We start from the raw sequence: 144,179 nt of genomic DNA on the forward strand, positions 1-144,179 counted from the left end.
AATTGTATCTTAGAAGTATTCATGTATTATTTCTAGCAATCAGTAAAAATGCGTATGTCATTTGCTTTCCATTTGATGCCTTTACTTGGGAGGAAGTATCTTTAAACTCATTAGAAATAAAGATGTACCATATCCCTGATGGTCAAGGCGGGCACCTTCAGAATAAGAGAGCTGATTTCTTTTTGGGGCCCAAAGACCAGCCCATGAGCCCAAAGGCATTTGGTACCTGAGCCTTGCTGGGGGCCTGGCTGAGGACCGCAGCGCCTGGCAAGCATGTTGGTTCCCTTAGGTGTCTTCTCGTTTCAATATGCAGTCTACCAAGCAGAAATACTACTGGTTCCTGGTCACACCACTGGTTCCACGTGTCCCCTTTGGATGTAGGAAGTGACATCTAGGAATCAGTTTGGGAATGAGAGGTGTAAGACTAAGTGTCCTTCATTTGATGCTGTTGAAAAACCCCAAACCTCAACTGATTAATCAGTTTTTGAAAAGGTCTCTAATAAGACAGACATTTAAAAGCACTTTAACAAAGTTACCTCATTATAACAATGAGCAAATAAGCAAAAATAAACAGGAGAGGTCCTGAGATAGGAGAGAGAAAATATTGTCTAGGTCTTCCATGCTAACAGAATAGGTTTTGTGCTTCATATCTGAAATAACCAAAAAGGAAGGCAATGTCTCAGGCCGCTTCTGTTATGGTTTGCAGGCAAATGCAACTTTAATTGTAATAATCCCACTGAATTCAGTGAAGCTGTTCTGTGCTTAGAGTTACAGATGTTCCTAAGTCTTTGCCTAAAGACGAATACATTTTTATAAGCAAATTAAGAGTATTCATGCTCTAAATCTTGGTTATCCTGGTTAGTTAAATTGGGCACCAAGGGAGCTTTTCTGGGTCAGAATCAGAATAGACTTATGTATCTTAATTATTGAAATATTTTTAACAAATTTGATATTTACCAGTGCTCAAATGTTGAGTGGGTATGTGGGAAATGCAGTGAAATATTAAAATGTTTGTGGCGTATTCTTGCATATTTAAAGATTTATGGGGTTTGTTCATTGGCTGGGTTTATGAGCCTGCAATACCGACTGCACATTTGTGCTTTCGCTTCTTCATAAATCCATGGAAACTTTTCAGAAAAGTTTTAACTACAACATGTCAATGAACTATAAAGGAAAGGTTTATTTTGTATATACCCTCTTTACCTGAGGTCCATGGTAAGACCCTGCATTAGAGCTTCTGGCTCTCATGTGCTCAGTTTGTGCTTTTGATCATGCCACTCTTTGCACAAAGCTGAAAGAATTTCTGCTTCATAAAGAGGAAAATACAGACACGTTTTGATGTCTATAGAAATGCATGTTTGCTCTTATTTTTGAGGCAGGGGAACTTAGGGTTTAACATCTCTACGGTTCTTCCTAGGTCTCTGTTCAATCAAAGTTTCCAAGGAGGACTTAATGGGGAATAGAAATCATTTGGTTGTGGTGGTGATGGTGTACTTGGTAGATTTTTCTTTAAAGGTTGTACACTGATAAAAATAGTAAGTAACCTAGTCTACTCATGACCGCTTCATCTTTAAGTTCATGCAAGTTTAGGGAGCTGTAAGTGACTAAAAGGATGAGTGGCTTAAGATTCACTGAGTGATACTGCAAATACAAGGACTGAAATACCAAAGGAGTAAAGGATATATAGACCTTTGCCCATTACATCAAGAAAATGAAAAAGTTAGGAAGGGGGAGGGGGGATTCCTGTGCTACATTTTTCAAGTCCTACTCCAAAAGGGGTAACCAGCCCATTAGTATAGGTGCCAGGAAGCTCGCTTTTGTGACATCTCGCCAAACACACCTACTTTCACTGGACCATAGAAAGATCAATCCTGTCTGAAAACCACCCATTACCTAAGACACCTAATTTATATTAGAAGCTCACTAAAAGGCACTGTCTGGCCCCCAACCTTCACTTCCAATGATAAAGAGGATGTTTTACACCGTATGTGACACTTAATCAAAACCGATATTCTTTAACAAACCCTTAACCTCTAGCACACAGGAGTCATATGAGGCCAAGGGACAAGACACAGATCCAGCTCAGGGTGGCATATCCTTTGATTAAGATGATACAGATTTCCCATTTTTCTCAGGGTTACGGATTCTGGATATATCCCTTTTTGATTTGTCAGCATTAAATTTCAGTAGAGGTTCAAGCCAAAGAGAGACCAAGACTAGTTCTGTCTTCAACTGCGTATTAGGAGATAATTTCTCTGAATCCTCTGCAGTAATGATCCTCAGATCTTCTGATCTTTCTGTAAGCAAGTTTTCCTGGGAACCTGGATTTAAACTATGGCACAAACCTTGCTTGCATCTGGGTCCTTTCTTAAGGAGGAGTATCTAAATACACTTATTCTGTGAGCCCTGAAATGGACCTTTTTTTTCCTTTCCTCAGGTCTTTTTCAAAGAGGCAAACCTTCAAGTGAGTTCTTTCACCCTCCCTTGGATTTCTGGGGCAGGAGGTTTTACTTACGGAGTATACAGTACTTTAGATGAGGATTGCAAACTTCAGGGGGTTAGACAATTTTCACTGCCTGCAGTACGTTGGAATCTCAGTATAGTTGACTTTACTCCTGGGTGATTCCCCCCCCCCCCCCACACACTTTTTTAGGTAACCCCTTGTTCTAGCATTTGTATGTGGCTGATTTGGGCACAGGGAAGTCTCTCAAATTCCCCGGCATGGGGGAAAGTTTGGCTGTTTTCCCTCTTTTTAGTCAAATTTTTAAGCTGGAGGTTTAGATTTTGTTAGGAACATGGTTCTGCAGAAATTATTTCTAGTCATTATTCCTTGAAAATAATGTACTGCTTGATTATTAGTGTGTAAAGATGATCTTGGAAAGGGTTTTGGTTTTCAGTTGTATGTTTTTAAACAGTGAAATGGCACATCTGTTCTGTGAGGCTCTGTGGCTGGCTGGAGAACTGCTGATACAGGCTCACTTCTGCCGAGTGCGTGATATCCTTGTTCAGCACCCAGAAATGTTTCTTATTTAGACTGTTTTCATTTTTATGATCATTACTAATACACTTAAGAAAAGCTCTTTTTGTGAGGAACTGCCTTTCTCCCACTTTTCCATAGGAGCAGGGAAGCCCCTCTCCCCTTGCGGAGAAGCCCAGGTCATCTACAAATTTCTCTGGCAAAAAAAGGAAGGACAAGATTTTGCATGACTTCAGCATGCCAAGAAAAAGAGACAAGCAGGAAGAGTTGGACTTCAAACATTTCAGGCCTTTCCCCCCCCCCCCCCCCCCCCCCAGCACCGTGAAGGAAGAAGGGGCAATGTATATAAGCTACTTTTAAGAGAGAACGGCAGTTGTAGAGCGAGACCTGTAATCATGTTAAATTATCTTTAAAGGCAACTTCTGTTTAGTAAATGTAAAGCTGACAAGCAAAAATCTGGAGGACTGGTTCTAGTTTATGGCATATCACATACATCAAAGGTCAGCCTTTTATTCTCCTGTAACTTGGTTTTTAAAACTTCATTAATAAACAGAAGCATAATCAAGGAGAAAGACTCGCATCTCAGCTGCTGCTCCCAGTTCCTTACCCATCTTGACTTCTTAATCAGAAAATTAATTGGGCCTTGAAATCTTATTTTTTCTTAAATCTCTCCAGATTTAATCAGAGTGTTCTGCTGGAAGCAATCTTTCACTTAAGATTTCATAGCAGTGTAGCTAGAAACCATGTCATTTCCTGCATCAAATACATCAAAGTTGTGTGTGTTGGGTTTTTTTAACTAAGTATGTCCTATGCTTTAGTTTCAGCCTCTTAGCTCTGAGGAAAGAGTGTGTTTTATTTCTTACTTCTGCTGGGGGGGTGAATCTGCTCTACTGCAATGCGGTCTAAAATTAATAAATTCCCAGGGAAGGAGGAGCAGACCCCTCCTCCTGTGCAATGTGCTTGGATGGGAGCTGACAGCAGTGGCAGGCATACTTGCTACAACCAACAACTTCTCTGTTGCACGTGGTACGAAGGAGAGCCTCTTCGTACCATTGTCTAATTAAAAGGCAGGCTCTGCTGTGACTGAGTGCTAGCACCAATCATTAACAACACTTTCCAAACATGAGTGCTTTATGGGAGAAAGCAATAGGTAGCTTGTGGGGAGCCTGAGCTGGGCCCAGTTTTACCTGGGATGGAGAGATGTATGATCACGTAGCAAGGCTGAGGGGGTTTGAAATGGTTCTCCTGCAAGGACCACAGCGGTGAGATGCGTAGCCTGCCTTATCCCTAACTTGGGCATTTGGTTTACTCTTTGTTGTGTCCTGGCAAATACTTTTATCCTCTAACGAGATGGGAGGGTAGTTAATGTTTCCAGACCTAAAGCTTGCTGTTGCAGAGATTTGGCTCCGGACTTCGCAGGAGGAAGGTGTCTCTAGGGGGCCGGAGGGCTGGATTAAAGTATTTAACAGCCCGCTCAGGTTGACATTACATATGGGGTCACTTAAAAGCTGTGCAGTCCCGTGGCAAGGTGCCAGGCTTGTGTTTCATTTTAAATTGAAGCTTTTTAAAGAGGCTTATGAATGTTGGGGGAGGGTTTTCTTTTTTGGCTTTGTTTTAAACCCAGGATTTGGCCCCAATGTTGAGGGTGTTGCCGTGTGAGGAGGGACATCTTTCTTGGCTTCACTGCACAGGTACAAACCCTGTTTCCAACCCCTGCCCACGCTGCGACTTCGGGCTCCCTCTGCTGACCCTCAACTCGGGGAGCCCGGCGGGGGGTCCTCAGGGATGGGGGGGTTCCTCCGAGGCTTTGTTAAAACCTGATTTCAGCCCAGCTGAGGATACACGGGTGTGCCAAGGGTCCCGGGGCACAGCTCGCCCCTGCCGGCACGCCTGGCGCAGGCGTCCCCACCCAGGTGAGGGTCTCCCGCAATTACCCTCCCATCCATTTATCCCCTGGCTGATGTCCCCAAGGGGCGGTGACTCTGGGTTGTGGGGCACCGCTGCGTTTGGGGCACCCGCTTCATCCCAACCTTCTTTATCCTGTGCCTGAAAGCAGGCGCTGGATACCAAGTGGCTGGAAGTCGCCCCTTGCTCTGTGAATGCGGAGCTGCTGTAAGACAGGCTGTTGGACTTGGGTCCCCTTTCCCTGCTCTTGCCCCAACAGAAGCCAGCAGCGACTGCCTTTCTGTTCTCTGCAGTTCCTCTCCTTGCTGGCTTTGCGAACCGCTTGACTACTGGAATACACAAATTCCTGCATGTGCCCTCTGCTTTGTAAGGCACAAATTAGGAAATAAGTAAAACACCGCCTGTCTGTTCCAGCGATCACAATAGCGTCCACAGAGCATGGACTTTTGTCGGTGTTCACAAATATTAATAAAAAACCCTCTTTCATATTTGCCCAGAAAGCAAGCTGGAGCTCATTATAGCTCCATGCTTTATGGGAGCTTTAAAAGTGGTGAGTACAAGATACCTGGTAAAACTTTAACAACATATAATCAGATCTGAGTTGCCTATTTTCTGAAAAATATATTGAATTATTTGCCAGTTTTGGCCTTGGGATTAGGCCATAATAGAGAATGCTGAGAGTTTTGAGAAAATTCAGGAGTGAAAATACAAACCAGCTTGACACAGACTTATAGAAATAATAATAATAAAAAAGGCTATCTTAAATGCTGGTGGCAGGCCAATATCAGTATTTAGAAATTAAATCCTAAATCTGATTTGTGGACTAGCAGGAGCTTGTGATGAGTGCTGCAGGGGGACCCCTGCGGGGTCCCGGCTCTCCATGAGCTTTGCGGGTGCCCTCTTTGGGCTGACTCTGCCGGCACTACCCCGGCGGCAGTGCAAGCTGGGCCGGGGAGCTCGAGGAGGGCTGCTCTGCCCTCTTTGTCCCAAACCACCCGGTGGACTGGACGAGTGGCAAGGAAAATAAGAAAATCGATGACACCGCTGTGGAAGGATTAAGACGTCTGTTGATGGCCCAGCTTGGCCATGCAGCTACAGCCCCGCTTTTGAAGGAGCTGAGGCCCCGCTCTGCTGGCTGTACCTCCCTCCACTGCTTGCAGGTATGCAGGTCCCACAGATTCCTGTGCATTTGAGGAGGATGAGGGTCTTAGGTCTTGCAAAACTGACCAGGAAAACAATTTAGAGTAGCCCTGAAATGTATCATGAGCCCACCTACGGCTGGTTGATGGATGCGAGTACCGAGAAGAAGGATAACTCATTCCATGGGAGACGTAGGCTATGGCAGATACAAGGCTGTAAAAGATGTGAGCAGGTCACTCCAGTGCTTGAGGAAGGACAGTGCCGCTGAGGGCCCAGCACACCTGCGTGCCGTCAGGCCTCGGCTGCGAAGTTCCCTGAATCCCCATCATGCGTTTCCTTTCACTTCCACCGCTAATTGGCACTTTTTACCCATTTTTGCATGTGGAGTGTGTTAGTACAGGATAGGGTTATTATCAAATTAATTAGGAGCTCCCTCCAATTATTCCTGCTGTGCCTGACGGGCTCTCCCCGCTCCCCCCGACGGGCTGATTGGCTACTATAAACTCTCCGGCTTTAAACGACCGAGCAGTGCCACGGGCTCATTAACGGCGCTGCCTCACCGTGCTCCCCTGCCCCGTCACCTCCCCATCGGTGCCGGCAGGGCCGCTGCCGGTTTGTCTCCCTGGTGCCGGTGAAGTGCCCGGGACCCAGTGAGCCCTGGAGCCCGGCTGGAGTTCCGATGCTGCTCCAAGAGGTGAGGGCGGCTGCCTCGGCTCAGTCCCGGGGAGCTCGGGGACGGTGCCAGCTGGTGAGCGACCCTTCTCCTTGCACACGCACGCACCGGTCTTCAGGGTGGTCCTGCACCCTGGCAGGGCAGGGGCGGTTGAGCGGCATGGCTTCAGCTGGGGGATGCGATGGGAGGGGGAGTGACAGGAGGGAACAAGTGGTGTGGAGAGGTTTATCCCGGCACCAGCACCTCCACCAGCGAGGGCGAAGCTGCAATACCTGCTGTTGGGAACAGCCAGCTGAGGCTCTCGGGCAGGGGACAGGGATTTATATACTGGATCTTGCAACATACAAACCCACAAAAGCAGCTAAAGCCAACCAGGGTGCAGAGATTTGCTTAATTGAGAAATAAGCACATAGTTGTGGGTCAGTGACTACACAGCTGATTGGCTGAGGCTATTTTATTTTGGAATAATTTACAGTTGTTAAATGGATTTGGAAAAGCCTTAATAGTGGTTATTAAACTATTGACTTAGCCTGACGTGTTTAGTGTAGTAATCCGTGTTTGTGTTTGTCGCTGTGATGAGGCTGCCGGAGCCGGGAAAGGTGCTGGAGCGCTGTCAGCCCCAGGCAGGGAGCTGTGCGGCCGGCGGGGCCACGGCCACAGGGCTCCTCCTGCGAGCCAGGGAGGACATCAGCAAAGCACTTCAGATTTCACCTGGGTCAGAAGCGATGCTTTGCTTCCCCATAGTTACAAATTCACTATGTGCATCTCCTCCATCGTCTATGGAACCTAATTTAACATCAAAAAACCCTCCTGTACGAGGAGTGGCTTTTTTGCACCTGTGCAGAAGCAGACTCATTTTTAACTTGTCTTTGCAATGAATGATTTCAAGTGCAGTACTTGTCAAGTGGCCTTCTGGCCAGCAGGTAAAAATGTTACACATTCATTTATACCACGGTGCAGGATATATGTTCGCTAAGGACTACAGAGCGCATGTTTTATCATGCATAGAAGAAATCCCTGCAAATGAACTAAACATCTCCAATTCATCATGTCTGCTGTCCACAGGTGATTTACAGAGCAAATTGTATTTTCTTTATATTGTTTTCTTTTGCATGATGGTTAAAAAGGCAGTAGACAGATACTTAAAAGACAAATCCCTTTTTTTTTGCTTTGTTTAACCCCCCAAATGTGCACAGTACTAAATGCCAGTCTTGCCTGAAATGCTGTTCTGTGGGCTGGCAGCTGTGTGTTTAGTACAGAGGCTTTGCTAGGAGGAGTGGAGCTCTTGGATGTTTTAAAAAAAGCTTGTTTCTCCAAAATGTCAGTTGATGACTGAACTCCAGTAGATGTTAACTAGGAAGAAGGAATGCTAAGCAGTCAGATTAAAAACAAAAAATAAATAAAAAATGCATTTTCCCCTCTTGACTTTCACTCCCTCATCTCAGGCAATATTATTGTTTCATTAGTTGCCCAGTTAGCCAGAACCCCCTCCGGGAGAGACAGGACCTGCATTTCGAAAGGAAAACAAACAAATAAACAAACCATCGTGCAGAACCTCTCATCTATCCCTGCTAGTTTTCAAAGAAAAAAAATTCAAGACTCCTTTAAAATATGATAAAAGGGCAGGGGAGGTCAGAGGCTCACGGGCTGCCTTTGGAAGTCACCTTTGAGGGCTGCTGCGCTGCAGACGAGGGCTGCAATGTTTTTATTCCCCATCCTCTCTCAAGATTGCCGCTTTGGAAACACACCTTCAGTGTGAATGACTGGCTGGACTGAACCAGGATTTTTAGGTTGCAGGGGAGAAGAAAAAAACCACCCTTTCAGTAACAATTACAGAAATGGTGTGAAGTCCATTGTCAGGAGCACTGGTGTGAAGTACCCATGTATGGCCGGCCATGTTTCCAGCTTCAGCAAACCCTGACTGGCAATGGGAAACTCCCTGTCATGGCCCATCTACAGCTGGGACTCCTACACCAGCCCACGCTGCCTGGCACACTCGTTGGCATACCAGCAATCACGTTACTGCTTTTCCAGCCATTTCACAGGCTCAAGGTCAGATCAAAAGTCTCCTTTTCTGGCAGCATTCCCAAGTTTTCGTGTGTGCTTAGCAATGCAAAACCAAGTAACAGCAGCCAACAAAGCTCCTCACATCCCGATCTGGCTATTGCACCTAAGCAGTTGCGTCTCGATATGCTCTGGTGATGCATGTGCGCGCCTGCAATGCGCAGCCAGGCAAGAGTTGGGCAATTTCTGCAGTAGCTTCTGGAACATCAACATTTTTGGGGGCTGCAAAAAAGAGGGGAAAAGGTGCTTTGTGAGTCAGCAGCAGAAGTGCACATTTCCCCAGCCTGAGTCCCCTCTTCTCTTAGTCGTCTCCTGGTAGCTTGGATGAGAATTGAAACTGTGGGCTTTGGGAATGGTCCCAAGAAAACTTCATTTTATTATTTTTTTTTTAATCTATCTGGACATTTTTTCTTCTTTTTGCCTTTTTACCAACGGTCATTAATATTTCTACTTTAAAAAGACCATATTCTCATTTAAATTATGCTACAATTGGTTTTTAGTCTTAGAGTTGAGAGATATTTCTGTATTTTGTATATATAATGTATATACATACACAAATACACTCAATAGATCTATATACACTACTGCAAATGGGAGTTGCAGCTTTTCACACACACTTAGCTATCCAATAGTAAAGAAGAACATGTCAGTTTTCTATCACGAAATGAAAAGCACATGCAAATTTAGGGGCCCCGTGTATTTCAGAACTGTGTAATGTCATTGTATTTACCTCCAAGTACTCTGTGAAGTATCCTGTGTGAGGGCACTAATCTAGACAGTTTACGTAAGACTGTGGAAATTCAATTCCAGAAATGAACCTTCGCATCTCTAGGAACAGCTGGAGAGGCTCAGGTCTACTCATCCTGCTCAGAATGGACATGAGACATTTGGATTAGATGCAGATGGAGTGGGGATTTCCTTAATGACAGAAAGAGAGGCAAACATGTTGAGGCATAACTGCCTGAATACAAACGCGTAATATCTGTGTATGTATTTCTGACTTTAAACTATGAACACCATAAATATGCTATCATGCAAGAGGAAAAGCATATGCAAACGTAACAATATCCCATTACCTCTCCAGCAAAAAAGAATTTTCATAACTCATTCATACCCCATTGAATAAACGCTAAGATTCACTGCTGGCTGTTAATTATCCTCTACAAAGACCTGGTTATTGTGTTCAATCTTAGTAAAGGCGCAGTTGTTATTGTAGTATACACAGAGAGAATGGTACCTGAGGGAGGGGGGAGGAAATATGCTTGTGCAGAATTTTAACAAGGAGAGCTCTGTTGCACAGGAAGGATTCATAGGGTGGGATTTTGATATGTGCTTCAGGAAATTAAGCTTTTTCAAGACAAAAACCTTGCTGTGACTCTCTGAATACATGATATTGCTCAGTATTTGAAAGACGCCAGCCACTGAAAAATTGCTTGCTGTTCTTAAAAGGAATTTCTAAGACTACTTTGACTGAAGGGGTAGAAGGGAGGAACTGGTCTGTTTTTCCCCTGAAGTCTACGACCCCATGATCATATCAAGGTCGGTGTATGCAAGAGCTCATAAGGCCCATTCATCTCCCTGGGGTTTCTGAGGAGCACATGGAGACCACTGGCCAAAGGCAGCAACCCACCTCCCCCACACCAGCAATGTGGAGGAACTGGGACCTTACATGGGAGCTTTCCCGGCAGGTCCCAGTGCAACGGCACAGTAGGAGAGTGCCAGCTGGAACTGCCCTTTGGGCTGGGTGCAATGCCGAGGCCACCAGGACTCATCAGACTTCAGAAAAAGAAGAGCTGGGAACAAAGGTGATTTATCCCAGGGAGCCATGTATTTTCTGCGCTGAACTGTTGGAAGCACTGCAGCCGCTTGGCGTTTCAGCGGGCCCAGGAAAGATCTGCTGAAGGTGTTATTTTAATGGGTGAGTTCTTTCCCACATGCCCTCCACTATCTGAATGTCAGGCAGGAGGAGGCAAAGCCTTGTGACATTTGGGTTGCTAAAGTCATTGCTTTTGGTATGAAGTGGGTTGGTGGCTCTAGGCTCACGTGGGAGTACTAGCCTTGCTCAGAGGCAGCACGGTGGCTGCAAGCAAGTCAACCTCTTTCCCTATTTCTTTTTTTCATTTCTACTCGATGCCCCTCTTCTCCTTGGTTGTGCAGGGACAAGTAGAGAGCTCACACAGTTGTGCTGCTTGTTCTGAATGTGCATGTCAAAAGGAGAGAACAAAGCATGTAGCTTCGGGTGGAAATACTGAGAACAAGAAAACAGAATAAAAAAAGCTGAAGAAAAGAGAAGCAAAACTTCTATAAATACCAAGCATACCTAGGGATGAAGGGAACAGAAAGAAGGTATCGTAGGTCAGGAAAGTGAAGCAAGAACTTTGGGGTGGGATATAAGAAACTGTAAGACATCACAGGATGATCCGCTGTTGGTCCAGCTTACTGAGACGCTGGCTGTGGCACAGCCCCGCTGAGGTGCTCTTCCCTGCAAGGCCAGTTGGATATGACTCTGGTAGTCCTGCCATTGCCTGCTCGAACGGCCTTGAACGGAATGGGATACTTTTGCAGTCCCTAGTGGCTAATCCAGTATAGCAGTTAAGAAAGCGACACCAGCAGACACAGTTCACGTAGGAGATGCTTGGACCCTTGCCATGTGTTGAAAAGGGAAGACCTGGGTAGGCTTCCCCCAAAATCCCAAACTTGGTCTGACTGTAACAGTGAAATAGATGGATTATACCTTCTGCTCATCTGTTAGCGCTGCGTTCAGCATTAAATCCTCTCCGACCTTTGAGAAGATACTGGTTTTCTTTGCACCTCTGTAGTCGAGAAGACTAGTATCAGTTCATGCTCAGAGACTTCCAACTTGTAGCAGCTAGAAACTGTCATCAGCTAGAAACAGTTCATTAATAAGAGTCTAGATAGTGTGCTATGTGGTTTCATTTGCTTCTTTTAAGTTCTTTGAGACCAAGCTGGGAGATGCCTGCTGCTGGATGGCCAGCAGGAGCTGTAGAGTCTCTCTCCTGTGGTGAGATCTGCTATTTAAACCTGATGTTTGCTGCTCAAATGGTGTATGTGAACAAGCAGGATCCCAATGCATTTCCACTATTCACAGCTTGGGAAATGTTGCGAGACCATTTTGCCTGTAAGTCGTCTTGTTACCAGAATTATTTTTTGCATTTTGGCACACCCCTGGGTTAGAAGAGAAGACTGTCAATATTTTGGGGGTTTTAGTAGTGTTACTACAAACTGTGTAGTATTCTAATAGCTGCTTGCAAAGTTCCTGTTTATTTGTGAGCGACTTGTATCACATCTGTATAACTTTTAATATTTAATATTAAAACATCTTGAGAGGATTTTAAAGATTTTGTTTCCTCTGTTGCTTTTTGTGATGAGTCAGAAAATAGTTTTGATGCCCCTTTGCCTCTGATTTTCTTGACCCCCAGCTATTGTCCTGCAGCTGTAACAGACGCACACTGCACCTCCTGGGGTCCCACTGGCAGCATGAGTGAAATAGCCCTCAGCAAAATTCCATGGGAGACATGCTGTGCTCCATGTGTAAAGCTGGTGGATCAAAGATGTAAACTCAGAGTATGCAGGGGCTTTTTCAGTTCCTGCAGGGGGGGTAAGACTTGCCTTAACTAGATTTACCTTCTAGGAATGCAGTGTCAGTGTAGAAGAATGCTGAGTCTTCCCGCTTCCTCAATGTCCGGATTGTATTTATCAGCCTTATAATAACAGGATACGAAAATGAATATGCAAAATATTGCAAGGCAGAAGCGATCAGCTGGCCAGCATCTAAGGGATGTATTTGTATTCATGTCTTGGAAGTGCAAGCGTGATAACGTTCAGGTGCTCACGCAGAGCAACAGAGCGGGCAGACTGTCAGGGCTCCGACCCGAGGAGTGGTGACAGTTTGCTTTCCCTCCTCCCCTCCATTTTTTTCCTTCATTCAACCAAGCAGCATAACCACCTAGCACTGCAGCATTTAAGTGCTATTTTGCAACAGATGCACACAACCCAGAGCATGGGCTTTTCTGGTATATACATTGCACCTTGTTATTATGACTCTCCTAATCTATTTCTGTGTGTGCTACTCCCAGTGAACGGCTGCCATTTTCTTAGGGCTCAATTCATACCGCAGTTAAACAGTGCACAGTAGATGAACAATCCATTTGCTCGTGTAGCCTTCAGTTTCGGCCTGAATAGGGACTTATATATGGTTAGTCTTTACACACGAGGGAAAGAAACACCAAGGCAAAATGCTGTCTGCAAGTCAGAGAGCTGTTGAGGTGAACTGGGACCTCTGAGCGTTCAAGCAAATGTGCATCAAAATGCAGAATACCTTATCGCAGTGATATTTGTGATCTTGCTTTTCACACCTTGTGTTGCAACAGCAGAGGGTATTTGCTCAAGGGTCGCTGTTTCCTCGTGAATGTTGTGCCTTAACATGATTCAGGGCAGCACTGATGGGAAGGAGCAAAGGAGCCCAGCTGGGACCGCCAGCTCTGAAGGGTTTGGGTCCCTGCAGCAAAGCCTGCATCAACCCAAAACACCTGGCTCCTCTCCTGGAGGAGACTGTGCATGACTGGAAGAAGAGCTAGAAGAAGGAGAAGCTGTATCGCTACCTGAAGAGTAGGGAAGGATGTCGAGGACACACCTGAGAAGAGAGAGGCCTAAGCAGGGCCGGCACACAAGATAGGTGACCACAGCTTCGGGCACCTGATACACAGCTGGTTTGTGCTGCACAACAGAGCTCACTTGGGACTTCAGCATGGAAGCAAATGCCTGTGGAAAATAAATGTGTGTCAAATGCACAGGTGATGGACGGAGTGAGTAATCTCACAAGATATGTGAGAAAAACACAGAGAGGAGATCAGCCACAGGGGAAGTAGACCAGGGACTGGGTGAAAGTGGAAAAGAAACAAAGGGAGGGAGAGTTATCCCTCCTTTTTTGACAGTTTTTGGGACTAAAACAACTATCTAGTGTGAGCACTGAATCAGAAATGTTTTCTTCTTCTTTGTGTGAAATAAACTAGAATGTTTTTTTAGATCAAGAACTGCCACTAAAATGTGAGCCTGCTTCCTGGAATGGAAAAAGGCAACTTACACAGCAACAAGGGGGTTAAAAAGTAGCAGGAGGAAGCACTTTATCCTTCTCCTACTCATTCTTAAGCTTTTCCTGGGAACTACCTTTCCTGGTAGAAGGATCTGCCCCATAAACCATGAAAATTGGAGGTTTTTATATCACAATTTCACTTCAAATGTAAAAACAAATGTGCCGCCCTGGGCTCTTTCTGGGCTTCTTGCGCAAGTGCGTGTGCCTAAGGCATGCACCACTGCCTTACCCACTGCCCCGCAATGCTCCGTGTTGCAACAGCAGCCAGAGCGCAACAGGGCAGCAAGGCAAGGGGCCGGGGGGGCACCGGGTGCCTGGGTCTGGAGCCCTGGTGGGAGGGGAGCCGGTAATGCTATTTTCTACATGACAGAGGCAAAATATTGGGACAGAGCATTTCTGTGACGGCCGGATATGACGACAGCAAGAACAGTAACTGAGACCCACAGTGCATCTGGACAAGGGAATGTTGTCTTTGTTTTGGTTACTTTTAATATCTTCCTGTTATTAACAACGATCCTGCTGAACACCCCTTCCTATATGCAAACAGGCTGCTTGACTGCAGGCATGCCAGCACAGTCCGTCACACAGCCGTCGGCGTGCGAGGAGCCCAGCCCCTGGCCGTGTGCGTGTGTGAACACCTCCGTGCCCCCGAGGAGTCTGGCTGTACCTCATGCGCCTACCCAGGCGAGTAAAGTGAAGGTTCGTGTGGCCACCAAGGCCGGCTGTGGGGGCATTTTAATTTAATCAAGTCTCTCATATGGCAAGGGGTATCATTGTATTTTTCAGCTTTGCTTTTTCCAACAGTTTTAGATACCTCATGCAGGGAAAGTAGTATCTTTTAAAGAATACATGCTATATTTGGTAATGATTCGAGGCACGAATGTGTCTGAAGGAGAAAGGCTTTTCAAGCGGCATGCTGCTGGCTCAAAGGTTCCTCAAAAATTCTGCCAGGCTCTGCCTCTGAGCCAAGCTGCCCTCTCACCAGCCTGAGCCTTGAGGGATCAATTCGGGAACTGCTTGAGACTCTGCACGATATTCTTCAATGGCCCCTTTCTTCTCTGGAAGAAAGATACAGGGAAACGTCAGAGAGAATTAACAACTTAGATGGGCGGTGGCAAGGCTTGAAAACTGTACAGAGATGACTGAGAGAGGAGCACTGTCCCACAAGGAAACAGTTACTAATACTGCACAGGTGGACTTGGAAAAATTGGTTTTGGCTTTTACGTACAGCACAACCTTAAAAAAGAAAAAAAGAAAAAAAAAAGTGGAAAACCAGATCTAGCTAATCTTCAGCCAGTATCTTGGCAATAGCACTAATTGACAAAATGTTGGGAATGGCTTCCATTAACATGCAGGCTGAAGAGCTCAAGTTGGCTATAACGCCCAGGGGCTGTAATGATACACCTCCTATGCACAAGCGTGCGTGAAATGGTCCAAAGCGGAGAGCCTGGGCCAGGTGGCGGCAGGATCTGTGGGGGCTTTACAGGATTCCCTGCTCGGACACCGAATCATCCAAGAGGACACCGAGTTGCCGCTGAATTCAGAGCCACTCCCACCATTAACACCTTGAGTCGTTTTCCTTCTGCAGAACTACAGACACATGGTACAGGCAGAACCTGGGCTGGTGCTGCCTGGCCTGCTGCTTCCCCAGGACGTTAACTGATGCTATGTGGCAGCAATTTGCAAACTGTGAAGGCACGTGTATGTGGAAAATCTACAACAGGAAGGAAAAATGTTTTCCGAAGAACAGAATGGAGCAGTAGTCAAATAATTAGGCTCTTGCTCAAAACAGAGGACAAGGAAGAACGTTGTTCCATTTTTCTTTTTTGAGGTGGAAAGATAGTGAAAGGGAAGATGGGTTGGGATTGAAAAAAATGGGACTTTATTTCTTGGTTCTGCCATGAGATTTCATGTGTGACGTCTGGCAAGGCTCTCGATACTCCTGCACATCTCACTCATGTCTGTGAAATGGGGATAATCTCTTCCATGATCAACAGAGATTTTATGAGGACATCCTCAATGGACCGAGTCAGACAGGGAGGTGGAGCCATATCAGAGGGAGTTCTCCGATTTCCTTTTATAATGGGCACCGCTAAATTAGATAAGCAGCAAGCCAGGATTTCAAACAGTTTTGGAGTTGAACAGTGTTGGTATCTAACAAAGAGCAAATGTTTCATATCAGCAGATAAGGATATTTTGTTTCTTACAGCGTAAACATGAAAACATTTGTCTTTGTAGATTAGCTGCAGCAACGAAAATACTTTGCATAGTCACTAGCTGGGAGTTCTCAGACTCTGTTAATGCATCCCAAATGGTCTGGTACAGACTGGAATGGGGAGTTGAATTACACATGAGATACTGGGCAGGTTGAGGCCTTTTTGCCCAGGATACAGCAGGTTATGTTCTCTGTGAAGTCTTTTCTCTGCTTATAATCATCGTACTGATGACTTGCGTATCAAATGTGGACAAGCGGTAGACAAACTGATGAGGAAATGGGAGAAAGGAGCATTAGCTCACTGTCGTGTTGGCTGCCACTCGTTTTTGATGCATGAGTGGCTGCTTCTCTGCCCCTGTGGGAAATCATTAACATACTTTAAATCCTATTGATTTCTATTTGACAAAAGTAGTACCTAACTCACTTTTTACTGAAGCCAGATTGGGGCTCTTTATGCTGACTTTGACCGGTAAGTTTCTTCTCCCCATGGAAAGCTCAGAGGCAGATTACAAAGCTTCACTGATCATTTCGAAAACCCTAAAATTGTGGTTTGTTTTGTTGTTGTTTTTTTTTTTCTTTTTCTCCTGTGGCCTTTAGAAACCTGCTTCCCAGCCAGCCTCCTTCATTGCCTGAAAAATCGCAGGAATAAGGAATATTTTCTGACTACAGCAGTTCCAACTAGGAGCATTATTGTGAATTATAGAACTGTGAGGGTCTGGGTCCCAGAAACTCAGACATCAAGCATGTGTTTAACTTCTCCAGTCCATGCAGAGTCCTACTGCCCTGGGGCCTTAACTCTTCAGGGAACAGTAAATAAGAATAAGGCAGCTTCCTCGCTCTGGCCTAGAATTAACTTGCAGATTTAATTGACCTGTTTTATTGCAGATGTTTGTGTTGAATTGTCCTACTGCAGGAATTATCATTCATCCAGGAAATAAAATGGCTCCAATGACTAACTTGAGTGTAACATAAAAAAAGATAAGAGTACTGCCAAATTTCTAAGGTTTTATGATACTGTTCCCTTAGATTGTTAAAATGAAAGTCAATGTTAAATATTTACTTATTTGACAAACATGCTGTTCTAACTTCCTCTCTGTATCCTTAAGTAATGAATGACAGAGCACAAAGAGAAGGCTACTTGTCTAACTTCTTTTAGATTAATGTAGGAAAAACAGGGACTGACAGGTATAACGTACTGAAGAGAATGGGTATTTATTTTCCCATAAAATTGCAAAATGTAGCTACTTTAGAAGACTGTAACTTGATTTTATTGCTCCAAGCCTTGGAGATTCTTATTACCGTGCCAGGTCATTATTATTCTCTTAGCAACAAAAGATTAAAAAAAATAAAAAGTTCATTAAAAATATCTCAGGCTAACCTCACACGTGTAGCAGCAAGAATAATAATAATGCCACACACATCCTTTTGTCACCCTGTGACAAGAATGGGCGCTTCTGTTTTTCTTGGAGTTAACCTTTTTGGGAAGAAGAGGGGAATAGCAGGATTTGGCTGTTGAATTCTTTCATTATCTCTTCTTCCTTTGTGTGGGGTATGAAGGACTGTGAATCAGAGCATTGCTAGATATGGCTACAGGCATCCAAGGCAGCTTAGGTGCATTGATTGCCTCAGCACCTACGAGCAAGATTGCTGAGCTTGAGAGCCAAGTTTCCTTGCTACACAACATGAAGAATAAAAAGTTCCCGAGTTATATTTTTAGAGACGTGAACGTGCCTAGCAAAGGACGGTCTGAAGTGTACAGTGCAGAAGAGAGGTATAGATGAAAGATGAGTTACTGTGACTAGGACATAAAAAGGCAGGCAGTCATCCAGAGCGGATTGTGAATGTTGGAGTACCAGAGTTTGTCCCTGGATGTGTGACTGATAGGTGATGAACATGCAACCCTGGGGTGAAGTAAACAAACCTTGTCAAACGCACCCCAGCTATGAACAGGGAGGAAATGTGACTGAGACAAGCACTATAGTGGGTAAGTGTCCTGAAGATGGTGTGTTTATTGGTACATTATGCAGCACCTGGTTTGGACCCTCTCTTTCTTTCTTTCAGCTTTCCTTTGGCATCCAAGCGAGATGCCAAAGATGCATGGCACTGGCACGCGTGTCTCCAGCATTCCAGCAGAGCTGGGGACCCTGCACTGCACCGGCAAGGGACAACAGTGCCAAGAAGCCTGACTTACTCCTTCATCCAGCTGCGTCTTCTGCATGGATGCCACACCTGTATTACAGAAAAATCAGAAAAGTCGATAGACCTAAGATGTGTGTTTCTCACCAAACTTTCGAGAATGGTTAGACCCTTGGACGTCAGTGATGTGACAGCTTAGAAAGTGGGATGAAAGGCTTTTTAACAGCACTGGTTCTTGCTAACTTGAACAAGACCAAAGTCCAGGCTGCCAGGGCATGAATTTTTTCTCCAGTTTCCAGGGTCTGAGAACCTGAAGATGCTGTTTTCTCTTTGTCTAGTGTGCTACATGTGGAGACTCTGGTCAGAATATCCCATGGGGTCTTTAAGAACAAATTCTGGTCCTTCCTTTCATCTTGGGTTTCAGCTCATGAGGACTGAAAAATCTGTATGAAAAAAAAAGTATCTTTTCTTCCCCAAAGTCAAAGGGCAAAAATTGTGTATGCCATCTTCAGAGCTGGACAGTGATGGATTAGAAATCCAGCACAAACTAGTAGTCCCATGAGCTACAGATCTGATGGGGTTTGGTTTCCCTTGGGTGATCTCGTTTGGATTCTCCTAGGTCTACATAGCTGGAAGCTCCGACTGCAACTTTTCCTGTGGGTGGGTATTCACAACATCTTTCATCTTTGCAGCTTTCTTGGTGTTTAATAAGGGTTTAACTCAAGCTGCAGTAGGTCTCTCTTCTTTTACTTAGCAGCCTGTTTTTATGAAATGTATAGGAATGTAACGTTTTTAGCCTTTTATTGCTCTGTCAGATGTGGTTAAAATTGGCTACTGTTTGTTCTTGTTCCCTCTCTTGCACAACGTGCAAGTATGTACATGCACGTATGTGTGCACACATGCGCACACATACAGAGATTTATTATACATATGAAGAGATAATGATCTCAAAACCCTTTTAATTTCTGTAGGAATCCAGGCTAGGAAAAAAAGTATTGTAATGCTTTTTCTTTGGGAGAGGAAAAGGAAGATGAACTAATTTTTTTTTTCTATTCAGCAGACAGAATATTCAATTTCCACCCTGCTTAAACATAACATGTTGCTTAAAATCTGGCACTACTGTTCTAAAGTAAAAGATGTAGTGGGATCCTTGCCCTGAACTGGATACTTGTGCTTGTGCAGGGCACTCATGCTTCGCTTCCAGTGCCTGAGTGGTCCTGCTGAGACTGGGGGAATGCATAGGGAGTGTAGGCTTGCCATGAGACCCTGTCTCCATTACATCTTCTGGAGTTTTGCCACGGAAAGGAAGGCATTTTACCCTTCATTTGTAAGTAATTAAGATGACAGTGGAGTTTCTGAGTTTTCCAACTTTGTGAAAACAAACTAATAGCAATGATCCACTTCAATAATTCAGATATTAATTGACACAAGAGAGAGAAACAATACATTAAAAAATAATTAACTTTCGTTAATTAATTTTTAGAAATAGGAAGGACACCTGCAGCAAGTGCAGACGTTTGCAAGTGTCATTAGATTGGGAAGGCTGTGCAGTAATTCTGGAATGAAAATAGGTCAAAACGACCAAGAGTGATCTGCAGCATGGTCTGAGAAGTAGCGTGGACTATGTGATAGCTAGTGAGCTGCAAAAAAGGTGATGAAGATGTGCATTTTTTAAAGATGTCTATATAACCCAGAGGTTAATTAGCAGTTAAAAAAATGTCTATTGGTGTTCCATGCCAGCACCACCAGTGTGTTAATTATTGTCATTTTTCAAGCCTCAAATGTGCCTCTTTCAAACTTAAGCTGAAATAGATTGATGATTCTTTTACGGAGGCATTCTTAGATAAATTTTAATTAGTATCTTTTTTTTTTTTTTTCCTCCCTGAAAACAGTTTTTTTTCCTATGAGCAGAACTGGAATTTCAAATCTCACTCAGCTTTCTCTTCCTTGGTATTTGTGATGCAATTCCACTTGTCTGTGGTATTGCAGGAAGGTAAGGTGAACACATCTGTTACCATAGTCTTGTCCACATTTTAAATTTTGACTTCTCTGCAACATAGACACAGAAAAACTTGAAATGAACCCTACAACTTTCCACCTTCTCTTTCAAAGTTAGTAAGTAGAAAGGCACAAACCTAATTTGTTCTGTTGCTCTTAATGCTTTTGTCTACTTTAATGAAATCATGCTTGTAGGAAAAACCACAAAGGCTTTATATGCCATGGTGGACATGCCAGAACTCTGTTCAACTGGGGTTTCTCACAGGGGAGTGAGAGTGGAGCAGGCACCTCAGGGGCATCCAAGCCAGCCCGTCTAGAGATGACATATGCTGAGTGCAGTCCCCTAATGCCAGCTAAAACAAAATGCTGAGAACCACTGTGAGGTCAGGTCGTTCCTGCATCAAACACCTCCTGGGGATGGTTCTCCTGCCATAGATGACCCCCAGCCCTCTTCTGGAAGTCACTGTCCATGAGTCCTTTTTCAAAGATCCTGTCAAGGATTTTTTTTTTTTTTTTTTTTTTTAAGAAACAAAAGAATTTCCCTCACCTAAAGATACGTAAGAACGCAGAGCTGTCATGCAGGTTTACTAATCTCCTTAACTGGACATTCACTCGATCCCTCGCTGTTCAGACCACCTTAACCCTGTGGCCTTTAGGCTGCTGGAACTGCGACTTGCCAGAGACAGCAGGGGATGTGGTTTGGACTGTAGCCCCAGACTTCCTTCTCCTGGAGGGAGCCACAGCCTCCTGCTTGCTCTTGCTCTGGGAATGGGAATTCAGACTGAGATTCCTAAAAATAAGTCACTTTTTATCCCTCTAAAAATATTTCCTTTCAGAATACCTAACTCCTGCTATTAAGTTTTCAATTTTTCAGTAAACACATGTGCATGTATATAATTTGCCAGTCTCTTTCATTTCCACAGTGGCCTACTTTTCTATCAGTACTATTAAAAGTAAAATGCCAAATGGGGAGAAAGACAGAATTACGCTAGGCAAGAAGTACGTAAGAAGACACTTTTTTTTTTTTTAGGTGAATTTATGTATGTATCTATTTATTTATTTCCATTCCAATTTTGTGATGGGCTACGAAGAAGGACCCTTAGATGCCATATTACTGATTCTGCAAGTCATGGTTATGGACTTCTTCTCTGAACAACTTTTCTAACGTTACCTAAAGGATCTATGATTTTTTTTTCAATTATTTCTATAATTAAATTGTATCTGTTGTGATGACCTTGAAGGGTAAGAATTAAGCATAAACAAACAGGATAATGATGGGGCCTAAACGCAGTGACTTTTAAGAAGCTTGAATAAAGAGGTATTTCTCATTTAAGCGAGGTGAAAGGAGAGAGCTGTCTATAGGGATTTAGCTACTAAAGGGCAAGTTTTCATCTGTGTACCTATCTGCTTTTTCCTGCCACCTCTCTCCAAATGGGAGAGAGATTAGATGAATTCATTTCCTCTTTGTAAGAAACAAAATTTATTAATGAAAAAAGTTCTTACTTAGATGGAATAAGCTGCCAATTGCATAAAACCCACCCAAATTTTACAGAGAAGATACAACTAATATACTCTTTATTTATTTGTATACACAACTAAAAACAAGACAATACAATTAATGGGAAAAAAACCCCTCATGCAAGTACACTGAAATTCTTCTCCTGTCTTAGTCACATAGTTTAACATGAGAAAGAAAAACCAGCAGAATTAATTTTCTCTAACATGTTATTTAGGACAGAGCCTGTTTACCAGTCAAATATTAGATGTCCCCATGGAACGTGACAATTTGCAAAATATACAAAAATATATCACCCAGGGAGAGTTGCAGCTGTAACAAATGAAGAATTTCTGACTAAAAGGGAAGATGACTTATTTTGTCCTAATTGCTTAAAAAAATTCATAAATACAATGACTAGGCTAGAAACAATGTTCCAGAGGACTGTCCTCGCACATTGGTGCGTGTAGAGCTTGGACAGACTTTCTGCTGGCCCCATTCTTTGAAGATCTGTCATCTGTGTTGGTGAAGTCACAGCCTTCAGATTTGTGCACACACTGGGTTGGTAAGCTACTTATTCACAGGTTCTTCCTCTTACTGTGGCTAGGTTGTGTGTCTCAGACCTCTAGTCAAGTACAGAAAGTGCCTGGAGCTGGTGTATTCCTGCTGTGAATGCTGTGCTGTCCATTAGTTTCCTAGGCCTTTCTTTATCCCGTCAACAGCTTCCACTGGACGTGAGCAGATCAGTGGAATTAAATGTGTCCCAGGCTAACAGCTGGATCCAGGTACCACAGATTTCTCTTTGACCTCTCTTCAATGGAGTTGTTTCAGGCAGAAGACTAGTATTTTTAGCATTGCTTTCCCACTTAAAACAGAAAAATTGCTCTTCTAAAATCCAATTTCACTTCTAAGAAATATTACTTGTCTTTTATACGGTTACACTTGGATACCATCACACTTGTGCAGTGGACTATACAAATGCTTTGATATTTCAGATGCTCTCAAGTACTGTTTGTGCTCCTCTAGAGGCTAGAAATCCCAGGCTACCGACAGGCACTTTACACAAACATAGCCAAAAGCAAGTTCCTGTGCAGTCTAGCAAACTTGACACTCTGAATTAATCTACTTGCTGCTGCTGAAGGGAGTCTTACCTCTCCTCATCTGCTCCCACCCATGAAGCCCTGTCCCCCACTGTGTCTAGTTTGACTCAATTTAGCTTGCAATGTGGGGAGCAGTATTTTTGCAGGGTTTGTTTTGTTGTGTAAGTTGATTAAATTATGGTGAGGTCAACGAGCTATTAGGTTGGCTCAGCTTCTTCTGGTCAAACCACACCTACTGCTCAAGCCTGCTCCCACCTTGCAAAATTTGTGCTTTCGTAGCCACTCATCTCAGTCTAGGGAGGTGCTTTCTGGGGGATGATGACATGATGCCACCCAACACCTTTCTCTGACCACTGCTGCTTTCTTGCTGATTTTACACCAGGCAAGGACTCATTTCTCTGTTGATTTCTAAAGGGATGAACTCAAGTCATGCAACTACCTCCAACTACTACATACTGACTCAAGAAACCTCACAAGTTAACCTCCTGTCAGTCCTGCCTGCGGTGCTATGTAGAAGTCTCCCAATATTCTTAAGCAAATGAGCCCATATGTGACACAGAAATTAAGAGTGCGATGTCTAGGACTAGTAGCTAGATTCTTTTTCCCCGTTTGCCAAGACTTAAAACACATTGGAAAGGAAGGCCGAAATTCAGAATGAAGTTTAATTCTAGTAAGTTTAATAGGTCTGATTCAGAACCTTGTAATTATCTTGGGTTTTGTAGTACCAAGTAAATGTTTGGCACTTGGAAACCAAAACATATGGCCCTCCAGATTCTACTGAAATTTTAAGCAGATGACTAAAGTAAAAGAAGGTACCTCAAATTCAAAAGGATACCTCTCTGAATTGTTGTTTTTTGTGTCCTAGTTACTTTTTCAGGCATGAGATTTACAGATAATTCTGCTTGTTGCCCCTTCAGTGAAGGCTGTGTTTTAAGGTAGCTTGCTGAATTGAATCCCTACTGATTCTTCCAATGTAATTTTAAACCCAGCCTTTCAAACTAAAGCACCCCGAGTCTGAGTTTTCCCAATGGTACAGAACACACCACAGCAGAACGCGTTCCTGCCAGTCTTGTACATTGCATTCTAGGCTTCAGCATGGCAAAACCAGCACTTTACAGAGGAATGGTGTAACACGGATGTGAAAACTGAACTGGACTACATACCAACAACCCTTAAATAACACGTTCATTTAAATAAATGCAGGGTCATTAACAGAAAGGACTACAAAAGACAGAAATATATGTCACAACTCAGAAGTTTTCAAAGGAGTATACAGACAGAAAAGACATTTCCAGTATAGCAGGCACTGTACTGGATGGAAGTTGTGTTAGGTGGTGCACTTCCTTCTGAATTTGTATTGAACTGATATCCTCACAGAGACTGAGCTCCAAGACTTAAACCAAAGAGATATAAGTTGCAGTGGCCAAATGCAGCATTGAGCTTACAACCAAACTACAGGGTATATGTTAAGTTTTAGCATTCTTTCCAATTTGCATCTTATTTGATCTTTCAAAACCTTCCCTGAAGTTTCATCAGAAGCTGGTAGGCATCACTTCCTCCCCGAACTCTACTGCTACTTACCGCAAAGGCTGTATCTCAGTTCTGATATAGCTGTATTTTGGTATCTGGTAGAGGTGTTCTCAGTATGTATAGCCCAGTGTTGCTTTCTTTATATCTACATAGCTCAAATTACAACACACCATTTTCAGCAAGTGGATTGAGAATTCATCCCAGGACCTGCAGTTTACCACAAGCAGCCTAGAAGCAGGAGGCAAGGGCTTAAAGAGGCAAGGCTCTTTAATAATAAACTGGTCACGGTTAGTTTATTCAGATCACATACTGATACAGTACATCTGGTGGGTAATCTCAAGAAAGAGGAAACAATGGCTCCTCTAATTGGGCATGGAGCTCAATCTCTGTGGGGATATCGGCACAGTGGTAACTCAGCAGGAAGACCACCACCTAACAGAACTTCCATCCAGTATGGATACAATGATCTCCGCAGTACATCCGGGATTTTTCTAGTGAACGTCTTGATGCTAGCATATTGATAACCAAAAAGCTACAAATAATGTCTTTTCTCATTTCCTTTCTTCCTTGAATCTCTTTTGCTTCTCATGTGTTCTTAATCTCCACTGGGAAGTGGTAAATAAACACACTTTATTTTTATTACCAATCAGTTTCTATTTAACATTTCTGACTGAGTCTCTTCTTTACACCTCTTTTTCATAATAGCATACCTTTTTTTTTCAAATTTCCTGTAATTTATCTTATTTTTTAATAGTCTATTTATATTCTATTATGTTTTGCTTCTTTTTTATCTAAATTTAATAGGACCATCAGTGTCCCCCTAATTTTAGGTACTTGACTAGAAAAAGTTGGTCCTCAACTAGTGTTGTGAAGCTTATTTACATTCGAGTTTTATTGCACTGAAAAACTCTTTAATATATAAACCCAATCCCATTATTGATATTTCAATCTTTCTGTCCTAAAGCATTGCAGTTATGTCCCAAGCTTGCAATCAGATCCATAGAGGTAAACTACTCTATTGACAACATCTCATTGAAGTCACAGTTCTCTCAACGTACCTCCAATTGTAGAAGAAAGACTGACTTTCATATTTAGTTTGAGTCCTAGACAACATAATCTTCCTAAAGCAAAACACCATTGATAATGTTTGGCAATACCCTGCTGACTAGCAAGGGCCAGTTTTTAAGCATCATTCCCACCTTCCCAGCATATGAACAGGAATTATTTCTCTTACACATCAATCTTTAAGTGAACCACTTCCTAGGTTATCAGAAGTCCAAAGTTATCTGTAATACTTCTGGTTCCAGGATGTCAGGCTATCATACCTTTCACTAACAACTTCTATTATTGCAAAACAAATTGCAGATTCTATACCAGCTGTAGAAGACTTTTTTTTAGATACTACAGTAGTCTTGTGGATCATGTAATCTTGCATTTTCATTTTCTCCTAAAAATTGCTAATGTATACATACCAACTCATTTTTAAAGGTTGTGTATTTTACCTTTTACTGGCTAAAAATTATTTTTGACGTTATTATATTAGGTCAAAATAAATGTGACTTCTGTCTCTAGCTACAACTTTCACTTCTCAGTGTGTTCTGTTATTAAAATAAAAAAATATGAATTGCAAAAAAAGCTTCCTCTCCTTTATGGCTATGTTATTTAACTTGCCGACAAACTGATTCTAAAGTAGAATCACAAGAGACTATGGAAACAAACACAGACATTTTAAAACCAGCAGTGGGGTTTGTTTTTTTTAAACTACCGTGGAAAAAATGAATTGTGACAAACAGCTTTGGGATTAATTTACAACTTACTATTAAAAGTCACCTGAAGGCATTCTCAACATACTGACAAAAGTAAATGGACTTAAAATAAGACTACACACAGTAAGAGCAATCTTCCACGGACAGGGAAGATAGTGCACGCAGTCTTCCTCCATCATAACTTCCTGATATTAAATTCACATTTTCTCAGTGTGTTTTTTCCTGCTCTGTAATAGTTTCTAGGCTAAGCCTGGGCAGTTACTGCAAGGTCATAGTGCTGGACTGATTAAAAAGCACTGTTTATTCTCTGCTCAGAGAGGCTGTTGAAAACCCTGACTGTATTCCTGGGCTTCCTAGTCACTAACTTCTCCATGGGTTTATCAATCAGGTTAGCCTGTGACTTCAAATAACTCAGCACAACCACGGACATACGAGAGACTATGCTCACTAGTAATTCTCAGTGATAAATACATTAAATATTGTAACAGGAAAGTAGGTTTGAGTTCTTCAGGCCACTGCTTTTCAGCCCCATTCACAGACTCCCTGGAACACCACGTGAAAGGTAACCAAGAAAAGTTCATTCATCAGGGAAGTTTACAAGCTTAAGGGTCAAAATCACTGCCTCAGCCTACGTGCCGTCCTATCACCCTGCACGTACATGTGGACGTGAGGGAAGGCCAAGCTGAAGCAGCTCCCCGTGAAGGGGAAGCCATCGCAAGCTACATGGTGTAACAGAGAAACAGGCCCCACTAATAATTATTTCTGTATCATCATCTACTTATATAATGCTTTAAACATATTTCCTGCCTTAGTTCAGCAAGCCGAGAGCTCCCAGTTTCCTTTGTGTTGTGTAAGATGAGCGCAGCAAACTGGCGCTGAGGGGAAGCTTATTAATTCCCCTTAACATGGCTAAAATAAGACCTGCTGGCATCAGTGCTCGATCTGTGCTAAGGCTTGGCTGCCCAGCCGAGAGCAGAGCACGTTGTCGCCGTCGACACTCCCGTCGGAAGGACGCGTCGCCTTAAAATCTCACTCGCGGCCTTATCCCCTCGATGGGTTTTACTTTACAGAAGAGGCAAAGGCGCTTTTTAGATTTAGCCCGCCCGGGTCAGCCAGGAGCGAGCCCGCGACGGCCGGAAAGCTTATGCAACGGCCCGCGGGGTCGGCCATTGAGGTGTGGCCGCCGGGGCCGCGCCGCCGCCGGCCAGAGGCCGGCGCTGACGCGGAGCCCCCGTCCCGCAGCAAGGGGCGGCCTGCCCCGCGGGCTCCGGCAGCCGCCGGCGGCGCGGGGCCGCCGCCAGGCAGGGCCTGCCCGGGCGGGCCGGCCGGCTCCCCTGGGGACGACGCGCCGACATCTTAGTGCCGGCGGGGACAAAGCGCGGCGGCGCTGGCTGCCGGCAGGGCGCAGCTCGGCCGCCGGCCCGGAGCCGCGGCTGTCGCCAGCCGTGAGTGACACCCCCGCCAAGGCGAGTTCAAACGAGCGCGGCTCCAGCCCGGCGTCTCCGGGCACACGCGCACCGCGCCGCCTGCACGGCGGCGGGGGGAGGGGGGTGTTGTGGGGGGGGGGGTGACGGGGACGGAACGGGGAGGGGGAGAGAGCGGCGGCCGCCGCGCAGCTGTGCCTCCGCGCCGACCCCTGCGGCGCGGGCGGCCAGGCCCCGCGGGCCGCGCCGCCCCGGCGCGGGAGCGCGGCGGCGGGGCCGCCTCCCCCCGCGCGGGCCCGGGCCGGGGCAGGCCGCGGGCTCTCGGCCGGTGCCGCTCATTGTTCCGCGCACAAGCCCTGGCAAACAGGAAGCCGCCTCGGCATGGGGCGCCCCCCCCGGCCCTGGCGGGTGACTGGCGGGCCGGGCGGCCAGTGCGAGCGGCGCCAGCGGCGAGGCGCAGCCAATGAGCGCGCGCGCGCGGGCGTAGGCGGGAGTTCCGGGCTGGCAGGCGGGCGGGCGGGCGGCGGTGTCGGCCGGGCCCCCTCTCCCGCTGCAAGCCCCACCTTTCGGCTTTCCCGCACCGTCAATCAAAATAGGAAAAAAAACCCCGGAGTAGGCTCGGGCCGCCGCCGCCGCTTCAGCCCGTGAGCACAATAAGCATGTCCCCGGCGGCAGCCGCCTAGCCCCAGCCAGCAGGGCCTGTGTGCGAGCCAGCCAGCCTGCCTGCCTGCCTGCCTCCCGCCCAGCCAGCCAGCCAGCCGGCCGCTCGCACTCACACCATGACCGGTACGTACGCACCGACCGAGCCGCCCCGCGGGGCTCCCTGCTCCTGCTCCGGCCCTGCGCTTCCCCGCTCCGGCCCCGGAGCGTCCGTGTGCGAGCGAGGCGAGAGCGGCACTGAGAGCAGCAGCAGGAGGAGCAGGGGGAGGAGGGAGAAGAGGGGCAGGGGCAGCAGCACGGGGAGGAGGAGGAGGAGGAGGAGGAGGGCTCCGTGCGGGAGGGCGGGGGGAGCGCTGGGGTTAGGGGGGGGGGAGAGGGAGGGAGGGAGGGAGGGAGAGGGAGGGAGGGGGGTGATCGCTCCCGTCAGTGACTCTCCCCTCCCCCTCCCCGCTGTGCCCGCAGCTCCCGAGAAGCCCGTGAAACAAGAGGAAATGGCTGCCTTAGACGTGGACAGCAGCAGCCACAGCGAGTATCTCCAGCACGGCAACGGCGCCGCCTCGGCCTCCGCCGGGGCGGCCGCCCCCCAGGTAAGCGCAGGCCCGGCAGGGCCCCTTCCCCCCCTCCCCCGGGTGACACGTTGTGAGCGGGTGCGGGAGCCGGTGCCGCCGCCGCCGCTTCCTGTGTGCGCGTCTGCGAGGAGCCCGGTCGCTGTCCCGCACTAACCGCCACCCACTTTCTCTCCCTGAACCCGCCCATTGTGGGTAGGACGCTCAGCCGTCACCGCTCGCTCTGCTGGCGGCCACCTGCAGCAAGATCGGCCCGCCGTCGCCGGAGGAGGATGAGGCCGCCGCCGCCGCCGCCGCCTCTCACTCTGCCGGAGCGGTGAGTGCCCGCCCCGCCGCTCTCGCACGGCCTGCCGGGGGGAGAGACAGCACAGCCAGCCAGCCCGCCCGCCCGGGGGGAGGGACGGGACACACGGCACTGCCCGCCCGGGGGGAGGGACGATAGCAGGGCCGACCTGCCAGGAGAGGGGTCCCCGGGCTCCCCTGCCTCTCCAGGAGGAGCCGGGCTCCCGGGAGGAGGAGGGAGCCTAGCTCCCCCCTCCCCCGCCGCTGGGAGCGGCGCCTTCATTTACTTTCAAAACCGGGGGGAGGCGGGAAACCTCCCTCCCCCGGCCCTGGCACCGGAGCGGCTCGCTCGGCACCCGGCGAGGCTGGGAGGCATCTCGCCACCTGAGCGCACCCCCGGTATCCTCTCCTCAGCCGTCAGCCTGCAACCGCGCACCCAGGCAGGAGCACAAAATGAAGGCTGGCTGGAGGGAAGGATGTAGTTAGAAGTAAAATGGCTGTTTAGAAGCGAACGCGGTGGTGGAAAGCTGCTTCCTGTATCGACGCTGTTTTTTCTAGGTGCGGTTATCGTGCAGTCCCTCGTATTGCAAACCGAATTTCTGTCCTTATCTCTCACGCACTGTCGGCTCTGAAAGGACCCGTGATGACCTTGGGCCCTTGCGTGATGAGATGGGTCTTGCGGACTAGAAACGTATTCTTGTTGATGCTAGTTTAACAATCTTCATAACAAAAGCCTAATGGAAACTCGGATGTTCCTTAATTGGTCTAGCTAAACTCTCTTGTTGACGTATGCTCATAGAGTTAAAAGAGATGGTGCATTTCTAAATAACCGATACTGAAAAATACCGGTATATTAAAAGGGAATTCCAAAATATCTTTTACAATGACACGACAAAGTCTTTCTTGGCCTTGGTCCTTGGGAAATTACATGTATTAACTCTAAATTTTTATTTTATTTTACAAAAAAAGTTCTAGAAGAAGAAAAAAACCCTCTCCCCCCCCCCCCCCCCCCCCCCCCTTTTAAGCAAGTCTTGTTTTTTAAACTTGCTGTACAACAGCCTTGTATGTTTTTAGGAGTCTGCAGATAGGAGGAAAAACTGCAAAGCATTGTACTGGTGGACGAAGTGGCTTTGCCAAGCTTTTAACAAATGTCAAAATGTTAATGATAATGTTAAGTTTACTAAATACTTGAGTGCTGAACTTTAAAATACTTTTCATCTGTACATTTCAGCTTACTTTACATAAAGGGAAGCTGAAGCAAAATAGTTGTCTGAGGTCACGCAGCAGGTTGTAGACTAATGACAGAGCTCGAAAATTTATTAAGCTTCTGAGCCCCTTTCAAGTGTTCCTTTCTGCTGAACCTGTTTATTTTCTTAAGTAGCATGTTTTTAAAAATCTTTCTGGATGTTGTTAAGTGCCTGATACCTCTAAGATTTGTTTTGTAATACCAGATGCATACAGTGCTGAAAAGCAGAATGTTGGATCTGTCTCTTGCATAAACATACATACTGAAAAATGAATGATGCTTAAATGATAGCTTGCTTTCCTATATCCACCTTAAGGTTGTTCTCATCTCAAAGCTGGAATTGTGCGTCTTGAGGATGGGTTGATCGCTTAGCATGAGCAATGCAAGGTGTGAGGGGGTAGTAGAGAGCTAGTACAGGACAAAAGGTTCCTGATAGTTCAGAATAGGCAAAGCGGTTTTGAAGTAGTACTTCTTTATTTCTGTTAAATTCATCTGTTATGTTTACGTATAAGGGGCTTTTCAGGGCAAGGCGGAAGCAATTCAAGAGAAGCCAAAATCTTAGTTAAATCTAAATATGAATATAAACTCAGTCACTACTTTTCATACATGCAGATAGGCCCCTCCTACATACCTGCTGTGAGTTAGGTTATAGCATTCTGGTAATTTTTACATTCTTACAACATAGCTCTTGAATGATTCAGAATATTTTGGGTGGAAACTAAATATAAATTGGAAGAGATACATACAGTAGCTGAACTAGACACCGGAGTTAATTAAGATGACCTTAATAAAGGGAGGGGAGGGATTAAAGTCCCTGAAATATATTCCTTGTGAAAAACAGAATGCCGAAAGGGATTTAATGCAATAAAGATTTTTTTTCTGGTCCCCTGGGTGTATCTTATTGGGGGGAGTAGAAGAAGGAGGCAGGAGCTAAAAAGGCTTAAATTGTAGGTACTTCATAACTCATATGGAAAATGAAATCCATATGCATTGACACAGGCAAATTGTATTCCTGGGGTTTGTGATGCTCAACCCTTTCCCAGGAGTACAGATGAATCAGTTTGATATCTCTGTATGGGTGATGGTGCCTAATGTAGCGATGGGGAGGCTGCCCTCTCCCAGTATCTTGTATACCCGGACTGCACTTCTGACTGCCGAACGTCTGGTAGAACTCTCAAGCCATATAGATGGATAGTAGAAGTTAAACTAGGCATTTCCTTTTAGAGGCATTTGAAGAGCTTGCATGTATAAGGATAGTGGGGCTGTGTTTTTGGGGTTATTTTGTTAATGCTTTACTGACGTTCGCTTGGTAGGAACTGGCAGGGCTGGAGCCAGTACGCTAGGCTAGCCAGTTATTGGACACTGCTTTCCTGGCTGAAATGGTATGCTGCAGCTGCTCCCCAGGAGACCAGCAGTATGATTTAAAAGCAACAGCAACAACAAAACTCCCGTAGGAACGCAGGGAATATTGCGTGTCTGGGATTTGGGGAAGAGCTGGAGCAAATGTGATTGTGTTTGCTGTGATCTAGTTGGCCCTGCTTGGAGCTCAGGGGTTGGACCAGATGACCTTCAGAGGTCCTTTCCAATTGAAATTATTCTATGATTCTATGCTGGTATCTGAATCCAAGCCTGCTGTTTGAGTGGATGCCACTTTTATGCCACTGAAAGGATTAGTGTGGAAATAAAAAGACTAATGAAAGTGGCAACTGCTTGGTGTGGAAAACAAATGAAGATGGCAGTTGACAGAACTAAACTCAACCCTCTTCTCCCATCCTGTCAATGAACTGGGAAGGCTGTCTCTAGTCCGCAAGGTTTTTAGCTCGGCCCAGGATTCTGGTTAGAGCTATATTTACTTTTGGATGACAAAATACTAGCAGGCATTACTGCTGATCTTGTCTTTGTGCATTGATGGAGACTGCAGTCTTTCAGCTTAGGCTTTGACATGATGATTTATTCCGCTTACAATCATCAGACACCAGTGCTTTGTGTTTTGCCTGCTAGTATTTGGTTTTAATGTAGGTGGTCTTGAGTTTGTGGCTTGCTTACCCAAGAATCTTTTCCCTGGTTGCCATACTGCTGCATCCGTGGTTGGCTCAAACACTTGCCATGGAAACTTCCCCTTAAATATTGCTGCCTGCTGGTATGTGTGAAAGCCTTGCTGGGATGGTATGCGCTACTGCCTGACCTAGAATGACAGCTCATGTTTTGACCTCTCTGGATGTCTTTCCCTCTCTTGGGAATTTAAAGTCTGAGAAGTTTTAGTCTGGGTCTTGCTTTTTCACTGTTTATCATTGACTAATAATTTAACTTTAAACTTTCATATTTAGGATTCTTTTTCATTTAGTTATAAATACTCTAGTTTCATTCCAGCTTAAACATCTGCAAAGACTTCAGCATTAGGTGAAAGGGAGAAGGAAAGCAGAAGGTAGCAGACCTGTGTGTGCACAGGGGAGAAAACAAGAGAGGAAGCATTCTAAAATTTAGGTCCAGCAAAGTCTTGATGGTCAGTTGTATGGTTGTTGCATGATCAGATGATTGTTTAAGAAGCTACAAAGTTGAGATGATAACCAGTTGTTTATGTTCTCTTAACTTCATTGCAATGCAAAGCTCAAGATGCTCTCTGGAACTATCATGCTCCTAAGGGCCATTCTTATGGTTGTGCTGGGCATGGCTGGGGTAGGTGAGGATACAGTGCAAGACAGATGGGAGTGCGGGGTGGGAGGACTGGAAGGCGGGTGAATTGAGAAAAGTGGCAGGCTGGCTGAGAAAACTGTTGGCTCGGACAGCCGCCAAAGAATGGGACCGGTCAGAGATGACTGCCCCAATTGTGGTATGTAGTTGCATCTAGTGCACTGCAGGCTGCACTGATCCTTTATAGTCTTTTAAAAAAAAGAAAAAAAAAAAAAAAGCAGGGGGAATGATTTATTAGCATTGTTGCTTACCAAAAATATGTGGAAAACATTTGGAGAGGTTAATAATTAGCAGTGTGGGGAAGATGAGTATTGTTTCTCTGCTGTAGACAAAGCATTTGTATCTTTTACAAATAAAGGTTGGAGTATTGAAAGACTGCTTTGGCATATCTTGAGCTTTAGAATTGAGTATCAATGCTTCACAGAACTTAATGAAAATCTGGAATTCTGGTTTGTTTATGCCTCAGAACATTACTTTAATCATCTGAGATGCAGCTAGCTTAACCTCAGTTTAGGTGGAAATAGGAATAGTGCTGATAGAATAGAGAAATATGAAGGCGTTTTAAATTTCATGTTTTCCACTAGGCAAAAATATGGATGAATGCCATGTGTTGGTGTTAGCTGTGCTTCTCAGTTCTATGTCCTATGTGATGGTTTTGAGGAAGCTCAAAGTTATTCTGACATTCATTTTCTCCTTTATGGGTGATAATATAGCTTCCTGATGCTAAGTTTCTGGACATGAACAGATGGACCAGAATGTGTTCAGCCACCATAGAAAAGTCTGCCTGGGATTGTCTTGCTTCTCTCTGTTTTATACTTTTCGCATTGCAGTTATGTCTTAGTGCTGGATCAGAACCAAGTGTAGAAGTTCCTTTACAGGTGCTTTAAGGATGTTCTTAAAAAATTTTGTTTTATTTCTCTCTACAGTTTTAGAGAAAGTAGGAAACATGTTTTAAAACATTTCCATATTTAAAGTCAGCATAAAACGGAAAGTTCTCTCTCTGATATTTAAACATTAGTAAGAAGTGTAAGATTTCATAGAACTGTTGAGGCTGGTAAGGATCTCTGGAGATTGTGTGGTCCAACCCCCTTGCTCAAAGCACGGTCAATGAGAGCAGGTTTCTCAGGACTGTCCCCAGTGCGTTTTGAGTATCTCCAAGGATGGAGATTCCACAACCTCTCTGGGCAGCCTGTTCCAGTGTTTGATCACCCTTACGGTAAAAAAAAGAAGTAGTTTTTTCTTATGTTATGCGGGATGGAGTCAAAAGCCTGACTAAAGTGGTGATAAATAATATCCCCTGCCTAACCCCATCTACCACACCAGTTGTCTCATCATAGAAGGTTGTCAGGTTAGTTAATTAAGCATCATTTCCCCTTCCTAAGTCTACGCTGACTACTTCTGATCATGTTCTTTTTGGTTTTTTTCCCCCAAGGTTATTTGAAGGTTCTTTTATTTTTTTTCTTCAAGGTTATTTTCAAGGTTATTTGCTCCATTGCCTTCCCAAAGATCAAGTTGAAGCTGACTGGCCCCAGGTCCTCTTTCTTGCCCTTCTTGATGATTTGGTAGAGCCTTCAGCACCTGAGTTGAAGGCATGAGGAAAATGAGCCATTTCACACAAACTTCTATGCAAAATTCTAGTTTGGCATGCAGTTATATAGAGATTAATACACATACATAGATTAGTAATTAATAAACAAATGAAGTTGCATACAATCTAGTTAAAAATGCCTCCTTGTTGCCATGTCTCATTCCTTAATACTGCAGCTTTCTCGTTTCTACTAATGTCAGGGACATTGTATTGTCTTAATTTAAATAGGTTCTGAAGTTCTGCTGATTAAAAACAAGCTATTAACGTTTTGGGTCCAGTTGTCCATCTCAAGCAAAAAGATGTAGATGTTTCTTAAATGAGACACAATTAAATGTTAGATATGTTTCACCTCATTGGAATTGTCTTTTAAAATAACATTTTAAGCAGCCCCAGATATACTTTTTACCTGAAATATTCTTTGATTCTCTAAACTTTTGATTTGGGCAAATGTATTTCTCTGAATTGAGTGGCTTCATTGACAGAGGGCTGAAACATGCAACAGAATTAATTTGCCTTAACAAGCAGCTTTGTGTGAGCTGAACCACACTGACTGATGTTGAACATGTTTTTAACCTATGGCAAATACAAGATAGAATGTATTAGCTCATACCTTAATGAAAGAGTTGAAGCAAGTGCATTTTATCTTATATTTGTAATGACCTAAGAATGCACAGATCGTTTACTGTAGCTTGGTAAACACATGATGTTAAACTCGTGCACTAGAGCCCTAACTCTTTCATAAAACAACAATTTGGATGAGGCAGTGACCAATCTTCTTCGTTAGGTGTGTGATTTTTAAATGTTTAGGAGCTCGTGACTCATTATCTGTCCACCTCTGCTCGTTTTGCTGATGCTTTTGCTCCAGGACTAAATGGGGCAAAAGTGACTTCCTGAAAAGTGCAGCAAAAAGCAGTCCACAATAGACCGGCACAGATAAACGTTTGATAGTTCTTTAGCAATAAAATACTGATGGCTAATGGCATGTGTCCAGTTGATCACATTTGACATGTTGAAATGCAGGTGCCTACAACATATACCAGTTCTTACAGGGATGTTTCTCCTATTTCCAATTTTACTTTGGTGAAGGATGTTTTATTTTTTTTCAACCCAAGTCCCATCCCTCCACATGGTTTAGATCACTTTTTAAAGGTATTTTATCTTCTGTATGTATTTTTCTTATCTCCTTCCACATTTGACTTAAAGTTGCTTTAATTTTCTCTATAAACAGATTGAACAAGACAACTAGATTTTTATTTATCACAACCCCTCATTCTTCAGGGATGAGAATTTAGGCTCAGAGAGATCTTTTTATGTTACGCACTGGAAGTTCTACAAGGCTTGTCAAAGAATCAGAAGACAAGCTGAACAGTGGTTGTTGCTTCCACTCTTAGGTGGTACTTGACCTTTCTTCAGGTGGACGTATCATTTGATTTTAATTTTTCCCATGCCTTGTGCCAGCTACTGTCTTGGCTCTGTTCCTGTCTCTTTCTCTTGTTTCCTGATACTGCTTCCAGTGAACTCCCCCTTGCTTCCTGTTCTCTTCTCCTTGACTGAGTAGTGCTAATGCTGAACTTTCCTCAGATCTTTGTCCCTTCATCTTGACACAGAGCCTTTGGATTGCAACCATCCAGCCTTCTCTTAAAGGAGCAGCTTCCAAATAACTGCTGTCTGAGTATCAGTTGATAAGGAGAAGAACTGTTGCTTTACCGCTGCCATCTAAGTATTTTTCACAGATGGCTGAGAGACAGCAAACAAAACTCTGGTCTATTAGGACTGCACTGTAAAGATCAGTAAGCGACTGGGCTGTAGATGTTGCTGCTCATACATCAGTGGTAGAGCTTTGAGTTACTACAACAATGCTTAATTGATTGAGGATGCAGTGAAAGGTTACTACTCTTTTTAGTAGGAAAAGGAGTCCAAGAAATGTCCTACTAGCTCAGCAGACTTTGAGAAACGGTATAAGAGTCAAGCTTGTTATGACAGGTTGATAACCAGTTGAGGTTAGAGATCATCCTCAAATGCTCTTTGCCATGCAGGGTGTTTTCATGCTTTAATACTAGTAATTTTGTTAGCTGCCAGATAGCTTCTTGAAAGCCTCACCCTCTTTTTGCCCCTCCCTCCTCATGATTCATCTGGTAGTGTCTGATACAGCCAGCTGTAAGAGCAATATCTGAATAACAGGCATTTCATGTACTATGTGTAGCAGTAGCTTCATATCCACGTGCATGGCTAGCCTAGACTGACAAGTGCATCTACTAAAAGAGTGGCTCTATTGCGCTAAAACCCTTACAGAGCAGGATTTGAGGGAAGATTTCACTAGATCGTGAAAAGGTGAGGAGAGATGTGTGCCCAACTTGAAAAGGGCAAAGGCCATTGAATGGCGATACGGAAATCAACATGTTTGGGGAGGAGAAGAATAACGTAGGTCATCTCTGTATCATGAAGGAGACAGGTTCCCTTTGAACTGTTTTTGTGGAGGATACTCACATGTATTATGTATGAGTAGACATAGACATAGTATTGTGTATTAGGTCAGTCCAGTTATAGTCTAAACATTCAACATTTGCCTGTACATAGCCTTAAATCGGTGAGAAATTATATCAGACTTGTAATGGTTCCCATTACTTTATCTTTCTCTCTTCTAACAGATACTATCAGCACATTATATTATACATTTATTTTATAATGACACACATTAAACATACAACAATCATATTTTTGCTTTTGGTATTTTCTGACTGATGTTTATCCATGACTTTTATGGATCTTTTGATACTTTATGAAACCTGCAGTATTTATATAGTAGTGAATTGAGTAGTTATGAACTTTCTTAGGAGCATTTCAGCAGCCGGTACCTATGTGTAAACAATATTAAACACAAGAGTATAAAGCTAATCTGATGGCAGAGGAAAATGGAATTTTTTGCCTTTTTCTAGATAGGATGGTGTGATATTGAATATTGCATAATTTTTTTCTAATCTCATAAATTATAAGCTTGAAAGACTAAAGGATTTAAATATATTCTTTAAATGAAAAGCTAATGAGTATAAAAGGAAAATAATAAAATGGAATAACCATTACTCCTCTTTCTCTTTCTGATCCTTGAAGCATTAAGGCCATAAAATTAGTTTTGTTCTGGTGATGCTGTATCTATTTACTAATGAACTACCTGAAAGATTATATATAACTTTGAGGGCAAAAGAAGGCTAGGATTCTTTTTTATTCACAATTGTTTTTTGTACAGCTCTTGAGAGGAATTTAGAACCAAGATGTTTGTTTCCTTATTGGAAATGAAGCTTGCCAAGCACAGCAAAACTTTTAAAATAAGTACTCAGTCTTCATAAATAGAGTATTTTTCTTGTACATGCAAACATTTTAGTGTCGCAGCTTGGAATAGGATAAGAAAGTGAAAGTAGCAAAGTCCCAGTCTACACTGTGGACTAAATTCACTCGGATGCATGCCGCAGGATTCATTCAGGCTGGCTAAGTCTCAATGCCATGTTGGAGAAGAATAAGCTGTGTGCTGTATTTTGCATATCCAGGTTTTATTCTAAAGGACGTCAAGAGTGCAGCATGAGAAGGAAGCTGCAATATGCTCCGGTAACTTCCCTACCAGGAGTGATCACAGGATCAGTGCAGAAGGACAAACTAGAGGTTTTTTTTTTTTCTATGTGGACTCTGCCAAAGAGACAAAATTTATTTCACAGAGCTGAATGAGTTTTTAGACAAGTTACTTACTTGCTGCTAAATATTAAGTTATTCCATTGGTTTACTGTAGTGCCATAAAACAGATAAGGAGAAACTTAACTACACCTTTTTTAGATTGATGGTTGTTTACAATACCAAGTTGGTTGACTACACAAATCTGTGCTAAGCATTGCAGGATGTTAAATCTAATTCTTAATACTCTATTCTGAAAAAGCTTGCTTTGGTAAAGAAAGGTAAGTGCAATTTACCTTTTCTTTACTAAATAAGAAACAAAAGCATACTACATCAGTCCTTAGGTTCTTCAGTCTTAACTGTCCGGGGGTCTGTTCTGAAACATTGACCTTTTCTATTGTTCCAACTTAATGAAGATAGATTTTTTTTTCTTTTTTTTTTTTCCCCCCTAATGGATACATATGACTAATCCAACTGTGATTTCAGTGTAAAAGTCCTTAGTTTAGAGGCCTTCTTCCCTAGTGAAACAGTAACTCATACAAACTTACAAATACTAGGACTTTGTATTATGTGTAGCTTAAACTGAGGCTATCCAATCTTTCCAACTGTGTGACTAAGTCACTTCTTAACACTCTTGGTACTGCTGAGAGTAACAATGTGCACATCTATACCATATATAACACAGAGTCAAAAGGCGGTGGAGCTCCAGGAGATACAGGTGACATTGGCTTCACAGCAATTCCTCCACTTCTGTGCAATAGGTGCCGGGCTAGGTAAAGAGCGTAGCTGAGTCCCAGGGTAATCTGGTGATGACAGCTCCAGCAGCCCCTGCCAGCTCCCTTCTTCCCACAGCCAGGGATTTGGATTACCCAGCAGCCCCCACACCAGAATAACCCTGCTGCTGGTCACCTGACGTAGCCATGGCACAGGAGCTGCATTTGACCTGCTCGCGAGCAACATGCAGCTCACGACCCACAGGTTGGTTACCCTGACTTAGGCATTAGCTCACTTACAAAATCTGTATTTCATAGTTCTAATCCGGTTGCTGTTGTTCATATGGGCTGCACTGCATGTTTTCTAGTAGTGTATCAATCTCTAGTGTTGGAACTGCATGACTGTTCTAGCATATAGTCTGTAGGTCTCTTGTTTTAATTTTGTCTTTTCTTTTTTCTTTTTATTCAGACAGGGGATTTGGCTTCTGTGCAATTAACAGGAACTCCAAATAGATGGGAGGTCTTGTCTGCAGCTCCTGCCACTATAAAGGATGAAGCTGGTAATATAGTACAGATTCCAGGTGCTGCCACAGTAACTTCAAGTGGGCAGTATGTCCTTCCTATTCAGAGTTTGCAAAATCAACAAATCTTTTCTGTTGCACCAGGATCAGATTCGTCGAATGGTACAGTGTCTAACGTACAATACCAAGTAATACCCCAGATCCAGACAGCGGACGGTCAGCAGGTTCAACTTGGCTTTGCAGCCTCTTCAGATAATAGCAGTATAAATCAAGAAACTGGTCAAATTCAGATCATTCCTGGCTCTAATCAAACCATCATTGCCTCTGGAACACCTTCAGCTAATATTCAGAATATCTTATCACAGTCTGGTCAAGTCCAGGTTCAGGGAGTTGCAATTGGTGGTTCGTCTTTCCCTGGCCAAGCACAAGTAGTTGCTAACGTCCCTCTTGGACTGCCAGGAAACATTACTTTTGTACCCATCAATAGTGTTGATCTAGATTCTCTGGGACTTGGCAGTGGTTCTCAAACCATGACAGCAGGCATTAATGCAGATGGGCACTTGATAAATACTGGACAGGCCATGGATAGTTCAGATAATTCTGAAAGGACTGGTGAACAAGTTTCTCCTGAAATTACAGAAACCGCCACTGATAATGACTTATTTGTGCCAACATCATCTTCATCACAATTGCCCGTTACCATAGACAGTTCAAGTATATTGGAACAAAATGCAAACAACTTGACCACAACTAGTGGTCAAGTTCATAGTTCTGATCTTCAGGGAAATTACATCCAGACATCAGTCTCTGATGACACACAGGCTCAGAATATTCAGGTCTCCACAGCACAGCCAATTGTACAACACATACAGCTTCAAGAGTCTCAGCAGCCAACCAGTCAAGCCCAGATTGTACAAGGTATTGCGCAACAGACAATCCACGGTGTGCAAGCAAGTCAAAGTATATCTCAACAAGCTCTTCAAAATCTTCAACTGCAGCTGAATCCTGGAACTTTTTTAATTCAGGCACAAACAGTGACCCCTTCTGGGCAGATAACCTGGCAGACATTTCAAGTGCAAGGAGTTCAGAACTTGCAGAACTTGCAAATTCAGAATGCACCTGGTCAACAAATAACTTTAACCCCTGTGCAGACTCTCACACTTGGTCAAGTTGCAGCAGGTGGGGCGTTGACGTCAACTCCAGTTAGTCTAAGCACTGCTCAATTGCCAAATCTACAGACAGTTACAGTAAACTCTATAGATTCTGCTGGTATTCAGCTGCATCAAGGAGAAAATGCTGGCAGTCCTGCAGGTATTTATTTTACTGTTTTTGCAGAAAATTGTTTTTTATTATTGCATGTGGTTGGTTTAAATGGTGATAATCGTAACATTATTGTCTTGCTGCGGAAGCCTACAAAATACAGTGGGTTAAGTATAGCGATAATAGATTTTATTTGAAACTACCATTCCAATAGAAACCGTTGTAATAGTAGAACATAGTCCCACCTCACTTCTTTTAGTATAAGCTTCTGTAACTCCCAGCTGGTCATATTAGTTAACAGCACTTCTAATACAATGTTTATCAGTGCTTATAAGTCTTACCACACAGAAGATGTGAATACTAAATTGAGAAGGAGGAAAGCTGACTATCAACTACCACTCTTCTAAGGCAGCAGTATCGTTAGCATACCCCATTCTTCCCACTCCTGAATAGATGACGTTTTCACGGAAAATCCAAATATTTCTGTTGATGCAATTTTTTTCCCCTGAAAATTTTCAGACCCCCTGAGGTGCTGTTGTTCATCCGCCGTTTTGTTAAATTTGTTTCCTACTGATTTAATATCAGTGTAACTACGATGTACAAAACTCATGTAAGCAGAAGTGAATCAAGCATGTAAATATCAAAATGGAGGCTGTGCTTAAGAACATACGTGAATTTCCAGTACTACTTATTTGCATTATGTTTCAGAATGTACAATTGTTAATGATAAACGTCACAGTGTGTTTTATCTCTGTAAGCAGGGAAGAAAAGCTATTTTCTTAAAATAGGTGTTTCTTAATGTGAGGAAAAAATAAACATGCCTGTTTATTTTTGGTAACTTTGATAAAGTGCATTCCAAATTTCAGGGCGTAGCTACCTAAAAGAAAGAATGAGAAGTGATTGAGGTTCAAGACATTTTGCTGAACTGGAAGCCATTTAATCTCATCATTGCGGGGTTGTGCCCAGGCTAGTTATGAGGGGCAGAGTGAGCCGTAGAGGTAATTTGGGAGGGAACTGCTACACAAAGTAGCTTGGGAATCGCTGTTTTACTATAATCATGTGATCTAAGGCTCTGGTTCATTAAGATACTGAAGCATAAATGTTTAAGTAAAACATAAATGTTTTGTACTGTGTGCCTATTAAGCATGTGAGAAGAATGCAATATTAAGAGTGCCTAGAGGAGCTGCTGAACTGGGTTTATTTCAAAAGTCTACTGATTATAATACTTACGTAGTTACTGATATTGGTATATTCTATGTCAGGAAGCTTGCTTTCCCTTTGGAATCTGAAATTCGAATTTAAAATAATAAGTTGGGATTTTTTTTTACTTCATTTTGTTTTGGAAGTGACTTCTGTATTATGGACTTATCAAGGCAGAGTTACCCAGACCTAGATAAGCCTGCTTTTTGTTGGCTTGTAGGCAACACCACCAAACAGATGAGTGTGCTGCTCACAGCATTTGCTCTGCTGGGTAGTCTTGATTCTTAAATTTTCTATTTCCAGTGACTGCAGAAAGTCTTGGTTTGTCTGTATCACACCTTGTTACCTATCAGGACATGGGGTATAGACATTAGTAACAAAAAGCAGGTATTGTGCATGATAATACAGCTAAACTCAGATGTCAGAATCCAGCTCTTGGAAGAAGGGCCCTGTGGCTAATACAAAATACAAGGAGGATGAGAACTTCTTTATTTCTGAGATTTATATTTGACATAGGATCATGTAGGTAATGTTATTGCTTGTGGAGTAACATAGCAGAAGCTTGAGAAGAAACATAGAAAGGAAAAGGAGAGAGGAACCAAAAGAAAAGACACATGAATAAGAAGTTGAGCCTGCTGTGTATATTAGTTTGTCTATTGATGGTCCTTGAGAGTGTTTTAATGGTGGTTCATAATAAAATGCAAGGGAGTTCCATCAAGCGTTCTTTAACTGTATTTTCCTGTGAGGAATTTCACATGGGAAGGGAACAGAGTAAATGGGATAGATGAAATGTGATTAAATAGGTAGAAGCAGTAGAAGAATAGCAGAAACTATTGCCTGAAGTGAATAGCTATAAACACCTGGTTATATAAAAGACAGGGTGGAGATTTATAGTGACATTTTCCTACTTGCCTAGGAATAGTAAATGGACTGGAAGGTATTAAAACTGCCATCCCCTAAATTTGGGGAGAATTTAATTGGTCCCTCCTTTATGTTACAAGAAACTCACTTTTCCAAAGTAACGATCAATGTGAGACTGCTTCTAACAGAATCAGTCTGAATTATCTTGATTGACCTTCAGTGTCTTTTCCATATGCATCTGGTATTTTGTCTATATCGAAGTTGTCTGGGATAATCTGTTTCAGTGATGTTCCTCCCCTTCTTATTTATAACCCCTTACGAGATGGTATGGCACCCTTCTTGAGGTTGAAGAATAAATATGCAATTAGAAGCAGATAATGAAATTGTAAAAAAAAGGTTTGCAGTCAAAACTATATCGCTCTTCTGATCTGCAAATGAGGAAAACCAGTTTAGTTTTAAACTGAATGAGGAAGGTATATGGAAGTGACAGCAGAATGAGAGAAGTTAAAGCTAAAGGGTGAGAGGCTACTTGATTCCTCTTTTCTGCAAATTACCAACAAGCTTTGAAACAAGATAAGAAAGGTTTCCCTGTATTTTCTCCCCCCAGCCCAGGCGACGCACTTCCTTCCATGACAAAGACAATTGGGCTGTATTTTATGTTTTCATTTAGCAAAACTTTTCTACCTGAGGCAAAAATAAAAAGAACATATTCCTATTCTTCAATCAGAGATGGTTGGTAATTATCTGAAGTCCAAATAATGTAGATCGCTCTGTTAGCAGTGTAGCTGTGAAAACTGTGGGTTAGATTTTAGATTTTGGTAGCTACAGCCCATTGTGTGAGAGGTGTTCTACCAAGCCTCGCTTCCCAGGTAAGCAGCAGAGGACATCTTTACTGTTCTCATGAGTGTGCCAGAGGAAAAAATGTCCTCCCCTAGGTCCTACCTTTTGTTTAAATAATGGAAAGTCATCACAACCCTAAACCAAAGCTAATAGCTTTGTCCAGTAAATGCACAGGTTTCTTTGAAAAATGTCCAGAAATTATGCTTCTACCAAAATGTCCACCCAGGCATACATATGCAGAGATTTCCATTGCACTGAATTTGTTCTGAAAGTCTTGGCTGAGCTTTTTTTTATTTTACAGTGTTTATTAGGGCTCATATTCCTCCTCATTGTGCTTAGTGTTGCCTTGTGGTGGAGAAGGGAAGGGTATTGGTTAGTCATAGCTGAAACTTTCTTCAGTATTGCTTTTCAAAACAAAAAGCTGTATCAAATAGTATCTACATGTTAAACACTGGCAAAGAGGTGTCTTTCTCACCGGTGTTCTGGCTTCAGTCTTCTGGTCTTGAGAGGAAGTTAAACCTGAGAAAGCTCTGTAGTAGTCTACTCCTTTTGTTGGCAGTTTGTAATAAAATACTGCATTGTGTGTAACAAAAAGAGCCATTACATGCACAGTTCACATTACTCTTTAGCAACTTACCTGTTCAAGAAAGGTATTTATTTTTATTAGCATGTTTATAGACTTCTTCTTCAAACATTTCATATGGAGTAGCATTCCTTTTGGAAAAATACAGGGTACTGAAATGTACCAGCTTGGTTTTAATGTTTCTGATCCTATAAGTTTTGTCAATTTGAAACAATTTTTAAGTTACTGGATTTTTTTTTTTCCCTGAAGCCATTGTCCAGACAAAAGAGACTTAACAGTGTTAATCAAAATCTAATTGTAATAGTGTCTCAGATAATTGATTAATGTACTGAACCAGTTTTGGATTTGTTATTTCCTGAAAAAAGGCAATTTTACCAGGTCTTGTCTAGGTTGCTTAACTTTTTATAAGATGCTGGATGCATTTTTTGTTTTTATGCTACTGGAATAGTCAAAAGAAGTACCTGAAGAAACTAGCAAGTGACCTGAAAGAAAGTGGCATTGGCTTGAGAAGGGACTTTGCTGCTTATCAACCCAGACACACTCAGCTGGAAGATTCATTTATTTAAAAATAAAAAAACCTACAAACAGTTTTCCAGGTTGGTCTACAGTTGGAATAAAGTCAGAGGGATTCCTTTCAAGAGTTGACTCAAAGTGCCACTGCAAAACTGAGCTCTTCATTTCTGCATCTTTCTTCCCAGCTCCTCCTCTGCAGGAGTATACACAGCTACTTAACGGACTCATCTGCCTGCTGCTGTTGAAGCTTACAGTCATGCCTGTTGATGAACTTACACCAGTTGATAGAGTGGGAGTGGTTGGCTATTTGTGGTGGGGACTTCATTCCATTCCTGCCAGAACCTGAAGTCTTTATCATGCTGAAGTAATTTAGCTATTCTAAATTTGGCCAAAAAATTGGCTGACAATTTTCAAGGTAAATAGTTGCCCAAGTGACAACTTATCTTTCATCTGCTGGTATCTTGTGAGGCTTTGGTCTAACATCTGTTAGGTAAAACAGTCTAAACCCCCAAACAGACAAAATTAAAAATGGAGTATTTACAGTTTTACTTGCGGGGATGGTTGTTTCAATGTTTTAATGCTTCTGGTGAAGTAGTGCAGAATGCTACTTAAAGCATAGCTTTCTTCTGGCATCTAGAACTTTATAAAAAGTTCTGGCTGGTTTTTAGTGTTACACAACTTAGTTATTTCACTTTCTTTTTTAAGTTCCAGTTTTTAACCTTATTAATTTTACTTCCAGTTATGCACTTTTTCCTTCTAAGGCATTCTTTATACCAAGATTTTGAGAGAAGGGCATGGTGGTGTTATGAAATTGAATCTGATTATTAAAAAAAGTCTTATGAAATGCATAAAGTAAACTGAAGAAGTGATGTTAAGTAAATATTTTCATCTGACAACATCCCATTTACATTTGAGGCATTTAGTTTGCATGTTTTAAAATCAAAATAGTTAAAAACAATTCCCTCACTGTTTTATTTTTTTATATGAAAAATTAAATTGGAAACTGACAAATTTAAGTTAGTGCAGGAATTAGCTATTCATGTATCAATCTTGTGTAAATAGTTTGCTTTCAGCATGCTTAAATTACATTCCTTATTTTCTCATCATTTTCAAAGGAAATTAATAAATTGTGAAAGAATTAGACAATCATGCTTGTATGTGTTTCACAATCTTGCTTATAACAGCATATACTCAATTACCTCACTTCAAGTGTAAGAAAGTTTGCATAACTTCCGTTAGTCTGATTACTACTTTAATGTAGTATCTACTGCTGTGGAATAGAACTGTGTTTTTCTTCAAATTCTTGAAAAGATTGAATTGTCACATCCTTCCTCTATGTCTGTACTTAATGTGCTTTTCTGCTCTGTGTTCCAAAACAGCTCAGAGTGTAATTCATTTTCTTACAGCCCATGGTGGTGAGGTGAAACTTTGTTTTATGTATGTTACTCTTACATGAATATTCTGTCATGTATGCTGGGTGTCTGGTGATGCAACTTAGATTCTTAAGGTTAAGGAGGTTAGCCTGAGTTATCTTAAGCTCAGATATCCTCAGGATGTTCACAAAAGAATATATTCTCAAGTTTCAGGTACTCGTTCCTTTTTCATTTTTCAGATACCTTTTTTACAAAATACTCCTGAAGCAAAAGGAAAACTCTCTTATACCTGTGGGGATGTATGGCAAGTATCCATGAAGTGAAAGAGGCAAGGGATTTTATTTCCAGTGCTGCTTCAACTTAAAAAGAAGGCTGGAAACTCATCCTCTGTCTTTTTGCAGTCTCGGCGCTTTAGGTCCATTGTTTCAGGTTCTGTGCAGTTTTCTTGCCTTTTGAACCTCTTGGCAGGATCACATACTTTGGTTTTGATCTCTCAAGCTAACTTGTCAGTATCCGAAGTTTCTACCAAGGACAATGACAATCTTTTCATAATGCCAGGAATGCTCACCGGGATCCTAGTTGTGATTGCCCTCTTGAAGATAAGGCTGGGTTGTAGATGGGTTGTCTTTCGCTGCTTGTAGAAGGCATGGTTTTTTAAAAGGTAGTAATTTTTAAGGACAAATGGGGGAAAAAAAATATACACATTGTCAGTGACGTGTCCTCATTATTTATCATACAGAAATGATAGTTCTTAATCTGCATTTAAACTTCATGCCAGTTTTTAATCCATGTATTCCATGTATGTTTTGTACTTCATTTTTCTCAATCAAAATGTTTTACTGTATCCTAATAAGTCACTTGCTGTGCAGAACTCTGAAGTATATTACATCAACAATGGTGTCATCATTGATTTAAAAAAAAAATTACTTTTGAATCTAATTGTTCCTGTAATCCCATTTTGAGTGGCATTAATTCTTCCCCTACTTCTTTGAGTCTTTTTTTACCCTTTTTCAGTATTATCACAGTGCTAGCTTTTTTCTAACCCACTGGAGCATTCACATGGTCAAAGGCTTGCAGCATTAAAACTGCAGAGAGCTCTTCAGCCTTCTCTTAAAATTATTGAATGAAAATTATCCTAATCTGTTGATTTATTAAGTGTTTATTTCAATAGCTGTTTTTACATCTTCCTGACTTACTGTCAGTGGGAAGCTTTTCATTCTCATCTAGTGATAGGACCGTTATTTGGCTTTTACCCAAATACAGAACAGAAATACTTGTTGAACAGTTCTGCCTTCCTGCATTACTGCTGACAATTCTGTTGTTTGACCCTAGCAGCAGTCTAATACTCTTTTATGTAGGAATGCTTAACCCCGCTGGTCACAGAATTCTCTATGTCCTCCTGCTTTTCTTACCTATTTCTGCAGTTCCTGGCTTCTTCTATATCGAGCATGATCAACTCTTCTTCCCGCTTTCTAGTTATCCCCTCTTATATTTTCAACTATGGGAAAAAAGAAAAAAATAAGGGCATGCTGCAGCAGGCATTACTGTCCATAAGAATCCAAAATCTTGAGAATCTGTAGACAACACATCTCAAAGAACTGCAGTTACTGTAGGGTAAGTAACTGTTCTTTGATGCATATGTGTTGTGGTAGCGCTGGCTTAAGTACTTTCGTGATTCAAATTTTTAAATAATCAGCTTACAATAATGCATAGGATCACTTGGAAGTACAGTATGTGGCATTTCTTGCAAGAAAAGAATCTATAGCTGCATTTTTAATCATTTTGCTGGTACTGCTTAAATACTTAGTACTGTGAGGTCTTCCTCTTAGACTTGGACACAACAATGGTTTTCCTCAGAAACTTAAAATCTGATTTAGAGCTATTGAAACTAGATGACAGTCTTTTCTTCTGAGCTGAGGTTCACAGGTATTTCAAGATGACATTCTGTAGTGTATCTTCTGTTGCCTTGTAATTTATTACATAATAAAAATGCCTAAATTCACACTTAAGTTTTGGGGAACAAATCAGAGTAGAAATCATTAACCTTGTTGAGCTCCTGTCTGAAAGACTTGCACAGCTGGCCAGTTAGTAGGGAGAGTTTAATTTAGATAGTTTTGTTTAGGAAGCTTAGTTTAGATGGGAATGAATAAAGAGAGTGTCTAAGAAAGTTGAACATCTTTATTAAAGCTTCCTCACATCCAGAGATTAAGGCAAGATGAGTCAAGATACTGAGGGAATGTGGGTTGCACTGTATAGAAAACTGAAAACAAAATTAACAAGAGAAGATGGGAATTTACATCTGTTTTCTTGGGAGGGGTGGGAAGGGAAGCATCTATTTGGAAAAATAAATGAATAGGCATGACTGATTACAAGACATTGAAACTGCAGACAGTCAATTTGTGATGCTGTGAGGAAATTGGTGTGAAGGTATGTGCAGTGCTGCTGCAAATCTCTTTTCAGTTGAAAGGCCATATTTCTGCTTTTCAGATCAGGAACTTGTAGAGTTTAGCTGAGTGAAATGGCAGGGTGGCTTTCAGCATCTAGGAAAAGCAGCTGAACTAGAAGCCCGCAGTTTGGAGACAGTTACAGGTAATGTTGAGAATGCCTTTATGTGACATTGTGCAGAGGCAGATACATCAAAAAATTAAAGGGGTGGCATAGTTCTCAAATGAAGCGTTTTTGCACTGCATCCTCCTCCCTTCCCAGTTTATCCCTGTTTCTGTGGCTGTTGGTAAACTAATAACTTCTGTCATAGATGAAGAAAACAGCATTTTCTTCAAGTCCTAGTTGAAACAGACCAAGATAGAACATGAAGCTTAACTGATGCATTCATCTGATACATGGTGAAGTAGGTAAATGACCTGGCTGTATCAGTGGGCAGCAGTAATTCTCTCCACACTAGATTATAGTTGAAATGCACTCAAGAATAGTTTAAGCTGTATTTACATCTGCATAGTTTCATCCTGTCAGTTTAGTTATTCTTCTCTGAAGCGCTTTAAACAAATCTCTTAGTTATTGTTTTTATTTGCCAAATACACTTGAACTTGCTGCATATTGTAGTCAGCTCTGGGCTTTCTGTGACTATGAAATACTACCTTTGGAACAAAATTGTACACCAAGATCCCAATTTCCATCCTCTAGAGGAAAGCAAAACCTAAAACAAAACTAGCTCACTAGATACCAAGAACAATTTGAAGAGAATATATGGTTTTCAGAATCAGTAGGCAGTTTGAAACAGTATCTGTCTGAATTTCCCCTTCATACTTACCTAGTACTAGGTGTTGAACTTAAGAAGTAAGGGCATACAGAAATTTGAAAGCATGAAAATAAAATAGTAGTAAAGAAAACGTAACCTTCATTTAGCCTGTGTTTACTTGGTAGAAAACAAAAGTTGCCTCAAATTTACCAATGTTTGCATTGGCTTGTCGTGACTTCAGGGATTATGTAAATTTTTTTAGGCCCAATTTTTTGCAGAGTATGTGTAAAACCTAGTATTCTGTCAGTTGAAGCTGAATTAGGGCAGAGCACGTCCAGAGGAACACCAAGGGAGGAATGTGGAGTCGTTGCTATCTGTATGAATTTGCATAATCTCCAGTTCTATTGCCCTGGAGAAGACTCTTATCTTTTGCTCTTCTCCATGGTTTGCCCCTTCTACTCCTTCATTTTCTTACTGTTTAAATTACAGTGACATCCCCTCCTCCCCCCAAAAATAGTGATGGAATTTTCCCTCATGCAATAATGTAAAACCTGCTTGGAGGGCAACAGACTCATTGGTTCTAAGGACCTTGTTAAGGCAATCAGATTCGCTACGGGATTTGATACAGTCCACTCCCTGATATACTGCATCCTGGAGAGGCTAGATAAACACTTCATATTTTGGTATTTATTTAATTTTGTTTTATTTAAAGTATAATCTACATAATTAGGTATTAAAAAGTCCTGTCTATAAATTGGCAGTTCATATTGTACTTTTCTGTGTGCCTGGAGTAGAAGATGGTCCTTCTGAGGAATACCTAAAGCAATAGCTACACTTTTTGCCTTACCAAGATAACCAGGAAGAGCACAAAATTACAAACACAGTACTACTTTGACTTCATTTCAGTTTTGCATTTTTAAAAATAATACCATAAACTATTGTATGTCTATGCAAATTGTTATTTCTTCCAGTATCCTCAACTCTTAGGAGTGTTTTGTCTGTCCCTCTTTTTTTGTCCAAATAATTTTCTCATTTATGTCTCCACCATTGTAAAACTATTACGAGCCTTTGCGCTGCTGCGATAGTGGTGGTGATTGGGAGGGACTGCGAATAGAGAGATGCTGATGAAAAAAAGTGGAAGGAACTCATGATAAAGGTTAGCAAAGCAGAACAAACATTGCATGAGTTGAAGGTATAAAGTCCTGGATACTGGTGTGCAGTAAGAGACATTCGGGACATGTTTCTATTGTTAGGTGTATCTCTGTTATTAGAGTGTGAATTTGGTGTGTCAGTGTAACAGGAGAAATCATATGTTATATGGAATGTTTGACTTCAGTAGTGGAGTTGGGTCTTGGGTGCACAGATCCATACCCTAATTTGATCCATTGATCTTTGCTAGGACATGTTGATATCTCTTTTGAAGTATGTGTATGCAGTGCTAACTGGATTCAGCTGCTGACTTTACAAACTCACTATATGCCAGTGTCTAACATTAGTAAGTTCATAATGAAATTATCTTCTTAATACAGTGTTTTATTTTATTAACATTACTTTAATTCTTATTTTAAATAAAAACAGAATTTATAGAATGTATGTTTTGTGGAACATTTGATTGGTAAAAGAATTTTGAGTACGGTGCATAACATATCCGGTCCTAAAGAACTGCTTGGAGGCTTGAACTGGCCTGTGCTGGCAGTGTTGCCACTTTGCTGTATTCAGATTCCTATTATGTGCCCGTTGCATAAGAGTAAATTAGGCTTTTGCCTTATTCTAAAGTTGCTGTAAGTGAATGTATTAGTATACTTAATAGTATCCAATTTGAAAGATCAATTCTATAAACTCTTCGTGTGCTGTGTAGTGTTTTAATCTTTACTAATGTAAAATGAATTTTATATATAAAAAGTATATACAAATTATTATAGATAATAAAATTATTTCATAGGTGAATCCCAGAAAATGACTTAATTTGGCAGGAAAGTTAGTTTGATGGCTAATACAGAAGACTAGAAGTCACCGCAGAGGTTTTCTAGGTTTTTGTGTGAAAGGTACTTGTTATGTTGCTGTCTGAAATTCTGAACTTCTTATGGTAACAGTGAAGCTCAGTGTGCAGGTGACTTGGGACAAGCTTACCACAGTAGTTCTGCTGAATGTTACCACATGCATAAAGAGCCAGCAAAAGTGAGTGTGCTAGCTCCTGGATTCCCATAGCTCAGAGGCTGTCATATTCATGCAAACTTAATTTCTAGCATTGACTTTTGCAGCCAAACCAGATAAATATTCTAGACTTCCTTGTTTCTGACCTGGAATTCTCTTGCCAATGCGGTTGTTTCCTAGAGAATTATTTTAACGTTAGTTACATCAGTGATGTGGTTTACAGCACAGTCCTGCAAATGGTTATACATGTGCAAGTGAAAGGAAGGCAAACTGTGGTGTTGGGAAAGACCGGACTGAGACTTTATTAGCACGAAGCAAATTTTTGTGTGTAGCTACATCCTTTGTCTCTAAACAGATGAATGTTGGACATGATTTGAAAGGTAGACCAGGTAACTTACTCTTTATATGTTTTATCATTAATGTCTTTCCTGATCTGTGCTGAGGTAGGATGCTGTTTATGATCTGACCCAGCACAGTTTTTGTTACATTTTATCATGCAATCTCTGCAGCTTTGTCTTCATTCTACAGATGATGGCTGATGCACTGACTCCCAGAAAGAATTTAGAGTGGCCACAGTCCTCAGTTAAGGTTTCAGTGTTTGAGTGGGGTTTGTTAAGGATAAAAATCTACATCATAACTGCAGTTTATTCTACATTGTTCCCTAAATGTTTTCTTCTCTATGTATAGTGGAAAAAGCATAAATTTGAGGTGAGAAGGGGAAAATGGAACAAAGCCATGAATATTTTTTTTGTTTTGCTTGGATATCTTGGTCGTTCTTAGGTCAAAACCTTTTATTTAGTTGATTTCTCATATTACTTCATATATCACTGTGCATACTGAAAACTTATGAAAATCATCCAGAAAAGCTGTTTCTACTACATGTCACATGAATTGAGAAATCCTGTGGAAACATAAATGGCTATTCAGGATCATTTGAAACATGCGTTTACATTTTTTTCAACTTCTGTCCAACCTCTGGTTCCTCCGTTTTTCCCCAAGTTTCAAGCAAGCAATATCCTCCTGGTGACAGCAATCCCTACCAAGAACAGTTCAAACTTAAACTTTAATACTTCATTATAGCTTGTCTTTAACTTTGAAATGTATAGTAAGATAAACTTTTAAAATACATTACAGGTTACAAGGGCACAGAAGCAATGTCAGTATGCACTGAAGGATGTTGACTTTTGACTGACATAGTGCTCCCAACAGTAAAAAGATTTGATCATTATGGTTTCCTTCTCTGTATTTAATGGGCTACTTATGGATCTGTGTTTGTTCTTTTCCTCAGATATTAGGATTAAAGAAGAGGAGCCTGATCCAGAAGAGTGGCAGCTCAGTGGTGATTCTACATTGAATACCAATGATCTAACACATTTGAGAGTGCAGGTGGTAGATGAGGAAGGGGACCAACCACATCAAGAGGGAAAAAGACTGCGACGAGTAGCTTGCACATGTCCCAACTGCAAAGAAGGTGGTGGAAGGTATGTAATGTTTAGTGTCATGTAATGGATGTAATGATGAAAACAAATAATGTGTGAGGAAAAAAGGAGCCTTAGTTAACAGCAGTAGTCTGCAGTGAGAGAAAACTAGAGGCTTATGCAAAAGAGCTTATGCAACAAAGGACTGCCACCTTTATTTCTGGGTTTGCAGATGGACGAGCAGATTATTCCATCTTCTCTGAGTTACTGCATTGAGATTAACAGGAAAAATCTGGAGTTAGATGCCACCTAGTACAAGTGAGGGGGGTAGACCATTGCCCTAAATAATATGAAAATGAAATATTTTGGAATATGCACATCCGTGATTGGCTTCCTATCATATGTCAAGGACTTGATTAAATTCTGCGTTCCTGCATTTCCTTACTGATTGAGCATTTTTTTTCCACAGTTTGATTGCTTTAGAGTGTTACAAAAATACAGTTATCCTGGTTTTCTTATTCACTGGTTTCCTAATAAAAACAAGGTTTGTATAATAACTCTAAATACCAAATTTTGAATTGGCTGATTGTTTTCAGTCAAAGTTAGTGGAGATTTGGCTAACAAAGAGGTACTAAGTAAAACTTCGGGGCTGCATAGGAAGCCATGTTTTATTATTCTACATCTCATGGAAGTATTCTTCAGCTTTTTGTTACTATAAAGATTTTATTCTATTCCAAAACGCTTCGTTTTAAACATCTCGATTATGGATATAAGAGAGGAAGTAGGGATAATAGGCTGCCTTTTACAAGTGAAAATATTTAGGTGTATTTGTGCTTGATATAATTGTGCGGGGGCTTCTTTCCAGTACACTAAAATTTGTCCATTTTGATAATAGTTGCTTCTCTAAAGTGGAAATCTCTATTTATGTGAGAACTACAGTGTAAATTACTGAGTTCTCTTTAAAGAACCTGTCAGTGTCCTATGGCTCTAAGAGTTCTAATAGTACTGACTGAATATGTCTGTTGTCAAGTCTCTTGTGGGTTTTTTGCTGTATATTCTAGATACCTTCTTTGCAAGCACAGAGAGATAATATCTTAGGCAGCCATGACGAGTAAATATTAAGTATTTAAGACAAATACACTTTCATACATTTACATCACAAATGAAGCTAGTGATAATATCTGCAGCTAAGGTTATACAGCATCTTTGTCCATCAGCTTCCTCTTGTTAAGTTCCTATGTGTAGTTCACCAAAACCTGGCACAGACATTTCTAAGTACTTGGTGAACCTTGGGTCTGCCATGAAGATCTGCCCAAAGTATGCCCTGGGTTGAGATTTGCTTCAGTCTGGGAGAAAACTTTGAAAATGTGATTTGCACTGGCTGTACTCTTAGGAAACACAGAGATTTCACATGTTCCATCTTCCCTCGTGCTCTATTCCAAACTACAGTGGCTTTAATTTAGAGACATCTTTACTTTAAAATCCTTTTCCTTCTAAGTGGAGTTGCTATAACACCAAATTTTAAAGTTGAAGCCCAAGAGAGAATCTTTTTGAGAGATGGTTTTGATGAAGCCTGAAGAAGAGCGTAGTCTGACTGAAACTCAGATATGGGAATTTGGGAAGGAGTTGAGATAAGTGCTAGGACAGAGTTTAGATAGGTAAGAATCTGAAATCCACTGTAAAGGAAGGACTGGACACATCAAATGTACAAAGTAAGCAGGAAAACTAGGACAGGAAGTCAGGATGTGAGAAGAATTAGAACTGGAATAGAAACAGGATAATGAAGGAGACAATGGTGGGGAAACAGAAAAAGAGTGAAAGTGCCTACAGTTGCTAGAGCAACTTTCCCACTGTAATGTAGAATTCCTTCAGAGTCTAGCAAAAAGGAGTAAGCCCACTTGGAGGAGTATTTACCTTCTCCCTCTGATACATGTTGATCATATCCCATAGCTGCTACAGTTACTTGTTTATCTCTAGTGCTGTAATTCTGAGTTTTGATTTGTCTTTCAACTCCACTGATGACTCATGGAGTTTCAGATAATAGGACATTTGGTTTTATAAATTTCTTCAGATAGCATCCACAATTCTGAAAATGATGTTAAGGTTGCAAAACTGAAAACTTGGAAGTTGGCAAATGCCAAAGTTAAGATATCCTGGGCAACTTTAATTTAATCCCTTGTGCTTATGCATTATAATTTTGTTTCTAATTTCATGACTGCATACTGTTTTTTTCATATGACCCCAATGCCATTCAGCATATAGGATGGATGTACAGCAAGTGAATCAGGGCTGTGTAATGATTGGCACCTGCTTCACTTATTGCAGAAATTGGAAGGCATTTAGGGAATGAGATACGGGACTGCAGCAACAGGGCTCTCAAGTTTTGGAGGTATTTATCTATCCGCCCCACCTTTTTCACTGCAGAAGTACTGAGTTCATTCCTGTAAAGAAGTCAATTGAGCTGAATTGTGAACATTTACAGTACTCTAAGAAAATATGCTTCTGCTGTATTGAACTTGACACCTCAAGCTGGTGGGTGTTTCACAATTTTGGCCTTAATCTCTCTCTACCTCATATTTGGATGTATGAAATATTTGTACTAGTTCAAGTTCACTATACAGGAGTGTTGCAAGATGATAAATTCATTAATGTTTGTGAACTGCTTAGGCACTGTGAGTGTTGTGAGTACCCATGATGAGGAAAAGAAAAGCCTGGGGAAATGAATAATTCTGTATTTAAGGTAGTACTTAAATAATATGTAACTAGTAATACAAGAAAAGCACATTAAATCAGTATGAAAAAGCTGAATAGCATTTCACTCAACGAATACTATCTTTCCTATGCACTGAATGGGGTAGGAGAAGGTAGTACATGGCTTCATATATGCAGACTTCATCATAATTTCATCTTTTGTGTAGCCTTAGTTTTGGCATTTCTTGTCTTCTCTGTTCTCTGGATGCAAAGGGGAGTTGAGGGGTTCTTTCTGCTTTTTGTTGTTGGCTTTTGTTGGGTTTTTTTTACTCTCGATACAGAATTAGTCCTTGCAGTCTTGAAAGGATTTCTATTCATAGCAGTCCTGTGAAGTAGGAAGCCACTATTATCTTTACCTTACTTGGCAGGGGAAGGTAGGAAAGGAACAGGATGATGTGTTAGACATGTAAATTAAAACCTTATAGCCTCAATCTTATATAGTAAATGGGGGATAAGCAAATGGAGGGGGCGAGGGGGGGGAGAGAGAGATGTACCTCAAAAGATAACTCTGATCCCAAACAGGCTGTATTAGGCTTCTAGCTTAGGGTGTCTGAAGTTAGGTGGAAAGTTCACCCTACTCTCAGTTACATGTGGAGATTTCACCCTCCTCGATTACATCTGGAATTACATTGAGATGTAACTACTACTCCCTGGATCTATAGAGGAACAGTGCTTCTAAGTACCATTTCAGGTACGTAACTCTAAAACACACGTTCTGAAAATAACTAATAAGTGTATGTTTTACCCTTGAAATACTTGATGTTCCTCCTGGAAGTACTGCTGGACTGAAAGTCCAGTTACTCATTGGATAAAGGTGTCTCCTGCTGAAACCGTTGCATTCTTCATGGTTAACTGAGAAATGTGGTTTCCAGTCTTTATAAAGCTAAAATGTACTATGAAAATACTTAAATAGTAATTGATTTGAAGGCTCCAGTCGAGGAGTAGGCCTGAGTCGTATCCTTTTACTCAGTGATGATGGTTATTGGCCAGTGCAGCTTGAAAGGCTTCTTAGCATGACGTGTTAGGGCATACTGCCAGACTGTCACAGCTGCAAAGCGTCCAGATAGAATTTGGCTCATATCCAGTCAGTTTAGAGCACACATGAAGCAAACGTGCAGATAGATGCCTATATGAAGCTTTGTAGAATAAATACACGTAGTTAGTCATTCACAGTAGTCTTGCGGATTTTGTTCTGTGAATCCCTAACTTTCTCCTCGCTTTGAACTTCGGAGTCCACTAAGAAACTCTGTCACCAGTTAGGTGAGGTGCTTAGAATTATGTATGCTACATTGCTTGTGCACAGTAAGCTGACCATGAGTTGAACCTTGGTTTCCTTCAGTCTAGACCAAAGGTACAATTAAGCAACTTCAAATGATTGACTTAGGAATCTGAAAATTATTCTAAGGGAATTTTGATGTGATTTCATGTCATTTGTGTCACATTTATGTATTGTATCATGCATAGTTACAAAATATTTGTACTGATTATTGCAAAGGGGAAGACTATAGTATATTTGGAGGAGGTGTGAGGATGAAATACCAAATAAAAAAAAAATATTCTATATACAGAGTATATTCTTAAGTGCAGAAATACATTTTGTTATAATAAGTGCAGGCTGAGCACTTTTTAGGGTTACTTGGATTTGGACAGGCAAATAAAGACACAGGATAGTGGGATCCAGTGGAGAATTCTTTCAGTTACTAAGACTGTATAATGGAGAAAGAGCCATGGGTGTTCCTTTGCCTTGCACCGTAATTGCTGGATGTCTTGAGCCACCAAACAAGAGGACCTGAAGTAGAGCTGTCTAGAACTGAATCATTAGATGAAGGTGAACATAGAGCCTGAAAACTGTGGAACTGGTTGCAGTAAGGCAAAAGGAGGAATACAAAAATTTCTTCCTTGGAATTTGGGGAGCTGGGTGTTTTGGGCTGATAGATGAATGCTATTGGAACTGTTACAGGTACAGTGAGTTTTGTGTGGTGGCCTAGCCATCTGCAGAGGCTGAGAAACCAGGAAAGAAAGGGGGCAATCTAAAGACATTTTGCTAAATGCCTTTGAGATTGGCTGAATGTTCAAAACCTGTGAAGCTTTTCCATAGGTAGCATAGTACAAAGTTAAATGCCTGACATTACAGTTAATTTTGCTTTTTAATCTTGGCTTGACAGAAGGGCATGGAAGAGTGTGAACCTGACAGTTTAGATGTAGCAAAGCTTACCAAAAATAGATGTTTCAGCTAAGGTAGGAGATGTAAAAAAGGCAGTGTTTGTCATGGTCCGAAGTGATCTGCTTTTGGGACATTTGAGAAAAGAAAATTAAGTCAAAAGTATTCTTGCCAAGCATAATAATGATGGAAGAGCTTAAGATGTCAGGTCAGATGTCAGAGAATGTTTTGCATGAAACTTACAAACAAGCTGGATGAAACAGGCAGGTGAAATTTCTGTGAGGCTAAGGATTGACGGGTGGCAATAAAACAAAAAAAAATTAGATAGATAAGCAGAATCTCTTCTGTCACCATATCCATAGGCTCATAATGAGTCTACTGCTACCACAGCAGTGTCAAAAGCCTTCCAGACTCTCTACTTCTACTGCCATTGAATTTGTTCTGAAGTCAAAACGTACATTGTCATGACAAATAATTAGTATGTAAAAGTGATAGATTTTTTTCTCCTGAGACAAAATGACTAATGAAGCACTATGAAGATTGGTCTATATTAAGACTTCTTAGAAACGTTTTCTAGGACTTAACTAGATTTTATCTTCTTACTTTTCTGGGCTGTCTGGAATGTTTTAGCTGCATATGTGCTTAGGTTGGAATTCCCTTTAGATGCTGTGAGTTTTTAGAGTGAGTTAATTTCTGTGCCTGTTCAGAAATGCTTGCTCCAAGTGCTAACTTGTTAAAGTGTATATGCATTTTACCCTGAACCCTCGTTAGATGTAACCCAGAATTGTTCTGAATGCAGGGATGAGAATCTAGGTCTAATAGTTGCTTGGCAAATCCTTCAGCCACTGGATGGTTAAGCAGAAGTTGAGCACCCAATTTAAGGAAAAAAATTGCCTTGAGGAGGCAACTGAAAATTGTATAATCAGCCATGGAGGATGGAGTGCCCAAGACTGTGATTTCGGAACCCACTTAAGCTGTTCTAAGTTAACATTGCTGATGAATAAGGTGGCCTGATCCTTGGCTGCATTTTCCAATCTCCTCCGTCATACCAGCATTTACCATTCATATAGCTGCATTGTCAGCCGGATCTATTCCCTGGAGTGCCCGTTTCGGCAGCAGCAAGCACTTAAATTGGCTAAAATCAATCATGATGCCCTGCACTGGCCAGACTGATCTTTTTCTCTGGGTCTTCAGACGCTTTTACATCTCTCTGGTGATTTTATTTAAAAAAAAAAAAAATAATTTTTTTTTTAAAAAGTTAGGCTTTTCTGTAAGGTGCTTTCCCTGAATCAATCACCTACCATTTCAGTGAGGCAGCATCATAAAATAGGCATCAAGCTCAGTAGTATGGATTATACTATCTGTGAATTATTTGTTCATTTTGATGGATTTTTTTTTTTTTTTTTCTGAAATGCCAAGGAATTAATTTAAATGTCACCAATATCAGCTGTTTCACTGCCACTCCTTTTAGTGGAAATATTCAGGTTAGTATGCTTGTCTTCCAACCTCAAACCGCTTCTCAGGTTTCCCCAAGATGCCAAAAGTCCCATCTGTTCTCTTCCCAGTTGCCAAAATCTTGTTTCCATTTTGGCAATTGCAGTCATTTGTGTTTTTCTTTGCCAAAACTGTCTTTGGTATGGTAAAAACTGAAACTAGGAGAAATTTAAAATATGGGCACTTCAGCATCAAAGTAGTACAAACTGCTGTAATGACTGTATTTCCAACTTTGTATACATGTATGCTTGCTAAAGATTACACTTCTATCATTTAAATTTCACATGCTGTTGAATTTATAGTTAGTTGCAGAATCAGGGTAGTATTATAGAGTTTAGTTCCAGCTTCTTATGGAGTGTACTGGACTCTGGTTGTATTTTAAACAAAAATGGGAAGCTGCTCAGTTTTGTTTGCAGATCTGTTGGCATATATAACCCCTCTTGTATGTATGACCGGTATTTAGGAGGAATGTATTAGAATGAATAACTTCTTTTTTTATTTTTTAACAGAGGCTCCAACTTGGGAAAAAAGAAGCAACACATTTGTCACATACCAGGGTGTGGCAAAGTATATGGAAAAACTTCACATTTGAGAGCTCATCTCCGCTGGCATTCTGGAGAGCGTCCATTTGTTTGTACTTGGATGTTCTGTGGCAAAAGGTTCACTCGCAGCGATGAGCTTCAGCGACACCGAAGAACGCACACAGGTTTTCAGTCTTTGATTCTGGTGCATTTAACTAAAGATGTGTCATGGAGAGGGCTTGGATAAGTAACTTTTAAGAGGAGAACAGATCTTTGTATTGGATGGATTTTAATGTAGCATGACCTTTCTAAAATCAGTTAACATTTAGAGCTATGTATACACTTTAGTTTCTTTGGTAGGTTTGAGGAAGGAAAACAGCTACCTTTTTTGATTCAGAACTGACATTTAAGCTAATATTTAATATAGCTTAATCAGAATCCTTTGATTCAGGTTCAGCAGTGCATTTCATTTTTTTGAACCAGATTAAAACTGTTGTTCCAGCTTAAAACTTAAATAATTTTCTCTCATTTTAAAAAAAGAAAAATAAAAATAGAGGGCTAGATGTCCAAGAGATTAGACATCATTCACAAAATCAAGGAAGAGCATGTGATGGTGCATCATTCTACATCTTCTGGTTTCATGGTTAGACCACCTGTTAGGGACTCCAGGTTCACATTTCTCCTTTTGTCTGACACAAAGAAAAGAAATTAGTCTAGATCTTCCACCTCTTCAAGGAGCAGTTTGTTTCAAATCTATTGTCTGTATTACCTATTTTCCTACAAACTGAACCCATAATTACATTCTGCAGGATGCTTACCTTTTAAAATTAGACTATTTGAAAAACCCAGTGACAACAGATAAAATAATTTATGTGCTTATCAGCATTTACATTGCTTAGAAAACTGTCTTTGCAATGTCTATGAAAAATAGTTCATGTTTTGTACCCAATGGTATGCTTTTGTTAGACGTGTTGGATGCTTGAACCCAAGCTGGGATGTTATGGTCTGTCTGGATGGACAGCCAGATGGGTTTAAAAAACAGAAGCCAGTTGAATGATCCAGCTCAGAGGGTCTGGTTAATGGTTCCTAGTGTACCTGCATACCAATAAAAAGTAGAGAACTGCAGGGATCTATCCTTTGATCTGTTTTAACATCTTTATCACTGGCCTGGAGGAGGCAACAGAGTGCACTCTTCTTAGGTTTGCGGATGACACCAGACTGGGGTGACCGGTCAATGCATTTGAGGGCAAGGCTGCTCTTCAGAGGGACTGAGGCTGAAGGAATGGGCTGACTGGAACCTTATGAAATTCAGCAAGGATAAACACAAAGTACTGCACCTGGGTTGAAATTAACCCTTGCAGAAACACAGGCTGAGCACTGACTAGTTGGGAAGCAGCTCTACTGAAAAGTACCTGGGAGTCTTGATAGACAATCAGAACATGAGCAAGAGCCAGCAGCAGAGATGGCCAGGGCTGTATGAACAGGAGCAGAGACACTAGTTCTAGGGAAGTGATAATCCTCCCCTTCTCAGCACTGGCTAGACTGCATCTAGAATATTGCATCTCGTTTTCAGCCCCCAATTTAAGAAAGACATTGATCAACAGGATTGAGTTCACTAAAGGGTGACCAAGATGATCAGGAAGCTGGAGCATTTGCCTTATGAGGAGAGGCTATAGGAACTGGCCTTATTCAGCTGCACAAAGAGAACAGTAAGGGCAGGGGGGAGCTTAGTAGCAACCATCTAGTACCTGCAAGGCCACCATTAAGAAGACAAAGAAAGACTTTCCATGGTGGTGCATTGGTGGGAGGATGAGAGACAACAGACATAAGTTGAAACAAGAGCAGTTCAGACCAGATATAAATAAAAACTTTTTCATTGTGAGGACAGCCAAGCACTGAAACAGGATGCCCAGAGAGTTTCTGTAGCCTCCATCTTTAAAGGTTTTCAAGACCAAACTGGATAAATTCCTGAGCAAACAGGTCTGACCTTATAGCTGACCCTGCTTAGAGAGAGATCAGACTAGAGACCTCCAGAGGTCCCTTCAAACCTGAATTACCCTATGATCTTGTTTGTCAGTCTCAAGTGTGATTCTGCAGGAGCTTATATAGTCTTCCCTGTCCATCATTTGGCAGGTTTTGTTCTCCTCTTAAATGTTATTTATTGGTAATAATTGCAGTGAAACTTAGCAGCCTGAGGATATGAGATAGCAATATTCTTTAGCTTGCCTGAAAGATCTCCCCAAACTCAGGGAGACACAGAAAAATAAATCAATTCTTTTAAAGGATTTGTATGTCTAGAAATTTAACACACAAGTTTGTCAAGTTGGAACACTTTTTTCTTCAGTATAGATGTTGTTAGAATTCTGACTCTAAAAGGCAGTAAGTTATCCCAGTTTTTGGTGTATGTGTGATATTTTTAATGTTCTGGAAAACATTTTTTTTTCTTGTCTTCTGTGACAGGTGAGAAGAAATTTGTCTGTCCAGAATGTTCAAAACGCTTTATGAGAAGTGACCACCTTGCCAAACACATTAAAACACATCAGAATAAAAAAGGTATTCACTCTAGCAGTACAGTGCTGGCATCAGTAGAAGCAACACCTGATGATACTTTGATTACTGCAGGAGGAACAACACTTATCCTTGCAAATATTCAACAAGGTTCTGTTTCAGGAATAGGAACTGTTAATACATCTGGCACCAGCAATCAGGATATTCTTACCAACACTGAAATACCTTTACAGCTTGTCACAGTTTCGGGAAACGAGACAATGGAGTAAATATTACACAAGATACCTATTAATTGTGGTTATTTTTATACAGTAGTGAGAAGAATATTGTTCCTAAGTTCTTAGATATCTTTTTATTGATGTGCAAAAATTTTTGGATTGACAGTAACTTGGTTATACATGACACTGAAATGCCTTACTTTGTATGATATTCCATAGTATATTAAAATGGTAAAATTGCATGGGTTTTGTAGGTACTTTTGGAATCTAGAAGAGATGAAATTTTACCAAGTTATATTAAAAAAAAAAAAGAATTTAACAATGGAAATGGTAGTCTAACCAAATGCATCAATCCTGTGTGGTTTAGTGTAAAAAAATGAGAACATGTTGGTATTTATCTATTGTAAGATAAAAGAAGTTGATGGGTGAAAAGAAATCATGTTATGATAAAAGAAATTTTGTAATTTTCTTGATGACTGGAATTTTTATTATGCATAACTGACAAATCAAGTTTCCAAGCAAATGTTACATAGTATAGGCTTTACTTAGCTCATCAACTTGTCATTTTGAAGCTAATTATTTTAATTAGGTTAACTATGTACAATATTTTAAGCATTACTCTTGTAAGATTTTGAAAACTACATTTTAACATGGAACTCTAGGGATAGTCACCTTTTAAATCCTATTGAAAAGCCATGTTTAAGATTTAATTTGCCAAAATGATGTCTTGTTAATATTCTTTCAATAACCAAGGTGGGCAATATAACCAATGTTTAAAAAGCTTAAAATGTTTAAAAAAAAAATATGTATAGGTTGAGGCATTTGGGTGGTAAGGCAAATGTTATAGTGAGGTATATCCCTTCTTTTGAACATTGGAGGACCAAAAATAAGGTGTATTGCGTCTCAGCAGTGATTTTTATCAAATCTTTTTCCAAAAAAACATCTGTCTGCCAGGGCCTTAAAAGCCATCATGTAAATTACCAGTAAAATATAACATATGCAAATACAACAGAAAAATCACTTCCATATTGACAGTACTCCCAAACATATGGATATAGTCATAGTGAACTAGGGGTTTTATGAGGTTTTTATTTGTTTGTTGTTTAGTTTTTGGTTAGTCAATCTGCATTTAAATATCAGCCATCTTTCCTTTTTTGCTTCTTCCCTTAAAAATTGTATGTATCCAGTACATTTAACTGATAAACATATATGTTTTTTATTATGCTGAATTTTCTTTTTATTTTTTAATTACTGTTTATATTTTCAATTATAGAAAAATGTACAAAATGAAGTTATATAGCCAGTCTGTAAGTGCTATACCATTTTCAAAAAATGTACAACAATAATTACTGCAGTTCACCTATTTACAAACATTTGGAAATCTGTTCATTTGTTATTCTTAAAACCACCTCAAATTTAAAGGCTACCTTATTGTACGTTTAAAGTGTATTATAACAGTGTGGTAGTTAATAAAACACTATTTTTTTTTCTTTTGACTTGAGTTTACTGTAATTCTTGTTAACTAAAAAGTTGTAATTTCATAATACATCTTGATAGCCTGAGATGTTTTATTATTTTGCACTGGATGGTGGGAAGTAGAAATGGTGTTTCCTTTCCTTACGGGCAAGGAGATAATAATACACCACCTCCTCGCTCTCAGCCCCATCTGTATGTGCACGGACATGCATGTGCTGTATACTATGTTGGTGTAGTGGTAACTTTTCTGACCTTATGCTGAGCAGGCACGAAGGAAACATAGGCCGTATCCTATAGAATATGAAAATAAAGTAGCATTTAAGTCCTCTGACACCTATATGCCACAGTACAGACAGTCTTCATAGGGAACTGTGGCTAAAAGGGATGTTTTTCAGGTGGACTAAGAAAGACCAGTGAGAACTGTGAGATTAAAGAGTGATGGTTGTATATGATGCTATAATGAAACTGAAAAGCTTTTATTTGTGAAGACTAAAGTCTTGGAGTATCAAATGGCTAGAGGACAGACCAGGATAATTTAGGATAAACCAGGCAGAGTTCAGCCTAGAAGAGAGAGAACTGGCAAAAGTCACGAAGGGAAGATTTTCTGCATTTGCAGTTTAAGGGAAAAAAAATTTAATGCAAATCTTTTGAGATTCAGAGCAACAGGAATTGACAGGTACAGAGAAAAGGGAGTTAATTCACCATCAGCTTAATCTTCTATTTAATAAGAGGGTGAAATTGGGAAGTCAGAAGAGCAGCAGCTTGAGAGAGAAGACAGTTCTGCTTAGACTTACAATGTTCCACGAATGTTGTCAATATTTTAACATACTCTGAATCCACTTTCTTTAGACAGGTGAATGGGCTTGGTTTCCAAAAGCTGTTTTAGTTCCCAGAGCATGTCAGTATAAATGACTTCTGTTTCTAATAGTTAGGTTATGTTTCTCATCTCTCTAGCCATTTATAGCTATATTAGTGCATTGTTTTAAGAGGGAGGGAAAAGGGCTGCTTTCTTAATGAAACTGCTTTTCAAAAGTTTTATGGAACAACACTTTCACTGATGTGCATCTGTGGATGAAGGTGTTTTGGTGCCAAGGGTTTTGATGCCTCATTGCTGAAGATGAGATTGCTTTATTTCTCAGAACTTTAATGCTCAGTGCATCAAGTGTTTACTTTAATGTTTAGGTGGCACATTTTTTAAAAGGGTGTTTTGTTGTTAAGCTTCAGAAGGTAGAAATTTTGGAAGAAGGTTACTCTGAAAATGTGTAGGAAAAAGTCTGATGGAAAGCCTACAGTCCAAGGGCCATCTGCCTAAGGGCTCACAGCCATAGTATTTGTGTTACTTGAGAACGCTGCCACGTGTGTTCACATGTTGCATGATAGTGATTTTTGAAAGATCTCTGCTTACCTCCAGGGCGAAGGTTCACGAGCCCAAGTATAAGATATAAGGTATACCTAGGATTGTTGCTACCTCATGGCTTGCTTTTGTGGTCACTCTAGCAGCTCACATAATACAAAGACAAAATTGTGCATTCCGTAGAAGTCTTACTGAGTTTATCTGTACGTCAGTTTTTCATGGGTTCTTGATGATGGTTGCTTGGTGTGCTTCTTGCTTCTTATTGGTACAACCTGTAGCATTTTACATATTTAATTTCACATCAGGCTTCCTTGCTCGTGTAGTTTCTTGGTACGGTAGCCTTTAGATCCTTGGATGGTTTGTGTCTCTTGCAGTCTGATGTAATCACTGAATAAGATGACCTTAAAACTGGTTCTGCAAGAGAGCATGAGCTTGAGAGCAGCCCATGTTATCAATTTCAACAGTCAGGGTACTTATTTTCAGTACGTACAAGGCCTGTACATATACTTAAGTATTCTTGGGCTCATTCCTGAATGAACTAATGGTTTGATCCTTGCAAGTTACAAACTACTACCAATTCTTGTAGAGAACAAGAGGTTTTAATCATTGCTACTTACCAGGCCAAGGGACAATATGACCAAGGAGAATGATATAATCACTGAAGGATTACTCTTGTGAGGAGCAAGATTTCTGGTTTGAAGATTCAAATTTTCCTCTGGGAAGGGACTCCACAGAGCTTTTCTTTCAGCTTGTCTGGACAAGAAATACCAGGCTTTGGTTTGAGGCATTTTGAGGTGCTGGAATCGGTAAGATAAGCCTTCCGAACGGCTTCAGGAAAGCTCTGATGTGTTCTCTAACAAGTTGTTCTGGGTGTTGGGAAATGAGGGAATGGAGCTAACAGTCACCTGTCAAATGGTTCTTAATTCCTTTAAGTAAAGAACTAATGAGCAGGTGGCTGTCTTTCCTCCAGCTTTTTACCACCGCCATTACCACCAGAAGTGCGGAGCATGCGCTGTAGAACAGGGCAGAAGATGCTGACGTGGCTGACTCAGATCTTATCTGGCAGATGATATTTTCTATAAAAAGACCACCTCCATTTGATGCTCCAGAATTGCCATTCATTACTACTTCAGTGTATTCTGGTACGTCTTTCCTATAACCTGTATCAGTAGGACGTCTGCTAGAATCTTAGTCAGATGTGTAGGGGCTTTATGTAGTCTCAGGTACTGCTCCAAATGGGATCAGTAATTTATCACAAGAACCTGTGACCATACCTTGTCCTGGCAGTGAAACAGCGGTCTGTGGGAGCCTTCCACCTCTTGTCCAGATACGTTTGTCCTTCCCAATTCCTGAGATGTCCAAGAGGCCACAGGAAAAAAGAAAGAAAAAAAAAAGTAAGAGTAAAAAGCTCCTGAGTGTGATTTTTGGGGGTTTGCAGCAGTCCAAAGATTCAAGTTGTCCCTTTGCTTAGAATTGTGCTGCATGCCTTTTTTGCTTTTGTGCTTAGAAAATAACTATTTATAAAATGTGTACATAATTTAATTTTTGGGTACACAATACATGATGTACTGTGTTGTATGTAAGATTTACATACATTTTTCTGTATATGTGTGTGTGGGGAGGTAACGTGGTATTTGAAGATTCTTCATTTTCACCCAAAAGCCAGAAATGTTCCTGACAGTGAAAACCTATCCTTCACCTCAGTGGTAAGTCTCTGCTATCTCTGACAGTCACAGCTAGCTACAAACTATGTATAGTAAATCCCATAGTTTGGTGGTCATTGGGACCTAAAGTTGTGTACACAAAGTTTAAAGTTTGCATATTTTGAAATTAAGGTAAACATAGAGTCTGCAAAGTAATGGTACACAGCTTCTCTGATGACCTGGCAGAGAAAGACCTTGTGCTACCCCTTAGTGTTTCTAGTAGGCAGGAATTGTATCCGTTTCCACACCAGTGGGATACGGGTGGTTTGCATCAGGATTTTCTGTACTCTGGTTTCTTAAAGATCGTATCAAAAGGAAACACTTTATACAAGGGGTTCTACATATGTTTCCTTCTTTAATCTTGAAAGTAAGAAAAGCAAAGCAAAGCCATTTCTGACACAAACCAGAGTCTCTATGTAACTCCAGAGCTCACTTTAGTATCTTGACACTGACCGAGCCCTTGTCTGGACAATTTGATACACATTCTCAAGTCCTACCATTGGTGATGGGCAGAAGAATGCTCTGAAAATTATCTGCAAGGAATTAACCTTCCTTCCCCTGCTATGCTTTCTCTTTAGTCAAAAAGCCCAGTTGCACAGATTTTGAACTCAACATGAGATGGGCACCACCAGGAAAAGGTTCCAAAGCAAGACTCAGAACTATTTATTGTTTGTGCACAGCTTTCCTGTTCCCTCTGAAAGCTCAAATCTTGTGCATGCTAGTGGCATGCTTACAGATAGAACAAGATTTACTCCTCTATGTATCTTAAAATGTATTTGCATTTTTCACAAAACTACCTGAAGAACAACACCTTTGCAAGGATTATAGGCTGCTAGATCACTGCAGCAAGTAATTTTCAAGCACCACTGATTAGTTGATAAGTGGTATCATATAATCCAATGCACCTTTCTCCAGAAAGGTCTTTCAAGTAAGGACCTCTTGGCCCCCGACAAGAAAAGAACCATCAGAGAGATGGTTGAGCTGAGTTCCAGGCATGGACAAAATATCACTGAAATCTTACGTTATCCAAAGGAGTCCCTGACTTTCACATATGCTGGGCCACCCACCCAAGCACATTCTTAAGTTCTCCCTTCTGTTTCTACAGAACTTATTCCCCTCTGCAAGGTATTCACAGAATTTTATACATAATTCATGCACAAAACCCACAAATGGCTACTTCATCACAGATGCTTCTTAAATGGATTTTTTTCCTCCATGAGGTTGTGTTTTGATTTGACAGACAAACACTTAGGAGAATAACAGTCTACTCCATTATGTTGCAAGCAACCGTTGCTGCTGTGCTAAGAAATGACACCATAGTAGAGGTTTGCAGGGAAAATCACTGGGATTCTGTGCATGTGTTCACCCTGTGGTGGAGACATCAAGATGATGTTTCTGATGGGACTGATCTACATTTACTGGTTAAATTGATTTCTGATTTCTATCTTTTGTCTGGGCTACTGCATGAGTCATTATCAGTACATAGGGAAGGTAGCTGAATAAAAAAAAAAATCCTATTGCTTCCGCTCACTGTGGGTTTTGGAGACCTTTTATTGTATTCTGTGAGCCATTCTTTTCACCGGTACTAGAGTCTGGTTCTAGTACTACAAATGGTACTGCTGGAAAGTTGAGTGGTGAAAATGATGGCTCCTGAAAGGGAACAAGTCGTGTCTTATATTGTTAGCTTGGCTGTGACCTGCTCGGGGACCTTCTACCAGCCCTTCCTCTTCTCGGAGCTCCAGCTATTTCTGGTCACACTATTTGCCTGTTTCAGAGGTGTTGAGCACAAGCTAATCTGGCACAGCTGTATCCCTTACTACGTAAGCCTTGGATCCCTGTTGGGACCTCTGCTAAAGCCTTACATAAAGAAACATTTAACGTTCAGGTGTGGTTGGAGCAGATACAGGGCTGTATGGCAGCACTTCGCCCTTTTCAAGAGCAGCACTGGGGAGTGGGTAAGAAGAGCTAAGTGAGCTGGTAACAAGCAGCTTGTTAGTACCAGACACTGAACAAGCAGTTAATAGAAGATGCTCTTGTGGCACAGCTTATGGGCTGGTAGGAAGACTTGTGAACATGTGAACGAAGTGAGGGTGGCAGGAAAGAGGTAGGAACAGATGGGTTGGACAAGTGACTTGGAGCAGAGCTGCAGAAGGCTGTGGAGACACACAACAGTTACAGTTGATATAATTTATGTGTCCTACTCCCTGGTCCCCCCACTGAAACCTTCTGGAGTCCAGGTTCCAGACAAGTGTAAATGCAGCCGTTAAGGGGGGCTGTAGATGGATCGGACAACATGCGATAAAGCAAGGAATGGGGGCCAGAAGGCAAAATTTGAGTGCTGCATAAAGCTTTCTGGCACTCATGATGCTTTCATAGCAGTCCTTACTGCCTTTTGGTTCTTTACTGCTTGTGCACCTCTTCTTCCTGTTGTAATTCTCCTGCCGGGTCACCAGATACCGTAAACCCAGCAAGAGAGCACATGCTAGGCTGAGGTTTGCCATAGATAGGCATTATTGCTTGAGGACTAATAAAGCTTATATCTGACAATATGCACTACTGAAGGCGATTTATGATGGAGAAAAATAGATATGCATTAAAGATTGAACTGTGGACTGCTGCTTGAGCGGTGTCTTGGCTGAATCCCGTCCTTTCATTTTAAATACAGGGATACCAGGGTTTAGGAACTGGACTGGGAACTAAGTACAAGGGAGGGGCTTGATCCTGTGGCAAAATCAAGCTTGTTTGCCTCTTTGCTTTCACGGCTCTTTTGCACGTTGCCTTTATTTATTGTCCAAGAAAAAGGTTATTTCTCAGTTCCCCAGCCACATAAGCTTTGTTTGCCTGCTGTGGTTAGAGCTGGTCTCCATGGCTCTCTTGCCATATAAGAAGGCTGTAGGCGGCCTGTGATGGCAGCATAGGCCCAGGCCCCATGGGGACGCTCGTGCCAGGTGGAGGACGCACAGACCTCCACACACCTCCGCAGCCCTACGGCTCCCTGGCCACGACTCCGCTGTGTCCACCTCCACGGGCATGCACACACACAGACACAGAGCGCAACTGGAGTAACGTTATTTATTTTGGAGACCAGCCCAAAGGGCTGGCCGGGGTCCTGCTTGCAGCGGGGGATCCACGGCCTAGCGGTAGGGCGCGCACTGTGGCCCCAAGCTCCCCCCGCCCCTTCACCATTATCAGGCAACACAAGCTGCGTGTGGGGCTGAGGAGGGAAAGGGCGAGCAGGTGCTGAGGGTGGCGGGGGTCTGGTGGGGGTGTGGGCCAAGGGTGCGAGCATGTGGCATTAGGCTTTGTTTTTAAGCGACCTTTGGTCAGTGTTGGGCTTTGTTTTTAAGTGACGTTTGGTCAGCATGCTGCCGTGCTGGTCAGAAGTGAGGAGGGTCATCTGCGGCTGTGAGAGGGTGTCATACGCAGGCCAGTGCCTCATGTTCTTGGCTTAAATCCGTAATTCCGTCTGGGGTTATTTGTGCCAAAGCTGCCATCTGAGATAATGGGATTTAGTCGTAATTTTTCCATGTACATTTGTAGATGTTTTTACTAAATGTAATGTGTCCTAAATACATAATTATTTAACAGCTTGAAATGCTTCCAAAGGAGCTATTCAAGTCTTTTCTGTAAATAACACACCTTTAAAAAGTATATCAATACTTAATGCCACTTTGGGACTTCTCTTGCATTTCCTTAAAAAAACCCAAGCCCCCCCCATCAGTATTTACCTGAAGAATTAAAATAGTACCATTTTCAGTTGGGCTAATTAGCTTTTTTTATATGTCCAATTATGTATTTGCTCATCTGAGATTTGGAGCAGGAGGTGTTTTCTAGCTTCCCTGGAAGTCTTAATAGTCCTCAGAGGAAGGAATAGCTATGAAAAATATTTCAAATGCTGGAGGATTGGAGGATCTGGCACATTTTACAGTTTTCCCTCTCGGTATGTGTATAATAGCAAACACTGGTGAATGGGAGTACAGAGCAATCGTGGATGAGCTCTGACTTCAGGAGCAGAGTAAGGGAGGTGAACTGTCACTTCCCAGCATTAATCCTCTCACTGCCTTCATTTTCAGCCTCACTTAACACACGCCTCTTCCGCAGCTCTCCAAATTTCTTAGAAGCCCCTTTGCTCCTCCTGCCTCTTCAAGCTAGAGCAACAGATGTTTCCTGTCTATTTGTGGGAGGCAGAAAGCTTTGGGATAGAAATGGTCAAAACTTTGTTCCATCCTGCTTATGAGAGAGTGTGAAAAAACAAACTGAGGACCCTGCTCTTGAATGTTGAACACTTAAAAAGGGGGCAGAGTTAATGGTGGCCTGGTGTCACCACGAGGGACCTTTACATCTGTGAATGTTAAGTAAGGTAAAAGAGCTATTTGTGAATGTCTCTTGTCCAGTCATCGCGTAGGTTTTAGAATCCGTGCAAGATTGTATTGTCCCACCAATATAATTTCATACAATAAAGCCTATACAATTAGAAAAAACCCCCTCATTCTCACGTTTATAAAAATAGAATTAAATATACAAATTCACAAATAATTTATTGCTTACAAACAAGTTTTATGCTTTTGTTTTGGTAAGGATCACATCTACTTGTATGACAAAAGTGAGGGATTGCCACAGTAAAGCTTGGTTCAGTGTCACGCTACAAAAAATGAGTCAAGTGAAACACTTTTACTGTTTTGAGTAAGGGCTATAAATTTTCTCCCAATGTTCATGACTTTTTTCGTACTTCAGAAACAGGCTAGTTTTGAAATTCAGCACCAGATACTGTAAAGAGATTCCAGATTTCAGATTTCAGGACCAGATCATGTAAATAGCTGTAAAAGTTTGCAACAAAATTAATAAAGTTATGTAAGTTAATAAAAAACAACACTGAAACCCCCACATATTTGACATGTCAAATATAAGCAGTTTGCAACCTGAATGTTTAAAGACTGGTGTGTGCATGCAAAATGTGATTTGTTTTTCAAGTGCACTGTTCAGTTCATATTAGTGATCCTGGCAATTTAAAATGGTATTTTTCTTTGAATATATTTTAACCTGCACTTAATCTAAGGAACACTTGAAGTAGCAATAACTGGAAAAAAACCAGAGGTTTTCTAATCTTTTCTTGTTTAGTTTCTATGTTTGGCAGCACAGTTTGTGACCTGTCAATTTAGTGTATGCAGAAGATTTGTGCATAGCAGACAAGGGAAATGTGGTCCTGCAATCCCAAGACTTCAAACCCAGGCTGAGATACAAGCACAGTATTTGATGCTTATCGGGTAATGTGGGGCTTCACCGTTTATAAAAGAGATCTTGTATCCTTTGATATATAGCCTTTGGATATGTAAACTTACTAAGGCAAAGAAATATTATTGCTTGTTATCTTAGATTCCTATTTCTTCAAGCATGAAAATTTTGCATGTTCTGAGGAAGACAAAGGTAGTGAAAGGGTCCAAGACTAGTAACAAGCAAACATCTGAGCTAGGAGAACATGCTTTCCTGCTTCTTTTCAGCCAGGTAAGCACAAATACTTGCATGAAAATGTTTAACTATTTACTTCCATGCTCGTCTTTTTCTTTTCCTTTCAAGAAAGACTACAGAAAGCATTCTAATGGCAGTCTTAAACATTCATCCAGTTACTTGGTTTTATCTCAAAGATTGTGATGGAATCTTGCCCCCCTTGATGTTCAGTAGATGCAGAATTTAATTCAAGGTGTTAATTTGAGACAGCTGCTTTAATGGGAAGCATCCACCACATTTGGGTCAGAAGCAGACTGCTTCTGTCAGTCATCTCTCTATCTTAACATTTTATTTCTCAATCCCCTCCCTATTATTTCTCTCCCATTCTTTCTATCCGTCTGGAGTCTTTCCTCTGTCCTCTATCCCTGTTATAGAAAGTAGAAAGTATACTTTTTTAGCTTTTCTGTGCAATTTTTAGTTCTTAGACATAAAAAAATGTTGTAAATTATTGACTTTTGCTAGACTCCTCTTGATACAATTTCTGGTCTTACTATCCAGCACTTCACCAAATTCTGCAATAGTTGTCTCTTCCATTTTTAAAGGCTCCTGAACATCAGAATATAACATGACCATGAGAGCATATTTAAGAATGTCATGGTTCAAAATTTGTAGTTTATACTTCTGAAAACCAAGCATCATCTGTGAGAGATCAGAATCCATCTCAGGCTAAGTTTGGGTCTCTGAGTACTCAGCCATATGAAATGGCCATTAATTTGAATGTTGTGATATCTATGAAAAGAGAGATGGCTTTGACTGCCACAAACTTTATGGTTGAAAAATTGTCAAATAAATAAAGCTGCATAGAGGAACAGAGGAGTACTGGCTACAAAGGCAGCCTGAAAAAGCATACTGTGAGCTACCAGCTTAGAAATCTGCTAATTACTGTTGCAGAATGGGACTATTTCTGAAACCGTGAAAGCACAATTAGAGGTACAGCAAGCAAATAATAGATTCAGTACTGTTTATGGAAATAATATGTTGCTGAAATGGAGGCTTCTGTATCCACACAGAAGAGAATGAAAAATCAGGAAAATGCACAATGATAGCAAAACTCTTAATTAAGTTTAAAGGACATCATATAGGAATCCTAGTCTTCCCTGATGGAAAGGAGGAAAAAAGCTCCAAAAATTCTATATGATTATTAAGAAAGAGAAAGAAAATTGAAAGGAAAGGACTTTTCTGTATAATTTTGAACTCCTTATATTTGAGGTTTTTTTGGGTTTTCTTTTTTTTTTTCCACGCTATCTCTTAGATTCAATTATGTTCTGACTTCCTAACACTTGGTTTGGCCTTGCTTGAAAGAGGTTAAAAGGCATGGTCAGCCCACACATCTATTATGGAGATTCAGTTTGACTGAGGTAGGGACAAATAGCAAAAATCTTCTGACTAAACCTTTTTTTAGGACATATCAAAATAGACTTTGAAAGAAAAGGTGGAGCTACCTGAAAAACAGTGTTTCGTCTGAGAACACTGATGGGGGGGAATGCTTATAAAATATAATGAGAGAAAAAATGTAGCAGCTTTGTCTCTGACAAGGAAAATGCAGAAAAGAAGCTGATAGAAACAAATTGCTAGATGAAATAAAAAAAAAAATATTTGGCAAAGAAGCAGAGGAACACAGATTCTGAAAGAACCCTCAAGCAGCTTACTATCCTTAGAGGCCAATTAAACCTGAATCAGTCAGGAAAGACAGAAAGAGCCCTCCTCAGGCTTAATGAAAATTTATATCAAGCAAAATAAAGCCCTGAGATTATTGGCATATAAATTGTAGAATGCTAAGAGAAACAAGCTAGCTTGACTATTAATGATACCAGGGTGGTATTTACATTTAAAACAAAATATATTTGTAAGGTCTTTGAAGGTTTTCCATGTCCATCTGTATATTAACAAAAAATCAGCTCCAGCTGACAAAATAATGTATGTAATGAAGCAAATATGCCCTCAGGTTCCAGCTGCCCAAATCACCATTTGAAGCCATCTGAGTAAGAAAAAAAATTAGAAAATATCTTCTAGAAAAATACCAGTTAGCCCAGAGATCAGGTCTTTTAAATACTTTTAAACACCTTACTTTAGCAACTTGTAATAGTAATCACTATGCTTTTAAAGATTGGTCAACTTTTGCTTTTGGAAGTTGATACATTGCTTTGCAAGAGCTTGCTAAAGCATTTCTGTTAAACTTCATTGTTGTACAGTATATTAGAAGGATATAATCATCACCATAAACCTAGCTTTTATGGTAAGGGCACCAGTCGCTCAAAATGGTAAAGAGACAGTAGAACAAAGTTATGCCTCTTGCCCTGTGTCCCCATATCTTGGACTTCCTGCAGCCATTTTAAGAGTGTGGAAAATGAAGGCTGTTTTACTAGCATACCAATTCCAATAAAAAGAAGTTTGAGTAGGAAATTCATGTTTTCAGTTTCCCTGTAAATCTCCCTAAAGAGTCAAATAGAAAAATAAATCAGAGAGATTTGTAACTCAGGGTTAAAATCAATACTTCTTCTCAAATTCCCACTTTTCAGACATATAATTTTATCATCTGCAAATGAAGCACACACTAAAACCCATGTGACTGCCATCTTAGCTGTCTTGAAAGCCAGCTGTAGTCTAGGTTGGTAGACACTACCGGCTCTCTTCTTTCACAAGGTACTCATAGTGAAAAGTTTTAAATGGACTCTGAGTTAAGAAAGCTTAAGAGGCAGGATCTAAAAACCCCAAATTACAAATGGTAAAAGGAAGCAAGGAATAATTTATACTTGATCTAGAAATAAACATCCAAATTAGATTCCATATCTCATTGATTAGCTTCCTTAGGGGCAGTGAAAAGCCTCTGGATATGGGCTCAGTAGAGGAGATGAGTCCTCATCCACAGGAATTTTTTTTTGTGGTTTGCATAGGATTTCCCATATTTGCTCATTGTTTCTTTCAGAATTCAGTTGCAAAATTCTGAAACATCTCTGAACCGATTCCTGCATGCTTTAGGGTAATCTATCTCATCCCTGTTTTTCTACATCTATCTGTTGAAGTACTTCCTATGGGTATGTAATGCTCTAATTACTTTCCATGCTGTACAGTTCCTGATGCCCTTAGAAATAATATATAATTTAAAAACTATTTTTAAAGATTGAGAATGTAGATATATATCACTGTTTACAAGTAAAAAATCAAAATTGGAATGAACTTTATTTGTTGCTCTATTTCTCTATAGTAAAAAACGCTATTCCAATCCTTTTTCCTTTATTGATAAGAACTCTCAACTATATGAAAGTTCAGATGTAGGCCCAGGTGCGCTTTAGCCTCCTGTTAGTATGTTTGATGATCACCAAAACCTTGTTGTTCCTAATAACTGAGGCTGTTTCTCAAACTGTCCTAAGTCTTTATTGAGAACACTGAATCAGCATTCTCATTTTAACAGCTGGCTTGCCATATGTAAATACCTCCAATAAGGTGCAAGTCAATGTTATCACTTATGGATATTTTACTTTCAGCCCCAAGTGCTTCTGTGTGCAGGAATTTGACAGAGTACATTAGTCCTGCAGTAAGGTATATCAGCTAATGACTTTGTAATATGAATTGTGTATGTCCTGTCACAAAATAGACAGAACATACAGAATATAAATTAACTCTTCATATGTGAACAGCTGGAATGTGAGGAGGGGTTTAAATGTATACCACCATGTTATCTTGGTCTCTGTACAGTCATTGTAGACCTCTTATTGCTGAGAGGTTTCTTTCCGAAGTGTAAGTATTCTCCACCCACCATCTCCCAGATTCACATTTTAGAACCTCAATTATTTCTCTGTGTTTGACTTATTGACAGATTCTACTTGATGTTCCTTCCAACTGAAACAGTTACAATGGCTGGCCACATGCAGTGGCTGAGGATGTGAAAATGTATTTTGAAAAGCAGCAAAGTAAAGCAGTCTTCTTGAAGAATTAATGGCAGCAAGAACTCATTTACCCTTCCTCTAATAGGTGGGAACCGCGGATGGAGCTGAGGAATAAGTACTCATTCTGTGTGCTGTATCTGATTATCAGTATAAACCACAGTCTCTGGGAACAGAAGTGGATGACAAGAAGACACATATGAAATTCTCATAATACTTTTTTGTTTAGTTTAGTGAAATAAAAATAAGACTTTTTTTCTTTTCATAAAGAAACTGTAGGTTTTTTTCCTTGACTTTGTTCTCATGATGACCAGTAACACGTGGCAACAGTACTAAGGCTGTATCTGCTATTATATCATGTTATAAATATACCAAGGCAGCAAATTTCCTATAGAACTAGAATAAGGAAGTGTATATACATATATATGGGAAAAGTATATATGGAGTATATATATAAAACTTGGGTGGCAAGGACTAATTTTGTTTCCTAAGATATGAATTTGAAAGGGCAATGCTAAAGACCTGTTTTATCATTTTTTTTTATGTTCTCATTAGAATTAAAATACCAAGTGGTTCCAAAATATTCAGATCCAGAACAGATTATTATTTTTATCTTATTCACCCTTCCAGAATTCCCATGCTTGAATTCAAAGGAAGAAGATCCTAATTTGGGTCTTGATGTTTGTTTGTTTGTTTTACTCTGCAATCTAAATGGTTCACCTTTCTCTTAGGCCTCATCACAGAGTTGCTTAAGGAGCGTGATACAAAATTGCTTGGGAAAAGGGAAGACGCAGAGGAAGACAGTGAGTACTTAGTAAGGGGAGGCAAGGGTTAAGGCCTGGGACCACAGAACAGCTGGAATATGTTAGTTTTACAGGAAGGCAGCCCGGAGAGGGAGTGTGAACTGCCAGCAGGTGGCTGGGAATGGCTGAATAACTCGGTGGGACTGGGAGAGAGCTCTGCCTCTTACTGTGATGACTCGACCAATTTCAGCAAAAGCCTGTTTTTCTTTATAACCGCGGACCTTTGTCAAAGCCCATTAAAGTAAATTTAGCATTTGCTTTCAATATAATAGGTTCTGGATCTGGCCTCTGCTTGTTTTGACACTGGTTTTGTTTGCTGTATCTCTTAAGATTTACTTTATTCTTTCTCTGATGAGGGAAAGAGGACTGGTTGACTGCTAGACAGGCTTCAAAGTGTGAGACACTGATGTGTCCCTTGGAGAGACTGCCTCCAAGTCAAGCAGACACTGTTTTGTTAAGAGAAGCTGCAAACAGACAAGTGTGGGAAGAAAGGTCTGCTGGGGTTTCTCTCCCTTCTGCAGTAGGGAAAGCTATGCTGACAGAGACAGCTGCTCTTACGACAGTGATGCTTTGCTATGGTTTGCAGTACTGGTCTATGTTCTCCAGAAGTCCTAGTCATAAAGTGGGCTTTGATCTGGGTGGCGCTATACAAACACAAGAGGTTGTCCCTGAACCAAAGACCTTGCAGTGTAGGTGTAAAATGAGAGATGGCAGCAGGTGGACATGGAGACAGGGAAGCAGAAGGACCCAATGACAGTGTGGGTCTGGGAGCATAGCACAGCAGTTTTCTCAGTATTTAATTGGCATGGTGGTAAAAGGGAGTTTGAAGGAAGGATTCGAAGATAACAGGATTCTGTACAGGTATTTCTGAAAAGGAGCTTTTCACTCCTCCCAAGCGTGAAGGGCAGTGTAGGATAAAGTATATGTGTTCTTATTTGACAATCTGACAAGGTGGCATTTGGCAGGATTGGAAGAAACAGCACTGGAATAACCAAGATTTGAGATGAGCTTGGAGAAGGCTTTTATCTATATGCGTGGGTGGGAAAACTTTACTTCATACGCAACACAGCAAGGCTCTGTAATAGTTGTATATAGCTATTAGGAGAGGACCTATAGGGAAGTCTAAGTTGAAGATGATGTCTAGATTATGTGTTTGAGTGATGGACAGGATGGCAGTACTGTGGCTATGACAGGAGACCTTGTGCAAGGTTAACTTGGAGAGAGAGAAGGGCGGGGAGAGTTAACAGCTCTGTTTCAGCCACACTGATCATCAACTAGTGATCCAGAGGGAGCTGTCAGTGAGTGGATGAGTATGTATGTACAGAAAGATCAAGGTGTTGGGGAACTGGGGTAGTTTGTGTTGGCGTGTGTGCACTAGAGGGATTTGTGTTTGAAGTCAAAAGAGGTAATGTTTGGGAGTGTTGGGGGAAGACTAACCAAGGACAGAGGCCCAAAGAAGTTGCAGTGTAGGTATAAGATTAGAGACTTCAGATGGGGACAGGAGAGCACAAGGAAACAAAATACCTGACGGAGAGCTGCCAAGCTGGAGGGCACAATCACAGGGATTTCTCCATGAAGCCCCTGCAAAGGCAAGCAGATATTAGAAGTAAAAGAAAATGTTAAACCTCAAGTCAAGAAAGAATGGGGCGGGCATCAAGAAAAGTGTTGCTGACTGTTGACTGAGTAAGGGGCTGGTGTACCTCAGAGAAATTACAGGCAGAAAAGATGAAAACAACTTTAGAAAGTACATTCCAACATCACATGAAGGTGAACATACTGAGGGTTGGGAGTAGTTAGGAAAATGTTCAACAGAGATTGAGAGGGTTTTTTAAAGACAGGACATCTTAAAATTTGAAGGAACAAGCTGCAGCCACAAATCCAATTCCCTCATAACTGAAACACTGGTCACTAATGTAGTCTTCTATATTTCTTTACATGGCTACATCCTTGTTGTTGTATTTTGCTGTGTCTTTGTTACTTTCCCAGAGTAGTACGTAAAATGTTCAGATTTGTGCTGAGACTCAGCATTTATGAATCTTGGTGTTTTGCTAATAATAAACCCACTTCTTTTCCCAGCTTTATATTCTTGTAAGTGGACAAAAGAACCAACATCTGAGAATTTATAAAAGTGTTTAATAGAAAATACAGTTAAGAATTTATACTTATTTTCATTACAACTAGCCAAAATTTTTGTTCCAAGTTACATTCCATTGAAACTGTGGAACTGCACTCCAGGGAAACTGTACTAATCCAGTAGATGCATTGGCTATCTAATATTTTAAGAAAAGATACAGTACAGATTGCTTTCTAAGAAAAAAGAACACAGTGACCTATTACAAAATAATTTTGGCAAATGTAAAATGATAAGTTGCTTGGCATTTCTGATCAGGCAAAATACTGCTTTAAACTCATGTATAGATAATGAACTGGCAGTCTGCATAGGAGCTTATATGACAGTAAGATAATAAACACTGACATGGATAAATTGTCATGAGTTGAACAAAAAAAACCCTGTCAAATTATCATTTTGATCATGATGGTGTCACTGGGCAAGAAAGTAATCTTAACAACAAAAGCTAGATTTCATACCAGAGGTACCACTTTTATCTTTATTTCTTTATTTGTGGTAGCACAAATAAAAATCATTATATAGCATGATGACTGGCACAGTGGGATCCATATTGCCCATGTGTTTGAGCTGGATAGGAGCCAATACAGAGAATATGTACATATACATGACTTGGGTTTAACATGAAAATGTTTGCAGGAGCCCTGGTAGCATGGCTATCTAAAATATTTCCCCTGAACAGTCCAGAGGGTCTGCAAAAGATAACTGGTTTCACTGTAGTTCGCCAGGAATCCCCGCAATGTCTCAGCAGATGCTTGTTGCATTATTAACTGCCACCTATCTCCCTGAGCACTATGCATGCAGTTGTATGAGTCAGAACTTCATTCCCAAATTTATCAATGTCCCGGAGTCATGCAGGTGGGGAGTCAAAGTGGCTGCATGTTGGAGCCACATCAACATTTTGTGTATTGTTGGCACAGAAACAGATCTGCTTGAATCATTGTTTGATAGCTTGATTAGATCTGGTTGAATCTTTACTTTAGGGTTTCACTGGGCATCCATAAGCTCAGTGCATGAAACATGAAAACAGACGGTGTCTGTTTGTTTGTCTCAGGTTTTTGTGAGCACCACTGCATCAAATAAAGAGCAGTGACTTGAAGTGTGTAACCTATTGATCACACACCTGAGCTGAATCTGTCACATTTTTATCATAGTTAAAAAGTTGAAAGTTACAGGTGGTCATACAGATCATAAAAAGGATCAAATTACCCTAGTTTCAAAACCTTAAAAAGTAAGGAAGCTAAGAGGCATGATTTTTTTTTTTTATACAGTGTATACTCATTTGGAAAACACAGGAAAATATTTTGGATTATATATGAAGAGAATGTATGGATTTTGATGCCTTGTTTCACTAAATATTTCAGATCTTCTTCTCAAAACCACAAGTGATTGTGTTTATTGGGTTTAAGTTAGAAAAGTATGTTTTGTTTATGCCATACCTTTCTTTGGTTTTAGTAATATCAGAAGCCGAAAAGACCAACCAATTTCTTTGTCCTTTAAAATGTTACATTGCTACTGAAACTTTTCAACACTGAACATTTCACTGATCCCCTTTTCTCTGCCATCTGTCTGATCTGGCCTCTTTCCAAATAATACTGCTTTCCCAATGGATATGGTTGTCCTGGTACAAGAGTTTTCAGTCAGGGTAAGGAAAATTCACATTACGTTCAGCTGTTTCTTTGATAGTGCATATAAATATTGAATGGCCCTGTACACTTACAGTTTGTAGATTCTAAGATGCACAACAAAACCCCCTCTTTTTGTCAGAAACTCTGAATTGTACTCTGCTTTGTTGAAAACCTGAGGCTCACTGTTAAAAATATTTGTGTTTTCTGTCATTATGTTCTGTGTTAGTTTGTTTATTTTGACAATTACTTTATTACAGTATCTGTATAATCATCAAGAATGGATGTTTTGAAATCTGGTTAGCTGGTTAAAAAAAAAGTCAAGTTCCAGATTATACACAGCATTGCAGAAGTGTTAATTCAACATTTTGGAAATAGTTGTCTTAGAAGTCCAACATGAACTGTCTTAGGAAAGATAGTATATTTTAGAAGCTGAGCACTTAGCCATGTGCCCTTTAATGGACTGTCCAGTTGGGCACAAAATCACTAATCTCTTCTTGACCAGTATCTTAAGAATTTTGGATTTATTTCAATTATATATTGTGGTCATATATTGCTTTAGGTATTGCATCATATCTAAGGATATCAACAAAGAAATTAGATCCCATAGATCTAAGAAAATGCAATGCATCATTAAAAATACATATGAAAAAGCATTGTATTTTTATGTGCATAAGTGCATTAACTGTTGAAAAGGTGGAGAGGTCTCATTTCCCCTTCTTCCTTTATGCTAGAATCACTTTCATGCTAGTAATTAAATAGTGCGTTTTATAGTGAGCAATTGTAATAAAAACCCATCAGACACTGACAACTTCCTTTAAGAGGAGCATATTACATTATACTCTGAACTATGTAGATCATCTCTGAACAGTGATAGAATTTCTTGTCGAACAATTAACTCTGTGTATCCCAGAATATCTCACACACAATCTTTCTCTCTCTTTTTTTTTTTTCTTTTTCTATTGTATGCACTCTCACATTTAAGAGAGAACACTACTCTTTTTTTCTTTAAGAGAGATGAATGTTTTAGGTTATCTGTAGTTCTGGTTTCAAGAAGCGATTTTCATCCATTCACCTGAAAGAGTGAACCTTTGGCTCTCGGGATCTATCACTGTGTCAGAGTCACTTCCAAACTCTTGACTAGGAGCTTGAAACAACAGTCTTCTCAGGCAGCCAGCTCCAGGGTTAACTCTGAATCCTGTGCGTGCTGGGACAAGACATTGGGAGTTCAGTCAATGGTTTGAGGATACATATGGAAGGTAACTCAAAGGTGTCAGCACTATTTAAGTCTTCCCTAGGCCATAACTTGAAGACTTGCATTTCATTTACACAAAGGCCCTTTTCCAGTGCCCTGGCAGTATAAATGTTGCATCTGCTTAGCCTGTTCTGAACTGGAACTGTGGGAGTAGTGCATGTAAGCCTGTGTTCATCTTCTGACCTGTGCTGATACACTGAAAGAATGGTCGGTAAGTGGCAAAAGGAGAGCCAGGAGCGGCTGAAGTCAAGGCAGCTGAGGACAACAATTTCACTCCAAAGGCAGATATGATCAATAAAACTCGTATGTTAAATAGCTTCCTACTGAGTCTCTACCTTGATAATTTAAAGAGATCTCCTGAGAGAAATAGAAAATATCATTCATTTTCTGTTTTTAAGCTGGAATTCCAGAAGGTAAATTTCCTGCAGTGTAAGTTTCTCTAACAAGAAAGTTCTTCCTCCTCTTTTGGTGGTGAATGTGTTCAGTACAAAAAGCAATTTACAGTTTATTATTTTTGCCAATGTTGCTGTGAGTTATTAATGTATCATCTGAAAGATTTATTTGTTTTTCCCCAGTGATTGGCATTCAATGTAACCTGCTGGAATTGTATCTGGATTCCACTTAGTACAGTTATGATATTGGTTTACTATATTTTCTTTACTAAACAGACACTCAGCACCTAACTCATAGTGCAGGGTGTAGCTTTACAACCAGATGATATTTATTACTCTGGAAAGCTATTTGGAAAAAAACCCTCAGACTCTTAACTTGCATGAAAATGAACATATTCTCATGTAAATTCCTCAGGAGGAAGCTGGCAGAATTAACAAGTATGAAAACAGGGAGTCTGTTCACTTCACCAAAGTTTGCCCAAAGGCTGGGAAGCAGCTGAATTACTGGGTAATATTAATATCTTGTTTTTACTGTGAAACAGATGTACACTGCCAGATCTTTTTCCTGTGGCAAAAAAAAAAAAAAGCAGCAAAAACTTAGCATGTTATATATGTTAGATATAAATACAGTGTGATCAGTGTCAAACTTTGGCTAGCAGCTTTGCCATCAATTCCTGTGAGATGAGAATCAGGCCTTGTATTTAATGAGATTCACTGCTATTTAATTACATAGATGTGGTCAGAAAACAGTCTTACTGACCAGAATGTGGAAATAGAATAGGATTGTGGTGTTAAGTATATTGTTTTGTGGCAAGCAGTGTTTTTTGGATTAGCACTGTTGACTCTGAGCCCTGTTCTTGTAGACACATCACTTGGTTGCTAAAAATAGGCTTATGCATGGAATTTATTTCTAAATGTTTTGATCTTTTGGGGGGAGATTTGGATAGAGATATTTGGAGAGGGGGAAATCCGGGTCACAGTACTTGTAACAAATGCAAAATGTTTACCAATGCTAGTTGCTTCGTAGACTTTTACTTTCCAAATTAATCTGAGAAGTGATTAGTCTGTAGCATTGGACTTATCTCATTGTTTCTGGCAGTGCTTAGACCATCATCGTGCCAAATCCCAAGGGGAAGTGGTGGCTGGAGGACAGTTTCTGCCAGTGGTTCTCATCTTACTGCCTCTCCAAACCTGGGTGAATATGCTTGCTCCATGAAGAGTCTGTGTGTGAGGAACTACCATTTGCATGTAGGATGTTCTTGTAGTAGAAGATCTGCTGCATGGCAGCTATAATAATAGCCTCAAAACTGTAGTGTGAATGGTCTCGTTTCCCTGTTCTTTTCCTTCCCATGCCAGCATCACTGCTGTTGAAGCTCTGTAGAGCACAGCTGCAGCATGACCCACAGCGCCTCTGCCTCCCATGTTCGTTGTTGCCCCTCCATGGCAGAGCTCAGAACTAGTTAATCAGCCTGAGGTGCGTCAGCAAAGCTGTCTTACCTCCTAAAATCTGACCACACAACTGAGCCCATGCCAAATGCTGTAACCTTCGCATATGGATGGCTCCTTCAAAGTCAGCAGGACCACTCAGAGAGACTAACGCTCAGTATATGGGTCGGCATTTTTAGTATATGTCTTCCCCTTTTGAAAATGGCTATGCTGATTTGTGTTTTGAAACACTGTGAAAGAGAAGCCCCTCCCACACCCAGAGCCACCCACAAAAATATTCTGAATAGCAAGGGCAGCAGAACATGTCAGTCATGCTACCCTTGCACTACCCAGACATCTGTGAAAATTTCATGCTTCTGTGAGCAGATTCTCCAAAGGGCTGAGTTTGGCTCTAAGTCTTTCAGGGAATTCTTCCATTTTCCCTTCCTGTGCCTTTTTGTTGTATGGTTTTAATTGTTCTTGGTATTAAAAAAAAAAAGGCACAAATTAAAGAAGATGTATAAATAACAGGAGGGGGCAGGCTTAAACTGACAAAAAGCAAGAAAATCAGACTAGCTGTAAACCTGGAAATGCTGTTCTCAGCTCCTAGCGTGTGCAGGAAATGCAGCACATATGGCACATCGAATCACCTGGAGCTAGGCCTCTTTGTTGCACCTTGGCATAGGAGAGCAGGAGCAAAGCAGAGATGCAGATTTTAACCCTCAGTTATCTGGTGTCTGGTAAGGATCAGTTTAAGCCTAATCTTATACTTGGCTTCCAGATCACAAATATGAGATGTTAAAAATAGAATCATTACTCAATGATCTTTTCTGTACTTAAACGTGGATAGCAGTGCATTTTTGTTGATTAAAAACTTCCGATATCATTCTTTCTAGTGTTTAAGAAATACATATGAATGTAATTGTACCTTTTCTTACAGAAAAGTTGAATTTTATTATAATGACACTTCATTTATGATGCTCTTTGCAAAAGCTGTTTCTGATACTATGCTTTTAAGTGAGCCTCTTAGTGTGCCTTACAATCATTAATGAATCAGACTTTAGATAAAGACAGTGTAGGTATGGCAGCATATCATTATACAGGGGAGTAGAGTGAAGCATGAGGATGTAAATATTTACTACATCTTGCACGATGTTGAGGAAAAGATAGCTCTAAGGGTAGGATGATGTTTTTTACTGTTCATAGTGTACTCATCTAAAAAGGATCTTTGAAAAATTCAAACCATTCCTAACTTTTGCTCAATGTTGGCAAACATTTTTGTTGGGAAAAAGTCAGAACCTCTGATATTGAGTATTTGACCACAGGTTTTTGTTTTAGTTTTGGTTTTGTTTGTTTGTTTGTTTTTAAGCTGAATTGCTCTGTTTTCAGAAATTAAAACCAAACCCAAAAAGGTTTCTGCCCTCCCCCCTCCCCCCCTTTTTTTTGCATGGCATTTTTCATTTATTTAGAAAAAGAAGAAGGATAAAAATCTTCAGAATGAAAGAAAATACTTTCAGTTTGATGCCAATCCATGGGGGTTTTTATACAAAAGATCCTTCTCAAAGCCTCAAATGCTACTGCTTCTACCTCCCTTCCTGCTCTAGAAATTTGTTTTATTTATTCAGCTTACTCCATCACAGATCTCCTTGATACCACTAAGTATGTGCCCTGACTGTCATAGTAATGCACATGCATCTCTGGTCAGTTTTTCTGTCAAGATTTATATGTTTTTCTGTATTTCATGCCCTGCTAGAACAAAATGAGTATTAATTATTATACATCAAGCTCTGAAAAGCAAAACAATTTTTACTTGTTTATTGTTTATTTTACAGGGATATCATCACTATCACAGGCTGATATTGCACAGCTATATGATTAACTGGAATCTTATATTTTGAAATATAGAAGTGCAAGATTTCAAACTTATGGGAATAATTACATGTATTTTTAGAAATTGCAATAAGCTTATGTAGAGATTTTCAAAATACACCTAGAAGAAAGAATCAAAAATGTCCAACAAAGTGTATGCATTCAGAAGTTTTAAGAATGTTTTTTATACTTAAAGGATGCCAACTCCTTAGAGCCCTAGAAAAGGGGGAAGCTGTTAAACAGTGGGACTTTGCTTCTGCAATGGTATTTTCTCAGTTTAATGAAATTTTTGAAATGTTGCTGTATATTTGGGTAGTGTAATCACTTTAAAATTTAAGCCGTATACAAAATTAAATACAATTTAAATGTAAGACATAAAAAAAAAAAACCAGTGGACTAGGAACATAGTGCAGCCTGTGCTGCATAAATTATCAGAAAAACAATGTGTATGTTCAGTTGAGACAAGGAAAGCCAAGAAGTTTTGGCTGTAATTAGCAGTTATGGGGAAGAAGGACTTTACTTTTGAAAATGGTTTGTTTGCAGGAGTTGAAATTTGATTAATCAAAATTGTCCCATAATCATATTGTTGCTATGGTCTGTTTTCAAAAAAGTATCTTTAGCACAGTAAAATTGATTTCAAAGTTATCAGGGAAGAAGAACACTTAACTATAAGCGAGTCAAGCGCTCTCTGCCTGTGTAGACTGATTTTAACAGACACAAGTTCTTCTGAGCTCTGGACAGAAGACAACTGCAGTCCAAATCCTCCACAGCTGTTTTAGTGCTTCTTTTTTTCCTGAGCTAATATACGCTGTGACAATATGGGGTTTCTGGACCAAAGCTGAACTGCATTTGACTGCCCTGAAGCAGAGAGCAGAAGAACTTGTGTCTGGAAATCAAACACAGTTAGATTTTCAGTGAAGACTTAAATTCTTGAGTCTGACCCTAGCTGCTGTGGTCTTACTTTTGTCTCTGCACTGAGCTTGTGACCTGGTGCCAAGTAATCCCTTTTTGGCAGGATAAAGTCACTACATTATCAGGTTTGCATTCTACAGCACTCACCTTTTTTGCTTTTTGTATTTATTACAATTGTATTTAAATTTTGTAAATGTGTTGGGGACTGCCTGAATTAGGAAAATGAATTTTGAGTTTTGATAGCTTAATGGAAGAAAAGTTATTGAAGGACAACTGATTTCTTGAAATTTCCGCCTGAAAGCCCAGGGAGAGAGTGGGGAAAAGATTCTCAGAGAGGGCACTCCCTGAAGGGGCCAAGTATGGGACAAATACGTGACTTCAAATGCCTGCAAATTCTTGACTGAGTGCTCTAGTTTTTATATGATGGAAGGTACAAGGAGTAGGTTGCCAACACTAATGCTATTTTACAGATGGCACCAAAGTCAAAATTTTGTAGCTAGCCCAAACTGTTTACTAATTGGGTGGTCATTTTTGCATTGTCTCAATCTGTGTTTTTTAGCAAACACACCTATTTCTTGGGTAAAAAAAAGCAAAGACATCTTCCAGTGTTAGTGGCACATGAATGAAGCCACTGTCAGTGATTGAAGTCACTTTTGCCGAAGTCATCAAAATTAAACATTTTATTGGTGAAAGAGGATAGAAGAAGCTTTGATGTCTCAGACTCTTCTGCTGTTCCCTAAAGGTTTTTACACCAGCTACTGACCTTCTCAGTTGGAGAAAATAGCGATTGGGAGTCAGAGGGGAAAGGTGTTCACTGCATGAGGGAAGAGTTTCATGGGCGTTGGAAGGCAAACACAGAAAATTAAACACAGCCTACTGGATTACAACGGGTTAGAAAATACAAATGCTGTAACATTTCCACAGAGCACTTTCTGTAGAAGCAAGTGTTATATGCAGTGTATCATGTTGTTTTATTATTATCATATTTTACTAAGTTATATGCCTTTCTTCTTTTTCAGTTTGCTTTACTTACAAAAGTTGTTTGAAGTTGGTGAATAATAACACTGAGGGACATCAAAGTTTCAAAAAAATGTGGAAAAGAGGTGCTACAATTTAGGTAAATCAGTCATTATCAACGTGTGTTGGGATCTGGGGTGTCTGGCTTCTAATGTGCATTCAGAACACCATCTTGTGGCCTAGGTTTCCTGTAATGCATTAAAGTTGTAAACCATACTTGTACCTCGCAGCAGCGCCGGGAATTGAGACACCTCTAACTCCCTTGAACTTTGTGGCAAAGCTCCCACTGAACTTAGTAGGAGGGAGAGGAAGGCTCAATCACTAGCTTTTGTCAAGCGCAATGAGGTACTGATGAAATGGTCTTTGTCAGTCTGAATTGCTTTTGGTTTTTACACATGGAGTGATCCCTGAGCAGAGGAGAGGGAACATAAATGAAGTATTTATTTAACATCAAGATGCTGAAATTTAAGCAGCACATTGTAAGTACAAAACTGGCCTTTTGCTAGGGCATTGACATACTAACTTTTCTTCCTTTCAGCTCATCCTTTTTAACTTTCTGTTGTTTCTTTTTACCCATGCGAAATTGTCAAAATGTAAACACCTTTCTATTGACAAGATACACTAATGTCAGTAGTAAAAGAAGTGTTGACATGAAAGGCTAAACTACCGTGGACAAACATTTCTGAACTATTCTAAATTATTTCTTTTCTGACTATTCACAGGCATGGGCGGGCAGATAAATTCCACTCATTCACTTTCACGGACAGCAACTTCTTAGTTCTTTTGCAGAGAAGTTGAGAGGAGAGCGCCATATTTTGCTATCTGCTCTCAGTATCTTTGAAGTATTTCATTATAAGTGTCTTGTTTGAGAGTTCTGTAAAATGGAGAAATATTTTCTTAAAACCAGAATTGTTCCTCAAGGGGAAGGCTAGTACGGTTTTCTAACACTGCCCTACTTGGCAGATTTCTTGTGACTATCTGTGTGTAAGATGCTATACAAGGACAAATGAAGGAGGTGAGGGTAAAAGATTTATAACCCAAATAATGGCAGCACACCTACTTCCACCTGTACCAGACCATGCTATGCATTAATAACTTGGACTTATTTTCTTCTAAAAAAAATTTTAAAATCTAGATTTTCTTTTCTTACACAGTTAAATCACGGGACTGATATGTTGACTGGGAGGCCAGTCAAGCTAATATACATATGTGCATACTGTTTTTATACATGATGAGGAGTACAGTGCTTACTCTTTGCTTTTTCTGAAAGATGAAAAGAATCTTTTTGGTTTATTTATATTTTCATTTAACAACAAAATCTTCATTTGGTTTTCTTAGTATGGTTAGCTCATATGTGACCCTTTAGTCATTCCTGTACCATCACTGTGTTTTTTTTATTCTAGTGAACCCTTTCACTGATTTTAGCAAGGCTACTTTCAATGCTTGATCATATGTGAATTGACACAACAGCCTACATCCTATTTTGATTCCTTTTATTCTGTAGATTTTTGCCTATGCAACTTGTAATAATTCCTATGAAGCTGTCACAATCTGTTCTATCAAAATTACTTACAGATCCTGTTGTTCAGGGATCATTTAAATGATAGATTGCTATGGTTTCTCTTGCTAATGTGTGCTTAGGGAGTCCTTCATTTACACGATAGACTTATTTAATTTTTGGTGAAATGTGGTTATTACTCTTGCACAGAAGACAGGCTTGATCTAGATATGGCTTGCTTATTTTTTAAACAAATTGTATAAAAATACTTAGCCTTCTGAGAGCGATGACACGGATTAGGGAGTCAATCCACAAAACTCTACTTTTAACTTTACAAACTAATTGGCTTTACCTTGCCATTTGAAGGACTGATGATTTCACACAGCAGTGGACTGTTAGTAAGGGCTGGCAAGAAGTCCCCATGCCACAGAGGCAGATCGAGGCATGACTGATGGCTCAGGGTGAGTGGAAATCATGGGAAGTTGACTGGGAAGTAAGCTCTGGGTCTACACAAGTGAATTCCTCTCTTTGCCAGCTCAGCTGTGCTCGTTACATTCCCAGGTATCCAGCAGAAGAATTGTGGTTAGAATGGTCCAGTACTGACTGTGGAGCTGTGTATGAGAAGATTTTAAGAATGCAAATGTTTGAAAGTACCAGGAAAACTAGTCTAAATCTAACTGGTTTTTATCCATAGCATTTTTATTCAGCCCTTTTTAAGAGGAATGGTGATATGAGTTTTAAAACTTTTTCTTACTCAAATGCTCCTTTGATGTTATTATCTTGGTTCTAATACCATTTCTTGGTAAGTCACCTGTGCTGTAACTGAGTAGTGGTGGGGTGAGGATCTAAACTGAGGCAGAAAAATAGAGAAGAAAATTCTAGGTGCAATCCTGCCAGCATTTTTTTCTGCCTCGTTCCCTCTAATGGGACTGGTCATGGCAGTAGGCTCTACCTGCTTAAGTAATAGTTCATAAGGTTGAGCCCTATGCTTGAGTCAGGAGCCTCCTAGACTATGAGCATGTGGGAGAATATGAACTGAGGGATGCAGGGAGATCTTGGGAGCTGCTTTTTTCATAAGGTCAACAACTGGTGTCAGGGCTGCTGACTGCACCTTGTGCAGTATCTGTTACTTAGGGTCTTGTATTCTCAGTCGTACTTTTAGCTTCAACTGGGCATGTGAAACCATATACCTTAGAGAAAGAAACTAAATAAATGGATTGTATCATTCAATTTCAGGGGATTTATCCACCCTATCTTGTAATTTTTACTTACAAGAATAATCTTTATTTACACAGTCTTAATTTGAATGGGATTACTTGCATTAGTGTTAATGTGAGTAGCAGGTACAGGATTAGTTCCTGTATTTGTCAGTGGTGCCAAAAGCGACAGAATATACAATAATTTGGTTACACTTTCAATTATAATCTGAAATTAAAGAGCTTTATTTTGGAGCTGTTGCTCTGAATAGACAGTATTGATACTTGTAATTGAATTCTGAGATAGAACTTTCCATACATTTGTAATGCAGGAAGCTTACTCATTATGTAAGATTCACTTGGCAGATGAATGGTCACCACTTAGGAACAATATTAAATTCTGCATTTCAAGAGTCAAAGGGACTGGAATCTGCTTCTAAGGTAAAATATTTAATCTATTTCATATCTCAAAATTCTATAGTCTGAAATTACTAGGTTGGGAAGCATTTTGATAAATATTCGAGTACGTGATGTGATTAATTTGTATTAGAATTGTACTTTGAACTAGTGTTATCCATGTTGGTAGGACCACCTGATGAGGCAGGCCCTGATCCTGAAAAATGCTCCAGGCAGACCTCCAATGAAAACTTAGCTGCCTTGAGCAATTTTCAGGACTCAGAGCTAAAATTTGACATAGTGTGAATAAGGGTGGCAGAATGAAAATAAATCATGATGCAGCTAGCCTGCTTTCCACACCTACAGGTTTGGTTTTTTTCTCTTTTTTTTTTTTTTTTCTTTTTGTATTTGTATAGCTTGATTTTTAAAATCTATTTATATTTGGTTCATGTGCAGCTTTTAGCCTTCATGTAATTAAATCGAAAATGTTGGGAAATGAATAATTTTGGCAAATATTCTTTTTTCAATGCCCAAGACTTCTGTTACTAGATAAATGCTCTCAACTTTTATGTAAAGCTTTCTTTCACATGGAGTAAATGTCTTCTCAGTAAAGAAAAAGTGGGGAAAGAAAGTCTGAAAAATATGGACAAATGAGATATATCTCCTCAGCCGCAACTAAAATCAGTGCTAATACCTGAAAAACTGTTCAGAACACAACCTTGCAGTAGTTTGAAGACAAGATGTATAGCATATCATTCACTGTGTTTGCAAGTCCCTTTATATGGAGGGACATATGGTGACCTTGATTCTAATCATAGCTTATTGGACTAAGAAGCAATGGTAGACAGTGAATGTAATCCTGTTGTTTGCTTACAGTAAGTGGTACTGTATGTATTACCTCTCTAAAATGGGATGCAAAAAGTTTTATGCATTAAAGTACACTGGCCTTTTTGGAATTTGAATTCTCTTCTCCATGGCCAGCTTCCTTACTGGTCTGGGAAGGTGACTCAGGGGTCTGCCAACACCTTGGTCTTTAGCTTCATAGGAAGTATTCAGGACCACAGCAGCAGTTGGCTGCCAGTATATTGTGATATAAAATCCTTCCATTATTTTTTTCCCTTGAAATTACACAAAGGATAATCACAGTCTGGCCTTGAATAAAGACTTCACGTTCTCATTTACGGTAGGTATTTCTAATGTTCAGTTTCATATTTTGTAAACTGCTGGATTGACTTTAAAAGCAAATACGACAAGTAGCTAAAACCTGCTGTCTTCAATTGCACTAGAAATTGTAGCTATGTGAGAACTGGCTTGATGTCTGGAATAAAAAATGGGTACAAAAATACCCAGGTTTGGAGAAACTGCCTTTAGAGATACATGAAGAAAAGGACAATTTTTTTTTAGATGACCGAAGTGTGACAGTGGATTTTAGTCTTGTTGGAAAGAACACAAGATTAAGATATAGATGAAGGCATTATGAGCCTAAAAGCTCACCTATTCTTAGTTATATCAGATGGTCTATAAGAATACATTACTTTTTCAGACAAAGCTTCCTTCTCTTACAGCTGTAGACACCCTGGCTACTACTTAAGATACAGAAACTCTGTGGAAGAATAAGAAAATGATACATGAAAAATTACAGAAATAGTTTGACGTTCTGGTAAAAATAGGAGTTTCTGTTGGATGAAAAATAGGCAGTCTGGTGGAGTTAGATAATTGTCTTAGCATCATTAATAGCTCAAGTTAGAAGAGAGGATTTAGGAAATTGAAATTTATATGTCCAAATACTGAAATGAAGAACAAGATTTGCATATTTTTGATGGCAAACTCATTCATTATTCAAGATGTGTGCTCATCTGCAATAGACAAGAGAAGACCACCATAGACTGCAACGATAAAAGCAAGGGCAAAATTTGGCCATGACTCAAGGGAAAATGACTAATCTTTCTTAATTTGTTCTGAATCTGGACGTGCAGAGCTCTAATACATGAGCTCTAACTTACATGAAAATGTCTTCTTTGGTCCCTCAGCTATTAAAAGTCATAATAATGTGAGATCACAAAAACAGAAAAAGCTTTTAACAGATTATTCTTTTAAATAAGTGATTCTAAACTCCTGTTGAAAGAAGGTACAAAAAATAAATTATACCCACCAGACCCTGTATTTTCAGAGTTGCCAGGGAGTTAGCCACAAAACTCACATTAAAGTCAATGGGAGTTACTAAAATTAGTGGGAGTTGTGTACCTTGATCTCATGTAAACTCTGGAAGTTTTTAAGAAAATAACAATTAAAATAGTGGGGAAAAATATAAAGTATCAGAGTAGATAATGTATGAGTAAATGAGCCAAATATCTAACAAAATGAAAAACATGATGGAAAACAGAAGATGGATGGAAAACAGATGGTTGAATACATTGAGTTATGTAAGACTCTAAGGAAGAATTCATAGGGTTTCAGAAAACACAATTTCTTAAGAAGCTGAAGGAAAATGGAAAGCAAGCCATCAGGTGTAGTTGCTGTGAGGAGCAGCTTCCTGCTGAGACAGAAGAGGTTTACTGTCAGCGCTGTACAAATGCATCCCAACAAGTACAACAAACATAAAAGTAGATGCATCTTAAAATCAAGAGGTAGGAGGAGTTTGTATAAGCATACAAACATACCACATGTAATGGAGAAAAGACAGAACAAACAGAGAACTGTTGGGGGGGAAAGGAAAACATGGGGGAAAATGAACATTGTACTGTGGTTGAGGAAGAAAGCAGACAATAGATAGGAGGATATGGCTGACTGAGGAATATGGGAAGTATGTACTCTCTGTTGAAGAAGGGTGATTCTGATGAAAGTAATCGGTGCAGGGAGAAGCTAAGTCTTTACAGGATGGATTTTTATCCAGCAGATATGTTCAGCAAAATAACTCACTAGTCCCGTAAAAAGTATTGCAGTAAAACATAGGACTTTCTCTGACATAATTGTTGTAGATTCAAGTTCTGTCTAATTCACTTCTGATATATAAGATTTCAAACCTGTGGTAGGAAGTTTCAGAAGAAAGAGAGGGCCATTACCACCTACATTCCTTTTAGTTTTACAAAATGCAGGTGCTTATGACCCTTATAAAATCTCACCCAAACAAAAATGGATAAGAACTCTTTCCTCAAATACTACTATTTAGAAATGGTCTTCCAGAGAGGCAGGCAAATACTTAAAAATTTGTTGATAAAAATCTCTTTGCAAACATTAAAAAGAAGACAAGCGTTTGCAATGGATATGAAGAATAACAAAGTTAAATGTCACTGAATGAAGCTCACTAACTGTTTGTATCTGTGTAACTGTTGAAGTGAAGCATATTGTCTTATGCCCGTGCTGAGACTGCGCCGTAATCTCAGACTCTAGAGGAAAACCAAAGTTAATTGAAGACAAAGTACTTGGCTCTTAAGAGCTACACAATGGAATGTATTGCGAAATGAATGCATTAATTGTTAAAGCTTTTCAGATCTAGGAAAAATGTCCTCTTTCAAGGAAATTCAGAAACAATGAAGTCAATGTGGCTGTTACAGCAGGGAGCAAACTTAGATGCCCCATGAAAAGTTCTAATTTTTATGGATGCTATATTGTCAGAACCTGTGAAGAGACATAAAGAACCAAGACATGAGGTTTTAACAAACAGTAAATGGACAGTGCGCAAACCAGGTGGATTTTGAATTGCTTATAGGTAATATACATATTTACTGTGGCATTTCACTTAAAAATTTAACTGCTAAATTAAGCTGACTTTATGCCATAAGGAACATATTCACGAGCAGTGTTTCAAAGGTTGTCAAAATTAGTGATTTAATACAGAGGCTATCTTTGCAGCTGTGTAGCAATTCAAAAGCACAATTTGGTGTCATTGAGAGACTGCTTAAGCTCTCTAAACTAATGAACTTCGTAGCATAAGAAAGTAAAAGATACCGCTCTGAGTACAAAGCAAAAGAAGTGACAAAAAAAACCCAGAACAGCAGGAGAACACAGGTAAAGGTTTTGAATAGATGCCAAAAACTAGAAGGCACAACAGAGATAAATAAAATACACAGTAAAGATGCAATATAATAAAATACTGTAATTTGGGCTGTCAGCATGAATGTAGTGAGTTCAGAATAGAACAAGTGAGTTAGCTTCTGTGGGATATTTAACCACAAACTGCCAGAAACTGAGGCTTCTGCTGCTAATACATATTCAAATACAGCAAACATGATATTGGAGAAAATGATATAAAATCACACTATAAGCTTTTTGGTTGTATTTCCTGAATTTGTCCACAAGGCATCTGAAATTTGCCTTTTGCAGACTTGACATCTGAAGAAGTGGTAGCTTGAGTGCCATTTCCCACAGTATCATGGGAATAATTATAACTACATTTACATAGTAGGAAGACTTATTTTGGACTGTGAGTAATTCCAGGAACAAACTGGATTGTCACAGCCTCAAAAGGCAGTTACACAGCAGTTAAGAGTTTCTAGGATTACCTCCTATAGCATTTTTTCCAAGTGGTGTTAACTGAAAGGTGAAACCAGATCGAAGGAAAAAGAATTTTTGTCATCTCAGTCCATCAAGATCTCTGAAATTATTTGGGTATGTGGAGAAACTATGACCAATGGTTGTCCAGTGCTTTAGGACAGCTATTTTCTGCCCGAATGGTTTCCTTGGAGCTTTGTGCCACTGGCTTTTTGATCCATTGTTGTCGTTTAAGAGCTACTGAGGATGTCTAAAAAAGCATCAGTTCCCGGCCAATGACGCTTGCAAGACTGCAGCACTGTCTCACAATGCTACTTCAAAGTGTTTCCTCACATTTACAGATCACTATTCCAGCGTCCAGTGTTTTGGAATGGGTCTACAATGGTTAATGCAAGTTAAGAGAGTTTCGCCATCCTCCCCCAAGTACTTCATACCTTCTGAAAAGATTGGGGGGGGGGCATGTTGTCTAGTCTGATTTCCAGTGGTATGATATGGGTCTTTCACAGTGCTGTTCCAGCCACCATTCTTAACTGTCTCTCAGAACCACTCCTACAAATTGAGCAAAGATAAAGTTTATTCTAATAGCTAGTTATAGAAATAATTCATATATCTGTTTTGATATCTATTTTTATATATATATATATAAACAGTTATATTTTCTTCTGTGTTCATTTTTCTTCCATTCATACTAAAGGTACCTTGATTTTTCTATTATTTTTATTTTCCTATATTCAATTTTTAATAGCTTTATTAAATTCATTCCCATCATTCAATTCTTAATAATCTCTTCCTCAGTGCCATTACATTTCACGCAAAACATTAATCTTACATATGAAGAGGCAATAAATGTAACTGTAAAATTGGATTCTATGTACAGTTCCTAATGCAATTCCTAGTTTACTTTTCAAGCCCCGCCCCCCAGGCAATTAATTAGTAAAATAGAAGTTATTTTAACAAAATAACTTCTGGGGAAAATGCAGGGTTTAGAGTAAGATGTTTTAGAATAAAATTGCAGCTCTTTATTTATTGTTCAATGAATTTTCTGCAAATTTGCAGATATTTAGTAAGCTACTGGAAAGGCTTGCCACAGTGGCAGCTTTATCCCAATTTTGATGTTCTTTTGTCAATGTTTGATGAGGAAATTACCTGCTACAAAGACATCTTTGAGAATCAAAGACAGTAAGTAGGGAAAATCTCCCCTCTTTTATTAATTTTATTTTAATTATTTTGATTTTAATTTTTAGTTTACCTTAATTATTTTTATTATTTATTAATTTAATTGATCTAATATATCTTATTAATTAATATAATAAATTACAAATTTTTCCCCCAGGGAGATATATTTTATTTGGATTGGTGTTTGACATCATAAGTTTTATGTAATTAGCTAGATATTTCCAATTCTATTTTTATGTTATTTACAGTTTTATATGCAGTCTCCGGAACATAGTAATTTTCTTTACCTGTATTCTGGATTATACCTACTGATTTTGTCTCTTACCATTAGACACATGCTATATTTTCATAGGAGTTTAGTTCCAAGGGCTTCTTTTGTTTCCTGCTGTGCAGTGTTTTTAGTAGTATTACTGTTCTGCAACAGTAGATAGTTGTGTATCTATTATATGCTAACAAGAGGAGCAAAATTTTTTTTCTGTTCATTTTCACACTTTGCTGATAGAATTTAGAAATCTTTTCTCCTTGAAAGAAACATAAAGATGCTTAGAACAGTGTCTTAATTTTCAAGCCAGCAGTTACTAAGGTATAAGAGATGAAATTTTGTATGGCTAATAACTCTGTTTCTAAAGTAATGGGAAAGTAAAGAAACATGATTTACACACATACTGAAATTAACCAAATGACTTAGGAGAAAGCTGAACAGAATTCAAAATAAACATGCGGTGGATTTTTGCTGGTCTTCTCAAAATGTTGCCATGGCTTTTGGAACATTGCTCATTTTCATGCCTTGCTAGGTTTGGCACTTCTGGCTTCTAAACAAAACCAAAATCAGAATTCTTGAAATGTTATGAGACAGGCAGTTTTTCATAGTATTTCTAGCTTGATTACAAGCAGATTTCATGGGACTTTCATGATTTAGTTCATTCTGAGGAGATTTACTGTACCATTTGGAGAATTTGTAGTATTTTGCTGATCCTTCTGTCAAAAATGCAGGCTTTGGAAGTTAAATATTTTTAAATGCTCTCTTTACTGATCAAGATTGTAATGATGCCTATTGCCTGTGTGGAAATGAGACACTCATACTTAAGAGTAGGGAAGATCACTTCTCCCTACATTAGGATTTGAAAAAGCAGATAATATAAAAAGGAACTTGACAGAGTAGCAATAGTAGCAGGCAACAGGGAGATTTAATTTAAAAGGCAGCTGCTCTTGTGAACCAAAACACAAGTTCGGGAAGCTGCTGAAATGTTCGGGAGAAATTTTAAGATACTTGAAATCTGAACACTTTCTAATTTTATTTCATTGAAATTCAAATCATGTTAAACTTCCACTTTAAAATGAACATGCAGATGCTCAGATTTCTTTTTTTTTTTTTCTTTTTTTTTTTTTCCCCACAACCAAATTACCTTCTGGTGAAATTCAGTGAAAGCAAAAACTTAGAGGATAAAATGGAATTAGACAAAAATTTGACAGGCCATATCCAGTTCTTTAGAATCCCAATGGAAAATAATTACAACAGAGATTGCATAGATGTACAAGGAAGCTGATGTAGCCGGTGACATTTTGGATCTATTTCCTGTCTCTAAAAGCTCAGATCTGCACATCGTTATATAACCAATTACAGGTATACTTTGACATGAGTGACAAATACGGAATCATGTCCTCATAAAGTTCTCATTGGATGCTTTTTCATTTTTATAAACTGTTCCATGAGCATTGAATCATACTTGTAAGTATCCTCCCCATTGAATTTTTTTTCCCCTGATTTCTCCTATTTCTGCAGGGTTCATGTGGAAGAGGGAAATTTCTTCACAAAACATGAAGGCATTTGTTCTCTGTAAGAAAAATCTAAAGAAAGAGCAATTGGCTATCTTGGCAGTTACAGCAGAAATCAGATTTCAGAATGCTCTTAAAATAAGGGTCAAGGTCTGCATGGTGACAAGCCACTTGAGGTCTGATAGATCTCTCCTCTTCATGGGCCTCGTGACTACACAACAGTGTCCTTGTTTGTGTTTGCAGCCCACTCTTTTAGTGTCATCCATATGTTTACTGCTGAAGTTTTGCCCAAGAACACCCTGCAGTTCCCCAGGCTTGGGAAATGCATTTTCCTTGCTGTGGCCTGTCAGAAAAGCCACTGGGATTCCTAAACACTAACTGGACTTGTCTACGGCTAGCAGGCGGCCTCGTTCTTTCTGTACTGATCAAAGTTTCACAGAGGGTGGAATGAAAGCATCTCTGTGGAGCACCCCGAAACTCCTCTGTCACCCAATGTCACTTGTCCCAGGGAGCCCTTGGGTATTTTGCCCAGAGACAGAGTGTTCTGGATCTGAAGCCGCTACCTCTTTAGTCACTGAGAGCAGATTTGGTGTTTCAAGTGCAGCTTATACAATGATAAAACTGGCAGTCTATCACCATAAATGTTTCTGTTTGTTTAAGTTAAGGAATGGATGTGATGCACTTTATAAAAACATGCCAGTGACTGCAGGCAGTTTAAAATGGTCTTAGGAATTACGAGAGGCTTCTCAGGCACAGAACACATTTTAAGCACATCAATCATCTGTAAGTATTGCTGTAAAACATTGTACAATGGGGCTTAAAACACTTCAGGCACTTTCTGAAGTTATAGCCGCACTGTGTACTTAGAAATGACATTGAGGTGAAATCTCTTTTGTCTCTGTAGAATTTTGCAGATAGAGGAAACAAATCCTATTTTGCAAAAATGTGAGAGAGTATTGGAATGGATGGATTGATATAATGAAGAAATGTACCTCTGCTAGACACAGGATCTATACCTTCTCTGTACCTCAGCTTTCAATGTAATCATTCTCTGGAATTTGGATAGCATGAAGTAATTTTAATCAGAAAGTAACACAGTAGTAAATGTCACTGCATGACACTAAGGATGTCTTTTAATTGTTTTAGCAATTATCTTGTTTTATGGTAAAAAATTTCTTTCGTTCTAGAGATAAGCAGAAATTATATATCAGATTTCATAAATTTTTTCTTCAGGGTATAAAAAAGTGTAACAGGATTGCCTATTTGTACTGCAATACGTGTTCCTTGAGAAGCATTAGTGGTTTAAAATGAGAGACATGCTATTTAGATCTCATTTTTAAAAAAGGATACTGTACATGGGATCTAAATGAAGTGACTGGAACTGCAGGATACAGATGGCAAAGACTTGTAGCTCTTGCTTTCAGGAGGCTCATGTAAATTCTGCTTCAGTAAATTCTGTAGTCATGATGTGGTAGCTTGAGAAAGCTTTTTAGTTAGTGTCTGATTGCCGCCTTCTGAATAACAGAATCTTCTGTGATTCTGTAGCTTTCTGCTGTTTCTCCAAGGGCTGTAATATCTTGAGATTTTACAACCTTCTAACACCAAGCAGTTGCAATGCTCTCTTATTGCAAGAGAGCATTACTTTACAAGGTAAGTAAGATTCTTTTCGACAGATGTGAGTGAATATAAAGACATACTAGAAAATTGACATAACCATGACAATCTCTTCAAATCTTCAACTACACTAAACCAAAACCAAACTGTGTTCAACTGTTTTTCCAATTATCTTGTCTGCTGGATGGTTGTTACTCTGTAGTTTGTAGTTAATCGTACATTGTAGTCTTATTGAGTGTTTGTATGTTTTTCTTTGAATACAAAAGGGTGACTGCTAATGCATTAATTTGTAAATCCATGGACAGAACTAATTCCTCCCATCAGGAAATTTATGAAATCAAGCATAAGTAGTTTATGATACTAGTAATAGATGATGAAACTTCTCTTAGTAGGCTGAACAGAATGCTTTTCAGGGACTGGAATAAAATCTATTGGTAATTTTAGTCCAGTTCCCAGAGATGTGTACTGACAAACCTACTGTCATTACTGTAGTGAGTACTGACTGGAAGTGTTGCAGCCTCCCCTGCAGAAACAGAAAAAAATTACCTAATAGGACTTCTTCCTGCTGATGGAAATGGCATCTCAGGAACTGTGCAGATACGTGCTGGATTTTTCTGTAAAAGTTAATATGGACCTTTTTAATCAAAGTTGTGATGTTGGATTGATTTTAGTTAAAATGGTTCTAGTCTGCATATGGACAGCCAGTAAAATAGACTTTCCTAGGGTCTAAACAGATTGTTACCTAACAGGAACAAGCTGATATAACCCAGTTTTGAAACAGGGTAACATCCACATTCAGAATTCTACCAGTTTGGCTGTATTGTCTGTGAACTAAAATATAGGTATTTCACATAGAAGCTATGGCAGAAAGACAAAGGAGGAGCTGCAGTATAGAGACACTTGTCCTGCCCACTCATCCATCTTATGGACAGCCAGAAATGTTCAATTTACAGGCTATCCTGGCACATTTTGTTTACAGGGAAAGCCAGATTCTCCACTAATGTATAAATAGGATGCAGACTCTGCTGATTTAGTAAGAACAAGTTTGAATTCTTTGAGAACCTGGCATTAGATGTTTTTAAAACTAGAAGTTTGAGTACACTTGATTCTCATCCTTTTCTTTTTTCCTAAGGGAAAAGATCAATGGTTTACTGCAGCATAATAGGTAAACTCAGTTTTGGTACAATTGATTTATCAAGGTTTCTTGACTAAATAGACTGAACAAAGAAGGAAGGAATCTGATAAAAAATATTTCTGATAATCTTAGAGTAAGAGTTTTTCTTACTCTCCTTATACTGCAAATTTAACTGTAATTACAAAGCTGCGCCAGAGGCTGGAGAAGACCATGCTGCAAAGAGAAGCAGAATACATGAATTGGAGAGTTTTGACAAACAACTGATGCCTGCCTCTGACTTGGGAGAGTGCAGATCTCTGGGACTGTAATGAGCAGACAGGGAGACCTTGTTTAAAATGTGGATGAGAGAATCTGAATATTCAAGCATAATGTGAAATTGGATGTTGTATAGATAGAGTTAAACCTTTTTTTTGTCAAGAAAAAGATGGCAGAAATCCTTTCTTCTATCCTTTGATGACAAAAAAAAAAAAAAAAAAGGGAAGAAGAACTGTTCAAACTAAGGAGTATGATTCTAGAAACAGTAGAAAAGATCCACCAGATAGTCTACATGACAGTAGGCCCAGTAAATATTTTGTCCTGGGAGTAGCTATTGTCGCTAAACAGGTGTAAATACTTAGGAAAACCAGGATTAAGTAAAAGCTAAAACTGTTTTCAAATATTTGCACTTGCTGATGCAAATCTAACTCCAAAGGGAAATAGCTTTCAGTAATTAGTTCCAGATGTACTTGTAAAAGTTACAATGAAAAGGTAATTATGTTGTAAATAGTGGGAATGCTTTTCTTCATCAAAGTGAGAGTTCCTTTATTCCTGGACTGATCAGTTAGCTGGGACAAGAAATCCACACTGGGAAGAGCAATTCTAAACCTCTGTTACTGATTCTCTAAATTACTCTTTCCAGGACAATCAGTATTTGCTCCAGGCAGATCCTCTTTCTGATGAATGGAAACTCTATGCTGAATGCATAGACCACATGATTGTAGATGGGCTGTTCAAAGCTATCAAGTGTTTTCTTCAGTATCTGACTGAAAACACTGAGACAACATTTAAATCCACTCCTTTATTTGAAGTGCAGCTTGTTCTTAATAGCAGTGAAATGACTTTTAAACCTTCTTTGGACTTAATGTCAATGGCAATTTCTGTGATATTATGGAGGAACTAATCAAAAACATCTATGATACTGCATCATCTGTAGACAGATTTGTCAAATACCTTGGAAAAAGACCCTTTCCAAGTATTGTTACTTCTGCTACTTTTCCTTTCTTTTTTAAAAAGTGTCACAATTGACCTTTCCTCTAGGCATTTGTACGTAGTTGTTTTCCCAGCTGAGTCACCCCTGTCCAATGGTTTATGCCAAGAAGGATAATATCTCAAGAGAGGCTGTGAGGCTTTTCCCCATGTGTTCACTGTGAGCTGTCTTATTCTGCTCTCCTTAACCTCTGCCTCTCTTGTTTTATGAATGTATCCAGTCATTTCCATCAGCCACCAGCACACATTTTTTGAATGATATTGGCTAACTTTTTTTTTAACTTCTTCTGGTTCACTTACCCAATTGAGAGTGCATTTCTCTTCAGCTGCACTGAAGTCTGCAGCTGAATGGACTGTCTGCAAAGCTGGTTCATGAATTTACCTTCTACTTTTGCTTGTGTATTGTGCACAGGCAGTCTTTGGCTTTACAGTGCATGAATTGCTGACCATTTGGTGTCTGAGCATTTGACTTTTATAGCTGTATTCCAGGCTGGGTATTTCTCAAGAACGGTTTGTTTCTTTAAGATTATTGGTTGAATGTTTGCTCTCTTGGTGCCTCATTTCTCATCAGGACACCCAACACTGTTTCTGTTCCCAGATCCGCAAGTACCACTGCGCTTATATATCCACAACACTTTCCTTCTCTATAAGCTGTGAGGTTATGTCCACAGACAGCAGACAAAAGTGGTTTGTGAATTACAGTGAAACACTTTTCTAGAGATTTAATGTTGATGCAAGTTTTTTTGCAAGACTATTTTTGCCAGACTAGCAGGACAATCTTTATGCAATTTCTTCCTTTTTCAATTTTTTTTTAATACGAGATGGAAGCAAATATCAATAAATAAATATATCAAAATATCACAGTTTATCCAGGGAAAAATAGATTAACTGTAAATTGGTTACACTGTATAATAGTGAAAAGCAAACTAAGGAAGGGTAAAATAGCAGTTGAGAAAAGAAGGGATGTTTATAGGTCAGGGGAGAATGGAAAAGGAAGCAGCTGGAAAAACGATGAGGTGAGGAGAGAGATAGCAAAGGAAAAGACAGAAGAGGACAGGACCAAATAGTCAGTCAGCCCAGAAACTCTGTTCCTGAAACTATTCTGGCTTCTTCCAGCTTGATTTTCTCCAAACTTCATGGCTCCTGATTCCACAGCACTCAGCAGCAAGGATGTGAAGCTTTACCAGTCCTGCCTGTTGAGTGGACAGGAGAACTTACCTGTTCATTATGAGTCTGTCACTGCTGGGCTGGCTTTTTTAAAGCTAGGACCAAAGAGAAAACAGTGGAAACAAAGGTCCTAAACTGTGTTCTCAGACACACAGAGCCTTGTTCACATAATCTGTGCTCTATGGATGTTGAATTTCCTCTTTCTTCTTTTTTTCACCAGGTGATGCAGTCTGTGGAAATGGAAATTGTTGTGTTATTTGCAATAGGCAACAGCTTGTATTTGTAAACTGTGCTTCACTGGTACCCTTAGAAGCAGGAAGGGTCCTTAGTTTTCATTGTGGGCTTTAGTGAGTCCATTACCTTTACCAGCAAAACAATGCCTTCAACCTCAGTGTTAGAAAGAGTGGGGTTTGTGAACCCCACTGAACACTCTACTAGCCATAACAGCCCAGCCAGTTGAGATATATTCATCATCTCTCCAGGGGATTAGAAATCTGTTCATGGACTAAAGAAAACTCTTGGTGAAGATGCCTGGACTGAAGATTCCAATTTTTTGAGCTCTACTGGAAAGTGACACTGATGGTCATAAGGATCTGAAACAACCCATCTCACTAGCAAGTGTTCTAAGTTAAATCAACATGTTGGAGGATGTGAGTAATAACAAGTGCAATGTTTTGTGTCTGGCTGATGACAGTAGGTACTTTCAATTTTTGATGTTAGTGTGATGCGTGAAACAGAAATTACAATACTTGAGAAATAAGTATCCAAGCAGTCATTTCCTATTAACTTGTTTCTAGGAGAGACAGGAAACTTGCTGCTAACTGACAAGTTATAATTGTCATTGCCATCACTGTAATATCTTGGGTCTTGGCATGTGACTTGGCTTTAAGGACATTTTTTCTTTCTTAAGTTTAATCTTTGCCTCCACTGCTTTTTCACTTTTGGATGTTCGTTTCGCATGATGTAGATCAGATGGATACCCTGGAAGAAATAAGTTAAATAGCTATGAAGAAGGGGAACTTGGTCACTGTTTATGTTCTGGAGCAACACTTTAACAAATAGTGGTACTTAATGGATGGATGATAAAATTGGATGTGTGAAGCAGTTTCTGCTCTGTGGACAATTTCTTAGTAAAGGGGAGCTGTAATTCTATGAAAATTATGAGCTTCCAAAATGTTCATGAGTCTTAGTGCATTCTAAAGAACAGTTATTTCCATTTTTGCAGAGGTTTCTTTACTTTTCTTTCTTGTGGCTATTAAGGAAATATAAATAATTACATTATTTTGTTGATTTGTTTAAAATCTAGTGTTCATCATGAGTTTTTTTCCTTTAGAGCCAATATTCTAAAGAAGTTAGTGAATCTTAAAATCAGAAGATTTTTAAATAGGTGTTTCAAATCAAGTTGACCATAAGCCTTTTAAATATAATTGGTGAATTTAGTTAAAAAATGGACCTGAATTTCTAAGGAAAACAGTTCAGGTTTAGGCAAGCTTCTCTGGTTTCTGTTTCATATATATTTTTATGTATATGTACACATACACACTAAAATATATATATGTAATCCTCCTCTGTATATTTGTATTTAAATTCAGAATGAAAGCCTGGAGGATCTCTTTAAATCCCTTCCAATCCCTTTTAGCTACGAGACAGTAGAGATTTTTTTGCAGACTTTGGTCTCCCTGCTGGCTTGGATGTTTCCTTCGGACAACAGACAAAACTTCTTTGGCCTTAAATTTCTTCTGGATAAACATCAAGTTCACAACAATGTGGATGTTTTTAACGTTTTCATAGTTCTATTCATAGAAATAGTTATTTCTTCTTTGATTGGTGTGAACTGGATTTTTTACTCATTACTGTATGAAGGACTTTTAACATTTCTGTGTCATCTTTGGTATAAATTCATTTTTAAATGCACTTTGAAATGGCATTTCTCACCATGCTGAAAAACTAGAGCAAGACTGTTTAGAGCACGAGAGCTGGTGTCTAGACTGAAAATTGGCTGTGTACGGTATTCTGAAGATCTGTTCTCTGGAAGAAGAGCTCTTTGAAATCAGTGGCAATCCTGGACTCTTCTAAAAGATGGATGTGGATCACAGTGCTGTACCCACCCCCTCAGATGCCCACCTGAACTATTTCCTGCTGTCAGACAGCATGTCCCTGCCCCTGATTCTGCAGCACTGAGAACCCGAATAAGGTTTCTACTTGAACCACATGCAGTAGGTGCAGAAAAGGAAGAGGTGGTCAAGTGTAAATGAGACCATGATATTTCTCAAGAATATCTTGTCTTATGTGTGAAATGCAATTCTCTCTTGTTTAGAATGAGAAAAAAAAGCCCACCAACCAAGCCTTGACACAATGCTTCTATATTTGATTTGATTGTATTTACTCGTTCATTAATACAAATGTGTATGGTTTGCCTTAAGTTTTCAGGTGCTCCGTGGTAATTAACTTGACGTTTTCTTCATTACATATTATTAGTGTTACTGAATGGAGAGAGTCATTCATGAAACCAGAGACAGGTTTGACTAAGAAAGTGTGAGGAGGTGAGTGCACAGCTCTGGGTGAAATAATAGGACATCCAATGGCTATACAGGACCACAAATCTGTAGATGACCTTTCCAAAGTCTTAAACTGACCTCTTGAGAACTTGTGGATAGCAGCTGTCAGAACTGGGGGTGAGGATCCTATGCAGAACGAGGTAAGGATTCAACATAACATCTAGAAAACTCTGCCACATACTTAAATAGGAGCAAGAATAAAAATAACCCTAAATGAGCTCATGTGATTTTTATTTTTTTGTAGACATGTTTACCTTGGACACTTTTTTACTGGATATGTTTTCAAATATAGTATGATATCTGCCATCTGTTTCCAATTCTAAGGTAAATACTCTGTTGACTTAATTGGGTCTAGAATAGGGACACTGTAGGTTTTTCTTAGTGTTCTCAAGTTTCATTCAAGACACTTAATGAGAAGTGTTTATCAATGCTGTACCAGCATTGTCCTCCTAGGAATCAGTTAAAATGTTTAGGAGAAATACTTATTTGTCAGTGGGAGGTAGTGTTTTCACCCAAGTAGTCATAAGCTAAAAGCAGTTTTTAATGCAGTTTTTAACTATGGATCTCCTTTATTAATGAAGATTTTAAGGCCAGACAGGAGCATTAGGTTATGTGGTCTGCCTTCCACAGAATAGGATTTCCAGGTTGCACAAACACGTCCTAGAAAGCATACCTGGATATTTTTACTTTTATTTATGTGTTTGTGCTTGCGTTTCACTTAAGCCTGAAATGCAGAGGCACAAACGTAACACACGCTCTTCTCCAATCCTTGGGAGATACAGAGGGACCACATGGCTCATATATATCCAAAGATTCTTGGTCAAGGGGGTTCAGAGTGGGATGTGAGATATGGTGGACTTAATTCAGTGTCTGATTTACAGCAGAACCTTGGTCAGTGCTCTCTCACATTCCAGATGAATGCATGAAACATGGGGTAATCCACTGCTGCATTTTGATTTATACTTCTTTTTTAATAAAAACTGTTGAAAGGTTGGCTTTGTCTACTGCCCCACTGGGACAAAAGTAACTTTTGAAACGTGAACATTTCTGGTTAAATGAAAATTTCTCTTCCAACTGATCTTAGCTAAGAAACTCACAGGGTACACTTGATTTTAGTTTTCATAAATAAGACCTGGCAAACAGCTACTGAAAATGTCTCAATTCTGCCTCCGTCCCTGAAATTAAAAGTTTTTTCTGTGCATAACCTGAGGCAGGTTAAATCCTGATCCCGTAAAAATCTATTGAGTAGTCTTAATCTTGCAGGATCACTGCATTCCTTGTTTGTGCAGGTAGGTCGGGTAATTAGCAGCTTAATTACTTTGCTTGTGTGCAAACTGTCAGGGCCCTGAGTGCACTAATAGGCCTTTAATGGTCCTGCCCAGCCTCACCTGGGGGCTCCACCCCACACCCAGGGGAGTCCACTTAAGCCCTGGGCCTTCAGTCTCACTGAGCTGCGTGGCAGGTGTGCTTGTTTTCAGGTCTACCCCTGGACCTGGACCGATGCTCTAGGTAGATATGCTTTCCTGGGTAGACCCCCACGGCTGTACACTGTAGCTTGTCCCTGTCTCTGTCCCTCTTACCCCTCCTGGCTGTACCTCCTGGAGGGACCCAGGACCCGGTTCGTTGCTGGCTGTGGCTGGGGCTGTTGATGCACCCAGTTACAAGCACCAACTCTGCTGCTATGCTTAAGGCCCTGTGGGACCGTGCCCTTGGTTGGTGAGGACAAAGGTCTGTGCTGGGTGACCTTCTGCTCCTGGCTCGCCTTCCCCTGGGAAGCAGGCAGCCCTTGCTGCTCCCCGATGAGTGTGTGCCTGCTTGTGCGGAGAGGTGCAGAAATGGTCTCGGGTGGTACACGCAAATTGAAGATCAACTTCTTGAAAATTTGAGCCGTGCTTTTTAATATAACTTTAGTTAGGGAAGTGTTGACAGACCAGAAGTTGAAGCAGTAAAAATAGCACCAATATAATATTTGACTGGTTTAGTGTCTAAAACGCTAGTTCTTTATGAATCGGAGCTTTGCTTTCAACCTGATTTTTCCAAATGACTAAAGGTGTTTCTGTAGTTATTTTTTTCCCTAGCGTGATCTGCAGGAAGTGCAAAGACTTACACTGTGTATGAAAATGGAGAATCTTTCCAAATAATTTGTTTGCTTTTCAATTCTAATCTTTCATGCCTTTTAATGCAGCTGAAAAATAAAGTTCACCAAGGAAATATCTTTTTTAAAGTACAGTTTACAGACAGATATTTCATTGTGTTCTTATTTATGAATGCATTGTCAGAGGATTGCTAGTGTTTATTAAACTTCTAGCCAACTTGCTTCAAATAGTGATTGGAAACCTTTTTCAGCAATATGACTTGCAAGGAGGCAGTGAGGTTCAACTGTGTTACAGAATTGTGGAATTATGTAGAATGACATTCAAAGTAAACGCAAATGTTTGCACAAGCCCTATGTAAGTTTTCCAAAACAACAACAAAGCCCCTATTTATCTTTGTGTAGCTGCCTTTAAACTACAGTGTCTAATTATGCATGTTGTGAGCAAGTCCTTGTTCATATTCAACGATGCTTGTAGCTGACCTTTTTGTCAGCTACAGGTATATCTTGTAGAGTAGATGAGCCTTTGGGATGTCTAAAAGCAACGTAAAGAATATGACTCTTTTGGGACCAGACTGGGGTCAAGGACGCCCTTGCTGAGAGCTAGGCAGGTTAAGCAAAAGCACAACACTGAGTTTGTGACTTACTAATACATTCAGTTGTCACTCTGTGCATTTTTGCACCCTTCTTACAGGTGGGTCAAAATAATAATGCGTTTATCAAACTGTTTTATAGTGAGTTGCATCACTGGTGTGGTTTTTTTATATTGCTGAGGTTTATTTCCAAATTTAATATATATAAACATGTTCTAACTAGAAAATGCAGGATATTGTAAACAAACTTTAATCTTTTGTGTAAATTACATTTTGCAAATTACCCTAAGTAATGAGTCCATGTTTGTCACTGCGTAAGGACGTAGGGGAGGAATGATACAAAGTCAACTAATCTTTTTTCCTTTTTTTGAAAAATCAGGGGGATGAGGGGAGAATGAAAGTATGTGTACGTATGTTTCTCTGTGGGGAGGGTTGTTGGCTCTGCAAACTGACAAACAACATCTACTTGTAATGTTGTTAGGAATTACCTGAAAAGTGGAAGAATCTTAAAAAAGATTGTCTTCACTGTAAAGCATGAAGTGGTACCTCTGGAGTCCAAAGAAGTGTCTGTTATCAGAAGAAAACGTGTACTTTTGGAGGTGAGATCAGTTCTGTGCTCTGAACTGAATGATTTTTCGTTTTTTGTTCTGATAACAAGCTGGTGGCAAGCTTCACTGAACTGAGAAATTGTAAACTCTTAGAAAAGGCTGTCTAAAGATAACAATTCAATGTTTCTCAGTAATGTATTCTGGATGAATCTGATAATTTAAAGCCCACTCCACCAAAATGGGAGTGATGCTTGTGTCCTCTTTATCTTCAATTATGTCTAATCTGTTTCTAATTCAAACATGGTGCTGCTGTTGTCAGATCAAATATAGATTTTAAATGTTTTATGCTTCTCCACTGGGAATTTTTTAAATATATGTGGGCTGTCTGTCAGGGCTGTACTGACTGAATCTAATAAAGTTTTAGGTAAATTTAAAGGAAATAAAAGAGTGCTTAAAAATGAAATGGTTCATAGTTCATGAGATGGAACATATTTAATAAATGGCAGCTAAGGAAAAGTTATGGAACAGTCTCCATGGATTACCTGCTTAACCTCTAAGGAACCCTAAGTCAATAAATAAGTTGTATCTTTGAGGTTAAACAGCATGGTTTTAGAAACAGATTTTTTTTTTTTAAAAAAAAGTCATCTTTAGGTTTGATGCTCAGGTTCCTTTCCAGGATATGGATAAATTAAGAATAACCATTATTTTATGAACTGTTATGATGTATCTGTCACTGTGAATAGCTTGGAGTACTAATCACAGTTTACAGGCAAAATGAAGACTACATCAACATTATTTATCAAGGTGTATTCCCAAGCATTCCAAACGTGAGAATGAAAAATGTAACAAAAAGACCTTTCCCAACTAGAAATAAATTTTAGAGAAAGAGTAGCTCACCTGAGTACGTTGCATTTTGAATGTCCATTCTTATGACCTGTGCCTTGAGGAAGATTCACAAGTCTCATCTTAAAGTCAGTAACTGACAAAGTATTTAAAAATGCATTTGTTTCTCTGCTATGATCGAGAACTAAATGAAGAATCCATCTGTGTTCTTTCAAAATTCTGTTGATGAAATACTGAAATTATTCTAAGTGTATTCTAATTGCAGGCTGATTATGAACTTGAGACCAAAGTTAAAGCCTTTTTTTTTTTAATCAGCATTTTCTCCTTGTCCTTTGATTTGTCACTAGAGTGTTGTTTGGGCATATGGGGCTCAGTGACTGCTGAATAGATCAAAATAAGGGGAGAGGGGTGATGTAAGTGTGTGGTGTGATGGGGGTTTTTTTGTTTGCTTATTTTGGGTTTTCAGGGGGTTTGGGGTTGGCTTTTGGATTTTTTTTTTTTTTTTTTTTTTTTTTATGGTTCAGCTCTTGATTTAGACTGCTGGGGACCTGTACCTACCTTCTGTGTTATACACACATACAGGTGCTAATTGTAGTAAATCAGCTGGTGAATTTGGAATACGGAAGGAATCTACCTCAGGTGCACTCAGCAGAAATGTCATTCACAGACACTGTTTCTGCATTTGAAGGAAAAACCTTTCTCCATAAATGTTCCCTCTGCTGACTCACTCCACTCTGACAGGAATGTAAGGCAACCCAAGCAGGTGACTATCAGGCTATGGATGCTGCTCTCTCATTGTTCCTCTTTGGTGCTACCTTTGAGAGCTTCTCTAACTACTAGGAGTATCCAACAGACCAAGGGTGGTGAGGAGTCTCTATGTCCTCACTCTTTCACATACTTCTTCAGTGGGAGAGGTGGCTATGCTATTGTAGTGTACAGGTGCTCAGCCAGTGAGCCTGAAAGCTGGATATGCCTGGCAGGAGCAATTCATCAAGCCTGCAGCCACGTCTTAGCCTCTTTCTCTCTTGGATTCCCTTAAAAACCAGAATGGATTTGGCAGGATTTGCCTGACATGCCACGTCTGTGTCAGATAAGCACAGTAACTAATACTTTTGTAGAGTATAAACCTATCACATGTGTGCAACAGCTTTGTTTCCTGTGCAGGGAAGTAGCTATGATAAAGGCACTGGCAAGAGTCTCCAACAGAAGTCATGCTACTTTTGATGGTAGAAACATTGTGTGTCTGCTAGAAGGAAGAACAGCTAACTCCTCTGACCAAATACTTCAGTATGGGTCATCTTTCCTTTCTTTTGTTCTAGGACTATACAATGATCCTTATTTAAACATCATGACCTACCTCCCGTACTAGCTTTCCCACCAGGACAAAAAAGCGTGGAAAAAGTGAAGAAGAGAAATTTCTGGACAAAGCATAAAATGTTCTCACAGTGTCTATCAAGGTACTGGAAGACAAAGCCTTCTCTCTATGTGAACTCATAAAGATACTGCAGAGTGGCAGGTTGATCTGAAAGTGCTTCCGGCTACATCTTTCCAAAGTGTGCATACCAGATTAGAGGTGGCTGAAACAGTTCTTTGCTGATGCCATTTTGCTAAAGTTGGCGTGTCATATAGTGGCCTTTCAAGAGTAAGGCGTCTGCTGTAACAGGAAAAAGAGGTGTTCATCCGCCTTGCTTAAGGAAAGACAAGAGAGAATATCATCAAAGAGAAAAAGATGGAGAATTTTAGGTGTTACTGTTCAGTTTTGCCAAATTTAGAGACCCCTTAGATAGTCAGTATAAGAGGAGAAGAGGGCAAAAGATCCCTGGAAACTCATTCCATTTCATTTATTTTTACTTTCTTGTAGTTACTGCTTGCTTTAAAATATGCACCCCTTTTTCTCATTTGAATAATAGTGTATTTTAAAGCACAACTCTAAATTATTTATGAACATGTAAGCAAAAATTATTGCAAAGCAGACAAAATAATTAAAAACAGATGCTGGGCAAACACATCAATATGCTGTTTGGTAATGATCTTTCTCCAATGATACTGTCATTTTCAAGTAGTCTTTTTTTTTTTTTTTTGACCTTTTGAAAAACTAGAGTTCTGAACCACAGTGGTAAACATTCCACAAAGAAACTGGAAGAGAAACTTTGCTTTACTTCTCTTCTTGCCTTGCCTATGTGTGTGTTATTGCATAAATATGTATGTTTGTAATAGTTTACTAAATTCTACATTCTTTCAGTTAAGGTATCTCCTTTTGAAATGAAGCCCTTAAGTTTCTACTGTAATTTTCACCTTGTTTAGGCTTGCAAGAACTGTAATGGAAACATATATGGAAAGAAACTCTTTATAAAAAGAATCTGTTTGCAGCATCACTCTCATGATTTCCAAAAAATAATCCCAAGTCCTACTTATGTGAAAAAAATTTTACTACCACTTGGCCTTGAAAAGCAATGCTATGAGAGAATGTCAAATTATCCTGAATGTCTTTACACTTTCATATGGAAAACAGAAATGCTGAATAAGAAAAATAAATGCCTTAAAGGTACAAGTAGCTGGTAATCCAGGAGCCTGACTCTTTAGCTGCCACATGTGTGTAACTAGTTCCCTCTGAATTCAGAGGGAGTTGGTCATAGCCTGTCACTACAGAACACAACCCAGATCACCATGTTATATCGTGATGGGTCCAGACAGAAAAGAACTGTAACAAGCTGGATTGGGTCCAGAGTTCCCAGGAGCTGGGGTATGTCAAGCCCTGCATAGCTGTGCTGCTTCAAATTGTTTTCACAGATTTTTATTTTTTTTTTTTTTTTCCCCTGAATTTTTATTAACTTTGACTAGAGCAGAGCTGCTGTTTTAACATATTGCCTGGTACAAGAGCCAGGAAAGCCTCTTGGAGAGGACAAATAGCTGCTTGAGGTTTGTTACTTCTTGGTCTGTGGGAGAGCCTTTATTCTTTTGAACACACTAGCAGAGGGAGTTGATGGAACAGGCTCTATCAGCTGAAGTGTGATTTGGGCTAGTCCTCTGGGCAGCAGAGAGCCTGGTGCTGAGCTGACCAGAGCTGTCATCTTTTGTGAACTCATTCTGGAACAGTATAATTCCATGCTTATCCAAGGGAGCCTTGTCTTACCCTAAACAGCAAAACAATTGAGAGAGGTTTGAATTGGGAACTTTGTATTTCCAAATTATGGGAAGGTTCAGATCCAAACTTAAATATCTGTGTTGGCGCTCTTTTCTTAAAATGGACTTTATGGCATCTCTGCTTCTCCATGAAGCTTCTTCAGGAGCTCTGCTCCCACGCAGGGATGCTGTGTCTTCAGTATCTCTGAGATTAACATGTTTTCTTGTGTTAAAATAGAAGCATCCAAGTATCAAGTGGTAGCAAGACAGTTTGTAGCCTTCCTATAAATTAGCAGGTTGAATTAAGGACAGTTATTGACACCTGAACTAGTCATTGTAGGCTGTTTGCAGTCAATGGAGAGAAATGAGGACTTTCCGTGTGCAGTTCATCTGACCTATTTAGATATGCCCTTTAGGACAGGACGAGTTACATGCTATGCACTGCTCACTCTTAACTAGATCTCCACTGACTGTAAAATGAATTGTTTCTAACTAGATTTTTATATCAACTTAGCTAACTAACTCGATATAATACAGCATAATTTTCTCCTGATGAAGATAAGCTTAAACATCCATGCACAGATTTTGACTATATTTATTAACATTCATGTAATAGACTCTACCTGCTGTAAACTTACTTTTATCCCTTTGCCCGTGCAAAAAGCTTATGCATTTGTGCACCTAATGACCATCCAATCATGACCAAAAATAACTGAGAGCAAGACTTGCCTGTTCAAGGTTGCGCATAGATAATTTTTACAGCCTAATCTAGGTGCTTTTGTATGCCAGACCCAGGAAATAAAATTATATATGTACACTTGGAGGACAAAGGTGCTGTTTAATATTTTGTTTATAATAAACCAGCATAAAATGGTATTCATTTGTATTATGGCTACAGTTCTCAGTTTTTGGTGCTGCCTTACATCTGTCCTCCAGTGCCAAATATATAAATTGGTTTGCTCTGTTATCTACCTGGGAAAAGCTTGTTTGACTGGTTTGTTCAGCAACGGTCTCATTCACTGCACTGTTAAGCAGCAAAGTGGATAAAAGAATGCTTTTCTTCGTATTTAGTAGACAGGATGGGCTATTAATCAGTACTATTTCAATACTGTGTTCTAACTGATATGAATATATCTGCTGATTTATAAAAAGAAACAAATCCGCTTACCTAAGTGGGTGACACACTGAGGATAATGGTTGGCTACATGAATAAGAAGAGAGAAAAAAATTATTCAGAAGAGGAATAACTTTCTCAAATTTCCCTCAAATATCTTGTCTAATTCAAGTAGCTCCTAAAAATTCATTTCCATAGGGCTATATACAGCAATTAACCTCTAATTAAATAAACAAACAAAAAATACACTTGGAACCCCAAAACATAGATTTGTTTAAACCAAGTCACTTAATGTTCATAATTCTGTAAACCTATCTTCCTCTTATCCATTACTGTATTTGAAATACTCCCACTTGTCTGCCACTTCTGTTATTAGACTGCGTAGCAAGCTGTCCAGGTCAGAGATCATCTACTTTGTCTTGCTTTCATATTAATATGCAGGCTTCATGATTTTAAAAGTATGTGTGTGAAAAAGAGAGTATGTGTGCATGTCTAAGTATGTATATACTTACACATTTGTTTATAGCGGTATGGTTGATGACTCCAGCAGTTTCCTGTGAAATGTTGACAGCAAACCTTCGTTTATTTGCAGAGGAAAGAATCCATCATCAGTACATTGCATGGACCTGATATTCACAAACCCCTATCAGCTTTATGCATTACTGACCTCCACAGGCATTTTAGGGGAAGGCACAGCAGGAAGAGAGACGAAGGTCAGTACAGAAAGTGTTACTCCTTTCGCAGACAAGTAATGTGTGTTTAATTGTTGTCTTACACCATTTTTGCGTATAAAGCTTGGTTGCTCTTCCTAGGAAAATTCTCTGTCCATAAGAATTTGTTTCTTATTTCAATCTAAGGGTCAGCAATAAGGAGCACTGTCAAGTTCCCTTGGGTCCGTGTCATACTATACCTCAAAACTCAAGTAGAGCTATGATCAGGTCAAAGTTTTCTGGGTGTCACTATGTCCAGATCAAGACACAATTGCGTGCGTTGTTCTTGCTCATTGGTTCGTACAAAGTAGGTTTGTCTGTATATGAAACCCAGGTTTGGAGAGGTGATGAAATGGGAGTTGAATACCTTCCTGCCTCCTTCCAACAGCTGGATTTAATATGTTTACTTCTTGTGTTGCACAGAATTTATTAATAACTAAGGAAAGTGTTGGGATACTTGTTAACACGTTTCTGTTTACCTCTTGAATACAAAAAGGCTCTGCTTCACCTTATCTAAAGGACATCAACGCTTCTAAAAATAAGGTGAGGGGAGTCGGTATTTCCTTCAGCATCCAGATTAAGACTATAGGAACCACAGGAAGTCCTTGGAGCAGAGGGGGATGTTTGAGTTTGAATAGACATCCACGCAAGGTTTGAATGTGTAAAATTCTTTGAGTATCTAAAATGCAATAGGTTTTTAGCTGGGTAATAGAAAAAATAGAACATATCTCAAATCTTTGTAAATTGCTGTATACTTCTCTAACTGCAAATACATTACTTTCTAAGTTTTATGATGTTAAGGGTGATTTCATGGTGACTGGGGGTCAGCAGGTGTAGAACCCAGCTTCCCATGACAATTGGCACTGGGCAGCAATTCTCCTGAGTTGGAGGTGGTAGCATTGACCAGAGGCACACAGGTATAAAGTGGGACCCTGGAGAGATGGCCTGACTGTTGAAGGATTCCCACAGGTTTGTAAATGTACGATTGGAACTGTAGCATGTTTACACTAACACTGACTTAAAGTGCAAAAATCTTGTGGAAGGGACAAATCTTTGAAGTTCAATTTTCAGGGCAGAACTGATCATTTTGATTGGACAAACTGAGGAAATCAAGTTAATGCTCTATGCTTTTCATCTGCAAATCTTGTAGCACCTTTCAAAGAAATAAATACAATCAGTGCCTGTATGACAGTGCAAACCTAGTTAAGCAAGCTTTAGATGAGCTCTTAGGTGTTTAGAGCACTAAAGCTGCAGAAACGTGGCTTATCAGCAACAAAGTGATACAGATGTAAGCTGTGATACAGGGGGAAAAAACAAAGTAGACTTCCTGAGGATTGTGCAGTAGGAAAACAAGGCTTTAAGTGACTGGAGAGCATTCAGTTTTACAGGCATGCTACTACCATGTGTTGCCACAAGAAAGTGTCTGGCTTCGTTCCCAGGCCTGCAGCTCAGTTCTTGAATGGACAGGATCAGGAAACACCACAGAGGTATGGGAATGTCTCATAAATAGAACAGGCTTGGACACAGAACAGGCTCTGGGTGTGCCTCATGCTTAGCACATATGCAGAGTGAATGGTTGAGGAAGGAACTTTGAAATATGTGATTCGGGTTTTTGCTCAAGTATTCTGAACCTATGAACTCTGTTTTCAAGTAGCCTAAGAAACAACCTGAAATTATTCTGTATGTGAACTATACAATCTTACAAGCTTAGACTTCAGACTTAGTTTAACTCACCTTGCAAAATAAGCACTAGTATTTCTTTGTCATAACCCTCCTTTGGATGGAAATGCATTAGTGGTGTCTGCACAAGTAAGCAATGAAGAGTAGTGAGAAGAAAAAGCCTCACATAGTACCGTGTGCACCCACAGTGTCATACTGTCTGCCTCAATTTGTACCTTTTCAGTATCTGACAGTGAATGATAACATTATTGCAATGATATTTACTGGCACTGCTGGAGTATGGGATCTGTCATTTTTTCTATTTGGAATTGTTATGCATGGCTGTAAAAAGTGCCCGAGGCTGAAATGTGTTTCAGAGGTTGTCAAAGAGGAAACAAAGTGGTTTTTTCACTATTTTAAAATGAAATTTGGCAAATCAATTTGAAGTTGGAGAAGTTCCAAACCTAAATGCACATTATTATGGATTCAGATGGATAACACGGTTCCTGGTGGGGATAAGTTTCTTGTAGTATCTTTCAGGAAATTATACAACTGTCTCTTGTTTTCCTCTATTTTCCTTAGCTAAAGAAAGGAGGTTTCAAAATGGCCATTTAATAATCCCCTAGAAGAATAACCTTTGCAGCAGTCCTATTTTATAACAAGAGCTATGAAAACCTGGCCTTGGATGGATTATAACAGAATCCTGTCTATTGACTTATAGTTTATGACTAAGTCACTAATCTGGCTTCCAGCTTCACTTGTATTTCTTTGGAATGACAGGAGTCCCTTTCAGTGGTCGTCACAGATTTCTCTTTTCACCAGCTTTTCCTCAGAGGTAATTGCAGCTGTATACAAGCCATTCAGTCTCCAGGAGAGGACAAAATTTATTTTAATGTCCATGAGTGCACAGTTACCTCAAAGGTGAAGGTATTGTTGTGGAAGAATAGGAAAAGCTCCCTCTGCTCTGATGAAACAGGGTGCCTGACAAGATTAGGAAGCAAGAGATATTCCTGATTTTTATTTATTTATTTATTTTTAAATGAACAAACCATTATTCAGTTTATTTAAATACAAGTTGATCTAAGCTTGAACTCATTTTATCAACAAAACCCAAATCTTTTGTAAAGCTTATTTCTAAATATGTTCTATTAGTTTTAGTATTTTGTACTGTAATGATTTTGCCATTGCAGCAGAATTGCAGTGACAGTACACGGGAGTATTGCAGCTAATTGGTTTTGGTTAATGGGAATTTGGGATACTTCAGATTTACTTGAAGCTGTGAATTCAGTGAATCCTTAATCCCAAAGCAAAACTATGTTTCTGAATGTCAGGTGGGCTTTTACATTCTAATCCACTGATTTACATGTGGGAGATACTTATAATTGTAGTTATACTTCTTGTTCAGGTGTCCACTATGGTTGTTTTCATAGTGGAGTAATTTCTCAGGAATAAAGTCACTTTATACTGGGGTAGAGTACCCACACAGTAAGTTACTTAAAGTAACAGTACTGCAACATTGTGTACTGAACACATATTCCAGGCGATTTTTCCAGAGAATATGTCTAAGCGAGAGCTTTGTATTTTGCATTAATATTGCCAGTTGAGCAATTCCATTAAAAGATGCATGGGTTTTTGGAATTGTTGCTTATATTAAAGCAGGGAAGTAATGTATAGTTTTGCTTTCAGTTTCCCTAAGTATCAAACATGTACCCCAACTGAATTTTCTCTGAGGTTCCTGAGACAAATTCATCCCCAGAGAAAGCACGAATGTATTTTATGACTGTAAGAGGGATACGCCTGCTTACCACAGGTTTAAAATTTAGTTCATTCTTTTTTTGTTAATTTCAGCCCTCTCATCAATTAATGCTACTGAAAATGCATCGTATAGGAAGTGAACTGGTTCATGGTTCCAGAATTTTAATACTTTTGAAATGTGTTTTAAACTTTGAAAACAAACAAAAAAATCAAAACCATGAAGTGTAGGCAGCATTCTTTCCCTATAACAAACAGAATTCTAGCACAAAGAACAAAGAATATAAATCCTCTTAGATTAAATTGCAGCGTCAGTAGGCTTCAAATTTTGAAACTGATATTGTTGCATTTGTATACCATACATATTTATAAATATTCACCTGCTGATGAGTTGGAAACCTTCCTTCCATTTTCAGTTGCCTCAGGCTTTGCTTAGAATGTTGTAGGAGCTGTTTGTTTATTTTTTAAATTTTATAGACAAGTATTAAAGATTGGATGAAAACTCCATGGAAACAAATAAATGTTGAACACATGGAGATGGAGTTCAGAAGATTTGCAAATGTGATCATTTTGCTAATGAACGGTGTTTTGCTACTTGAAATAATCTCTCCTGTTCTGAGTACTCTGCATTATGTAGGAGCCTGTAGCTTGTTAAATTCCCTTCATTAGAGGGTTTTTGAACTCAAAGGAGTTCAAAAATTGGGGAAACAAGTGTTACAGGATTGACATCCCAAATCTCAAAGTACTTCTGAAAATATTCTTCTGAGTTTATTTTTTCTTTGGTAACCAGCAAATTACCCAGCTGGCTTTCATGTGAGATTCAGAAGTCAAACTCCAAGATGCATTCACTTGCCTGCTTACTCCTTCATTGCTGCTGTCTTTTTGTTCACAACTGTCTGTTGCATAAGAAATGAAGACCTGTCAAAGCACTATGGACCTGGGATGTGTGTTGCTTTTGAATCAATGGTTAAGCATCTGAAAACAGCTGAAGCTTAAGAAATTAAACCTTCTTATAATTCAGAACCCAGCAATTACGAACACAATAGTCTTTATGTTCTGGTTTTCCAGAATTTTGGGTACCTTCATTCCTGACTTGTTTGTGCCTTATTTCTAAGGCAAGGTTTGTCAGGAATGGTGAATAACACATTGGAGGACTTTTTCATTCTTCAACTGTACAGAGGAGCTGCAAGATAAACAGAACAGTGTAGCTAAAGCAGTAGGAGAAATGGCAGTAGAAAAGGTGGACGCAGACAGTGGTGAATGTTAACTAACTCCTTACTAGGCTTAAAAGGCTACTTCATCCTTTCTGGCATTTCACAGAAACCTGTGGAGATCAAACCAACCTGCAAAGTTACGAGTCTTTCTTGGACACTATTGGGTAGGTGCTCCTCTGCTGAAAGTCTCAAGACACCCTAGAAGATGATGTGTAAGGGTTTATTTCCTTGTTGTTCCAAATTTTTAAGAAAATATGCATATTTCCTTTTTCATGCATACTGTTGGAAAAGGGAAGGTCAAATGGTAAAATGTCTTCCTCTGTTTCCTAATGTTACTGAGCAAAGTATGCTAAATACTGTATGTGCAGACAGAAGTACTTTTCCACTGATTTCAGATGGCTGTAGCTCAGGTCTGTAATAAGGTTTATTGCTTTTGTAAGACTTGAACTGTCTTCACTTTGATTTTGACCCCAGTTCAGTTCCAAGGATGGCTTATGGGAATGGGAGATGATCTGGACACATGTCAATAATTCAGAATCTGCTAGATGCCTCTGTACTCACACTATTTATAAAACCGAACTACTAAAAAACCACTGTGTTTTGGGAATATGAATGATTAGGCAGTGAAAGAAATGCTAAACATAGAAGAAACAAGTGTAGAGGGTAGTAATCTTCATCCTTTCCTATCTTAAAAATTTCTGCATGGATTGGGTACTTATATTAACTTAAAGGTACCATTGGCGATTATTCAAACATTGAGAAGTAGTAAGTCTATGTAGATGAAAGATACAGTCCAACTTCAGCATCCGTCATTATTTGTATATATGAGCAGGTATCACCATAATTTAAGGCTGTTACTAATAGCTTGCAGTATAATTTGTATTTACATATTTGTTCTTCAGTGGAGAGTACTTTGGAGAGTAATCTGCTTTGTGTTAATCTGTTTTGCATTCTCTTTGAGTAGCCTCAAAATGTAATGATGACTATTTGTGCAAATTTAAATATTCAGTTTTAAACAAATTCTAAATTCAGTATCATTAATTATGTCTATATGACATCTTCACCTTTTCTCTAAGTAACAACAGAATGACACCATCAGCTAGTCTTTACATTTTGGAAACTCAGCATCATAATGTCTAGTTTACATTTCTCAGCTCTACTACCTCCAGCCCAAACCAAACATTTCAATTTATGTATGTAGATCCAAAATGTAATGCATTTAAAGGAAATACAGATAATATTAAAATTGCTTTCTGGATTTACTTTTAATATCATAGGTTCAGCTAGAAAACACTCAAATTTTTTTTTTTTTTTTTTTTTTTTTTTGTCTGTAGTGGGTTCTTATGCTGTTACCTGCAGTTTCTTCAGGATTCTTGTCTACAGGCTCTTATTATGTAGAACTCCCCAGACCAGTTCCATGGGCAATTCTTGTCTTTCTACCTACAAATTCTACATTTTATTATTAAAAAAAAGAGAAAAAAGAAAAAAGATTGCTTTTTGTTTCTCTCGTCTTCTCTCTCTTGCTTGGTCACAGCAAGAACCCATGGCTGGAGTGGTAAAGACAAGATCAAAAGTAAGATAATAAATAGTATGGAACCATTTCAAAAAGAGAAGTTCTAAGTGGTTGGATTTTCACGTGTTAGCTATATTAGATTCTTGTTCCAGAGAATTCCCATTCTGATTACAGGTCTAACTGATTGTTAAATGGTTGTAGAGAACAAATCTTAGTAAGTGGTGAAAGCTAAATATCAGCAGTGGATATGTCACAAAAAATATTTGCTCACTTATTAATTTCATTTGCTTTGCCTCTGTTGGAGTCCCCTGGTGCTTACTCTCTGAAAATATTCAGCTATATTAATTTCTGGAAAAAGATGCTTGCTGAAAGAATGCTAAACAAATATTTAGAATGTTGTAAACAGTCATTATGTGTCTATATTAGAAAGTCATGTGTTCCTCTGCCAAAAAAGTAAGTTAAACTCAGAAATAATGAATATGAGGTTTAGCGAATAGATCAAAAATTGATTTAGGTTGGACCAAAATGAAATCTTTGTTTTTCATATTAGGGTGAAAATTTCACTTTGACTTAGGGCACAAGGATCAGGTCACTGAGTATTTAAATATTTTATACAGCGTGGGGTAACAGTAAAGTGGAATTTAAGGATGTCTCAGTAGTCAGGGCACTTTCCAAAGGCTGGTGAGACAATGGCTGAGATCTGGTTAGGGCAGAAAACTTGAATGGGAGTCTATCATATGATTTTATTTAAATGCAACTCTTGGAGCCCCAAGTGTTTGAACAGAAACTATCTATTGAATTTTACACAAACTCCTTATTGATTTCCATAGGAAAAACCTTCCTACTGTATATCTCGATTATCTCCTAATCTTTCTAAATATAAGAAATATATTTACTTACCCTCATAAGAGCTCCTGTGGATAGGAAAGTGTTATTATCTCTATTTTACAGCTGAGAACTAAAAAGTTCTCTGATTCCTCAAAGGTCACCTGCAGAACTTTTATGAGAGAGAAAATCTCCCAAGTCCTGGGCCAGAGCTCTTATTGTTGGACTAGCCTTTCTTGGAAACAAGCACTCCATTTCTAATTACAAGTCTGATGTCACCAGTGCAATGAGTTAATTTCAAATCCTGTAGCTAACCTTAATATCTTATCAAGACAATGGAATTTTCAAGGAACTTCTTATTTAGAAATTGACAGACCAATAATGTTTTGCAGAAATGAGCTGGTAAATATTGTGATTAAAATAATATGAATCCATCTGGAGAAAATATGTCCTTACTGGTGAACCGTTTACCAACAGAATGATTTTGTTATATACACACTTCAGATGTGCAGTAGAAAGACAGAAGCAACTATTTCTTATTTTGAAGACTGGCCAGCTGTGCCTTTGTGCTGAAATAGTTTAACTTACTTGTATTGCAGCAAAACAGGAGTTGTTCTAGTTCCCAGAGCTGTTTTGTGGATTAGTACTTAAGGTTTATGCACACTTTGGAAACACAGAGGACCTTAAAACAATGGAATTACTTTCAATTTTACAGCATCTTTCCTCTGACGATCTCAAGCACCTGTTTAGACAGTAAAATTATATAGAAAGATTGCAGTATAGGAAGTGGAAGAATGACTTGGCTCTGTTTGGCTCTGTTCATTTGTTTTGGTTTTGTTTGTCATTACCCTCAGGCTGATTTGGTCCTTTCAGTAACAACTAATATTTCTAACTATTTCTAACACTACAACTGTCATATTTCTAAAAAGTGCTATCCTGATTTTCCTTACTCGGGCTTTACCAGGAGGACTTTGCAATCCCTGTGGAAGCTGGGAGTCTCACTCCTCCATGATGCCGCTTCTTCTCTGCAGTAGTTTTACTGAAAATAATTTCTTGAGGGAAATGGTTCAAAATGGGGAAACTTTTCATCCGAGATGATTGTGTTCTTTAATTGCTGTGCTTAGCCAAATGAAAATTATTCTAACTGCAGCTTTCTTCAATGTCTAGCAACAGACTGCAAAGTACTGAAGTTATTTGACAATGTTACCTAAAATTCAATGAGGATAAGAATCTGGCAGTACGTACAGCAGTTATGTATACTTTTCAAAGCCCTGTGTTTTGCAAAGTACAGGTCAGATTACTGAGTGGTGTATTTTCTTGCCTAATGCTCTGCTGAATTAGATATGAAGCAAGTAATTCTCGAAACCTTAGACTCCCCGTCTGGACCACACGATCTGCTACTTCTAATAGGAGGAGCTCCATCAATCCTGAGGTCACAGCCACTTAGACAGCATTGAGGGGAACTCAAGGGAAAATATGAATCTTTGCTGTCCATCCTGTTATCCCAGAATTGTTTGCTAGTTGTACAAAGCATGGCTCTTGTCTGCATTCTTTTCTCTCTCCCCATGAGGCTCACTGAAGTGTAATTGTATACAAAGGTGATGGGAAGATAGTTCGTTGAAGCTAGTTTAGTAATCTCAGAATGTAAAGACTCATCTTTCTAATTGAAAGTGTCCTCACACACTAGACATTAAATAACTTGGTAAGTTTGAGGAGCCAGCATAACCAAATCCACCTAGGTTTAGGAGCCAGAACAAGTGTGTACTGAGGATTAGGCAGAATTGCCTGACATGCTGCCTAGGCTCCTAAGGGGAGCAGGAAGATTTGGGGCAATCAAAAATAATTAGTCAAAACCTTTTTTTTTTTTTTAATGGGAAAAAAAAGACATTAACATTTTCTGTGGGAAAATGATGTTTTGGGTAAAAATTTCTGTCAGGAAAAGTAAATCCAACCATATAATGTTGGATCAAAAATAGCAGCAAAATTCCTGTCAGGAAAAGTAAATCCAACCATATAATGTTGGATCAAAAATAGCAGCTACTTTTCACTGAGTCATTACTGTGGAGTGGCATGAGGCAGAGGTCCCAGTGATCAGGTTGCTCCGCAGCTCATGCTGTTGGTACCCCCGGGCCTATACTGGAAAGTGTAGTTAGTTATTTTTATTTCCATCTCCTCCACAGTGGGATCTGTGTGCCTGCTGGACTGTATATCCCAGAACATACCATGCTGTCTTCCTGTAGTTCAGCCACTGTTGCCAATAACAGGATGCTCCACAATCACACAGCAATGTGCAATCTGAAATATGGGCTGCCTAGAGAATGTGAGCCATGGAGGATCAGAACTTAACTTAGAACAGTGCAGATGGATGCAGAAGTTAAATCTTTTAACTTTCGAGTCAATATTGACCTTTTCAAGTGGCAATTAAAAAAAAAAAGTTTTGTTTTGCAAGAAGTTTTCTCTGTTAACTATTAATTGCCATTCAGACAAAACAGTATCAGACTATCCTACCACATGGAGATTTCGTATTTGATCAACTCAAATTGGGGATAGAAAAGGAAAGAAGAATTAATAAGAAAAAACCCCTTCTTTCTCCAGAAAAATAAATTTGTATTCTTTGGGAGACCCTAGTCTCTGTTTCTCTTAAGCACCTGCTAACCTCCTTTCTTCCATATTCTCCTATCTTGCCAGTGCACTCAAGTGTCTGATCTATAGAGTAGTTTAAGAGATTGTAAGAGGAAACCAAGAAAAGTCTCACTTCTTTTTCCTCCTGAACTTTCATTCCTGCTTCAGCAACTTCAGTCACTCACACATAGGGCTCGTACTTTTGTCTGAACCCAAGTAGGAAAGGGGGGAAGGTGTATAGGTTGGATTTTACTTTTTTCCACAGAGATTTTTAATTTTTACAGTAAATGACTAATTTAATGTTTTTGGTAAAATTCGGGTTGTCTGAGAGAATAATAAATATAAAGTCTTATCCATACACAACTGCAGGTCAGTCAGCTATAGTGTCATCTATCCCATGCTGCTCAGCTAGTGATTTTTCACCTTGGTGTGAATGGATCATTCACTCAAGTGGTGAGAGTTAATTTAGTCTTTGTAATAGCCCAGAGCTCAACCTTTTCAGAGCAGCAATTGTTTCAGTGATGCCAAATTTTATGCGATCACTGAGTAATATGAACAGTGATCCACTGCTTTGTCTTTGGATATAGGCCACCGAAATAATTCTTTTTATACTGGTAGGAAACAGGCTATAAATCCAGTCAGTGCTGTACATTGCACAGCACTTAAGCCATGTTACCCTGTAAACAGTATACTGACAGAAAGCGAAGTTTAGGGATTTTTACCCCATTTTTTTTGTTCTATAGCTGTTTTCTCCTTTGAGGGAACTCCTTGAGTTCCAATCTAAGACAAATCTCCATAAAATTCTATATCTCAGGTTCTCAAACTTCTATATGTCTATTGTTAGAGCTTAGGGAGAGAGGCATGATTCAAGACAAGCATACCAAAAATGAGTTATTTTCATCCTGCTCACTGCAAATTTATACAAGGTTCACATGCCTCTCTGCAAGGGTAATGAAGAAAGCAAAACTATTGTCAGCAGTCTGACTTGCTGAGCACAGATCTGCATCTCTGCTAGATAATTTTATGGTTTAAAAAAAAAAAAAACCAAATCCCTTGCTGTAATCATAGAATCATTTAGGTTGGAAAAGACCTTCAAGATCATCAAGTCCAACCATCAACCATGCTCACTAAACCATGTTCTGAAGTGCCTTGTCTACGTGCTTTTTGAATACCTCCAGGGATGGTGACTCAACCACTGAGTTGTCCAATACCTGACAACCCTTTCAGTAAAGAAATTTTTCCTAATATCCAACCTAAACCTCCCCTGCTGCAACTTGAGGCCATTTCCTCTCGTCCTGTCTCCAGCCACCTGACAGAAGAGACCAGCACCCACCTCACTACAACCTCCCTTCAGGTAGTTGTAGGGAGCAATAAGGTCTCCCCTCAGCCTCCTTTTCTCCAGGCTAAACAACCCCAGCTCCCTCAGCTGTTCCTCATAGGACTTGTGCTCCAGGCCCCTCACCAACTTGGTTGCCCTTCTCTGGACACGCTCCAGCACCTCAATGTCTTTCCTGTAGTGAGGGGCCCAAAACTGAACACAGCACTCGAGGTACGGCCTCACCAGTGCCGAGTACAGGGGAACGATCACCTCCCTGCTCCTGCTGGCCACACTATTTCTGATACAGGCCAGGATGCCGTCGGCCTTCTTGGCCACCTGGGCACACTGCTGGCTAATATTCAGCTGGCTGTCGACCAGCACACCCAGGTCCTTTTCTGCCGGGCAGCTTTCCAGCCACTCTTCCCCAAGCCTGTAGTGCTGCGTGTTGTTGTGACCCAAGTGCAGGACCTGGCACTTGGCCTTGTTGAACCTCATACAACTGGCCTCGACCCATTGATTCAGCCTGTCCAGATCCCTCTGTAGAGCCTTCCTACCCTCGAGCAGATCAACCCTCCCTCCCAACTTGGTGTCATCTGCAAACTTGCTGAGGGTGCACTCAATCCACTCATCCAGATCATTGATAAAGATATTAAACAGAACAGGGCCCAACACCGAGCCCTGGGGAACACCACTTGTGACCTGCCACCAGGTGGATTTAACTCCATTCACCACAACCCTCTGGGCTCATCCATCCAGCCAGTTTTTAACCTAACCAAGAGTACGCTTGTCTAAGCCATGGGACGCCAACTTCTCAAGGAGTATGCCATGAGAGACAGTGTCAAAGGCCTTGCTGAAGTCCAGGTAGACAACAACCACAGCCTTTCCCTCATCCACTAGGTGGGTCACCTGGTCATAGAAGGAGATCAGGTTGGTCAAGAAGGACCTGCCTTTCATGAACTCATGCTGACTGGGCCTGATCCCCTGTTTGTCCTGCACATGCCATGTGAGCGCACTCAAGACGAACTGTTCCATAATCTTCCCCGGTACTGAGGTCAATAATAACAGGACCAAAGTGTGAAGTAGGACTTTTTAGTCAAAGGAGACTGGGTGAAAAGAGCAGAACAACAAAGTTTTTATTCCTAATGAACCTGTGTTCTAAGCAGGCGGATCACAGTGTATTTTACAAGATGGAGGTCTTTCACAGTGTAACTTAAGCTTGAATCCTGGAGGTAGGGTAGAGGTTGATCTGTCCTCCAGGGTGCTGAAGTGCAGTCATCTGGCCCACACATGTTTCAGGTCTGTATGTTTTGCATTTTGCCAGGAAGCAGGTTTGGCAAGATAGATCTTCAGAAGCAACACAACAAAGTCTGTGATGTTAATAACATTTTGTAATGTTTTCATATAAATAATTTCTCTATAATATTAGAGAAAATAGTACTTACATTAGGTAGAATATTGGCTAATGTATTTAGAAGGAACTCTTTTCAACTTTCCAGCAAAAAAATCATGGAAGTTGCAGCAGCACATGGGGATAAACTACAAAATCAGTGGTTATTTAACCGTTCAACACAGATGCTTTGATGGATATTAAGACTTGGTGAGCTGAGGATGTTGCAATTTCCTTCAAGAGTCTGGAAGAATGGTTGGAAATAATCTGAAAGACTGCAACCACAAGTAGTTATGTGAACCCATTATACACAAAATGCATAAAAACGGTAATTTTAAGAGAAGACATAAGTCTTAACAGTGTAAATCAAACCTGCGACACCTTAGTGGTTTACAAAATTTAAATGCAAAGTCTAGTGATGTCTAGAAGACATTACACTACTTGCCACTGTATTAATCCAGTAAGGATGCATGTGTTTAAAATCCTGTTTCCTGCATCAGTGCAAACTTTCCTCCGTTGGCAAAGGTGGGATTCTGCGTGAATCAGCTTTGCAAAATCAGGGACTTAATATTTTTGGCAGGCTCTGTCAGAAAGATTTGTCTTGCAACCATTTAATAAGCAGATTTGTGCTTATTGTTATTTTAGTAGCAACTGGACTTTAGAAGGACTGTTCCAGTATCCACATCTCCCTCCTGCTCACTCACTCCCACAAAAAACTCAACAAATACTTTGCTTTTGTTCAGAAGCATCACTTTTTTAATAAGATGTCTGGGTGCCTTGGAATAGATCTAATTCATAGTGACTGCCAGTGGCTTCCAGGGCCATGAAACCAGGCACTCTGGGATACCTTTTCAGTGTCACCATTCCCATCAGGATAGGGAATTACGTAGCAGTCTGATGAAGGTGGCTATTCAGGCATCCTGCTTTTAATGTTCCTCTGTCACAAAGGAGACATCATGTCCAAGGCAATCAGGCCCCAAATAATTATTTTTTTTTCTTTCCCCCTGCATTTCCTGTAGTAAACATGACACGTATTGTGACTATTTTGGAAGTGGTGTTTAAAAGTATACATGTGATACTTTAAACATCTAGTAGCTTTATCACATGTGCAGTTTCAGACTAGCATTCCAAGTGCACTATCAGACTGGTATTTATCTGTTCTGAAATTAAGTTCTGGGCACCAGCTGAAAAGTGTATTTTTGTTATTAAGGAATCAAATTAAAATTGTAAGAAAACACCACCATTATTAGTTTGCAAAAGTTATTTGCTTTGATTAAAAGCACCAATAAATGTGTCTTGGTTCTATAACTGCTCCATTTAGCACTTGACATATAATAGTGTTTTTTTTTCCCCACAGTGTAATATCTCCATTGAAATATAATTATTTTGCAGATTGCTCAACTGAATGCCCTTATAAACACGCTGTTAGGGGAACTCACCCCTGGTGATCATCAGAACATCATGACAATATGCACAATTGATGTACATGCAAGGGATGTTGTAGCCACGCTTATAGCACAGAAGGTAATTTGTTGCAGAGCAATTACACTAATGCATTTTTAAAAGCATAAAATAAAGAATAGTTTCATTTGTTGAAAAGATATTCTGGTGGCTTATGTATGGCAATGACAGAATATTTTGATTCAATCCATTTTTGTCCTTTTATATTTTTTGCTTTAGAGTTAGATAATTACGTTTACCAGTTAAAGAATTACCATTTAAAAATATATAGATATTTTGTCCAAATGTTTAAAGACATCCATTAAAAACATATGCTGTAATGTGACAGCAGGTTTCTCATTAATTTGCCTCCAATTACTGATCTGTTCACAATTAATATAAAACCTCACATTTATTGCAGATAGCTTGAAAGTTTAATACATACAAAATATAAAACAGCAATTGTGTTCTGTTTCCAGACAGCATTCTATTTTTTTTTTAATAAATATGTTTCATTTCCTCATCAATTTCTGAGGTGGAGCCTGTACTGCTAACTCTTTCCATGCTTGACTTCAGCAATGCTGGGGCCTGTTTATAGTAATTTGCTACTCCATCTTCAGACCATGACCACTTAGACGGGAAGGAGGTGGTGAGGGACACTGTGCAATGTCTGCTCCCTTATGCATGGTTAGGCAGGTGAGAGATAGCTGTTGTATCTTCCACTCCTTCTGTCTGCAGCCAGCTGCAGGCAAGGGATGGTTCTGACCTCCAAAGGGGGCACAGAGCCCCCAGTTTGAATGGGCAGCTTCATTCCAGAGTCAGATACCTAGAGCTTTATTGTTTATTCATGAGGAATAACAAGGGAGAAGAGAAAAAAACATGTAGGTATGAATTGTGTGTGTAGTGTATATCTATTCATCCATCCTCTATAGCCTGTCATCCTTCTACATGTTGGATTTTAACAAGTTTACTCATAGTAGAAGTCACCTTTTGGCAACACCTGGCTGCCAAGAGCAAGGATTGCCCCGCCTCCCCCCATTTCCAAACACCTCCCCACCCCTATGATGGTAAGGAGTTCAGTATAACAGTGCTTTGTTTTATTGTAAATAATAATTTTGCTGTAGGCCAGACACACAGTATTGAGGTTTCTCAGAAATCCAGTCTTTACATAAATGACCTAAATAAATAGCGCGAGGTGTAGTCCACAATAAACTCATGAAAGTAAAAAATTGTTTTACTTGAAAGAATAAAATAGGAAAAAAAGGCACTGTAAATTATTGTAGTGTGCCATGAAACCTGTTTGTCCAGGACAATGGTCTCTTAGCCTTGTTAACTGGTATTCTGTAAAACTGTGAAAAAACAAAACCAGAAAACCAAGGAAAAAAACCCTCAACACTCTTACAGTTGCTGAACAAATCCATTCTACTGAGCATAATCACTTTGTTGTGGTGTGATGCATAATAGCAGTTGCATCGAAAATTTGCAGCAATTTAAAATATTCTTTTCACTGAAATTGTTTATCCACATTGCCAAAGCCTTTAAGGAAGTACTGATGTTTTTCATATTGTCAGGAGCAGCTGTTTCTATCTGCTGTGGCTGTCTAACCGCTAACTAGGCAGATGGCACACAGTAGCTGAGGTGTGTCTGTTGTATACAGGACCAACTTTTCTGGCTTATAGGAAGCACAGCTGCCATGCTATTATGATGATGATGATCCTTATGTATTTCAGACAGGCCTTATATAGAACTGCATGCTTTGAAGGGGTGATTAGGGTCTTTAGTACACTGAATAAGTACTTAAATAATCAAACTGACAAGCTGTGTGGAAATATGGAATCCCTATTAATTAGAATTTTGGGTAGGGACTGGGGGGGGGCTCTGCAAAAACCAAGTAAAATTATTAGCCACAGATACAACCATCTCAATATGTTATAGCGTGTAAATGTCAGTAAAGAGTATTTCAACAACTACTAGATACAAATAGGTTTATGAATGAATAAATGTGTTTTACATCATTAACTCTGGCCAGTTATTTAAAGAACATGCTGAAGAAAATATTGGACACTTAAAACTAGAGAAGACCTCAGATTTTTGCCTCAGTTGGCAGAAACTTGTTTCACAGAACATCAGAAACAGCAACAATTCTTTCCCTGTGTCTCACTTGTAGTAATTAATACATTAATATCTACTTTTTTCTTCTAAATAACTACTTCCTTAACATTCTTGTGTAGTGGGATATAGCATAAGAGAGCTGGAGGGGGTAGTAAGGTGTGGCTGGGGCTTAAGGAAGTAATGAAACATTGACCAGATGCTGCATTTCTTGTTGATTTGAGGCGTTAGTTCATTAGACCACTAATCAAAACCATGTGCTCTGCTAACAAACCATTTCATCCCCTGAGTGCTGGAGCATGCACATGCTGTTCCCAACTAATTAGGACCTGCTCCAAGTCAATGAAAAGTCTCTTGTTGACATCCATAGGTGGTAGAAGAGGTTGTCTGAGAATGGGTGTACTTGTTATTGTTTGTGTCTTCACATAGCTCAACTAAAAATATTTTAGCCAGAAACATGGAAACACTGTATCTTGTTGGTGTTTCTGTCATGTTAATATCAGCTTGAAGAGTTTATGTTCCGTAAACTATCATGGCCTTGTTACAGAGTGAAAAAAAAAAAAAAAAAAATTAACTGGGGACACAATCAGGTGGTTGTGCACAGGTGTCTGTGTTTCAGAAGCCCTATTGCTAGCCTTTTTTGTCTAAAGAAAGAGGTCAAGGTATTGAGCAGACATGGGGATTGATTCATCACTTCAGCCCTAAGTTAAGAGTTGAAGCTGTCTGAAATACAGAGTGGGCAATATTGCATTGATAGCGCTTAAGTTGCACCACTACTGTGTGTATAGCAAAAATGTCTGTCTCCAAAGCTTACGGCAAGGTTTGTTCTCCATGGCAGTAGAAATGACCTAATGAAATCATATTCTGCAGTACTTTCCAAATAGCTACAACCCTAAAAGCATGAACAAATATAACATGAAATTAGAAATACAATTGTAAAACATGTTTCTCTCTTCATTATCTATAGAAAGTGTCTGGTGAGCTTGAACAGGAAACTGTGGTGGGTAATTTTTTTAAAATGCTAGTCCTCTTACTTAATAGAGGAGGCAGCTTAATACAGTGCTATCACTCTCCAAATATAATTTCATAATTTTAGAAATAGTTATAAGAACAATAACCTCCTTGCACACGATAAAAACAGCTGATGAGAAAAGACAGGGAAGTTTGGTCACTTAGATTTCACCAAATGGGAAGAGGGAGATATAATCAATTATCTCTTATTAAAGCTCTGGGATCAATGTGTCGGAGAGGTGTACAAGAACAACAAAGGAGGACGACTCATGGAGCGGAAGGTAGAAAGATAGAGCATCTTGATCAGGAAAGGACAAAAGAAATAACCTGATTCCTCAGAAGCCAATGGAGGCAGACCTGCAAGCAAAGTACAAGGTGAGCAGTTTACAGCAATAACAAGAAATACTGCAGGGTTAGAGGATCATGTGGAGATGGTCACAGAAGAAAGCAGAAGTACTGCAGTGCTAAGGGAAAAGGTTTTCAGAAAGTCACAGATATCAGAAAGCACATGGAAGACAATCACAAAGGTGAAGAAGATGAAGATCAAGGGCGGAGAAGAGGACTAATGAGCCTGGGAGATTTAGAGCAAGCAAGGAGAACCACTGGTGCCTGCTAGAGTGGGAGATGAAAGAACACAGATTGATAAATAGGAGTAGGGCTTTCTTCAAGCAGGTGAAAAATATCAGTAGGTAGGAAGTGAAGAAATCTGTCTCGATTGAGGCCGGAAAAAGTTGGTGGGGCAAAATGAATACAGAGAAATAGGTGAGAGTTCTTCAAGAGCATTTACATGTAGTGAGAAAAGAGAAGAAACTCCCACTTTATTATATTTGGAGGAAGGCTGGCATATGCTGTTCCTGGGTAAGATGGCTTTGTGGTTGGAGAGTTGGGGAAAAAAAGCACTATGGATGGAATTATGGAAACACCTAATGACAGAAGGTATATGTGTGGTGGAATTTTCTCATGGAGCATCACATTCAAAATGATACTGTTCTTTCCAAGCCCATTTCTGCTCTCCCTTCTCTAACTTTGGTTCATATTTAGTGATTACAACTGAATACAGAAAGATTACACTTAGAACATTTTCATTTTATGTGTGTGAAATATTTTGTAATTCTGTTCATGATATTCCATGCCCTTTTGGGGATCTTCAAAGTAACTCTTACTCAGGTCAAGTGCAGAATACAGACGAAAACTACCAGCATGAGATGACATCTGTCTAAGGCTTTGATCTGTACTCCTCCTTGTACTATTTAAAAAGGTGAGGCTACTTGTGCACTAGCTAAAGTGAAAAAATCAAAAGTCTGATAAAACAGTAATTTAACTGATAGCAGACATTTTCCATCTTCTGCCTTGAAATGCTTTGTTATTCTAACCAAACAAAAAGATCTTACCTTTGCATTAGTTTACCTGGATGATCTCACCTTTACTAAAAATGTTATCAACCCTAATTACTGAAGGAAACATGATTCAGAGTATGCTCTTGCCTATCCTGAAGTCAATACTTTTAAGTAGATCAAAACAAGGAGGCCTGATTTTTGACAGTTGTCCCTCTACATATCCACTTCAAGTGATATGAAGCAACATCCTCCTGCTAAAGTGGAATGTGGGGAGAAGGGAAAAAGATGTTTTTAAAGCAGCTCAGGTCTCCAGGTGGTTGCAGAGCCATCAAGGCAAAAGTATCTGGTTCTCTGCCAGAGATAACAGTAAAGGACCCTTTTTTTTTCTTTTTTTTTTTGTTAATCTTCTTTCCTTGGAGAGGTGGTATACCAGATGATTAGGCACTTTTTTGCTCAGATACTTCTGTACTGTTAATCAGTAGCTTCTCAAACAAGCTCTCCTTTTATTCCTGTTTCAGATTCTCTTGTCTTGTGGTGATAGACTGAGGAGAGTAATTTTCACTCATACCCGATTGAATGAAGCCCCTAGGATAGTCTCTGCACTCACTTTGGGAGTTCAGAATTTTTCAAAGGGAAACAAGATTTCAATATACAGTCAGATCTTAAGCTGATATCAGTAGGAACCATGCTGCATCAGGGATACTTACATTCTTGCCTCAAATTCATATTTATTAAGGAATCAATGTGTGGTGTTTTTTTTTTTTTTTAATCTGTGATCATCTGAAAAATTAAATCTTGAAAAACACATGACAACTTTAAAGTGGTAAAGAATACTCACGGTACATTTTTTCACATATGGATCTACACATAGCTTAAATTAATTCTCTGCTTTTTGTTGTACTGAGGATGGGAAATGTCTGTATATGTGCCAGTACTCACCAGTTCAGCAGGAAAAACCTCGTTTTGGTGACAGTCTCTTTTTCTTAAAGGCAATATAAAAGAAAATGGCAGATCAAACCAGAAACTGGCACGATATTAATCAGTGCATGGCTAAGAGCTGAGTGTTGCAAGTGTGGCATTCTGACTTTAACCTAGCAAAAAGTGTTAGCCTGTGTTCAGTTTTACACTCTTAACTCTGGGAAACGACAACTTAGGCTAAAAAAACACCCCAACAACAACAAAACCAACAAAAAACTTGAAAACTCAACCAGAGTAACTTATATTTTTTTTGAGGAAACCATCTATTTTGGCATGAAGCCTGCTCTGGGAGTGGCTGCTGGGCTTTCTTTGGGTTCAAACTGCCAGAGTGTGTAGGGCTTTTCCTCAGGAAGCCTTCATGTTTCCTGCTGGGCCAGATGAGCCAGAAGATGAGCCAGAAGTGTCAGTCACTCACCCTTCCCTAGTGATGCTTTGTCTTTCAGGAGTAAAATCTGTTTTGATTCTGCCCCCCCATGGGTGGACTTGCAGACACATTAAGTACAATTAAGTGCTAGACTTCCCAAAGAATATATGTTACGCTATTTTGGCTGAGGTCTTATTTTTCAGCTGATCAAAGTAGTGTTCTGCGGAAACCTCTGAAATGTTGACTATGCTTGTGTGAAGTCACTCTTACTAGAGTAATTCCAAAGAAAATGAACTGCATATCAGTTATTTTTCTGCTTCCTATTGGTACATTGTCAATCATAATTGTTACTCCAAATTACGATCTAAAATAACAAACCATAGGAAAGAGTAAGCTGTGGCAGATAAATGATTTGTTTGGAGTCGTGGGGACTGACGTATCTCAGTAGTTTTTGTGCTTTTTTGCTGTGTTTCTCAAGCTAAGCAACCAGCAGAGTGAGACAGAAGCACATAGAATCCATGTGCTATATATGTACAAATGTTTATAGTTTTCTCTTTTCTCTTGATTTTATTTTTCAATGTAGCAAGACCTATGTGAAGCCAATGAGGGCATAGTTCAGGAAATACATGATTGGTATCCTTTGACAGTGAAGTCATAAAATCAGACTGTAGCAGTGCACTTTCCTCCATAAACCTGTCTTCTGAGATGAAAGAGTGCTATTCCACACTCATTAAAGAGACCTTCTCCACTTCCAAGTTACACTGTGCTCTAAAATTTTGTTAAAGGGAGGATGACTATAATAACCAGATACTTTCTTTCTTCAAATGCATTGTTTTATGTAACAGACACCACTCTAGTTTAGTAAGTCAGTTGTATTTTTTTTCCCTTCTAGAGTCAGTAGACTGGCCCTGCAAGTACTTGAGTATCTTGTTGAAATCTGTGGTCAGCAGGAGGCAAGGAAGAAAATGTATGGGCAGAATAATTCACAGGTATGGATTTTTCAAGAGCTGGGCATCAGCTAGCATTCCTTGATTTTTATAAATCAACTGGAGAAAGAAGAACTTTATTCTATAACAGGAAATGAACCTAAAGCACACCTGGTACAAGCTGGCCAGGTGTCATTAGCACCGGAAGCAAAAGCAGATGAATAACGAATTGCTACTTAAAACTTGCACCCAGTTCATCTGAGGGGCAACATATGGCTGAAGTCACTACTACTGAAAATTTTGTCTTGACCATAACAGACAAAAAGGTTCAACAGCCAGTCCAGGCTGGTGGAAGCAGAATGTTCCCGCTGGTGATTAAAGTCCCTATCTTTCTGAGCAGTCACATTACAATTAGATTGGCAGTAGCAGGGTCATTAACCACGGACTTAAGATCAAGGCAATTGCAAACACCTAAGAGAGTTAACAATGTAGGTGGCTATGACCAGCTGTTCCATAAGATCACCTTTCCTCTTTTGATATAGTTGGTATGTTTTCAGTGATTTTGCTTTTTTTTGTAGTACTACTGAGTGTATGTAAAATTGCAGTAATTTCATCAAATGAACTATGAGTTCAAATATATTAATGTTCCACTGAATACAAAGGGAGAAAAGAGCAAAGAGACTATTGTTCTGCTTCACAGTACAATGAATAAGAGAATTTCATCTCGTTCTGTACCCTTCTAGTCTGTATTGGTAGGCTGCGTTTGTTCTAAAGATTCTGGTGCTGATCCATGTTAGAGAACAGATACATAGCTGCGGTTAATCTAGTGCAGTATTTGCCCATTTGGTATTTTCTAATTTGTGAAAATCAGTTATTTGTAAAGCATATGTAAGTCTTCAGTAGTTAGCTGTGTCATATAACTTCAGTTCTGATTCATACTAAGATGATAAAGACTGTTTCTGCAGGTATATGAAATATATATCAAATCTCACCACTTATCTGTGAGTCCTGCTAAAACATGAAAACAGAAATGACCAAGAATCTAGGGTGATCTCTGGTAACTATGTTTTCAGCCATTCTGAGTGAATAGACTACAAAGTAATGTATTTGACAAAGATTGTGTGCAAATCTGGCAACCTGCTAGCAATTAGTGAATTGTTAAAAAAGATGGCAATTTTGCAACCTGTGACTGTCTTGCACTGAAATGATACTGCTTTTGGAAGGAGCCAAAGTACAAAGTAATTTTCATAAAATCTTCACTTGTAATATTTTTTAAATGAAATATTTTTGACAGCCTGATTTCCCTTAGTTGTAACTTTATTTAGTAATCTAGCAGTAAGCCTAGAATTCAGTGGGATCTGGTGGCACAAAGAAACACAGGAAGAAACCTTTTCTGCTGAAGCTTATTTGGCTAGCATTCACGCAGTATCCCTGGCTTTATGCCACTGATTTTTGTTCTATATTTCCTCAGATAAGTAGGCAGGGGCAAAAGGAGGAGTGCTTTATTCTCTAGTGAAGACATAGACAAGTTCCTTTGCTCAGGTCAATGACAAAATCATATCCTATGTACGAGAAGCTTTATGTCAATTTAGAGTAAGTGCACCTGGAAAGCTAGGTAGTCACACCTCCATGTGCTTAGTTTGTTATGATCTGAACAGGAGAGGCTGTTGTCAACACAGTGCTGAAGTCAGCTGAACCGGGTCTTTTTATCTGCTTCTTAATTAACAAGAATTTATGTCATATACAGAAGGCCTGGCTTACTGAATTTTGTAGCAATTACCAAACTGTAGGTATTGGGCTGACTCTGTCTTAATATCAGCAGCCTACGGGAGAGTGATGGAATAGTTACCAAAGTAGTGAATTGAAATGAAGGGAAATGCTAATTCAGAACAGATTATAGGTCAGACCAAAAGGACACTCTTCTGCCTTTAGTGCCCTGGAGCTGAATATTTAGAGGAAGTTTAAAAATTTACATACAGGATAGGACTTCTCCAGTTGTGGAAAATGTTGTCATTGGTCACTGATGATAACTGTGGAAACTCTTTGCAGCACCCCACAGGCATACAGTTTATATTATGAAGCATAAGGATTGATATTCCTTATGTGTTTATGACCTACCTAGAGCTGCTGCAAATGTAGTGTGCAGTCATAGAATGGGCTCCTGAGGATCTTCAGAGGTAAGTAGACAGTGCTATGCAATGAAGATATGGCTATTACATATAATATATTGAAATATGCTAGACAAGTGGAACCGATCACAGGAGAGCACCATGGCACACACAGTAGGTGAAAGTAAAGGGCACAAGAGTGATGTCTCATATAAACACAAATAATGCAGGGACCAAGATGCTGGTAAAACTCATCACTGGTCTTGCCCTAGAGAGACCACATTCTTTGTTTTAAATTTAAAATCAGACCAAATTACATAAAGCGTGTCGTTAACAAAAAGAGAAGTGTGGTGTTATATGTAATCCTGCCCTTGCCTGCTGATTTTTCTTTACATAATTAATTCAGGAATAGTCTGATTGATTAATTGTATACTCTTAAATTTAGATATCCACTGTTGCTGATGAGATTATGTATGTTGTATTACTGTAAGAAGGGAGTTGTATTACTTCTGAATCTAATACAACGCAATAATTGATTTTACTGGGCTTGATATAAGTCATTACAACATTAGAACTGCTTTGATAGATGATGGTTTACCTTGTTCTAATTGTTTTGATTTCAAAAATTCTTGAACAAAATTAAACAACCCTCTTGCTGGACTATTCTGTGTTTTTCTTAGCAGAGTAGATTAACTGTCATAAGTTGTGATATATGAAGTCTTACATCCATTAAATAAAAATGTAGATCTAGTTTAAGCAGAGAATATGTGATAAGATATAAAATAAGAGTGAATCATTTTATGGTAAAGCTTATAGTGCTAGGAGTATACAAGAGGCATAAGACACCACAAAATGAAGTGAGGTGAAGGCAGCAAGACCATGTTCTTGTTGTGGGCTCCCCAGTACAAGAAAGACTTGGACATATTGGAGCAAGTCTGGTGAAGGGCCGTAGAGGTGGTTAAGGGATTGGAGCATCTGACATACAAGGAGAGGCTGAGACAGCTGGGATAGTTCAGCCTTGAGAAAAGAAGGCTAAGAGCAGATCTTTTCAATGTGTATAAATACCTAATGGTAGGGAGTAAAGAAGATGGAGCCAGACTCTTCTCAGTGGTACCCAGTGACAGGATGACAGGCAATGAGCACAAGTGGAAATAAAGGAAATTCCACTTAAACATAAGAAAAAAAACTTACTGTCAGAGAAGTCAAACAGTAGAACAAGTTGACCAGAAACGTTGTAGAGTCCCCATGCTTGGAGTTATTCACAACACAACTGGACATAGTCCTGAGCATCCTGCTCTAACTGATCTGCTTTAAGCAGGGGGTTTGAACTAGATGATCTTCAGAAGTCTCTTCCAACCTCAGCTGTTGTATGATTCTACGCTTCTGTCTGCAATGTGTGAAGTTACTTCAGGTCTGATACATGATGTGGTCCCTTGCTCTTTATGATAAAGTTCTGGGCATTGGGAGTCCCTTTAATGGTTGGACTTGATGATCTTAAGGGTCTTTCCAACCTAAATGATTCTATGCTTGTGTGAATCTCTGGGGGATAGCCTTCTCCTAAAGGCAGGCTACTTCCAAATCTCTCTAGAATAGCATGTTTCCAAAGTGCCTTAAAAGGCACAATGGAGCCCTCTTTTGAAGGTACACGTCTTACTTATCAGCTCACGGTGAGTGAATAAGTATCCCTTTGTCTGTCATCGATCAGAAAAATGCAATGTGCCATTAGAGTTTTTCTGCTGACAGGGTTATCCTTCTAACATACGTAGCAATGGAAGTACCTATAATATTTTCAGAGATGTCTGTGAATCAAATGAACTATGTTTAGAACACTCCACAAAAAAGTCTATCTTGGTATTCTGGGCCCTCATCAATGCAGCTGACACTTTTTCTTTTTTACCGTCGCTAGTTTGAAGTATCTGTAAAAGTTTATGCCAAACTGGAGTATAGGAATGCTTTTATGAACTCACTTACATCTCTCTGGATATGCTTTCTGTTGTGTTACTTTAAGTTAAGATACTGCAGGATGGTGTTTGGCCAAAGAATAAAGTTAAATCAGAAATAAAGTGATTTTTCAGGCTTACTTTTGTGTTATCTTATGGCAAAGTAATCTTTTTCTGATTTTTAGGTGACTACTGAAAATGGCAGATTTTCATAGCAGTAAATCTAGAAAACAGAGGTCTTCCAGAAAATATCAAAGCTCTTTTTTTGGTGGATATAAAAAAACCTCCCCCCCCCTTTTTTTTTTCTGAATTATAGCATTAGGTCTTAAAGTAAAACTACCACTAACAAGAAATAGGCAAAGACTAGGGCTGAAGATCAAGAAACTGACATGAGGGCAGTTTGCTAGAAAGACTTGAGACAAGTAAGACTTTAAGATCTAATGGCATATTTAATTGCAAAACACATTACAGAAAACTGTGAGGGAGCTAACAGTAATAAGAATTTGAGCTATGTGATACTGTGTGGGAGAGGCAAAATTTTTATTTAACTTAAAAAAAAAAAAATCTGGAAAGTTTCTTCCCCCTTGAGTATCTGAAATATTTAGGTAAAAGATGGCATCTAGTACTAAAGCATTACTGTTTCATTAGAGGATTTTTTTCTGACTATTCCAAGAGAGATTTAGCACAAATTTTCTTGTGTGTATATGCTAAATTCAGACTTTAATGCCTTTCTCTTCTTGTTGTAGCATTATTCTAGAAAAGCACGTAGGCTTCCTTTTTTGAAAATTGGTTTAGTATAAAATCAGTCTTTTGTGCTTATCAAATTCTGAGACGTTTATGGTCTTTTAATGTAAGACAAGAAAATGTTTATTGATCTATGAATTACTAATGGGGTTTTCTTAATCTTGTCTTTTTTATTGCTAGTATTAACAATTTGTTTCCTGTACATATCTAAGTTTGAAAATGTCCATGTTAAAAGATTACTATAAAACATTCCTATTGCTCATAGATACCTTGTTAATTAATTTTATGTTGTCGTTAAGCCACTGATGCTTTTGACTGATCTATGGATTAGGAAATTCTCATAATCAACAACATAGTGAGAGGACGGTGGCAGTACAACTCTGTCTCACATGTTCATGTTTTCTTTCCACCCTGCAGAGCTTATACAATGGTGATTTCAGACTTCTGTGTGAAACAGTGTTGACATCAGAAGAGCTGCAAATTCAAGGAGACTTGTTAGAAAGTTAATCTGTCTCTACACATTGTATTGTATCGTATCTAAATGGGTGCTGGAGATAAAAAATTAAACTTTCTAGTAATGCTGCTGCTAGGCAAGCATACTAAAGAATTTGGGGGGCAGGGCAGTATCCATTAGAAATGGACTATAGAGGATTCCCAGCATATTCAGTAGCAAGAATGTGAGAAATACTCTTGGCATTGTACTTGAACGCCAGCAGCAGTAAGAGAGAAAGCAGGCAAGTCATTAGTGTACACTCCTGTATAAGCTCAGGTCTTGATTATCTCTTTCCAGTGCCTTCAGAGAGTAGAGGAAAGAAGGCTGCTAAAAGCCCTGTCCTTTCTAAGAAAGCTGGGGTGCATAATTATATAGGTTTACCTGGCCTCTTCCAAAGGGACAAATGGCACCACTTCTCCAGTCCGTCTCCTTACTAGTCTTTCTGTTCTTCCCCTTTTCCTTAACTATCAATTTTTATGAGTGCAACACTTTTAAAGTCCTTCCTGGCGCAGAGAGTCAAGCATGTCTGCTTGTGTGAGAGGACTGGGCTCCCCTTGCTTCCTGACACTGATAACTTCCTGAAGTAGCTGTGGAGACTGAGAAGATTCTGCTCAGTTTTTCCCTTCCAAATGAGAATTCTTCTGGTCTCAGTGAAATGCAGTGTTCAGCCTACCAGGCTGTACTTGGTTCAAGCTTTGTGCCACATCTTTCACCTGAGTGCTCAGGGCCAAATTCAGAGCAAATATAATCAGATGCATCTCCTTACTAAAGCAAGCTGTCCTGCTCACTGTAAGTTTGATTTTGATATAAGGCCATTGGCCTTATAACTGCGTGAGTGTGAGTTTCCTATGCATGTGGCATTGCCTGATGCTCAGATGAGAACATCATGCCAGACATGTTTAATCATAACAGTGTTTATTCCTTTTACTCAGAATGTACCCCCTTCATGACAAATCTATTTAAATGCTGAGATAAAAATAGCATTTGACAAGATAGTTGGGTATGTTTCATTTTATTAACACATTAGTCAACTTATTCTGCTCAAAGTAATACGTGAATAGTAGATACATAAAAGATTAGCATAATTTTTTCAGTCAACATTTGTTCTGTGAGGTTTTTGATTACATTATTTTAATTAAGCAATAAGACATGACAAGCACAAGATTCCATGGTGAGTATAGCACTCCTCACAAGGTATTATAAAGCATGTGGCTGAAAGCTGAATGATTGCAACCATTCAAAATGGGCATTAATAATCACTCTAGACTGACTAGAGTGCCCTTTGGTTTCTTTAATGAAATATGTATTACTGAATAAGGGAAGCATTTACTGGTTATAGCCATCGGCGCCAAGACTTTGCTCTTGGCCAGTGAGAAAGCTCCATTTGTGTTCTTAAGCCTTCTGTGCTGTCTCGGGGATTAGTTTGCTCATGACAGTGTAACTTTTAAATATATTCAGGGCATATCATACTGTCTATGAAAGAAACCAAACATCCTCTCTGGAATCGCATAATGTAGTAGGTGTCACAAGTCAGAAATAATGAAGATAAATGAGATTATGGAGCCAAAGAAAAGTACATATTTTCTAAATAATGCTCTCTGGTCAGAGATTGGGAAAGTGAAAATGTTGCATTTCTGTGTACTTGCCCACCAGAAAAAAAAACAAAAACCAAACCAACCAACCACAAAAACCAAAGCCCAACCAACCAACCAAAACAAAAAAAAACCCGCACACAAAACCCCCCAAAAACCAAAACAAAAAAAACCCCACAAAACCCCAAGCCAGAAATGCGTTGTGTATAACTTATTTTGTATCTGATTGCATCAGTCTCAAGATATAAATTAGTAAAATGCTGGGGATAACAAATGTCTGTTCATTTCAATCAGTCATTACATATTCCTTTTGCACTTTCAATTATAGATGCAAAGTAATGTGGATTTCTATGACCAGGGTCTCAAAGTAATTAAATATCTTAGTTGTGATTGTGTTCCTAAAATGAAAGGACTGAAGTAAACCTGTAGCTTGTAGAGCTGTATTGGGTTTTGATATTACTTTGTGGATATTTAAATAGGGAAGAGCAGATGGTAATTTCTGGACCTATGAGCATGTTGCTGTCATAGCTCTGCTAACTCCTCACTATTTCATAAAATGTTTCATTTTTATTGCTGTTCACTGTGTGGTTTACTAATCCTACCTATTTGTAATAATCATTTAACGTTTTACTTGAGTGCCAGTAAAAGCAAACCCAAGTAGCTCGTGGTTGTTGAGCATTAAAGCCGCAACAAAAGGCCAGGAATGTCATCTACCATTGACCTCTTATGTTCTGTCAACATTGTGGAAAGTCACTCTGAGGTAGGTGAAAGGTGATGTCCTCTTCTCCCTCCAAAACGAATCCTCTGGAAGGCGTCTAAGAATACCATCTTTCCTCATTCCAGCAGCCTGGTCTGAATAACTAGATGGAAGAAAACTTGAGATAAATCTGAGGTACCTACTGATCTTTTTCCACGTAACAGCTCCCTTTTGTGTATGTTATTACTTTAGTGTTCATGGTGTTTCAGTTCAGGTCTGTTCAGGGTACAAGCAAAGTGATGAACTATATTGTTATATTGCCCAACTGATTTGCTTATGTTGAATGTAAACTGTTTTAGGAGAATCTTCCAGATGTTCCAGAATAACAGGTTGGACCTCAAGACTGGGATGAGGAAGGACTAAGCATTAGCTTGAAATTCCTTACAGAGCCCACATAGGACTAAAATATTAAAGAACTGGCTTGGGTTTTGTGTTGGGTGGTTGTTTGGTTTTTGGTTTTTTTTTGAGGACGTCTCAACATCACAAATTTTAGAATGTATGTCACCAGATATGACGTGTTATATGTGACAGAGGGGACTGAAACAGAATCTCAAGGCCAAGTCCTTTGAGAGATTGAAATCTCCTGTCTGAATGTAGGTGGAATGGAGAGGTGGTTATTCTCAGGATTCAAATGTGTATGTTTCAAGTGATGAAAAAACTTCAGAAGAATTACTGATTTCATCAATCTTATGCCATTCATTGGCATCTAAATCTTAAGAGTCCTATTTGCAGAAAACTAAACTTTGAACCCAGTTTATTTCTTGTATTAACCTTAGTAGCGAGTGTGAATTTACTGTTTCTACATACCTAAAGGTAATACGAGTGCGATGAAATGGGGTTAAAAAGTGTCATGAGATTTGATAAGCATTCATGCATTTTATCTGACTTGGGGCATTGAATCCATGGAAACATTGGCTTTTACACATCATTTTCTCATTCACAAAATTAAGTAA

At 39.6% G+C, this 144,179-nt stretch overlaps 1 protein-coding gene and 1 long non-coding RNA gene across 4 annotated transcripts; one reads left to right on the plus strand and one right to left on the minus strand.

The window, feature by feature from the left end:
• Nucleotides 1–7,148: 7,148 nt before the first annotated feature.
• Nucleotides 7,149–29,022, minus strand: LOC115342524. Of its 2 annotated transcripts, none has more exons than XR_003923806.1 (3): nucleotides 28,930–29,022; nucleotides 9,490–9,677; nucleotides 7,149–8,981 (listed from the first exon to the last, which is right to left on the minus strand). It is a non-coding gene; the product is annotated as an uncharacterized LOC115342524 (long non-coding RNA). The 2 variants fall into 2 exon arrangements; XR_005932593.1 differs by lacking the exon at nucleotides 28,930–29,022 and adding an exon at nucleotides 28,335–28,491 and having other exon boundaries at nucleotides 9,490–14,930.
• SP3 (Sp3 transcription factor) lies at nucleotides 27,832–64,010 on the plus strand. 2 transcript variants are annotated; one of them, XM_030016876.2, is made up of 8 exons: nucleotides 27,832–28,322; nucleotides 28,659–28,783; nucleotides 28,962–29,078; nucleotides 39,412–39,502; nucleotides 39,608–40,774; nucleotides 52,732–52,924; nucleotides 59,777–59,973; nucleotides 62,249–64,010. In XM_030016876.2, exons 1-8 carry the CDS (start codon nucleotides 28,316–28,318, stop codon nucleotides 62,563–62,565), a joined length of 2,214 nt encoding a protein of 737 aa, XP_029872736.1. In that variant the 5' UTR covers nucleotides 27,832–28,315; the 3' UTR covers nucleotides 62,566–64,010. The 2 variants fall into 2 exon arrangements, with proteins under 2 accessions (XP_029872736.1, XP_029872735.1); XM_030016875.2 differs by having other exon boundaries at nucleotides 39,412–40,774.
• The last annotated feature ends 80,169 nt before the right edge of the window (nucleotides 64,011–144,179 follow it).

The sequence above is a fragment of the Aquila chrysaetos genome, chromosome 6 (assembly GCF_900496995.4).
Source record: "Aquila chrysaetos chrysaetos chromosome 6, bAquChr1.4, whole genome shotgun sequence".
Lineage (NCBI taxonomy): Eukaryota > Metazoa > Chordata > Aves > Accipitriformes > Accipitridae > Aquila > Aquila chrysaetos.

What these genes read in the sequence shown, in the direction of transcription:
- SP3 (XM_030016875.2), top strand. An exon ending in CCTCTCACTCTGCCGGAGCG is followed by an intron (nt 29,079 to 39,411) that starts GTGAGTGCCCGC and finishes CTTTTTATTCAG; the next exon opens with ACAGGGGATTTGGCTTCTGT. An exon ending in ACACCGAAGAACGCACACAG is followed by an intron (nt 59,974 to 62,248) that starts GTTTTCAGTCTT and finishes CTTCTGTGACAG; the next exon opens with GTGAGAAGAAATTTGTCTGT.